This window comes from Lontra canadensis, unplaced genomic scaffold (assembly GCF_010015895.1).
Source record: "Lontra canadensis isolate GAN:19392208 unplaced genomic scaffold, GSC_riverotter_1.0 scaffold5, whole genome shotgun sequence".
NCBI lineage: Eukaryota > Metazoa > Chordata > Mammalia > Carnivora > Mustelidae > Lontra > Lontra canadensis.
This window is the reverse complement of record NW_022630999.1, coordinates 36,771,816-36,890,209: the sequence shown is the minus strand read 5'-3', so window position 1 is coordinate 36,890,209 and position 118,394 is coordinate 36,771,816. Positions and strand designations below refer to the sequence as shown.

At 37.4% G+C, this 118,394-nt stretch overlaps 2 protein-coding genes and 1 long non-coding RNA gene across 6 annotated transcripts; 1 reads left to right on the top strand and 2 right to left on the bottom strand.

Annotated features, from left to right (window-relative positions):
- Window positions 1-23,062: 23,062 nt before the first annotated feature.
- On the bottom strand, window positions 23,063-37,831 carry CUNH5orf47 (chromosome unknown C5orf47 homolog). Its single transcript, XM_032851263.1, has 5 exons — window positions 37,555-37,831; window positions 29,302-29,387; window positions 27,808-27,907; window positions 26,340-26,373; window positions 23,063-23,512 (listed from the first exon to the last, which is right to left on the bottom strand). Exons 1-4 carry the CDS (start codon window positions 37,829-37,831, stop codon window positions 26,354-26,356), a joined length of 483 nt encoding a protein of 160 aa, XP_032707154.1. The 3' UTR covers window positions 23,063-23,512; window positions 26,340-26,353.
- A 17,023-nt stretch (window positions 37,832-54,854) lies between these two features.
- CPEB4 (cytoplasmic polyadenylation element binding protein 4) lies at window positions 54,855-117,746 on the bottom strand. 4 transcript variants are annotated; one of them, XM_032851837.1, is made up of 10 exons: window positions 115,215-117,746; window positions 98,403-98,484; window positions 79,657-79,707; window positions 70,799-70,822; window positions 68,891-69,064; window positions 65,429-65,518; window positions 64,936-65,054; window positions 63,194-63,308; window positions 61,753-61,934; window positions 54,855-59,307 (listed from the first exon to the last, which is right to left on the bottom strand). In XM_032851837.1, the coding sequence occupies exons 1-10, from the start codon at window positions 116,337-116,339 to the stop codon at window positions 59,080-59,082; spliced, it is 2,190 nt and encodes a 729-aa protein (XP_032707728.1). In that variant the 5' UTR covers window positions 116,340-117,746; the 3' UTR covers window positions 54,855-59,079. The 4 variants fall into 4 exon arrangements, with proteins under 4 accessions (XP_032707728.1, XP_032707729.1, XP_032707730.1 ...); XM_032851838.1 differs by lacking the exon at window positions 70,799-70,822; XM_032851839.1 differs by lacking the exon at window positions 79,657-79,707.
- Window positions 102,235-114,576, top strand: LOC116864334. Its single transcript, XR_004381998.1, has 3 exons — window positions 102,235-102,428; window positions 108,384-108,468; window positions 114,349-114,576. It is a non-coding gene; the product is annotated as an uncharacterized LOC116864334 (long non-coding RNA).
- Window positions 117,747-118,394: the final 648 nt, after the last annotated feature.

Genomic DNA, 118,394 nt, shown 5'->3' with positions numbered 1-118,394 from the left:
TGAGAGGAAGTCACTCTAATATTGGTTTCTCACTTTCTCCTTTCCAAAGACCAAGATGATTTTCAGGTGCAAGCATCCTGTGGGGACAACACAATGTAGATATCCACATGGAGTCACTTGTGAACATTTGTGTCTGATCTGATTATTGCTGTCTCCAAAGGGAAAAAAATAAAAGCCCCTTTAACACAGCTTATGATTGTTTCACAAGCAGGAATCACACCTTTAATAACTCCAAGCCAGAGGTCCTAACAGTTTAGTAAATGGTCCAAGAGAAGCGCCTGTGTCATGGCAATGTGAAATCCAGGCTTCCTGGTATGTGATGCCAGGAGAGAGGCTGCAGGAAGAAACAGGGGGCCAGAGTGATGTGGGAAAGCCCCTTATGGGAGAATGATACTGAGAGGTGCTTAATATAATAGACTCTCATTCTCCTGTTGAGTTCTGGGAGATATGCTTGACAGTTGAAAACAAAATAGGACATTTTTAGGAGGTTTTCCATGTGTGTAGATGTGATATATAGGATAACGGCAACACGAAGAGGAGAGGATAAAGGGACCACTACAGTGGTAACATTTCTATACTCTAAGTGGTAAAGCATTGATTCCCACTAAACAGTGAAAAGTTAGCTATGTCTATTTTAATCCCCAGAATAACCAAAAATATACAAAGAAAAGGTCAAAATTGCAACAAAGAAATATAAATGGAATACTAAGAAAAAAATCAAATAACCCAAAAAAGGTAGGGGAAAAAAAAAACGAGAACAACAAAAACAAAGGAAACAAGCAGAAAACATAATGAAATCATAGACTCAAAGCCAACCATAGCATTATCATCCCAAGTTCATAGTTTACATTAGAGCTCACTCTTGTTGTACATTCTATGAATTTGGACAAATGTATAATGACATGTATCCACCATTAGGCTATCATACAGAATAGTCTCACTGCCCTAAAAATCTTGTGTGCGCCACCTCTTTATCCCTCCCTCTCTTCCCTAATCATTAACAACTACTGGTCTTTTTACTGTCTCCATAGTTCTGCCTTTCCAGAATGTCACATAGTTGGAATTATATAGTAACTTGCCTTTCAGGTAGCCTTTTACATAGTAAAATGCATTTACAGGTCCTCCATCTCTTTTCATGGTCTGCTAGATCATCCTTTTATTTTTTTAGCACCGAGGAAGTTTCCATTGTCTGGGTGTACCACAGTTTATCCACTCACCTACTAACGAACATTGTGGTTGCCTCCACATTTTGGCAATTATGAATGTAGATGCTGTAAACATTTGTGTGCAGGTTTTTGTGGACATAAGTTTTTTTCTCCTTTAGGTAAAAACCAAGGAGTGTAATTCCTGGATCATATGATAAGGGTATGTTTAGTTTTGTAGGACACTGCCAAACCATCTTCCAAAGTGTTTGTACCATTGTGCATTCCCAAGAGCAATAAGAATTCTGGTTATTCCATATCCTTGCCAACATTTGGTGATTTCAAGACTCTTGAATTTGGCCATTTTAATAGGTATGGAGTAGCTTCCCATTGTTGTTTAATTTACATCTCCATGCTGACATATGATGTGGAATATCTCGTGATTATTTGCCATCTATCTATCCTCTTTAGTTAAGTGTCTATTAAGATCTTGGCTCACTTTTAAATTAGATTATTTTCTTATTGTTGAGTTTTAAGAATTCTTGTGTATTTTGGATAACAGTCCCACATCAAAAATGCTTTTTGCAAATATTTTCTCCCAGTCTGTGACTAATCTTTTCATCCTCTTGACAATATCTTCTGCAGAGTGGAATTTTTTAATGTTGATTAAATTCAACTTATCAATTATTTCTTCCCTAGTTCATACCTTTGATGTTGTACCTAAAACACCACCACCAAATCCAAAGTTATCTGGATTTTCTCCAATGCTATCTTCCAGGGACTTTATAGTTTTACATTTTACATTTAAGTCTGTGATCCATGTCGAGTTAATCTATGTGAAATGTGTAAGTTCTGCTCCTAAATTTTTAACAACTGGACATCCAATTGTTCCAGCACCATTTGAGAAAGGACTGTATTTTGTCCATTGTATTGCCTTTGCTCTTTATCAGAGATTGGTTGACTATAAATTTTTAGATTTATTTCTAGGCTCTCTATTTTGTTCTATTGGTCTATTTGTCCATTCTTTCTCCAATAACACACTATCTTGATTACTAAAGAGTTTTAGTAGGTCTTGAAGCTAGATAATGTCAATCTTCCAACTTTGTCCTTCTTTTTCAATATCATTGGCTCCTCCGGATCTTTTCCCTCTCTGTATAAACTTAAGTGTTAGTTTTTTGATATCCATAAAATAACTCGCTAGTTTTTACTGAGATTGCATTGATCTATAGATCAACAGAAAATCTGGCATCTTGGGAAAAACTGGCACATTTATAATATTGAGTCTTCCTATCCATGAACATGAAATATCTCTCCATTTATCCAGATCTTCTTCAATTTTGTTTATAACATTTTTGTTTTCCTCATATATTTGATGTATTTTTTTAGCTTATACCTTTGCATTTCGTTTTTTGGTTATACTGTAAATGGTATTGTGTTTTTAATTTCAAATTCTTCTTGTTAATTGCTAGTGTCTAGGAAAGAAATTGACTTTGCATATTCACCTTGTATCCTGTAACTTTGCTACAACTGCTTAGTAGTTTCAGGACTTTGGTTGTTGATTCTTTCAGATTTTCTATAGAGAGACTATCATGTCATCTATGAACAAAGACAGTTTTATTTCTTCCTTCCCAATCTGTATACTTTTTATTTCCTTTTCATGCCTTTACTGCATTTTATAGGACTTCCAGTATGATGCTGAAACATAGTAATAAGATATCTTTGCCTTGTTCTTGATCTTAGTGCGCAAATTTAGTTTGTTGCCATTAATTATGATGTTAGCTTTAGGGGTTTTTTGGACAGTGTTCTTTATCAAGTTAAGAAGTTGCTCTTTTACTGGAAGTTGTTATAAATGGGTGTCAGATGCTTTTTCTGCACCTATTGAAATGAACATGCAATTTTTCTTCTTTAGCCTATTGATGTGATGGGTTACATTAAGTGATTTCCAAATGTTGAACCAGTCTTGCATACCTGGGCTAAATGGTTGTGTATATAATTGGTTGTGTATATAATTATTTTTATACAAAATTGGATTCAATTTGCTAATATTTTGTTGAGGATTTTTACATCTATATTCATGAAAGATATTAGTCTATAGTTTTCTTCTTTTATAATCTCTTTGCCTGATTTTTGTATTAGGGTAATTCTGGACTTACAGAATCAGTTAGGACATATACCCTCTGCTCCAATATTCTGAAAAATATAGATAATTGGTATGATTTCTTCCTTTAATGTTTGGCAGAAATAACCAGTGAATCCATCTGGGCCTTATGCTTCCTGTTTTGAGAGGTTATTGGTTATCAATTCCATTTCTTTAAGAGATATAGATTTATTCAGATTGTCTATTTCCTCTTCCGTGAATTTTGGCCACAGTGTGTCTTTTATGGAACAGGTCCATTCTATCTACATTGTTAAATGTGTAGGCATAAAACTGTCCATAGTACTCCTTTATTAATCTTTTAATGTATATGAAATTGTAGTGATGTCTCCTCTTTAATTCTGATATTAGTAATTTGTATCCTTTCTCTTCTTTACAGTTAGCCTGGTCAGAAGCTTCTTTATTTTATTACTCTAAGAACTAGCTTCTGGTTTTATTAATTTTCCTTATGGGTTTCCTTTCATTTTATCTCTTCAGGTATGTACTGGCCCTGTTTGTTTGTTTGTTTGTTTGTTTTCTCTTCTTATTTTCTGGGATGCTAATTACATGTGTGTGAGACCTTTTCCCAACATCCCTTATGGCCTTTTCTGTATTGTCCATCTGTCTTTCCTTTTCCTCTTCATGCTTTAATCCAGATATTTTCTATTTGAACTATCTTTCAATTCCCTAATCTGCTAATTGAATTTCTGTGGTTTTTTTAAACTTGTACAATTTACTGGCAAATTATCTATTGACTTAGTTAATTTTAGTTATTTAGAGATCATTTTTATAGTTCTTCTTATAGATTTTAGGTCTTGGTGATATTTGCATTTTTCACCTGCTTTCTTAATGAAACTATTTGCAAATATTTTAAAGTCCATATTTAATAATTCTAGTATCCAGAGCACATATGGATCTGGGTCTATTACCTTTTTCTTCTCACTTGGTTGACTCTGACATACCTGTTAATTTTTTATTGATTATTTTGTACTGTGTATGAAAAAAATTATAAAGGCTATAGATTCTATTATTGTCCTAAAAATAAATTTAATTTTATTCAGACAGGTAGTTAAATAGGGGGAAATTCACTTTTGTCCAATTAGGGATTGAGGTAATTAGAGGCCAGATTTCAGTTCTTATAAGATATGGTGTATTTTTGGTTTGAACTGTCCCTTGGTGTGGGGGGGGGGGCTCTCAAATAAAAACCTAGGGTATCAGTCAGGACCCTTCCACCATGGCAGACACTGAAACACCAATTGTTTTTTCTCTGGGATACCATGAGGCTTCAAAGGTTCAATTTAAGTTCTTTAGGCTCTTCATATCCATTTTCTATTGGGGCCATCACCTTCAAGTACAGATTAAAAATCAGAAAACATCTGGAGGGAAAATGTGGTAGAAAATTTTGGGCTCAGGTGCCTGGGTGGCTCAGTGGGTTAAAGCCTCTGCCTTTGGCTCAGGTCATGATCCTGGGGTCCTGGGATTGAGCCCCGCTTCAGGCTCTCTGCTCAACAGGGAGCCTGCTTCCCTCTCTCTCTGCCTGCCTCTCTGCCTATTTGTGATCTCTCTCTGTCAAATAAATAAATAAAATCTTAAAAAATAAATAAATAAATAAAAGGTTGGGCTCTCTTCCTAGCAGTTCCCTTTTACCTAGGATTTTGTCCCTTCCAGTTCTGAGTATTTTGGTAGCAAAGAACTCCAAAATTTGTCTCCCTAACTCCAACAGACCAATGAAAGCTCTAGGCCATTGCTTTCTGCTAAGCTTCTAAACATGTCATTAAGAATTGGCAGTGTGAAGGGAAAAAAAAGTGAGAATGTGGCATTTGTCCCAATCCATTACTAATTTCTCTCTAGAACCTTAGCTCTCCAAGTCCTTGCTTCACTGGTCCCTCCCCTCAAACAGCAGTTTTGTTAGTTTTATTTTTAATTAACAAAATGTATTTTTTAAAGCAGTTTCAGGTTTACAGAAAAATTGAGTGGAAAGTGCAGAGTTCCCATATACCCTCGCCACCACCCATCCTGTGCAAATACACAAACAGTTTCTCCTACTATTAATACTTGACATTAGTGGTAAACATTTGTTACAATTTATAAGCCACTAGTGATACATTATTATTAACTAAAATCCATAGTTTACATTAGAGTATACTTTGTATTGTACATCTGTGAGTTTTGGCAAATATATAATGTATCCACCATTATGTGTATAGAATACATTCATCATTACAGTATCATACAGAAGAGTTTCATAGTCCTAAAAATCCCTTGGGCTCTACATATTTGTCCCTCCCTTCTTCCCCCCAAACCCTGGTAACCACTGATTATAAATTTGCCTTTTTCAGAATGTCATATAGTTGGAATCATACATTATGTTGCCTTTTCAGATAGGCTCCTTTCACTTAGCAGTATGCATTTGAGTGTCCTCCATGTCTTCTCATGACTTAATAGCACATTAGTTTTTACCACTAAATAGTATTCCATTGTTTGGATAAACCACAATTTATTTATCCATTCATCCAGTGAAAGACATCTTGACTGCTTTCAAGTTTTAGCAATTATGAATAAGGCCACTTTAAACATGTGTGTACAGGTTTTTATGTAAACATGTTTTCAACTCATTTGGGTAAATACCAAGGAAAGGAAATGCTAGATCATATGAAAAGAGTATGGTCAGGGCACCTGGTGGCTCAGTGGGTTGAGCCTCTGCCTTCAGCTCAGGTCATGATCTCAGGGTCCTGGGATCGAGCCCCGCATCGGGCTCGCTGCTCGGTGGGGAGCCTGCTTCCCCCTCTCTCTCTGCCTGCCTCTCTGTCTGCTTGTGATTTCTCTGTCAAATAAATAAATAAAATATTTAAAAAAAAAAAGAGTATGGTCAGCTTTTTAAAAAACTGCCAAGTTCTTCCAAAGTATTTGTATTATTTTGCAACTCCAGTAGCAATGAATGAGAGTTCCTGTTGCTCCAGAACTTCACTAGCATTGACTATTGTCAGTGTTTTGGATTTTAACCAGCTCAAAACTGTATAGTGGTATCTTATTGTTTCAAACAGCTGTGTTCTATTTTAGCCAAAATTTTAATTGTTCTCAGTTTAGAAGTATTGCTAAAGCAAGCTTCTCCAACATATGAAACAAGAATTTGAGACTTGCCCTCTCAGATCCTAGGGTCAAAATTCTCATAGAAGGGCACTGATGAGCCCTAGTAGACTCCACTGCCCACTTCTTTCCAGCAGTGATAAAGATGACAACTTCAATTCAAACCATGTGGTCAAAGTGGACTAAAGCACTTCCTGGAAGAAAGGAAGGGAGCATTTCCAAAAAGTGAGAAAGAATGTTGATCACTCAAAACAACAGCTATCTAAATACTATAATAACATGCTGAAGAGGTTTTTTGTTTTTTTTTTTAAGGTTATTTATTTATTTGATAGAGATCACAAGGCTGGCAGAGAGAGAGAGGGGGGAAGCAGGCTCCCCGCTGAGCAGAGAGCCAGATGCAGGGCTCGATCCCAGGACCCTGGGATCATGACCTGAGCCAAAGGCAGAGGCTTTAACCCACTGACCCTCACATGCTGAAGAGTTTAAACTTTATCAGCTTCACCCTTAACCTACTAATATACCCTTAAGACAGTGTATTGGAATTGTCCTGAATGAAACAAAGAAATAATTATTCTTTCGAACATTATCTGACAATTCTAGATGGCTTGCACCATAAGTTACTTATAAAAATATTTTTAAAACATCCATGTTTTTAGCATAATGTCATATGCATTTTTTCACTTGTAAATGTTTTAATTGGTATTTATTGTTCTATGAGTTTGTAACCATTTTTCCTTAATTGTGTGTATACTATAGAAATTAAGGACAGTCTTTAGAGCCAAACTGTCTGGGGTCATTTTTGGTCTCGGTTAAGTTACTTACTTTTCTATGTCTCAGTTTCCCCATTATAAGTCAGGATACTACTAATACTTGCTGCATAAGGTCATTATAAGAAGTTAATATATTAAAGGTGCTTAGAACAACACCTGTAGGTCCAAAATAATATTTACTCATGTTTTCCAATTATTAGATACACATTTTTTGGACCCTTTGTTAATCAGTTCTGTTTTTATTTTCCTAATTTACACTTTTAAAATGTTTTCCTTTTCCTGATTTCCTTAAATATATCTCATTTTTGTCTTTTGAACTTCCTGGAACAAATATCTAGTTTATTGATTTGCTTTCCTCCTGTTTGAAAATGAGAAATCAACATTATTATTTTAATTTACCTCTGATTACTGCAGCTCTTCCATTATTAATCTTCAAATATCTTATAACTGAAGATTTGTTTCACTGACTGGAGTCATTCAGTAAAATAGTTTTATTTTAATTTCTACATGCTTTTCATCATTACTAATTTGTATCTTTTGAGACCAGTTTCTAGTTTTATTTCGTGTAGTCTAGGAGTACTTTCTGTACATTTTCTATTTTGCAGAATGTATTAAATTTGCTTTGTGGCCTAGCATATGATTTATTTCTATTACATTTTCATAAGGAAGTAAGTGATTTTCTATTCAAATACATATGATTTTTATACATAACTATTAAGTCAAATCTGTTATATAAGGTATTTAAATCTTCTGTACCCTGACTGATTTTTCGCTTGCTTGATCTGATAAGAAATGAAAGGCAGGGTACTTGGGTGGCTTAGTCAGTAGGGCATCTGACTCTTGGTTTCAGCTCACGTCATGATCTCAGAGTCATGGGATCAAGCCCTGTGTGGGTCTCTACACTCAGCAGGAAGTCTGCTTTAGATTTCTCTCCCTTTCCCCTTTCCCCTCATTCGCTCTCTCTCTAAAATAAATAAATCTTAAAAAAAAAAAGAAATGAAAATTGTTACTATTTTCTATTGCCATTGTGATGTTTCTCCTTGCATTAAAGCTATGTTATTTAACATATAGCTTCACAATGTCACATCTTCTTGTGAATTTTGCTTTTATGGATATGAAATGGCTTTGAGTCCTTTTTAGTACTTTGTGATTTTAATTCCCCCATCTAAAATACAAATGCAAAGTCTTCTATGATTTTATTTGCTCTTTCCAGCCTTTTATAATTAGACTTTATTTTTTACATAGGTCATTATAAGTAACCTTTTTAATGTGGGAATTTAAGTCCTTAAAATTAACTCTTATGATGATATGTATGGTCTTATACTTGTTATAATGTTTATTGTTCTTTGATTTCCTTCATTGTTTTTTACATAAAATTTCCTCCAATAATTTGAAAGGCATGTACAGTGTTTTAAAATCACATCTTCAGTTATTTTTTAATATGTCCAAAACATATTTGAATCAACTTTCATCTCCCAGCTTCAAGAATAAAACAAAATCTTTCAAATATCCTTCCATGTAAAATTAGATAATTAGCACACATTTTTTTCACATCACACCACATCACATTTTTTTCTCCTCCTCCTGCCTCTTACTTCTCTCATATTTATCAGATATTAAACCCAAGTCTTTAGTCTCACTGATGCACATTTTCCCATTTTACTTCCATTTCCTGAAATGCTCTTGTCAGGATTCATAGTGGGAGAAAAGTTAGAGTACAGTGTGAATCTTCTCCCAAAGGGCTCAATAATACTTGATCTGAAAATAATTACTTTACATACATAAGTTTCAAAGGATATGTGATGTTTCTGTGATAGGTTTTCATTACATCCTAGCATTTAATGTTTTGTTTTGTTTCCATGTATAAGATATACCTCCAATGAAAGAGATGATGAAAGTACTTTAAATGTCTCATTATAAATCTTCTTGTCAGTTGAAGAACGTTATTCAAAATTTAATGGTGTGATAGGAATATAAGCTTTTTAGAAATCTGTTCTAAGAATCTCCCAGAGGCCTGCATAAAAGGAAGCTATGCTCATATTATTGCTAGGAGCTCTATATTTAAATTTCAAACAACAGCGGTCCGAAAGCTATGAAAAGCATGAGATTCTCTTTCTTCTTTAAAAGGGAAGAGGGCATTGCCTACTTTTGATTTGAAGGAAAAACGGACAATAGAGAGGCCAAAAGGCAAACGATAGAAAGGCCAGTCCACATCTCTCCTCAGATTGGCTAGAAACAGATGAAGAAGACTTTCTTTAAAATGCAGGCAAGCCCTGGGGGTGAAAATTGACATCAGCTTAATTCAAGCAGGATGACTTATGAAGAATCCTTCCAATTAAGGCTGGGGATCCACTTAGAAATAAGTTGATAAGAACAAAGCCTTTTTTTTTTTTTTTTAAGTTTTAAATTGTGCCTAGAAGAATATGTCTTTAAAATGCATTCCAGGGGACTTTTTCCTGTTAAATGATCCATTCATATGTCTTTTCCAACAAAAGTTTTCCCAGTCTTTTTTTTGTAAAATGAGTCACAATTGAGTGGATTCTGAGAGCTTTGAATGCAGGAAACTTATTAAGGAATGCTCAGGATGAAGAAAGGGAGGGAAGCAGGATTGACCAGAGGGAGAACTTGAACTGTGATACAATCTCAACAAAGCCCTCAGACAATCTCACAAATACTTGTGAAGCCGGGATGAACTTTCTTAGTTGTCTTGAATTCAATTGCAGGTGGACACCCTTCTCCAAGAGAGAAAGACCTTGGGCAAGGCGGCTCTCTTCAGCCAACGGCAATTCCTGGAGAGGGCTAATAGCTAAGGCTGTCACCCAACACCCAAGGGACAAAAGACTTTCAGTCTTGTAGGGGGACATAACTGGACAGCACAGCACCCACCACAGGCTCTATCCTAGGCTGTCCTCATGCTCCCTCTCTTGATAGTCACACCTGTGACTTTAAATACTGTTCCTATACTGGTAACTCCTAAATTTATGTCCCAAGCACAGAGATTTGTTCTGGACTCCAGACCCATATATATAACTGTTTCCTGGACATATCCATTCCAATGGTTGAAGGGCACTTGAATCTGAGCATGTCCAAAACTGAACTCCTGATCTCTCACCTCAAATAGTCACCTTCTCTGGCTTTGCCTCTTGGTGAATTGTGCCATTATCCACCCATTATCCAATGAGAAAACTGACAGGAATTCTTGACATCTTACTCCTCACTCCTATATCTAATCATGTCCTGATTATTCTCCCTCCCACTTATCTCTCACATCAGCCCACCCCTCTCTCTCCATGACTCCTGAGTCCACTGTGTCACCTCATCTAACAATTCTCCTCACAACTGTGTTTTCTTCCCCACCAAGGTATTCTTTATACAGTAGTCCAAGCAATTTCTGTAAGACAGAAAGTCTAGTAATGTTATTTCCTTGCTTACAATTCCTCAGAAGGTTTTCCTCTTCTTCTCCTTCTTCTTCACCCCCTCCCCTTTTTAAAGATAAAGACCAAAATCTCAAACTTAGTCTGAAAGGCTCTTTATAGTTTGTCCCCTGCCTATTCCACAAACTTCACCTCCTGCCACCCTTCCCCTTAGAGCAATGCTCCAGCTTCCCCGACCTCTCAAACACACTCCTTCCCAAGCCAGCGACTTTTCACATGTTTCCTTTGTGACTCCCTCTTCAGCGAGTGCTCTTTCCTAGTCCTATAATAATTTCTTATTATTCTTCAGAGTCACTTAAATATTACCTTCTCAGAGAAGTCTCCCCGAGACCCCAGACTATATTTTACTCCCCCTTGTACTCCCTGAAAAATAGGACTCTGTTTTCCTATGTTGAAATACCTATCAGTCTTAAAAATTATATGATTATTTGTGTAATCTTGGTTTAATGAGAGTAGGGATTTAGTTCTCCTAACCTAAACATCAGCAACAAGGAGGTAGATGGGTAAATTTTAGTTCACATCATATGATGAAATCTTATGCAGTCATTAAAATAATGTCATAGAATTTTAGGTAACATGGGAAGTGTTTATTATGTTGAATAAAAAGAAGAATCAAAATTGAAGAGACATTATGATTTTGACTATGTGAAAATATAAAGACTGAATACCAACTAGAAAGAGAAACAACTAGGGCATCAGTTAAGTATCTGACTCTCTTGATTTCACCTCAGGTCATGATCTCAGGGTTGTGAGATCAAAGCCCCATGTGGAATTCTGTGCTGGGCACAGAGCCTACTTAAGATTCTCTTTCAGGACACCTGAGTAGCTCAGTTGGTTAAGCATCTGACTTCAGCTTGGGTTGTGATCTCACGGTCCTGAGATCAAGCCCTGCATCAGAGTCCCCAGTGGGCAGGGTGTCTGCTTGTCCCTTTCCTGTTGCCCCTCCCCCTGCTTGTGCTCGCTCTCTCTCTGATATAAATAAAATCTTAAAAAAAAAAAAAGTGTCTTTCTCCTTTTGCCCATCTCTCCTCTTTCTCTAAAACTAAAAATAAAAAAAGAAAGAATAATTGCAAAATGTGACAGAGGTGCTAATATTTCTACAATGGCAATCATATTACAATATATGAATGTATCCAATTAACATGTTGTATACCTTAAATTTACACAATGTTATACGTCAAATTATATTTCAATAAAAAAGATTGAAAGACATAAAAGTGTTTATAGGGTTTTTCTGCAGGATTTTTAGCTGATTTTCATTCTCTTCCTAACTCTCCCTTCTTTGTTCATCTCCCCCAAAACATTACTTATTTTTAAATCAATAAGGAAAAATGAATACTCTTCTGCTAGAGAAAAAAATCTACTGAGTTCTAAAAAAAAAACAAGCTTTAAAAAAGACAGTAATTTATAAGAGATAAGTAAACTAACATGGTGAAATCAAATAGTTGAGTATAAGTTCACTGGATGTTATGAACACCTTTGGAAAATTCTTTTTATTCCTCTCTGACACACCAGAAAGGATTAACAGGCTGTAAACATCTATTGTTATTTGTCTCCCAACCTTATTGAAATATAATTAATAAGCATTGTAAATATTTAAGGTGTACACTGTGTTAATATGGGTATGCATTGTGAAATAATCACCACAATCAAACTAAAAGATCCATCACCTCATATAGTTACCACTTTTTTCTATGTGTGGTGAAGACATTTAAGATCTATTTTCAGGGCACCTGGGTAGATCAGTCAGTTAAGCATCTGCCTTCAGCTCAGGTCATGATCCCAGAGTCCTGGGGTTGAGCTCCTCTGCAGGGAGCCTGCTTCTCCCTCTTACTCTGCCTCTCCCTCTTACTCTGCCTCTCCCCTCCACTTGTGCTCTCTCTCTCTCTCAAATGAATAAATAAAATCTTCAAAAAAAATCTACCCTCACCAAATTTCAAATATATGGTATGGTATTATTAATTATAGTCACCACACTGTACATTAGATTTCCGGAACACATTTATTTTGCATAACTGCAAACTGCATCATTTTGCAAACTTTGTATCCTTTGAACATCATCTCTCCATTTCCCCCACTCCCTTGGCCCTGGACAGCATCATTCTACTCTCTGCTTCTATGAGTTCAACTCCTATAGATTTCACATATAAATGAGATCACGTAGTATTTGTATCTCTGGGCCCGGCTTAATAACTTAGCATAATGTCCTCTAGGTTCAGTCATGTTGCTATAAGTGACAGGATTTCTTTTTTTTTTTTAAGATTTTTTATTTATTTGACAGAGAGAGATCACAAGTAGGCAGAGAGGCAGGCAGAGAGAGAGGGGGAAGCAGGCTCCCCGCTGAGCAGAGAGTCCAATGCGGGGCTTGATCCCAGGACCCTGGGATCATGCCTGAGCCGAAGGCAGAGGCTTTAACCCACTGGGCCACCCAGGTGCCCCAGGATATCCTTCTTAAGACTGAATAATATTCCATGTATGTGTGTACATACATACAGCTGAACGTTGGACAATTTAGGGATTAGGGGTACTGATCTCCCAGGCAGCCAAAAATCTATGTATATCTTTGACTCCCCCAAAACTTAACTACTGTACTAATAGTCTACTATTGACCAGAAGGCTTACTGGTAACATAAATAGTTAATTAACATATATTTTTATGCTATATGTATTATATACTGTATTCTCACAATAAAGAAATGTTAGAGAATGTTAGAGAAAATTTCAGGAAAATCGTAAGAAAAAGAAAATAAACTTATAGTACTATCCTGTACCTCCCCCCTTCTTTGGCCTTAGGACATTGACCTCTGCAGAATGTTCTTACAGTTTTCTTAAATGTATCTGCATGTCTGACTTCCTTACTTCAGGTTTGTGATTATATATTACCTTCTATGTAAGACCTTCACTTCACCTCCCTACTTAACACTGCATCCCTTATACACCTTCATCTCCTTTCTTTTTCTCCATTGTATTTTTTAGCATTTATTTATTTTATTATCTGTTTTACCCCAAGGACAGAGATTTTTGCATGTTTTGTTCAGTTCTGTTCCTCCAGAGCCTGGAACAGAATCTGGAACATAGGTACTCAATAACTATTACATAAATAAATAGAGTGAATGAATGAATGTCCCACTAAAACCTGACTCAGAGAGGCAGAAGACTTCTGACTAGATGTCACTGCTCCTCCACAACCTCTGCCCCGGGCTGTTACATAATTGAAGACTCCCACCTTCAGGCAGGAGTGGGTAGTACACATTTGTTAACTACACGGCACTACCTTTGTTCGGACAATTTCAGTTTTCAGCTGGTCTCTGTCTCTTGAAGTCCAGAAGATCTCATTTCGGGGTGATTGTTTAAAACAAAAACAAAAAAATTGCATAAAATATTGGGACTAATAGTGACCCAAAGTCAATTAGGTTATTTCAGGTTGTTTGAAAAATATATCTAAACTTCACCAGATTCCTACAATAGGTTCCAATGAAGACACATTAGGGTCACAGAAAGGCCAACATGACAACTGACATTTAAATGGAGTCATTTGAGATTCTACTGGAGTACTTCCAGAAATATAAAAAATCTCCCTCATACTCAGATTCTTAGAAAGTATAGAATAAGGTAAATGATATTTCTGAGGCAGCATCAGGTCCTTCAATTTGATAATTGGTTGATTAATTGGATTTTATTCTGTAACTTTTCTAGGAATATAAAGTATTTCTATATACACAATCAGGTCTCTGAAAGCATAGAAACCAGAGAACTCACTTAGGATTATCATCATTTATCATCAATAAAATTAAGCAGATTAAGCAAGTGGTCAGTGTGTTTATGAAAAGGCAAAATAGGAAAATCTAGGCTCAAAATGTGTTATTCCCAGAAATGTGGATATTTTCCCCACTTTACTTAACTTTTAAAAAGTACAGAATAAAACAAATCACAATGAAAGTCAACAATATACATGAACGTTAGCAATGTGTTAAAAAGTAATATCAATGTAATATTAAAAGTCCAAAAAGATTATATGCAGCATGTCCTCTTTAGAAAATTAAATACTCAGATTTATAATACAAGTTTTAGGGGATATGATTATAGTAAAACTATATAAAACTATAAAAAGGAAAGTAGTCATAGGATCATAGGCATAGGATCAGTAAGATGGTTATCTTGAATAGGAAAGACAGGGAGGATGGGTTGAAGGTATTGAACAATGTGATTAGATATAACTAAATTTCAAGATATTGTTGTGGGGGTATGTTCACAGTTGCTTATTGTATTATTTAAAATAACTAAAAGCAGACCATGCACTGATCAATGAGAATGTCATGAACCAAAGATTAGTCATTAATGAAATCTATATCCTTGAAACCCATAAATTTGACAGGGGAGAGACATGGTGGTCAAAATTTCATGATGACATGAAATTAAATATAGTCAAGAAATAGTCAATGGCCCAAATTTCTGGATTCCGCTTAGTATGTACTGGAAAGAGCATCACTCCCATCCCAACCACAACAACAACAAAACAAAAGCTGAATATCTATAAAAATCACAATTTTTCTTTAACCCATCAGAGTGTTGAGGTTACAGTGCAACCAACTTACCTGAAAGCTAAGGAAAGATAGGCATGTGAGCACTTGCTTACCTGGGACAGATGCCAGACACTGTACAAGTTGCTAAGAATAATTAAAATTTAAATGGATTGCTAAAAGCTGAATTTGAGGCAGTATGAAAGTATGGAATCCCCAGGAACAACAGACATGAGAATTTTCACCCACTCACAGGTACTCTCCACATGTTTTACCACGTGCTCACAAGAAAGAGTGTGGAAAGAGCAAAAAGCTAGAGAAAGCCTCCTTCATGGTGTAGAACTTGGATAGGAAAATAACAGCACTACAGAAAAGGCACAAACTTCTGTTCATGCCTCTGTTCCCTATCTCTAGTGGGAAAGGTTGACGACATGCATGACCAGATGAGAAATTTTATCAGAAAAATTAAACGTTTAGAAAGAATCAAGTGAAAATATTAGGAACAAAGAAAAAAAAAGCTAGAATACAAAAAATGTTAATGCTAGTAAACAGAGATGAAGAATATCCTCTGAAGGCTCATCAACAGACTTGAAACAATGGTGGAAAGAATTAATGAACTTGAAAATATATCAATAAAAATTGCCCAAACTGAAACACAAAGATAAAGAAGAATGGAAAAAATAGAACATTCATAAGCTGTAGGACAATATGAAACATCTAATAAATGTGTGACTGGAATACTAAAAGGAAAAGAAAGAAAACATGAAATGGAAGAAATATTTGAACAGATAATGGCAATTTTTCCAAAAGTAATAAAAGACACCAAACCAAATATCCAAAAAGTTCAAAAGACACCAGGGATAAAAACAAAAACAAACAAACTGAAACAACTTAGGTCAGATTCAAACTGCTGAAGACCAAAAAGAGGGAAACTCTTAAAGGCATCCAGAGACAAAAGAAATGTCACATACAAAGAAGAAAGACAGAAATAACAACAGACTTCTCATCAGAAACTATGCAAGCTAGAAGACAATGGAGTGTCATTCTCAACATCTTAAAAAGTTCTATGCAGGGAAAAGACTCTCCAAAAATAAAGACAAAATTAAGATTTTTTTTTTTTTCAGAGATACAAAATAAGAGTAATCATTACCAGCAGACATGCACTGTAAGAGATGCTAAAGGAAGTTCTCCAATCAGGATGATAGCAGATAAAAACTTGAATCTACACAAATAAATGATCAATGGATATGGCATAAATTAAGGTAAATATAGAATTCATTTTAAAATTATGTTTAATTGTTCTAAAAGATTATTTGAAGGCAGACCAAATAATTTAAGATGTATACTGAAAACATGAAAGAGACCACTATTTTTTTTTAATTTTTATTTAAATTCTAGTAGTTAGTTAACATACAGTGCAATATTCATTTCGGGACTACGATTCAAAACAACACCCAGCGCTCATCACAAGTTCCCTCCTTACTACCTATCACCCAATCTAGGCCATCTTCCACATTTCTTCCTCCATCTACCCTCAGTTTATTCTCTATTGTTGAGTCTCTTATGGTTCGTTTCCCTCTCTCTCTTTCTACCCTCATTTGTTCATCTATTTGATTTCTTAAATTCCAAATATAACAGAAATCATATAATATTTGTCTCTCTCTGACTTACTCATTTCACTTAGTATGATATACTCTAGCTCTATCCATGTCATTGCAAATGGCAAGATTTCATTCTTTTTGATGGCTGAGTTATATTCCTGTGTGTGTGTGTGTGTGTGTGTGTGTGTGTGTGTGTGTTATCTATTCATCAGTTGATGGACATTTCATCTCTTTCCGTAGTTTGATTATTATTAATGGTTATATACATTGGGGTTTGTGTACCCCTTCAAGTCTGTATTTTGGTATTCTTTGGGTAAATAGCTCGTAATGTAATTACTGGATCACAGAGTAGTTCTATTTTTAACTTTTTGAGGGACCTCCATATTGTTTTTCAGAGTGGCTACATCAGTTTGCATTCCCACCAGTAGTGCAAGAGGGTTTCCCTTTTTCCATATCCTTGCCAACACGTGTTGTTTCTCATATTGCTAATTTTAATCATTCTGACAGGTGTAAGTTGGTATCTCACTGTGGTTTCAATATGTTTTTCCCTGATGATGAATGATGTTGAGCATCTCTTCATGTGTCTATTAGCCGTCTGGCTATTGTCTTTGGGAAAATGTCTATTTATGTCTTCTGCTCATTTCTTAACTGGATTATGTTTGTGCTGAGTTTGATAAGTCTTTAGATTTTAGATACTAACCCTTTATCAAATATGTCATTTGCAAATATCTTCTTCCATTCAGTAGGCTGCCTTTTAGTTTTGTCAACTGTTTCTTTTGCTATGCAAAAGCTTTTTATCTTGAAGTCCCAATAGCTCATTTTTGCCTTTGTTTCCCTTGCCTTTGGAGATGTGTCTAGCCAGAAGTTGTTGTGGTCAAGGTTGAAGAGGTTGCTGCCTGTGTTTTCCTCTAGGATTTTGATGGATTCCTTTCTCATATTAGGTCTTTCATCTACTTTGAATTTATTTTTGTGTATGGTATAAGAAAGTGGTCCAGGTTCATTCTTCTGCATGTGGCTGTCCAGTTCTCCAAAACCATTTGTTGAACAGACTGTCTTTTCTCTGTGAGATAGTCTTTTTTGCTTTGTTGAAGATTAACCATATAGTTATGGGTCCATTTCTGGGTTTTCTCTTCTGTTCCACTTATCTATGTGTCCACTGCTCTATGTGTTTGTGCCCATACCATACTGTCTTGATGACTGTAGCTTTGCAATATAGCTTGAAGTCCAGAATTGTGATGCCTCCAGTTTTGCTTTGCTTTTTCAGGATTGCTTTGGCTATTTGGGGTCTCTGTGATTCCATACAAAATTTAGGATTATTTGTCCTAGCTCTGTGAAAAATTGTTAGTATTTTGAGAGAGACTGTATTAAATGTGTAGATTGCTTTGGGTAGTATGGACATTTTAACCACTAAATTCTTTTAAAGAGGTAATACAAAATAAGTTGTGGTAGGCAGACTTCTAAGACAAGCCCCTAATGATTTCCTCTTCTGTAATCACTTCTTCATGTAATTGTTTCCCCTTGAATATGGGAGGAAACTAATGACATGCTTCAAACAAATTTGTCAAAATATAATTTTACAAAAGTAATGTAATATCACTTGTGTGATTTATTTATAAAATATCATAACTTCCACATTGCTACAGACTCACTATTTTGGAGAAGCCCAAATGGCAAGAAACAGAGGGTGGACATAAGCCAACAGCTAGCAAGAAACTTAATGTTGTCCATAACCAATAAGTAAACTTGAAAGTAGATCTTTCTCCAGTTGAGACTTCATACTAGACCAGAGATACTAAGCTGATACTTGGAACCTTTGGAAAAGACAATGAAGCAGAGGATTCAGTTCAGTTGTGTATATATTCGACTTGCAGAAATTGTGAGATAATAAATGTATGTGGTTTTAAATTACTAAGATTTGGGTATGCAGCAATAGAGATAACTAATACTTAAGCTAACAGTTTAGATAAAAAGGAGTAATAAAAAATACCCAATCCAAAAGAAAATGGAAAAAAAAGAACCAAAAGAGACAGAATCAACATAAAATAGATATCTAGGTGTCAGAACTTAATCCAACCATATCAATAACTGCATATACTGTAAATAATCTAACCATACCAATTAAAAAACAAAACTTGCCAAATCAGATTTTAAAAATGATAGGCTTTCTACAATAAATGGACCTTGAATATAAACACAGACATATTAAAAGTAATAGGATGGAAAAGGATACACCATGCAAGTGCTAATCAAAAGAAGACTGACAATACCTATGTTAACATCAAAGTAGACCTCAGAACAAGGAATATTACCAAGAATACAGAAAGACATTACATAATGATAACGTTGCCAATTTGACCTTTATCATAGGTCACAACAATGATTTATGTCTATATGTGTATGCACCTAATAACACTGTATGAAAATATCATTATCTTGATACTAAAACCAAACAAAAATTACAATAAAAGAAAACTATAAACCAATATCCTTCATGAATATAAAGGCAAAAATCCTCAACAGAATAACAAATCAATTCTGATCATACATATATATGATCAGAATATATTTTATACACACACACACACACACACACACACACAGTCACAACCAAGCAGGGTTTACTTCAGGAATGCAAGTCTTGCTTAAAGTTTTATAATCAGTCAATATCATTCACCTTATTATAGCTTCATGCACTTCTTTCAAGCCTCATCCACTCCTTAAATCCTGGAACCCACTAATCTGTTCTTTATTTCTATAATTTTTCCATCTCAAGAATGCTACATAAATGGAATACAGTATTTTGTGATTGGCTTTTTTCACTCAGCACAATTCTCTGGAGATTCATTTAGGTTTTTGTGTGTATCAGTAGTTTGCTTCTTTTTATTGCTGAGTAGTATGCCATGGTTTGGTGACCACGGTTTCATTATTCATCCACTGAAAGACACCTGAGTTGTTTTCAATTTTTGTCTATTACAAATAAATATGCGGGACGCCTCTGTAGCTCAGTCATTAAGCGTCTGCCTTCTGCTCAGGTCATGATCCCAGAGTCCTGGGATCGAGTCCTGCTTTGGGCTCCCTGCTCTGGGGGAGCCTGCTTCTCCCTCTCCCACTCCCCCTGCTTGTGTTCCCTCTCTGTGTCTCTTTCTGTCAAATAAATAAAATAAAATCTTTTTTTAAAAAAAGATATTATAAGTATTTATGTACTTTATTTGATGAAATCAAACTTACCCACTTTGAACTTTTTCCTTAATTCTAGATCATTAAGAATTTCTCCTATATTTTCTTCTAAACATTTTTTGGTTTTATACTTTACATTTACATGCATGATCCATTTTGAGTTATTCTTTTATATAAGGTATGAGGTTTAGATAGAGGTTCATGTTTTTGCACATGGATATCCAATTGTTTCAGCACCGTTTAATGAAATGACTACTTGTCTTCATAGAACTGTCTGTAAATTTCCTTTGTAAAATATCAATTGAGACTTATGTTTCTAGGAAAATAAAATAGATATACTTTTCCCTATTCCTCCCACTAAGTATTAAAAACTAAAAATCTTGGATATTATATATAAAACAAACCGAAGACAAATATGTAAAGAAGAAGAAAAATCAACTAAAGACCTCAAGGCCCAAATAACAACACAGTGTTAAGTTTCTGGAGTTTTGCTTTGTTTTTTGGTCTCAAATATATATCCCAGACTTGCAGCAGACTGGAAATGCCAATGGGCACAAACAAAAAAGTCCCAATAAATGCCTGCTCCATCTGGAAAAGGATAGCCTAGAAAGACAGAAAATTTTACTAACTTCTCTTCACCAGCCAAACACCACAGAAAAAAAAACTGGATCCCAAACAACACCCATGGCAGCAAAGGCTGAGTGGGGACCCCAGACTTCCAACTTTCCCCCAAATTGAAGTGCCCCCCATAACCCAATGAGATTATGTGAGAAAAGGCCAAGTAGGGAGCCAGAATTTTCCACCCTACTGGCAAGTAATGAGCGTTATCTTTCTTCCCACACTCCCTGACCACCCCTTCCATTACTGACTCAAGTGTCAATGGAGATCACATGAGAAACAGGAAAAAGAAGCAGGAAAAAGAAAACAGAGAAATGAAGAAAAATCAGAAAACATAAAATGAAATGGAAGAGTTAAACCCTCATATATCAAGAACTACATTTAAATACAAATGGTAAAATTGCATCAATTAGAAGACAGAGATTGGCTGACTAAAGACATGGACCAACTATATGCTGTGTACAAGCAACATATCAAATGTAATGAATGATACAGCCAAATTGAAAGTGAGAGGGTGGAAAAAGATATATTAAAACAAAGCAGAAATAGTTATATAAAGATCCTATCAAGTAGACTTAAGAGCAAAGAAAATTACCAGAGATAAAGAGGAACATTATATAATTATAAGGGGTCAATCTACCAAGAACACATAGCAAAACTAACTATGTGTGCACCAAATAATATACAAAATATGTGAAGATAAAGCTGATAGAACTTAAAGAACAAATTTACAATTAAATTAAAAAAACACAAAAATGCAACATATCAAAATCCGCAGGATGTAGTTAAAACGGTGCTGAGAGGAAAAATTATGGCACTAAATGCATACATAAGAAGAGAGGAAAAGTCTCAAATCAATAATCTAAGTCTCTAGTTTAAGAATCAAGAAATCAATAAATAAATAAACAAGCAAACCCAAAGCAGGCATAAGGAAAAAAATAATAACTGAAATTAAAAAACTGAAAACAGAAAGACAATCAAGTTCCTGGGTAGCCAATGAAGATAGAAGTTAACATCAACTGGTCATTATTCTGTCTTAGTTGTTCAGTGCCTCTTCTCATGAGTGTTAGCATGTGAAACAAAAATCTTCACACTTTGTCCCTTCCCATATGTCCATCCATATACCTCTAATCTATACCTTACCTTTTTGTCTCCAATATGCATCTTTCTTACCAGGCTCCAGATAAAATGGCCAGGCCACTGGAATCCACAAAGATTTTCACCCTGAGACACTCCCCCTTATATCATAAAGAGGATGACCAGGTGTGCGGCTTGCAACACCACACGTGTCTTTCAGGGGCACTCTGGAACATGGTCATAGTATTGCCACCATCTCTATGGCTTTGTATGCACAATTGAACCAATCCATTCATAAACCAAAGCTCAGACTTTTCCTCCTCTTTCATCTGATTATATGGGACTTCTCATATTGGCCATAGGTGCAAGCAAGGGGAGGCGAGCTAGTATAGCGAATGTGGGTAACCTGAGGATTGGACTACTGCCTCACATAGCCTACTTGTGTTCTCTGGTCCTACTTAGGAACCTCCTGCTGGGAAGGTTTCCTTCCCAGATGTACTATTTTCACTTTATGGCAGTCTGATGCTGGTTATTTTGTTGTTTGTTTGCCTCATGGCCAAGTAAATTTCTCTCCAACAGAGCCTCAAAACATGTCAAAACTGTCTCTCTAAAGGCATTTAATTTTATGTTGTGAACAGCATAGCCTTGATTTATAATTCCATTATGGGGTCTGTGGTTGGCTTTCCTTATATAAGCTTCATACTACATCTGTTCCCATTAATGGTATCTCCAACACCATAGAGTCTTCCCAATTCACATGACTCAAGCCGCAGGACTTATACCCCAGGCTAGACCTACTGCAGAGCCCTTTCCTGCACTGGATACCACTCAAAGTTGGCAACGTTCTGTGTAACCTAACATAAGGACCTGGCCAATATTTCTAGATGAGGAATCTATTGCCTCTAGAACCAAAGAGATCTACTATACATGTGCTTCAATTTTTGTGGTAAAAGAATTCAGTATGCATGTGAGGTTTCTTTGTTTTATTTGCCTTTTTCATGGGCAAAGCTCTTTTTGACTTCTCTTCCTAAGTTTTCAGTTCAACCTAGGCCTTTAATACAATTTACGGAGAGAGACTGCATCAACAAAAAGCAGAAAAAAATGGTCTAGGCAATAGCTGAATACTACTTAATACTGAGTAGAAAATAATGGGACTCCGCTAAGAAACATTTCCAAATTATTTTCAAAATACTAAATCTCTCATTTATTGACTGAAAAAAATAATGTGTCTAATAATTAGGGGCTTGGAAAGGAAAAGAATGTTTCCTCTGATCTTTGCCTCCAAATTTTCCTAAAATACCCCATATTACAATTTAGAATTTACACAAATTTTCTAATTTTCCTTAGGATGAAAAGATGGTTTAAATAACCATTAGTTTTAACACCCAAAATAATCATCACTATGTAAATTGTAGATTTTTATGATAAAACAATTGAGAAATTAAGAAAAAGGAAGCCAAAAACAATTTAAATGGAATCCAAGTTTAATTTAAATCATTTACATCTAAATGAAGAATGAATAAAGTGGTGGTTGCAGACTCATTAATAAAAGGGAAAAGTTGGCAACTGTAAATGCCTGCAATTATATTATTATTTAAATTTAAATTTATAGTAAAATTTAAATTTAATGTTTAAGATTAATTTTAAAAGATATGGAATAAGTATTAATTCACACTTGAATAAGATCTGTGTAACACTTGTGTGCATATGATAATAATATTTAACAAAAATTTGTATTAACTTGCAAGGAAATACATAATTTACTTATAATGAAGGTAATTTTTCTATTCAATTATGAATTTATAATGAAGGTAGTTTTTCTATTCAACTATGAAAGTCCCAATTCCAACAAAACATGCCAAAATTAACATATAGTTATGATTCAATTTAAAGTTCCATCTTTAAACTCTTCACAGTCTTCTTAGGTAAACAGATCCAAAGATATGTTAATCCTAAATAAAAGATGACAAAATTGAATCTTGTTAAGATAAAATGTCATGGTCAATAGTCACTGAAATATTTTATCTAAGACTACTAAGCAACAATTAGCCATTTCCTGTATTTACTGTTTTGATAAATTTTACTCTCTAGTTGACCATAAAAAGCTTCTGATGCACTCAGTGTATAACTCATAATTTTCTTCTCCATTCCAGCTCCTGCCAAAAACCTTGATGACTTCAACAGCTCCATTTACAGAAACTGTGTCACAAAAACACTGTATCATAGTCCTCTATCTCCAGGTCACTTCAAGCCACTCACAAGTGGGTTATTGTTTTGGACAATGTCATCCGTTGGCACTTTTGCTTAACTTCTAGGTGCAGACTCTTAAATTGTTCCTAGCTGAAGTATTTCTATACTCCCACTTTTTGTATCCCTACACTCTCACTGAACAAGGACTTTGTAATCCTTTGAACTGCCAAGCCCCTTATCTTCTGCAAGCTTTGTTTGTATCCCTATCATGACTTCTGATTAAGCTCCTACAATCACTCTTTGAAACTAAGAATTCCTCTTCATCTTAGACATCACCAACATTGTGATCTCAATCCGCTCCTCCTCCAGCATCCTCACATTGAGGTTTCCATGCACATCTATTGCCACAACTACCTATGACCTTCATGCAGCATAGATTGTACACTAGCTCCAAAAGGACACTTCCAGCGGTGCACCTGGAATTTTCACCTGAATATATCACTACAGCTAAAATTCAACACACCAAAATAAAATTCAGCAGCTTCACAAAACCAGTTCTTCTCCTGACTTCCTTCTTTCTTATCTACTCATTTACAGAACTTCAGATCCTCTCTCTTATCCCCCACAGCAAATCCTTTGTCTCCTCTCCACCCACTCTGCTACTCCCATTTAAGAGCATTTCACTTTTACTTGGACCTTGTCAGAATTCCCAGTTTTTTCACTTCCTGTCTTGCCTCCATTCCAAACCTTTCTACAAAATAACATCAGATTCTTTCTAAAATGCAGATATGATCAATCCACTGCTCTAAAATGTTCTATACTGATGTACAAGGTATTTGCATAGTCTTTTATTATGTTTCTATAAAATACTTATTAATTACAAAGGAAAAATAAAATTTCTGAATTTGATTGTTGTGTGGTTATATAAAAGATACCTTTGTCCTTAGGATATAGACACTAAAGTATTAAGGGATTTACATATATATATATATATATATATATTTTTTTTTTTTTTTTAAGAGAAAGAGCTTGCAGGGAGGGGCAAAGGGAGAGGGAGGGAGGGAGGAAATTTCAAGCAGACTCCATGCTCAGCATGAATACAGACACAGGGCTTGATCTCACCACCCTGAGACCATGACCTAAGCCAAAATTAAAACTCAGATGCTTTACTAAGCTGCCTAGGTACCCCTTAAGGAGTAATATTTTATACACACACATATATACACAGAGAAAGAGAGAAAGTGTCTAAGAATGAAAAAGCAAATGTGACAAGATGTTAAAAATCAGTGAAACTAGGTAAAGGGTGTGCTGGAGTTCTTTGTATTATTCTTGCAACTTTTCTGTTCATTTTTAATCATTTAGAATAAAGGGTTAAGAAGATGTTTCATTTTTTTATTGCCTATTTAATGGAATACAAATATTACTCACATGAGACCCTCTGAAATACAGTCTCAGTATACTTTTATACCTTTCTTCACAATGAATACCATAAACAAGGCTTGATCAAACTACATTCCTGAACATTTTCTTGGACTCCATGAACTTGCTCATGGCCATATCTAAAATATACGCCCCTCCCCCACATTCCCATGTAGAAAATTCTGATTTCTCTTTCTCAACACCCAGCTTATTTTTCTAATACTTCCTAAACCCCACCAAACTGGATGTAATCTCTCCCTAGAAATTCAATGAACCCAGAAAATTAGCAAACCAAGGCACAATTGAAATGAAAGGAGGAGAGATGATTCACTGATTCAAAACATGTAATTTTTAAAAATAACTGTAGAATCGCCTAAAGAAATTCAGAGGTCAAAGGTAGAAGGAAGATTTAAGGGTCATACACACAGAGTAACTGAAGCTATAAAAATGGTATATTGGGGAACCGGGGTGGCTCAGTTGGTTAAGCCTCTGCCTCTGGCCTAGCTCAGGATCACAGGATCCTAAGCTAGAGCCCCAGGTCCAGCTCCCTGCTCTGTGGGGAGCCTGCTTCTCTCTCTGCCTCTGCCTGCCACTCCCCCTGCCTGTGCTTAATCTCTTTCTGCCAAATAAGTAAATAATTAAATAAATATATATTTTTTAGATGGGTATGTTATCTCAGAATAAATATGTAAAGAGAGAGCAGAACCAACAATTACTCTCAGGGCAGCATTTGTTACTCAGTGGTAGCAAAAGGGACAATTAAAAAAGACACAAAAAACAGGGTCAGAAAAGCAGAAAGAAAACCATGTCACATCCTTCAGGACAGTAAGAAAGAAGAAAAATTGAAAGTAGTAGTAAGATAATATTAAATGTGACAAGTTCAGAAAGAAAAGCAAACCAGGAAATATAAACAAACAAACCCACAAAAACAAAAACCATGGATCATGGAAAGAGTAGTTTTAATAGCACTATAAATATGGGACTCAAATGAAGTTTATTAAGTTTCAACAAATATTTAATGAGTGCTTACTATGTGCCAAACACTGGGTTAAAGGAAGGAAACAGGCTGGAATCAGCAATGGGCATACACTAAAGGTTGCAAAAAGTTAAGTGTAAAGGGGAAGGAAATAAAACCTATATTTTATAACTGTTATATAAATGGATTCTTACCAGAAGATAAGATTTCATCTTGTATAATTTGAGTCTAGGAACAACATAAAATATACAGAAAATTCAAGTTGGCCTCTAGCACTGGTATTCCCATTAATAAATACATATTAAGAAATAAGAATTATAATACATTTCTAAAACAATATTATCAGTTTTTGTAATCTGGTTGAAAATTGTAATGCAAAATAATAAATTACAAGGGTACTTGTTTATAACAAGCTATTTCTGGAAAACACAGAATATTATTTTAATTTGCCAAATAAGCCTTTTAAGATTACTTGATGGTTAGTAGTAAACATCACAAGAGAATTGACAAGTTCGAGGTATGGCTAGAGCAAAATTAGATGTAATCTGTCTATTAAAGTAACTGGATCTGGATTAACACCTAGAACAATGTTCAGGGTTTGTGTGCATTGCTCTATCTATTCAAACATCCTTTTCACCTAAAAAACCACAGACTATTGTTTTCCTCCTAATCCTCACTTCTGCCTCATTCTCCTTCTTAACTGAATAAATAAAATAGAGTATCACTAATCTGATCATTGGTTTATACGTCATCATTGCAAACAATTTATGCCATTATTAATGCAGTATTACACAAAGAGTAATGAGTTTCCAGTGTAACACTGCTTACAAAATGGCATTCTATTCTAATTATCATCTTATGAAAATGATCTTCACAAAACTCAATTCTGCAGATTTACTGTCAAAATAGTAGCTGTCATTGAGTGACGGTACTAAAAACCTATAAAAGTGTTCAGCATGGTAACATGAGTATTAGAACAAGTATGTGAAGGAAAGGAAGTAACTATTATGATCTATCAATTCATGTGGCATTATTAGTTACATAAATTTAATCCAACTTGAGAATCCAGAACTTCCAATTACTTCAATAAGTATATAAGATTATATCTAATTTTGCTCTGCCCACAATATCAATTGAATATTATGTTTATAATATTTAGAACCTGGTTTAATTTATGAGTTGTTTTCCAGGAATGAATTCATGACATCAAGGCCATAATTCAAGGACAGTTTTGTCAAATGCATTAGACTGCAGCATCCATGGAAGGAAGTAACAAAGTGACACAGAATATATCATTTTATATTGCAGTTAAAATGTTTTTCTTCATCAATATGGATGAGTTTTGTAATCGTATTAAAAAGCTGACATTAAAATTCAGATTAAACAGACAAGTGTGTTCCTTTCGCTCAGTAAATTTAGTCAACATTTACCTTCTATGCCCCTCCACTCACACCTACGCCTGTGGTCTAGTCTATAGCTCAGCTTAAAACGTTTTGTACTTTTAATTATGATGAACAGTGATAATATGGTAGCCACATTTCTATAGTCCTGTACACTGAATGTGACAATTAGGAGAAGTACTAGACTAATGTGACCCAAGGGTGACTAAATGGTTAGGGAAGCCACTCTTCTTTAATACAATCAAAAATTGTGTTAACTTACTTTCACAGGATAGTTGTTGGTATTTCAGCCTGAGTCTATATTTTTCATTTTCTTCAAGCATTCTAGAAATGACTTTGTACACTCTATTCCATACTGAAACCTTAAAAAAGTAAGCAGAGTTAAGGAACACTTAGCAGAGAAGCAGGAATACATTCTGACAGAGGCAACTGGCAGTGACTCAACCGTGTTGCCTGTCAATAGGTATCCCTATAAAACAATAACAGCACTTAGAGACCTAAAACTTAAATGTAATTGTTTTCCTACAATCAGTCATCTCTTCTGCTAACTTCCTAGCATTTCCTCTCTGTAGTATTTACATTTAACTCTCCTGGATGAAGGCAAAATCTATAAAGTCCTACCTAAGTTGTTCCAACACATCCAATTTTGTTTTTAATGGTATTTTGTTGTATTTTCTTGTAGTTTTTAATGTATTTTATTCTAGTTAAGAATTAAACATTTCTCCTAGGACACACCAAAGCAAAAATACCGGACAGTTCTCTGATGAGAACTATGGAAGCAAACAAATCTAGACTCAAATTCTGGCTTTGCCACTTAACAGTTGCTTGACGTTGGGAAGTGTTTTACATCTCATCTAATAATAACTTCATATATTGGATTATTAGAGTTAATGGAAAATATATATAAATATGTGAAATATATATAAAGCACATACCTCAGTGTGTGACATATAGTAGTTATAAATAAATATTGACTACCGCTCTGTTCTCCTCACCCAAGGGGAATTGGTTCTTGGAAGAAATAGTTCTTAGTATAGTGGGAAGATGAGATGTACACTCAAAATACATTTAGGGTGAATCTCCTTGAACGTTATTTTATACGGTGCCTGGGTTGTAACTCATACAGAGTCAAAGTGCAGAAATAATACGATTTTATATGTCATTATCACTAATAGTTTCTTTAAACCAAAGTGTAAAATATATGGTAGAAAACAAAGATTTGTAGAGCTAGTGATCTTACTTGATAGAGCTAGTGATCTTGAATATGTTTAAAACAATCAAATTACCATGATATGTGGACAACTAGAGGTGAAAATGGTTCAGCAGTAAAGGCTCATCACTGTTAGCTTTCCTTCTACAAACTAAATGTATATCCTTTGTCTTTAAAAGAGCAATATGACACCAATACAGATACGTTATTCTTTTCTGTTAAATCCATTATTTTCTCTTCATATTATACTATCTATTGAAGTTTGCTATATTCTATGAGACATACATTTTCATGCTTTGAAAAATCTCCCATTACATTTTGATTAAAATGTGTTTATATCTTCAAACACTGGAAGGACTGTTCTCTACAGTTAATAAATATTTCCAAACCCAATTCCAGTTCTGCTAAATTAATTCTATTTTCTCACTTCAGTAAATTAAACTTTCAAAAGATGGAACTATTTCTACTGTTGAGTATCTTCACACATTTGTATTTAGAAAGGTTAATCTAAAATTCAAATACTGCTCATTCTCCTTTATAATATACCTTTTTCTTTTTCTTCACTACTTTGGAAGCTTCTTTCAAAGGGATGGGGAAATCAAACTTTTTAGCTAAATTCTTCTGGGTTAAAGCTAATTTTAAAAAAAAGAGAGAGAGTGAAAAGGTAAAAGATCAAGGCCGGCACATATTTTACAGGATTCACTATCCTGATAACAGGCACAATTATAAATGTCTCTTGAGCTGTCTTTGGGGATTTTTACACTTGTTGGTATATTTCTAGTCACTAGATAATACCAGTTTACAAATTAGCTAGTAATATGCTGGAGGAGAAAACCAAGAAACTACCTTGGAAATGCCTAGGAAATCTCCTTTCTTTACTGATTTGACAGATGAGTCCCAAAAAGTCAGCAACACCAAACAAATACCAGAAGCCACATCTTGACCCAATGCATCTCTATATTCTCCTTTCTTCTCCATTCAACTCCAGACACACATTATGATTTCAACTGTCCCAAATACCTTTGGTTCCTCAAGTGCCTTGTTCTTATACTTCCCAGCCTTCACACATGCTGTTCTAGATGGCTAAAACACTCTGTGTACATGCATGCGTGTACACACACACACACACACACACACACACCTGCCAGGCAAATTTCTACCTGCTCTTCAAGACTCAGCTCACACCATCACCTCTCTACAGTGCACAGCACTAGCTCCAGGAACACCGAAGTCACATCACTTAGCACACTTTTATATCACATATTTATAATGTGTTTCCTCCACTAGGCTGTGACCTCCCTAAGGGCAAAGTTATGTGTGTCTTTGCCATTTTTCTACCCACACTACCAGACACATAGTAGGTACTAATAAAGGTTTGTCAGAGTGAGTAAGTTTCCTTCCTCTACTCACTAAACCATGCTGCCTTCCCAAATATTAACTGTTAGAAGAAAACCCAAGGGCTTGTGTGTCCAAAAACAAAGTCATAAAACAGTGAGCATGTGCTCCCTGAAAGCCTTTATATTTGTCTGTAATCCGCCCACCCAAACCCTTACCCACCTTATCCCTGCCCTACCACTACCATTCTATACCTGGCTTTCTTCTCCCCATTCAATATTTAGCTTTCCAGGAACCTTCTCTGATTTCAGAAAGCACCCTATGCTCAATTACCATGAGATTTTTCATGTTGTTAACTTGGGGAGTGTGTTTTATACTTTATTAGAGATCCAGTTTCTAATACCATACATATTAGATAGGCAATAAGTATTACTTTTGCTAGTGAATTAGAGTATGTTCTAAAATGGCATTTCCCAATTTGTGAGAAGCGTGCCACTGATTCTGGGTGGGGCACAGACTGGCACTAAAGAACCTTAAATCATACAGTAAGAAACTCAATATCTTTCCCATTATTTTTTAATCTGGTTACATCAGGGAGAAAGTCTGAGTTTGGAACTAGTATGTCATTATGACTTCTCTGAGATTTGCTTCTCTCTCTTTATGACTACAGACATTTGTTAGACAAGCTATTTGGCTAGAATTTAATAATATTGCTTTGTCTTTATTAGATTGTTTTTAATTAATTTCTATTTGTGGCAAACTGTACAGGTTTGTCACTGAGATAATGATGTAAAGTGTTCTCAAAAGAAATTTAGTTGAGAGGAAAAAATGCAAAAATTTAAATAAATATATTAAGTAAATGATAGTGCAGATGATATGGTAGGAAAACTACTCAAGTCTAAGAATCTCTGTTCTTCATATACCCAGATGTACCTTTTTCTCTAAATGCCAACACCTTTGGAATACTGTACTTGCATCATTCTCAAATGTTTTCCATTTGTAAGTCTTGCCTAACCTAGACATGACTCCTTGAGGTCAGGATAGGAGCCATCAAGTCTACCTGTAATTACTGGGGATCTAAAATATGTCAAGGAGTATAGAGGATGTAAGAAAGAAAAAAGACAAAATCATTTCTCCTACTTGTTTTGCAAACTTCACTAAGGGGAGCTCCAGCCTACACCAAAGACTTTGTCCCAACTTAATGTTTCCAGTCTTTCTCTAGCCTTCTTTCTACACAGTTTCTACACACTCAAAATATACTCCTACTTCTTCCCTAATCACTCTCTGTTACAGATCTATACACAGGGCTATGCTCACACAATTTTTCCCACCAGTAATTCCCTCCTGGCTCAGCAACATGTGTGACTCTCATGGAGCTTCAATCACCATAAAACCTTCCCTGATTCCCTCACCCTCAAATTATTCACCACTTCCAAAGCAATTATTTGTACTTCCACAAGAGCACTTGTCATCCTCTATTGTATGTAAATTATGAATATATCTCCCAAGTTCTGTGAGAATTGATTTATTAGTCTTGCTTGAAATGTTAGAAGAGTTTCCTGATTTTCCTGCTCCTGGATTTCTAAACTCCACTACACTTTACAAAAACAACTTCAAGTATATCTTACAGAAGTGTACCTGTCTCTGATCACTTTACTCCACCATTCAAAATTCTTTAGTGACTATGAAATGACAGTCTCCAAGGCATTCTACAATCTGGTCCAAAACTTTGTTTTCATTCATTAAATATTATTCAGGCCTACTATATACTACTCACTGGGATAATCCCCCCCTTTCCTCCAAACCATCTCTGTACATTTATTCTATATCAAACACTGTGCTGGGTACTCTGCATGCATTCTGTACTTCTCCTAGTCTTTGCAGTAACCTGTTGTGGTAAGAACTATTATTCCCATTTTACATATAAGGAAACAGAGAATCAGAGTAGTTAAGTTGGCTAATATTACACTACTAGTAAATAACAGAGCCAAGATTATATCTTTCTGATTTCAAAGCCAATGCTCTTGGTAATCTCAACCTTCCACTAGCAATTTCTCCATTTGTGTCCCTTTATTTCCTACCTTTATGTCTTTCCTTTCCCTAAACTATTAAAGCCTTTGTCAGATCTCTGTCTTACAGCATTCCTGTCTACTAGCTTATATTCATATTATTCATTTAGAAGTTCCTTGACAGCAGAATATTCTGATTCATCTATGTCACTAGCACCTAATCTAGTTCCCACAGTGTTGAAAGTGTTCAATGTTGTTGAATCCCCACAGAGTACCAAGCATAAGTATTTAATAAAATCCCCTTAATATTAATATTAAATATACCAAAAACAGAGTAAAACTTAAGCACTTCTGGCTTGGTTTAAATATAAATCTATGACCCTATTCCTGGTCTCACAAGCACAGCAAGGGGACTCCGAAGTTAATGGCTCCATCGTCTGCCCAGCGGCCTAGCGCATCAACTTCAGAGTTGGCATCAAAACTTCCTTCTCCATATTTTAGTCAGTCATCCGTCCTGTGCATTCTATATTGTTGCTGCCTTGGGTGAGACCTTTTATCTTTGCACTGGACTACTGTGACTGTCCTCTAACAGGACTCTGGCCTCCAATCTCTCCCAGCCCAACTCCGTCCTCCATATCAGATCATGTTACCCCTACTACAAAGGAGCAGCAAAAATCCCAAAATTTCAAAACCAAAATTCAGGGCAAACTGCCTTATTGTCTTTTCCCACCTCAGCAGAGAAGCCAAGCATAAGAAAGTGATCCTAGGTCTGCACCGCATAAAGTTACAACAACACAACACTGGTTTTATAATCTCAGCTACCCAGTTACTCCTAACTGGCATAGGTGGTGATCTCAAGCACGAATTCATGCGTCCCTTCCATTCCACCCCCCTTTTTCCCAGAAGCTTCTTCATCCACTTTCAGTGTTCTTCACTTTTAATCCACTATCTTGCTGATGGACTATTATTCGTCCTTTGATTTGTGGCACTAAAGCAATATAGGCTCTCAATCAAATCCACCTGTATTTTTTCCTGGCTTCTTGCCTAAACTGTAGAGCTCCTCACCACCACTACCACCACCACCATCACCATACTCTCTCTTTTTCCTAGAGTAAACCTTTTATCCTGTTTCGACTATTCAAAGAAGCTGGAAACCCAGGGCTAAAGTGTCTTATACTACCCCTGGATTTTTTGGTCCTTGGCAGAGGGGCCAGAACAAAACAAAACAAAACAAAAACCTGAGTGCCTTTTAACACTGAGGCCATTAGAGGGGCTTGGAGTCCAAAATCATGGCCCTGCTTAGTATATCTGAAGGCTTCCTGCCACAGCTCATTCTCAGGAGTCAATCAAGTCCCACAGAGTACCATCTTATACATCTAAATTATCAAAGTGAATTTAGTCAGGAAGGCTAACAAACAAAATATTTATACATTCCTCAACTTGGGCTTCAGTCTTGCCTGCCTCCAATTCGATCTCTCTTATATAGCATGGCCCGAGTAAATCTAACCCTATCACTTCTCTCTTTAAAATTTATTTACTTGAGAGAGAGAGAGAGAGGAAGAGGAGAAGCAGAGGGAGAGGGGCATGCAGACTCTGTGCAGAGCACAGATCCGATGTGGGGCTCAATCCCACAACCTTGAAGTCATGACTTGAGCTGAAACCAAGAGTCGGTCCATTAACCGACTGAGGCACCAAAGTGCCCCTTACTTCTCTTGTTCAGAAACCTTCAGTTTTGGACTTTCTGAGTCACTGAAGACCATGAGAAATGTAGAGTAGCTGCATTCCCAAAATTTCACACCAAACAACTTCACATTTTGAAAATTCTACACAAAACCACACCCTCAGCATTACTTGAGGACAGAAAACACTGAAACTGCAAAATAACATTTAAGTAAAATAAGAAAAATCATTCAATTACAGAGCTATGATCCTATATGCTCCAGATCCACCCAAGCAGGGCTTTGTGGCCACCAGGGAAGAGAAGAGGGACACCAGAAAAAGTACCTGCTGGAGAGCTGCAGCAACCAACAGAAAGATTAAATCCGCCCTAAATCTGGAAATACTAAAACAACACCAGACAGATTAGAGCACAAATGACAGAGAAGGGATTTCAATGTGCAATTTAAAAGGCCAGACATCACATAAAGTACGAAGCATGCCATTTAATGGAACTGACTGAGTTTAAAGGGCAAGCTGATTTAAAGGGACAGTCTTCCAATTGCATGGGTTCCAGGGGAGAAAAAGAACAAAACGGAAGGATCATAAATTAGGTCACAAAGAAAACATCAGTAGCATCCGTAAAAATGGAGACCTTACAAACACTCGGATCAAAATGCAACAAAATAGGGACAGCTGGGTGGCTCGGTAGGTTAAGTGTCTGCCTTCGGCTCAGGTCATGATCTCAGGGTCCTGGGATCGAGTAACACATCGGGCTCCTTGCTCAGCAGGAGCCTGCTTCTCCCTTTGTCTGCTACTCCCCCTGCTTGTGCTCTCTGACAAATAAATAAATAAAATCTTTTTAAAAAAGTAATGCAGTAAAACAGTGTACTAACGAAAACAAAACAAAAAATTCCCAGACATTAAAAAAAAAACAAAACCTAGGGGCGCCTGGGTGGCTCAGTGGGTTAAGCCGCTGCCTTCGGCTCAGGTCATGATCTCAGGGTCCTGGGATCGAGTCCAACATCGGGCTCTCTGCTCAGCAGGGGGCCTGCTTCCCTTCCACTCTCTCTGCCTGCTTCTCTGCCTACTTGTGATCTCTGTCAAATAAATAAATAAAATCTTAAAAAAAAAAAAAAACCTTGAATCTATTAAGTAACTCTAGAATGAGAAGGTAATACAAACTGAAATTATAATTTTAAAGAACAGTGACAATGGAAACACTGTATATAGAATCTATGGGACTTAAAGTAGTAGTTAGAAGAAAATGTATTGCAATAAACACTTATCAAGAAAAAGGAAGAATAAAAATAAATGAATGAAATGTCCTGCTGAAAAAAAAAGTATAAAAGAACAAAGTAAACCAAAAGAAAGTATATGCAAGGAGATAATAAAGTTTCATCTTTTTTCTTTTTTAATGAGAAAGAGACTAGAAAAACAAGATGTCTCATTAATAAATTGAAATCCTGTTTTTTAAAAATTAAAACAAAACACTGGCTAACTTGATCAAGAAAAGGGGGGAGTACACATACATACAGAAAAAAAATGATAGGTGGGAAATAACCATTGAAACACAACAAATTGTTTTAAATTATAAGACACTACTTCACGTACTTCTATGCAAACAGATTTAGAAACACAGATGAAACAGATAATTTCCTATGGAAATATAGATTACCAAAATTCACCCATTAGAATTAGAAAACTTAAAAAGAGCAATTTCATAGAAGACAGAGAAAAAGTTGTTAAGGAATTATTCCACAAAAAGCACTAGACCCAGATGATTTCACAAAATTCTACAAAACCTTCAAACACCAGATAGTCCCACTGTTCTACAAATTTTTCCAGAGCATTGAAAAAGAAGGAAAACTTTGTAATTCCTTGTATTAAGTAAATATAACTTTAACACCTAAACCAGATGAAGAAGCACAAGGAAAGAAAAACTACAGATCACGATGTAAAATTCTAAACAAATTATTAGCAGAGTTCAAGCTACTTTAAGAAAATAACACATCATAACCAAGTAGGATTTATTGCAAGAATGCAAGGTTGGTTCAATATTGAAAATCCATTTATATTATATACCATACTAATAAATCTAACAGTAAAATGTGTTTATCTCCATAGGTCTGAGAAAGCCTTTGACAAAATTCAATACCCATTTATGATTTAAAAAAAAAAACTGAAGAAAATAAAAATTGAGGAATACTTTTTAAGATTTAAAATATGTATGCCTTGGTCCTAAACCAGTACCTTATTTAGTGAGGAATACTAGAGGCATTTCCCCTAAGGTCAGGAATAAGGCAAGGATGTCCACAATCTCCACTACTATTCAACACTGTACATGAGGTAGTAGCTAATGGATGCAGTAAGACAAAACAAATCTACTTCAGGCATAGGAATGGGTAAAAAAAAAAGAAATGAAATTTTCTCTATTTGCAAATAACATCATCATATACCTGGACAATCAGTATCAATGATAAAACTTACTCTAATAATAAAAGAATGCACTGAAGTTCTTGGATCTAAAGTTAACACACAAAAACCAATACGCTAATCCAAAGAAGATAATCAGGAAAGCTCACATATTGTATGATGTGATTTATACGCGATGTCCAAATCTATCAAGACAGAAAGTTTAGAATTTGCTTAGCAGTAGGGTTAGGGTTAGGGGTGGGCAATGAGAGGGAATCCTGAGCGTTAATGGGTACAGGGTATGGTACAAATTACAGGTTTCTCTTTTGGGGTATTATAAATGTTCCAAAATTGAGTATGGTGATGGTCGCACATTTCTGTGAAAAGCACAATTGGGCGCTTTTAATAGGTGAGCTGAATGAACTCTAAAAAAGCACAGGTGGCGGGATAAGCTCTCAAAAAAGAGGAAGGACTTTTCCAGGAAATAGAAATGCTCTGCATCTTCATTGTGGTGGTGTGTTACTAGAGATATAACTTTATCGAACCCCCTCAAAATGTATATAAAACCAATCCTAAATAGAGTTGGAAAAAAAAATGTTTTTTAAGAGATCAAGAAGTGGGGCTCCTGGGTGGCTCCGCTGACTGAGCTTCTCAGTCTTGATTTCAGCTCAGGTCATGATGTCGGGCTCCTGAGATCTAGCCTCACCGCGGCAGAGTCTGCTTTTCCCCTCTGTCTTTCAAATAAAGAAAAGAAAGAAGATCAAGAACCTTCCTATATACAAACAATAAACAGAGGGGATTACGGCGGAGGAGACCCCACTTACAATAGAAAATCAAACACCTAGGAATAAATTTAACAAAGAAATACACAAAACCTATAGAAAATTTCAAATCTAGAACATTCCGAAAAGACACAAAAGCAGTCTAAACAAATGGAAAGACGTTCCCATTTTGAGAGAGGAAGTGCCTCAGCCTGGTAAAGACGTCAGTCCTCCTTAAGCTAATATATAAATTCAGTGGCCACTAAGAATACCAACAAGCACGCCATGGGCCCCCTCATTGTGCGGGACGCAAGTGGCTCCATCCAGTGACCCTTCCTGTCAGTCTGGAGGATCTTACGTGAGCGGCACGTGCCCTTCGGCGCCCTTTCCAGGACCCGCGTAAAGCCAGGGCTAAGGTAGGGGGATCCTGTTTCGCCCCGCACACGCCGCCGGGCTGACGGGAAGCCGAAAGTGGCCGCCCGCGGCCCCCAAGACGCGGGTGGCGCGGGATTACCGAGGCTGAGCCGGAAGGCTGACAGAACGCTGACGGGAGGCTGAGGCGCCCACCGCTCTGAGACAGAGGCTCGCTCCCGCCCGCCCGTCCGCCGCCCCCTAGGCGCCACCTGCTCGCGCCGCCGGCTGGGGACAGCTCCGCGCGCTCGACGCCGGAGGGGAAGCAGCCGGGGTCCGGGACCTAGGGCCGGGGGCCAGCTCCGCGCCGGCTGGGGCCGCCGCCCACGGCTCCTCAGGGCTGCAGCCCTCCCCACGCCCGGTACTCCCGCGGCCCGGAGCCCGGCGGCTGCCCAGCTGCAACACGCCGCCGCACCGGTACGAGCCGAAGCGTGTCACGTAAACGAAGCGCGCTACGTCCCGCTCGGGCTCCCGGCCGGCCGCCGCCATCGCCACCCCGGTAGCGGAACCGCCGCGGAGTTTCCTCAGAACCCGCGAAGCGCACCGCCGGTAACCAGAGACGCCGGCGGACTGCCGGGACCGCCCGGCGGGGGCGGGGCCATGGTGCACGTGCGGAGGGGAGGGGCGCGCGCTGCCGCGGGACCGCGGGGCGGGGCGTGAGCAGTAGTGGGCGGGGCGTGGGCAATGGGGTGCGCGAGGCAGGAGGGACGCCCTGTGGTCAGGGGGCAGACAGCGTCTGGGGTTGACCACGCTGCAGACAGCCGGGGAGCGGGAAGTGTTCGGTTGGGGCGATGGTGGACCAGTCAGCTGGAAAGTGGCCGTGCGGTTTGGGAACGGGATCACTGGGGGTAGAGAGCAGACAATGGGGCACAGCCCTTTGAAGAAATGAGCTGAACCAAGAAGAGGGTGGGAGGAAAGGGAGCAGGCCATTGGGACACCCCTTCCCGTGGCTGGGTATGAGGAAGGTTTCAGAGTGAGCGGCTGACCCTGGATTTGACCAACGTGGAGTGTCAGTCAATGAAGTTGGGGGCCTGGGGGAGGGGAGAGGAGACAGCACCTTTTTGCTGCCAGAGCGTTCCAGCGGGACCCTGGTATATGTTGTGCTGGGCCATCGGCCTGAGGCCAGCTTCTTACTCACACCCACTTGAGGCCTATCATGGTTCCCAGCTGGATTATTTGGGCAAGCTACTTTTCTTCTCTAAGCTTCCAGTTTCCTCAGAAGTAAATTCAGGGTAATTGGGTTGTTAGATCAAAATAAGGCATGTTGGGCATCTGGCACACAGAGAGAGTTCCCTTAGACTTAACTTTCATGTCACCTTTATTGAGTACATACCCTATGAAGTGTATGTGGCAATATCTTTACATTTATACTTTACGGATGGTTTTCCCATAGACCATCCTTTTAAATCCATGCAGCATTTTACAGCAGAGGAACTGAGGCTCCAAAACGAATAACTTCCCTCAAAAAGGCAGTGACAGAGACATATTTTCTTAAAATGAATCTTTTTAATTGAATTATCAGTATGTGCAGAAAAGTGCACTGATCATCACTATACAGATGGATGAATTTTCACACCCTAAATATATCCATGTAAGATCCACCCAGGTGAAGAAATGGTGCACTGCCGAAGCTCGTCATGTCGTTGCCCAGGTCCAATCCCTTTGCTTTCTTCCGATTCAAACAGCATCAATGAGGTTTGCCCACGGTTCGACTTCCTTCACTCAAGCTATGTTTGTGAGATACAAGTTATTATATGAGTTTCTACATCATTTGATTATAATGCCATTCATTCATCTATTCTGCTGTTGATGGACATTTGGTTGTCTCCAGTCTGAGGCCATCATGAATAGTGCTGCTAGGAACATTAATGTATATCTTTTGATGAACATTTATTAGCAGGTATGTGCTTTAGTGTGGAATTGCTTAGGGTATTCACAGGCTCAGCTTTGGTAGCCACTGACAAACAGGTACCTGAAGGGGTCGTACAAATTTCCACTTCTGCTAGCAAAGCACGCGAATTCCAGTTACTCCACGTGTTCAACACCACTTGGCCTTGTCAGTGGTTTTCATTTTAGCCCTTGTGATGGATATGTGTATTAGAGCTTTCCAGAGAAAGAGAGCCAATAAAGATGTGGGTGTGTGGGTGGGTGGGGGTGTGTGTATGTGTGGAGAGAGAGGGAGAGGTTTTAAGGAATTGGCTTATATGGAGGCTGCCAAGTCCAAAATCTTCAGGATAGGCAGCAGGTTGAAGAACCAGGGAAGAGTTGATGTTGCAGTTCAAGTCTGCAGACCATTTGCTGGCAGAATTCCCCCTTCTTCAAGAGAGGTCATTCTTTTTCTATTAAGTCCTTCAAGTGATTGGATGAGGTCCAACCATACTATGGAGGGTAATCCACTGTATTCAAAGTCTACCCATCTAAATGTTAATGTCATCAAGAAATACCTTTGCAGAAACATCTACAGTAATGTTTGACCAAATATCTGGGTACTGTGGCCAAGGCAACTTGACATATAAAATTGACCGACACACTGTGGTATTGCTTTCTTATAATTTGCATTTCCTTAATGACTTAGGAAGTTGGGCTTATTGTCTATTTGGATATCATCCTTTGTGTTTAAATCTCTTGTCTAGGTGCACCTGGGTGGCTCAGTTGGTTAAGCAACTGACCTTGGCTCAGGTCATGGTCCCGGGGTCCTGGGATGTAGCCCCACATTGGGCTCCCTGCTCTGTGGGAAGTCTGCTTCTCCCTCTCCCACTCCCTCTGCTTGGGTTCCCTCTCTCACTGTGTGTCATTCTGTCAAATAAATAAATAAATAAATACATAAAATCTTATAAATAAATAAAGTAGTCCAATATATCAATATTTTTCTTTAGAATTATACTTTATGAATTTGGTTGAACAAATCTTCGTGTATTCCTGGATATTCTCCTGTTATCTTCTAGAAGCTTTATTGTTTTATCTTCACATTTAAATATTTAATTCACCTGGAATTGATTTTTATGAGTAGTATGATGTAGAGAGTCAAGATTAATTATTTTTTATATGGATATCCAGTCCACTTTGGCTAAAATCTCCAATATAATTTGTGAATACAAATGATGATAGTAAATATCCTTGTCTTATTTCCGATCTCAAAGGGAAGTTTTAGTGTTTTATTATTAAGTATAATATTTGCTGTAAATTTGTTTTTTATCATAATATTTATCAGATTAAGGTAGTTTCCTTCTATTTTGAGTTCAGTTTGGTGTTAAATTTTATCCAGTACTTTAGCTATAATCTATTGAGATGACTATATAATTTTACTCCCTTATTCTATAAATGTGATGAATTGCACTGATCAAATCCTAATGTTAAACCAACCCTCTGCCTGGGATAAATCCTACTTACTTGTGACATAATATCATACTATATGATTGCTATACCTCTAAATATGATTTTTCAAGATTGTTTTCTTTAGACTTTTCACTTCTATGTTCATGAGAGAGAATGGCTTACAACTTCTTATGTATTTGATAGTACTTACTGATGAAGACATTTGGGCTTGGGGTTTTCTTTGTAAGAATGTCTTTAGTTGTTATAGGATTATTCAGATTTTCTATTTCTTTTTGGGTCAGTTTAGTAAACTGTGTTCTTCTAGGATTTGTTCGTTCCTTCTATCATTTAAAACTCAGTAACAAAAATTGTTCAAATATTCCTTCATTTATCACCTTAATGTCTCTGGGAGCATTTTCATTCCTGATATTGATAACTTATGTACGCTTTTTATCTGATTTGTTCTCAACAGTAGGTTACCAATTTTATTAATCTGTTCAAAGAATCAACTTTTGACTTTGTCAATTCCCTCTATTGTTCACTAATTCTCTTTATAACATCCTAAGATAGATATTTAAATCATTGATGTTGAGACCTTTTTTTCTAATGCAGGTATGTAAAGCTATGCATTTTCCTCTGAGCATAGCTTTAGCTGCATGCCATAAGTTTTATATGTGAAATTTTCATTATTCAATTCAAAATATTTTAATTGTAATTTTTTAGGCCTGTGGATTGTGTATAAGCATACTGTTTCATTTCCAAACTTTTGGGAGCTTTTCAACTTTGTTATTTATTTTTAGCTTAATTACATAGTGGTCAGTGACCACACTCTGAATGAATTTCAGTCCTTTGAAATTTTCCGAGACTTGCATTAGAATGCAGCATATGTTCTACTTTTGGGAACTAACTGTGTGCAATTGAAAAGTATGTATATGCTGTAATTGTTGGGGCCAGTGTTCTATATATGCCAATTTGATCAAATCTGTGAAGTGTCTTATCTAGGTTTCTTAATTAATGTATCTTGTTGATTTCTTTTTATCTAGGTTGTACTTTCAACTAAATTAGGTCAGACTGTTCTATCAGTTACTGACAGAGGTGTGCTGACGATCATCGTCTATAGCTCTGAATTTTTATTTGTTCTTTTAGTTCTATCAATATTTGCTTAGTATATCTTTAACTGCTATTAGGTGTCTACACATTTAGAATTGTTATATCTCCTGGTAACTTTGACCCTTTGATTTTTATGAAGAGTTTCTCTTTATTGCTAATGATACTTCTTGGCATATATTCTGGTGGGTTTTGTTTCATGGTATGTCCTTTTCATTATTTTACTTTCAACCATTCTTCCTTCTTGTGTTTATAATATCTGTTGTAAGCAGCACATAGATTATTTTGGTAATTCTACAATGTATTTTAAGCATTGTGAGACATTAATTTTATTACTGTTTTAAACAGTCAGTATTCATTTTGATTTACTGATTTTGGATATATTTACCATCTCCATTGTGTTTTTATTCATTCCTACATATCCATTTTTCCAAATGGGATTATCATCCCCCTACCTAGAGGACAACCTTTACATTTTACATCAGTGTGTTGTAGTGGTGATGAATTCACTTAGTACTTGTTTCTCTGATGTGTCTTTTTGTAACAATGTTTAAAGAACGTTTTTGCTGGGAATCAAATTCAAGGCTGCCAGCCATTTTCTTTCAGCACTTTGAATAAATTCCATTGTTTCACAATTTCTATATCCTTTGAGAAGTCAACTGTCAGTCATATTACTGCCCCTTTAAAAGTAACACATCTTTTCCCTCTGCTTGTTTTTCAGGTTTTCTTTTTGTTTTTGTTTTTTAGCAGTTTTGTCATGAAATGACTCAGTATGATGGTCTTTGCATCTATCCTGCTTCTTGAATGTGTGCTTTGATATATATCAGATTTGATCAATTCTAGGCTATTCTTTCTTCTGGTATTGCTTCTGTTTCATTCTTTCCCTTTTCCTGTGACCCCACTACATGTTAAATCTTTTTACTCTGCTCTGTTTATCTCTTTTGCTCTTTTCTGTGGTTTCTGTCCTTGTTTCCCTAGATGCTTCTGTCCAGTTCTTTTCTACTCATCTGTAAGCCAATCCACTACTCCTCTTTTCAGTACTATCTAATCCGCTTTCCTCAGGTATCCCAGCTTAAAGTCTAGGGCATTTAGTAGGGCCTCCTTGGGTAACCCTGAACCCTAGGCTACCACTCGTACACTGGGCAGCATCTGTGGGTGGAGGAAAGCTATGGTGTAGGGTAGAGCTTTTCTTGTCCCTGGAATCTTGACCCCTTGAGGTCCTCTCACTTCAGCCCAAGTTCTCCAGTCCTTTTGAACAGGTTTATTTCTCCTCTTTAATCCAGTGTTTGATGATTTTATTGGCAGGAGAAACAATGGATCTGATACAAAGTAGTGCCCTCTGGCCACAGCAGGAATGGGGCAGATGCAGGGAACAGAGGAGACCAAGCCTGCTGTACTTCATGGGCGTATTTTGGCCCACCCACATGCAACAAACACGGATTTCACTCTCGCTTCCCCTGTCCCCTGCAGCCCACCCAGTGCTCCACTAGCAGTCAGTGGGGATGGCCACTGATAGGACAACAAGGGGGGATGTCAGGAGAGCCTAGCAGGTACAAGGAGTTCACAAAGCCAGAAACTTCTCAGAGTTCAGATCTCATCCCAAAGCACCTTCCTGAGAGCAGCTTCCCTGGGTCCCTGTCTCCCTGTCCCTAGTCCCTTCCTTACACATTATCTTCACTGCAATCTGAAAGTATCTAATTTAGTGGCTTACTTCTTGATTGTCACGCCACAAACCCTACAGCTGCTACATGAAAGCAAGGACCTTGACCTTTTTGTTCCCGCAACATGTCCCCAGGCACTTAACACGGTGTCTGACACACACAGGGCATTCCATACTCATGTGTTGTAACTGTAAAGAAATAAGTAAATGAATGATTAGACACATTAGAAAAGGCCACCAACAGAAGGAAGTTGCTCAGCTAACATCATCCACCAGGTGGCAGTCACAGCTCCCTTATAAAAAAGAATGTTTCTTTTCCACACCCTTCAAAAAACAACTCAATTTTTATTTTTACCAAGAGTTAGTAGCCTGAATTCAAACCACGACTCTTTCATTTGGGCTTTTTGAAAATAACACTTGGAGAAAATGCATTTCCAGTCCCTTTGCCCTTGTGGAGTGAGTGGCCCTGGCAGCCCGTGGGGAGGGTGCTGTGTAGAAAGACCGAGAACAGTTGTATAAGATGTCATCTCAGCCTACAAAAGAGATGATTTGCTCCTCCCTCCCTCACCCCTTCGTCAAACAGCTGCAGGAACTGAGAGAAAAACCAACGGATGCATATTCCTAGTCATAAATTTCATTTGGGGACGTAGGCATGGGGACATATGGTCCCCCAAGGAGACAGCCGCAGATGACGGTCAGAAAAAGGCCTTCCCACCTCATCTGTGCCTGAAGTGCTGTTCCTCCACTCTCCCCTGGTTCTGACAAGTCCTTCCTGCCGCTTCCACCATGTTCCTGGGAGTATAAAGTGTGGGGATCTGGAAATGACCCTGCTGCTAAGCCAGCCCCAACTTTCAAAAAGCTAACCACAGGGCTTCTTGAGAAAGAAAGGGGCCCAGTCCAATTCCATTTCAGGGGGAAGGAAGCATGAGGGAAGTTACATTTTTTCACATGAAGAAATTATGATATATTTAAAAATGCTTGCTGTAAACAAATAGAGCTTTAACTCCCAAAATACAACATAACAGAATTATGTGTTTCTCAAGAAATTATAGGTGTTCCTTTTTAAGACTGGATTCTTTATGCGTTACAGACGAGGTTGTGATAATGGTGCCCAAGCTTAAATGGGTTCTATTTCTCACACTCGTCAGCTCAGCGGATCTCTATGGCCATTGTTTAATCTCAAGATAATGTCAACTGACTCCATTTTACAGGCCCTTTGTGAATGAGAGATCTTAGGGCCCCAGGGGAATGAATGGATGGGAGGACCCTGCCCTGTGGGGAACGCAGAGGAACTTCTCTAGACTTGGTCACAGGAAAATTGAGCATTCCCTCCCTCTACTGCTGCCTCCCCACCACCAACCCAACACACATTCTCACATGTACACACACGTGCACACATGCCTCGTCCCCTGGTTATTAAGCCCATCTCTAAGATTAATTACATTGTCTGTGTCAGCCATCTATCTCATCTTCCTTCCATACAACCCCTCCAAATTAAAATAATGCTTAATCAGAATTAGAGCCTGCTCAAGGCGTCTAAGTGCCACTTGCTCTTGTTAAAGATGGATCTCTTGTGCCCTTTCAAACAAGCAACGAATTTCAATGAGACATCCAAGGACAGGGAGGGGAATGGGGTAAAAATTTCCCTTTCTAATCAATCGATATCCTCCTTTCGAAGCTTCTGTGTGTCTAGGTAGGATTGGAACTGCCTTGTTTCCTCCTGTGGTTCCACGAAGGTTTTGCTTTTGCCCCAGTGTTCCAAGGGAGTAGGATTAGTATTGCCTGGTAAATTGTGTTTCCTCCAATAACAGCACAGCATGTGGGATTTTGCCAAAACCCAGGTCATTCTCCTGTATCTGTGCCTCCAATCTGTAGCCCTATCGTGCCCACCTCTCTCTGTTCTGCCATCATCCTGGCCCACGCCATCGGCATCTACCGACATCCACCGTCCTCACTCCCAAACACATGGCCATCACTCCTGAAGTGCTCTTCTGCTCCCGCTCTTGCTCCCCATAAGCTCTTTTCCACACCATCATGGCGATCCTAAATCCGTTCCCGTCCTCCCCCTGTGGCTGCTGAATCTTCATCTACTTTAAAATAAAACCCAGAGCCTCCACTGTGGCTAACAGGCCTTTGCCTTCTCTGGCCCTTTGGCCTATCTGAGCTCATGTCATGACCTCTTCCTCCTGTCACTGTCTAGCCACCCTGCTCTTCCTTTCCTAAATATGCCAAGGTTGGTCCTGCCTCAGGACTCCTGCATGGGCTGTTCCTTCTGCCCAAAGTACTTTTCCCTCAGATTTCACCATGGCTTTTTTTTCCTCATTTCTTGGGTCTCGACTTAAATCTTGGCTGTCAGAAATGTCTTTTCTAACCTCCCAGTTAAAGTAGCCCCACTTCTAGTCTCACCAAATTATCCAGTTTTATTTTCCTCATAACTCTCAGAACACTTTGTTGTTTATGTATGTGTTTTCTTGTTGATTATGTGATTTCTCCCTCCAAATGTGAATGCCAACAGGACAGAGACTTCGCTGGCTTTGCCCCCACAATATGCCCAGAGCCCAGAACAATACAAACACTTGGATGAATGATTGAATGAACAAGAAAACCCTTCAATTTAATTCTCTTTTGCTGATTTCCACCTTTGGCTAACAGAAAGCAAGTTCACAATTCAAATGAGTGGTTCTGTACATAAGAAGAATGCATGATCTTTGTCAGGGTCTATTCCCCAGCAACTCCCTGGCATCACATTTTACCAGGACTTGAAAGTTCAAAGGACTTACCCAAATCTCTCTCTCTCTCTCTCTCTCTCTCTCTCTCTCTCTTACACACACACACACACACACACAATTGGAGGTCTCAAATCCAGGTCATTTCCAGGATGTTCATGCCAAGAGGACAGAGACTTTACCTGTCCTGTCCCCACAGTATCCTCAGGATAAATAATGTGCAGATATTTCCTGAAGAAATGAGTGGATAAATGAATGAGCAAATTCTGGGATAGAAATATCTCTCTGGGGGCGCCTGGGTGGCTCAGAGGGTTAAAGCCTCTGCCTTCGGCTCAGGTCATGATCCCAGGGTCCTGGGATCGAGCCCCGCATCGGGCTCTCTCCTTGGTGAGGGGCCTGTTTCCTCCTCTCTCTCTCTGCCTGCCTCTCTGCCTACTTGTGATCTCTCTCTGTCGAATAAATAAATAAAATCTTAAAAAAAAGAAAAAAAAGAAAAAAAAGAAATATCTCTCTGGGACTAAAGGCACATCCTAAATAACAAGATTCCAGCCTCTCAACCCCATCTCATTGGTATGCTCTGGCATTGGGAGGATATTCTTCCCCTCCTGGCCCCTGGTTCCTGGGTCCCAGCAGCTTCCAGTTCCGGAGATGCACCCACAACCCAGTCCGGTTCTGCTCTCCCAGCCACTATGCTCCCCCTGTCCTTGGTACTCCAAGGTTTAAAAATCCCAGGTTTTCATGGGGACTGAGTTCTTGCTTCTCCTCGTGGTTTGAGAAGCAGCAGTGTGGGGTTCCCCTGAAAGCTTGTTAGAAAGGTAGTGTCTCAGGACCCCAGCTGCGCAGAATCAGACCCTACAATGGAACACTATCCCCAGATGAACTTGGTGCCCACGAGCACAGCAGGGCTCCCAGCTACTTTTATCTGGCATTCTGATCTCTATTCTACTTGTAAAATACCTGAGCCTTGGGGCCCCATTAGCTGTCAGCCTCCCCCCTTCCCTTTCTGAGGCACAGATCCTTTAGTGGCTGTTTTGAGAACAGGTCTAGGAAAGAGAACTAATGTCTGGATCCTGTGAGTCACTTGTTCAGTAAACATTTATTAAACACTTATGATGTGCACCACGCATGACTGGTCCCGAGGACCCAAATATGCCTAAGACAATATTTATCTCCTATACCCAGGAAAACCAGGTAAACAAATTATATATAATGCTAATTACACACTGTAAGAAGTACTAGTCAGAAGGACTGCTTCTAATAACAAAGTGTGATGGGGGGGGGCGGTGAGAGGGGGTGTTTTAGAAAGAATGACCCAGGAAGTTCTTCTCAGAGGTGATGTCTAAGCTAAGTCCTGCAGGGCGAAAGGGAAGTTGAGCTGAGTTGGGGAGACAGGGTTGAGAATTTCTCACTGAGGAAACAATCTGGGGAGGGGGATAAAGACCCTACCCTAGGAGAGGGGCCTTGTGTCAGAGGACAGAGAGAGGGCCACAGTGTGGCTGGAGGGCACAGTGGAGAGGAGGGTTGGGGGGTGGGGGGAGAATGGAGGCCAGGGCAGATACTGCAGGGCCTACGGACTTGAGAAAATAGATGGAGATTTCTCTCCAGGGCCATGGGAGTCTGTTGGGAGGGTTTGGCAAGGCAAGGGTTTGGCAAAGCCAGATTTGTGTTCCACTCCAGCTAAGGACTGGCAAGCGGAGTGCGCATGGCACGGTGTGGGGGAGGCTGCGGGGAGGAGAGGTGGGGTGACAGCAGGGAGGCTCTGCTGAGGCGGGGCAGGCCAGGGGCATTCCCCTGACTCGGTTCTCATCCCAGTTCTGGGAGATGGGTATCACTGACTCCTCTGTACAGAGACAGCGAGTGTGGCATCTCAGGAAGAGAGGGGAAGGGACATTCCCAGGGTTGCTGTGGCCTGCAGTGGCTGGATCTGGGACAACAATGGTGATGATGACAGTCTCCACAATGGCCTCATTGAACCTGATGATGGAGATATTATTTTCTGCCCCTTCTGACTGGTGAGACAACCCATATTCAGAGGTTACCTAATGTAGCCAAATTCACTCGCCCAGGGGTGGCAATGGGACATAAATCCTGGGGTCTCACCCTAGAACTATCTCCCTAGCCCCAGGGACCCCTGATTTCAAAATCCAAGTCACCTCTTCTCTCTCTTGCCATGCCTGGGTCCACCTTTGCCTGTGTTTTGCCATTTATAAAGGCAGAGGGGAAATAACCGAGAAACTAAAAAATCATATTTCCTCGAAGGCAGTATAATTGAACTGTCAGCTGACAGCCTCCAGGCTGAATCTCTAGCTTCTACCTCTCTCTTCCTGCTTCTTTGCCTAAAGAGATTCTCTGCTCATCTGAAACTCTGCAGAGCTGAAACTGACCAGGGTTCCAGGGCACAGTCCCTGGGAGTTTGTGTTCAGATCAGTAGCCCAGACACCTGACCCTCTGCTGCGGTGTATGGTCTCCCACTGTGGGAGGAATCCCATCCCCAGTGAGCAAGGGAGATAGCAAGAACAGGGCGCAGCCCAGGCCAAGTGCCTGAAGCCTCCACACTTCCACCGTCACCATGGCAACTCTTACAGGCTGGATGGGGCAGAACTCAGAGAAGACACAGAAGGGAAATGATGTAGGATGGCAGCAGCAGAGGACTTCTGCCAGGCACACACATGGTCACCTTGAAACCTGCTCCTGCCTCCAACCCAGCACAGGGACCGGCACTTTGTAAGTGTACAGGTAACAGCAACAAGAATCGTTAGGATGCTCATAGTAATAGTTAACATATGCCAAGGGCACTAACTGCTATCAGAAACAGATTAAGACATGCACAGACCCCACTTCTGAAGGTCATGGAGCTGCGCCCTCCCTATTTACTCAGAGGGGAAAGTACTATAAAATAAGCATAATGAAAGCCAAAAAAAAGATTCCAATTTTCTGCCATCATGAGTGACTACTGCCATCATGGCAAAATTTCCTCATTCTGGGAAAGAGAGGAGACAGTGTGGAAGGTTGTGGCCCCAGCTGCTGGCTCTGTGTATGGAGGGAGATGCTACTGATTTCTGGCACAGAACTGTATTTGATAACTGAGTCCCACTCCCCTTCTCCTCCTGTCCTTCTCATTCCCCCTACTGTCCACTTTCACCCGCCCTCGTTCCTCGGACCCTGGGACACCCTTCCGGGAGAGCTGCTGATTCTGACTTAAGTAGGACACCTTAGGGGACCAAATCTGAGTCCCCCATTGTATGTCTTCCAATTTTAGAATGTTGTGTTCGGTCTTTGTTAGACTTGAATTCTTTGGGTGGCAAAGAAAAAGGAAGTTGCTGACGACTGTATTTGACCGTGGCTTTACTGTTTCCCTCAGAAGGGCATTTTGCTGCAAATCTATGTTCAAACATTCTAAGTTGGTTCTTCTAGGCTCTACAGCATCACATCTGATCAGAAGCAGCTGTTTGGGCTGCAGCAATGATCAAAGCTCTGCACTCTGGAGCTCCAGAACTCTAAAAATGGCAAACACTTCTCTCTTTTTAAATATATATATATGTATCTACATATATATATATATTTATATAAAACCAGGAAATATATACAAATATATATTCTCTGCAGAAATCTATTTTAATGATTCTGACATCTCAGTCCCAAAGCAAAATATTCAAGTGCTATTTTAAAATTCACCAGGAAAGTTCAGCAGTAAGAAAGCCTCTCCCTGCTCTTTTGGATTTCAGGAACTGTCTTTGCAAGATGACAGCGACTTTGCAGCGTCTCAAAGAATGAGATGCGTGAGGGAAGGCTTGATTTCTATATAAAGAATGTGTTCACTTATAGTTCTATAGGAAGAAATAAAACCCTTTCTCCTGGCTGGGATTTTCCTTGAATTCCACCCCCCGCCGCAAAAAATGGGATGTATAGATATATTAATATGTATGTCAGTCTGTCAGTCTATCTGCCTAACTACCTACTGATCCACCCACCCATTCGTCCATCCGTCTAGCTAGTTAGATATCCTTTCTTGGCACCCATGTGATTTGGTTGGTTGCGCCACTCCTTGGTTCTCTCAATTTAGGAGATGACATAACTACCACAAAAAAAAAAAAAAAAAGCTATCATGTTATTGTTGAAGCCATCCTCGTCAGACAAAATAAAGACAAATGATTTTTCGATTTGTAAAATGGTATCTTTCAGTATAACGTCTTGGTGAAATTTTAATGAAATTCCTCTTTGGTTGGGTGGAAACACAAACGGGCCAAGGTAAAACAGGACCTAATATCTGTGTCCCTGGGCTTCAATCCTGGTTTTGCGGGTTAAACTTTCTGAAGTTTAGCCACCTGAAAGCGACCACGCTAAAGGCACCTATCACATGAAGTAGTGGGACGTTGGAGAGAGAAACAAAACACCTCTAGCAAGCAAGATGGCTGGCACTTGGTAAATGTGTCCCTGCCAGTTGTTGTTGTAATTGTCATTGTTCTTCTCCCTCCCAGAACTGCTTGTGGTTCTGGGATTTGGAGGTTCATAGTACTAGAGAAAATGGTCCTTTTTATTTGTTTCCTGCCCCAGACTGATCTGTCTTTCACTGGTGGTCAAAGAGAAAAGATATGCATTAAGAAGTTCCTCAAAGTGCAAAGAAATGACAATTCCACTCCCTTGCCCCTACTCCTGGAATGATCGGTACACCAAGTCTGGCCGCTGAAACACAGACACACACATAAGAGAAGCCAGTAGGCAGACAAGAACCACAGAGGTAGGCAGAGCCATCCAGTCTTGATGATGGAAGAAGAGCTTCCATCTGGCCTTCCTACCTGGTCTCCACTACCCAACTCCATGACCTTGAGTGAATCCCTCAAGCAAGAGTCAATTCCTTGGAAGCAAGAAGCCTTATGTTAGGACTCACAGTCCAAACTCCCATTCTCTCCTGCAACTTTTGTTTCATCTTCCTGTCTGTATACTTTCAAACGTGATACCTAGCACCCAGATTCGTTTTAAGAATGAAGCTTCTGTTTTAAAAGTAAACAGAAGGGGCACCTAGGTGGCTCAAATCAGTTAAGCATCTGCCTTTGGCTCAGGTCATTATCCCAGGGTCCTGAGACTGAGTGGGCCTCAGGCTCCCTGCTCAGCAGGGAGTCTGCCTCTCCCTCTGCCTCTCCCCCTCTCCCTGCTCCGGAACACTCTCTCTCTTTCTCAAATAAATAAGCTCTTAAAAAAAAAATAAAATGCAAATACCAACTGAAGAAAAATCCTGTCCATTGTTATTCCCCTGGCAGTGAGGTTTATAGGGAAAGAAATGTGGGGTTTGATGGGTGGGGACTGAATCCAGCCTTTACCACATACTAGCTGTGTAACCTTGCAGCACCCAACTTTTCCCGAAGATCTGTATTCTGTTCAGTACCTCACATGGGTGCTAACCATGCTAATGTATGTAACTGCCTGCCCAACCAAGGTGGTCACCAATGACTGGTTTCCTCTTCCAGAACCAAACCAAACTCTCAGGAGAGCTGAGAGTCACCTGATAAGAGGAGGCCATTCCATAACGTCACCCCCACCCCGGGCAGGTCTTCAGAATCCCATCTTCAACAGTGGTTAAACACACAGCAGCTGCTTCCCTTTTCCCTCAACTGTGAGAGGTGAATGACGCCTCCATGCATTCAACTAAGGAGGCTCAGGTCCGTACTGGACCCTGCCTAAAACCTTCATGCGGCTTCACAGATTTTTAATACCCCCAGTTCTCATCTTGGGTAACTCATTTCAGAACGAATTTTAAATGGCCTGTGTTGCCCTTAGTAAGGGTTTGCAGCAGGGCAGGGGGGGTGGAAGGGTCGTCCCCTTCCACCGGGTATATTTGGTTCTTTTCTCTCTCTTTTGGTGTTGGAGGCAGGATGAGAGAGGAGCTGAAAATAATCTCTTTAGAATGGTGACATTTGCTTAATCACATTGACATTTTTTATGGTATCAAAGCCCCGCTTACTGAAATAGAACTCCAGTGAAGAGGATAAAGAAAGCTCAAGCTTGGCTTTTGGCGTTTGTATTCACTGATTCACCACTTTCCAGGCCCCCATCTACCCACCAGCAGTGTTTCTCTGACACTTAATCACACTATACCCAATAGAACGCACTGGCGGCGGGCGCATGCACTGGATTTGGACGCCGCTGTGCATTTTTAACTTCCTCCAGACAAACTGTACTTTTCCACCTCTGGTCACCACACTGAATCACAATATGACACTTTTTCCCAGCCAGTCAACAATGACACCCAAACTGACTAAGAAACAGATTCGAACTTAAAGTATCCCGACAAGATTCGGGGATGCCAAAGCAAAATGTTCTTTAATAAGAGAGGCTGCATTGGTGCTTCTGAAGAATTCATAGTAGGGTACAAATGTTCATTTTCTGAATTCTTAGAGTTTATTCAAAGCTGGCGGTCCCTATTCTCAGAGCATCAGCAGGGGTACAGGGGGACAATTTGCAAGGGAAAATTTTCCAAGGAGGGAAATGATATGTGTGATCAGAAAGCATGTCATGAAGGGCAGATTCAAACAAGCAGTTTGTCTGAAGGTGTACCTGGGTTGGCCCTCATGAGAAATAAAGGCTGATCTGAGCCAGGGAATGGCACGATCCAAACAGCTTTGCAAGGTGATGGTTCATTCCGCAAAGCAATGTCTCTCTTCTGGAGCTGTTAGCAGAGGGAGGGGAATTAAGGAGCTGAGCTGGAAATGGTGCAGGGGTTAGAAGCAAGGCAACTATGTCGAAACCCTGTAAAGTTAAATGTGGACAATGACAACAGCCTTGGGTATGACTAGGGAGGGACAGGATCAAGAGCCCTTGCAGAACAAAAAACCAGAGAGCGATTCTTTGACTTCCTGATACCAGTAAACATACCAAAATGTAGAGCAATGTATCCCAAGTACGTCTCATGGGATCCCACATTATCTGCAATCAGACTATGGGCAAAGTAATTTGGTGGTGGTGGGGGAAACACTTTAAACAAAGAAAAACAGATTTCTTCACTGTACAACCTTTCAAGGCCTTAACGAGCTAGTTGCATATTTTGATTTTCTATAAAACAGGGTACCTTATTTTCTAAGCTTACTTAATGACAGAACTTTATTTCTTTTTTGTCCGTTTCTTATAGAGGACCACCTTAGTCCTCTGAAGATCACAATTTGTGAAATATTAAGAGTTTCTTGTTTCTCATTCCATCATTACATACTTAAAAAAAAAAGAATTATCCTTTAAATGCTTTTAATTCATTAACATCTTCACAGTTCTTAAATTTTAAAACCAGGAGTTTACTTTCCCCCACGACTTCTGACCACACATTAAGGGAGTATTTATCAAACTTAAAAAAAAAAAATTCCTTAAAAAATTATTTTCCTTTTGAACTGAATGTGAATACAAAGCCATTACCAAAAGAGGTTATGAAATAACTCGATTGTCACGAATGGCTAAGAATGGGGTGGAGAACTTTCCTTTTTAGGCAAGTTTGGGTGAACTAGTTTGGGAATAAGGAAACACAGCCTAGATGGCCTCTCACACCCTTTTCAGATTCACTGTTCTGTGATTTAAAACACCAAAGTAGTGCACCTACGTATTATTTCAAGATTCAGTTGTTACATCATTTACAGCTGATAAGCACTTGCTTAAAATAAATACTTCTAAAATAAAGAAACACAATCTACTCATATGTGTGTGTGTGTGTGTGTGTGTTTTTCTCCTCAAATGCCTAAACGAACCCAGAATGCCAAGAGATGTTATAGAAGGTAGCAACCAAATGGCACCCACATGTCCAATGTCCCCAGGGCTTCCTTAGGGGTCCTCCACTGAATTCATGGGCTGCTGGTTCAGCCCTCAGGCACTCCCTTACAGTTTACAGAGGTATACTGGGGAAAAAACAATTTAGAAGCAAAAGACCTCTACAGTCCATTTGTCTAAGGAGGAGAACTGCTTCTTCCAGGCTTAAGAATACTATACTCGAGGTGCGAAAGAACAGAAATCAAATTTGACAAAACAGAATATCCTCCATGTCATACTTTATGTCATAATAAGTCATTAAGTTAAACTTGGAAAATGCAGTTTAAAATGTAAACACTAATACATCACAGACCCGGTAGTCCACATGATGAATGGACCAAATCAAAGATAACACTTTCAATTCTCATGCTATAGAGATTATTATCCCAGAGGCCATACCCTATGTTAGCAACTGGCTCAAGTCAGTTAAGCACTGAAAGTCAATGGGTTGAAAGTCAAGTCTTGCTAACCATGATCCTCTTATACGATGGCCAAAAATCAAGGCTCTTCATTAGCATAGACCACAAACTAAACCTCCAGATAGTGACCCTCTCTATGAAGACGCATGTTCCCTTACTTTTGCTGGACATCTGGCCTTAAGCAGGTGACTTGGCCTTTAGCTTGGATCCTGACTGAGGCCTCACACACATGTACTGAAGGCTACAAAAAAAAAAAAAAAAGATTCTGCAGGGCAGTATGTGACCAAATAGTGTGGATCAAAGACAACAACCCACCAATACTTACAAACTTACGTAAGCAATGCACACTTGCCACTAGTACTTATACGACTGGACACATTTTCATATCAGTTTGTTCTGCCTTGGCCCAAGAGTATACACCTAGTACTTTTTAAATGATACATTCCTAATCATGGAAGCACAATCTACTTATGTTCACAATAAAGAAGTATATTAAAAGAAAGCTGAGTTAAAAGTTTTATTCATTCAACATCTCACATTACAAATATTTAAAAATTATATGCATACTGGTATAAATAGTCATTTGCAAACTATTTAATAACATTAATTTTCCACTAGCACTTCAACAAATGAACTCTTTTAAAAAAGGAACTGTGTTATATAACTTAAGAGTAGAACATACAAAAATAGGAACTTAACGTGAAAATGACTTTAATAAAAAATGAATTACCCTTATTTAAAATGCTATAATAAATACTACAACCTCCCCATACACAGTAAAAACTATATGGAAATTCAGCCAAGTAGTACAATTAACTGACATACTTAAATAACTTTTCCTTCTGATAATATGAGCAATACACTGGGAAAAAAAACATTAGGGATTAGTAAAAACTAGACACCCACTTGCTAAAAGTTTCACTTCCAAAAAATATAACAAAAATCTGATGAAAATTATAAAAACTAATTATACTTTAAATTTTAAAAATATAAAAAATAAAACAGTTGAATACAATATTGTCCCAATTCTTACAATGCTATCAATCACAGTAGCTTTAAAATAAGATAATAAAATAAAGCAAATGACCAAAACCTCTTTTATTCCATTTTTAAAAATAATCTCAAATTTACATTAGTAGAAAGATTGATTTCTGATTCTTTTCTTTAGAAACACCAGCAAGAAAGAGGATTACTCTTAACAGTAGAAAATGACATTTTTAAATGTCTGCAATTAAAAACAAAGAATTACACTGCAAAGATCTTTCAAAAGTTTGAAATAAGTATTGCACATAACTTGAAGTTAACTTGCCACAATTCATCACATTCAAGTTTTAAATCACCTTTTAACAGAAGATTCAACTCTTCAAAACAAAAGGGGTGAATTATCAAGTCTTTCCAACAGCACTCTCATAAAATGCTAAATTCATTCACTGCAAGTTTTATTTTGCATTCTGCAGAGGTCTGTGTATGGAGAAGTATATATATTATACCAAAGCGTGGGGACCAGAAGGGGAAGGGAGAGGGTTCCTTTACATAGAAAATAATCAGAAACACTTTATTTTACATTGCAAAAATAACCATGTAATTACTCTGTAACTACATTGTAAGTACATGGCTGGTGCCATGCTAGTGCGCTAGAACTACATGCTTGGTAAATTGCAGTGATACTCTAAAGTCTGTAAACTAATTACATGTTAATTATGTTTTGAGTTACATGGTAACTCCCAACTACAATCCCATGTAATCTGAAGGACATGTAATCAATAAAGTTCAGAGTAATAGATAATAATTGTTTATGCCCTGTAAATTGAAGTGTAACCAAATAATCTGTAAACACGCTTGTCACACAATCACAAGTAAATATTAGTAGAATAACAATTTCTTACATTAGTCATGCATACTAACATTACACACCTGTCCCACGGCAGGCTATTTTTTTTCTTTATATATAATTAAAAGAGCAGACATCTCTGAATCAAACACTTAACATCAATTTATTAATATTAAAAATGGCTAAACATTCACCAAGAATGTCTGCGTTATGAATAATTTGAAAAACTTAGTAAGAAGCTGTAGACAATTTTGTTATTTTAAATTTCTACCCTATGCTTATGCATTTAATTTTTTTTTTCTTTTTAGGAACTACAGTGTTATCTGTCATTTTCATGCGAATTTTTTTCATTAATTTGTGACTTTACATAAACTATTTCTTAAATTATAGGTACACCAATAGCTGGTGCTGGGGAAGGATGTTTAAGCAACATGCTTTCTCTTCTCTGCAGACTCTAAAATAGCATTGCCAGTGCACAACATTCATAATTTAAAATGTATGCAGAGCACTGAAATGTATAAAAAGCAGAATATAAGAAAATAAAATTTATTAAAATTATTTATATTAAAAAATGAAGTATATGAAGATCTCTCAGTAATAAAAGTACAAAAAGCTACTCTTTGCAATATGAAAAATTGAGGTATTGCATAAAGAGATATCCCGTCAGTGAAAAGTGTGCCTAAAAATGTTCACTGTTGGAAAAACAAGATATACAAAAGTAGTGCATAACAAATATACATTATGTGCATGACAAAATAAGTTAGCTACAAAAACACTGTACCGAAATTCAGCAGGTCATGTACAAAGGGAAAAATTATTATTCAAAGCTAGTTCTCAAACAGTGTTATTTCTTGTTAACTCATCACACCTGTTTACTGAGTAGGAACAGCACAATAGCACACCCCAAGCCACCTACAAGCATTTAAAAGAATAAAAAGAGGCAAATGAACATTTCGATTAGAATTATGTAGTTCAGGAGAAAAGAAAAAAAAGTCCCTGACCAGCTACACAAGAGCACCCTCCATTCGCATGACTGCTTTCAATATTTGCAGGGAATTCTTTAAAAGCAGCTCCCTTTCTATGTTTGACCATTAGACAGCATATGCCTCCATTTTGACCTTTGGAACTTAACAGGTATATACTTCATTAAAGCCTGTATTAAAAATAAAGGACTGCTTTTCCTAACGATAATCGGTAGGAGTCATCAGCCAGGTGGTTCCACCGTAGTGCTGGGGCAAGTCTTTGGTTTTGAAGGATCCAAGATGGTACTGTTAGGTAGCACAACTAGCAAGATTGACATTAGATTTTGATTTTTGTGTTTTAACGTTTTGCACACTGGTAATAATCCTTTTAATGGTGGGTAGGGCATTTGATAAGAGAATGTCGATTAAAATAAAAGTTACTTCCATGACCAGGGCTTCAAGAGACTATTTTAAATTTACCCCTGAAGCATACTGTTCAACACATAATAACGCCTTTCAAAGCTAGAATTTTATTTATAATAAAGCATGCATTACTTGATGAAGTTGGCACTTCAAACACTGACTATGTCCCATGCTAAGTTCTGAAACGGTAATGTTATTTTATTTTATAGGAAGAGTAAGATAAACATACGTACCTTTGCACAGATTTACACAGTTACTTAGTTCAACAGTGCAAAACACTTTGCAACTACTTAACTTTTTTTTTAACTTTTTTTTTCATTTTCTATGTTACAACTAAATTACAGGATACCCAAAGTAACTTTAAATCTAAAAGTAAGCCAATCAGCAGCCAATTTGTATATTGGTTTTCATTTTCCAGTTTTGGCTACAATTGTACTCTAACACAAAATCAAAAATGATATCCTTGAGGTATCTCCAGATCTGTTCTGTTTTGTCTTGTTTTTCTAACGTCAAAATGGAGAGCAAAGGCTGACACCTGATGAGTGTTAGTAAATTAGGATATAGAATTTATATATAACATCAAAAATAAAATTTATACATTTGTTCTTCAGGAGAGGAAATGCTAGTTTTCCCACCAGTTGTCGTTAATTCTAGCTTTGGTAGGTTTCCTGGGGCTGTGACCAGATAAAGAAGTTTAAAAATAAGTAAGTGCACTCCCCTCAGTAGTAAATTTACCCAATTTTTACATTCTAAAGTTTTAAAAATGGTTGAAAAGAAAATAAACCTAGCTCTGCCTACTTTACTATTTTTTTTCTGATGCGGTAGTAACTCTGAGGCGTCATGAAATTCTATTCGGCCTCTAAACCCTTTACAATTTGTTCTAATGCTGCTTCAATCTTGCTCATGCATTTGTGTTTGCTTTAACATGCTCTTTCCTGTTAATAATTGTTAACTTCCTCCACTGCTGTTAAATGAATAAAAAAGGGGGGATGGAAAAAAGAGAGCAAAAGAAGGAAAGAAGGAAGGAAGGAAGGAAGGGAGGAAGGGAAGGGCAAAAGCACTTCTCTGGGGGAAAAACTGTCAGGACAGACTGATAGTGTTATTGGTGCATGGTTAATTTTAATAAAAGTATTCTTATATGTTATATTATTAACAATAATTTAATTAAAAACCCAAAATACTCTATTGTTTCATTTCTCTTTTAATATTTCTCTTTCTCCTCTAAGAAAATGTTACAGGAAGTTTGGATCCTCTTGGTCTCCAGCAAAACAAGAGAACAAAACTTCCATGCAACACGATGGCAATATGAAAAAGGAGTTCTTACATACTGTTTTCAGTGACACAAGAATCTACAAAACACCTATATTATAGGTCATTCTTTTCATTATACTATTGTTAAGTTAAGGGCTGCTACAAAAGGACATGCCAGCGTGAAGAGGTTGAGGAAGGGGTCGGAATTAACAGAAGAGTGCACTTATTCTGAGGCCTGAAAATGAGCACTGTAGTTACCCTTTAGTTCCAGCGGAATGAAATATGTCGCGGACGGTCACCACCTTCCTTCACCAGGGGCTTGTGGAATTCCCTGCCAGCACGAGAATGAATAGCAGCCCAGCAATATTCACAGTAATACTGCAGACAGGTAACATTAGCACAGAAAAATGGAGCAAATTTTCCCCCACAACGGGCCCCCTGACATTCATCACACAGCTGATCATCCAAGACATATGGCTTAACTTCCACCTGCAATCAGAAAGAAAAGAAACAAGTTTACATTTTTTAGCAAATGGCCCAGGCAACTCTGACTACAGTGTGCACATTTCCATCTACTGTCTGAGTGAACGTATGCCAGGGTGCCGCAAAACAAGAGTCAATAATTCTTTTATTGAAATTACGATAATCCATCTTCTACGAACCTGGCAAGGTTTTCGTGCCCATCATTTTACATTTCTGTCTAATTAAACAGCCACTTTTCAAAGGACAGTGGGATTCTACCAGAAATAAAAAAGAGAAGCCAACTGTTTAGAACATTATGAGATTAAACCCACATGTGATTATTTATAGACACAAACTGTCACTTTAACTAGTGGATCTGGATTTTTGTCATACGTGGAAATATAATTTAAACAAACCAACTAAGAGCTTCCCAGTTCCACAAAACAGCACTTCAATAGTCACATCAGAGGGAAGATCTCTGGCTTCTGCGTCAGAAACTTCTAAGTTGTAATAAAGCCTGGGTCAGGGTTTCTATTTACAGTGTACACATCTTGGGTTATAATCACAAACTCAAAACTCTGAGAAAACAAGATGCAGCCATAGGATTCACAATCTAAAATCCTGCTCGGTTGTTTGTCAGTGAGAATGGTTGACTTTCATCTAAAAGTCAGAGGTGGATATATAAAACTGGGTCTGTTCCAGTGTTCAGTAGGCCAACCTGTCACTGGAGTCTCTCAAGCATTAAAAATAACCTGGCTATTAATTCACCAGTGAGAAAATAGTTGGCTATTTTTAGTCTTGGAGAGACTCATGGCTAAATTCCCTTATACCAGGTCATCACTACCTCTGGTGCCATCCAGCTCTTGTCAAGGACTCCTGACAAAGGTTAGCCGTGAACTAAAGAAGACGAGTGACATGAAGACAGGAAGAGCAGACAAAACTAGAGCATCAGCCTTCTGGCCCTGAGGCCATTCCCTAACATCAAAGGAGTGGCAAGAACACTGGTCAAAGATCTGATCGCAGAGGAATACGAATGAAGTCTGCATTTCCAATGACTAACCTTACACTTCTGACACCTTTGTTGGGATGAAGCAGCGAGGCAGAAGACACTGCATACGTGGATTTAGATATTTTTTAGTGTGAACAAAAAACAAGTGGGCTTGTTAATGTATACTGCAACTTGTCTCACCCTCTTCCTGTGTTTATAATAGAATCTAGACCTTTCTTTTTAAAGATTCACAATATACTATGATATCCACTATCATCTTATATTTTACACTGACACTGAAGTAGAATACTCATGAAATGAAACATAAGCAATAAATGTAAACCACTATTGACTTGATAGTTTCTACATAATGAATTGAGAACAGCATAATACAATCAATCAAAAAAGACTTTTTTGAGCACAATGCCTCAGAGTGTTGATATCAAGTCAGTCCTAATGAAAGTGCCAGTGTCCCATGAAATAAGAAGCTGACACCAGAATATAAATCAATGTATTGCTTCTTTCATCAAGAGGGTCTTTCTAGGAGGAGGAAAAAAAAAAGAGTCAGCTGAACCAAACATTATGCTTACTAATGTAGCTGATTCACATTCTGGTGTAAATTCCTATCTCACCACAAGCTAGTAACCATTTGCTGCTGGCAGTCAATACTCCGGCCACACTTTGAGTAGTTTTGGTACATGACACAGTTATATCTATCAGAACATAAACTGAGGACAGGGACTTCTTGTCCTAGGGGCTAAAACATTTGCTGAAAGCATGAAACACGAAGATAAGAAATAAATCTATGAATGCAAAGAAATAAGATGAATAATGGAATACAGAGTTTCAAATACAGTACCTCAGAAAACAGAGGAGGATACTATCTCTGAGGTTTTCTCCAGCTTTTTAATTCAGAAGCTTAACCAACAAAGAGGAATTTAAAGTGCTAAAAATAATGCTAATTACTACCTAATTTCAGGTGGTAGAATACAATACAAATAAAAAGATGATTTCTTCTACTTAAACTGTTATAATGAAATATTTCAAAGATATGCAGCCCTACATGTGAATTCATTCAGTGATTTGTTACCTAGTGCACTGGAAAAATAGGGCTTATTGAGGTATTCATGATTTTTAAAAAAAGGTCAGGAGATCTCAAGGGCATTGATGTTTGTACTTGATATAATGATATTTACTGAACGATTGACTAACCGAATAAATTAATGAATAGAGGTGCTAGTTTAGGAGATTAAATTGCCCCGAGTAAATTGATACAGTGTTGTGTTAGGCTACACAAAACACTAAGGGCTAGAAAAAATTTGTAGGAATCCTTAGATGTATTACAAAGCACACACCTAATTGGTTATAGAGACATACTGTCAGCTGCTAATTTTACTGTCATATAAAATCCCCCCATTCCAATCTTGGTAATGACACACTGACGGCCATTCCTAGAACTCTTCAAAATATAATCTAGGACTTACCCGTTTATCTATCTCTCCATGCTGCAGCTGAACAAAGCGGGCACTGATAGCAGCTATGTAACTCTGTTGATTAGAGAATGCGACTCGCCCAGCTCCTTTTGGGTATTTCAACTCAGGGTCGGTATCAATACCAGCATAGCACACACCTCCATACAAACGATCCATTATCATGGCAAGCTCCACTAAATGAGACAGAAGCAAAGATGTTATTGAAATCAGGAAAATCCATCTAGTTCACCAAAGGTTTCATCTAAAGCAGTTCATCTATATTCTGAGCTCATGTTCTTATAATAATTAATAAATCAATCATTAATCTTTTAAGTAAGGGCAGGGGCTCTACTGGGTGCTTCACATATGTTCTTTTTTTACATTTTTTTTATTAATACATGATGTATTATTTGTTTCCAGGGTATAGGTCTCTGATTCACTAGTCTTACACAATTCCCAGCGCTCACCATAGCACACACCCTCCCCAGTGTCCATCACCAACCCACCCCATCCGTCCCACACCCCACCCTCCGGCAACCCTCACATATGTTCTTTTAATTTTCACAACAACCCTAGGAAGTAGGTAGTAATTTCCTGGGGAAATCGAGCCACAGATGGTTAAGTGATAGCGCTGGGCTTGGCACCCTGGTCTGTATGCTTTATACCATGTTGCCACCATATATTTACAGTTAATAATGTATTACTTAATATAAACAATCATGTGAATGCTAGAAAATGGATTGACAGACCTTGTCTGGAAGTCCTTCTAGTTGATTTCCATCAAATCCTTGTTACCTTTCCCTAGAGTCTAGCTATTCACTAATTTTTTATGTTAAAACCTGAAATAATCAATGTATCATGTTCTCTAGAAATGTTACAATTTTAAACTGCATTCTTGTTCATTTTATGTTCTTTTTCTCACTTATACCAATAAGCCTCATTTTACTTTACATTAGGGATGAAATTTCACCTGTAAATACTACTCTTAAAAACACGATACACTGCTGCTAGAGAACCCTACTATATTCCGGAGCTCAGTAAAGAGCTGGTAAGCAAATGAGGCCATGGGAAACAAACCCTAAAATTCTTGACATAAAATCTACTCCTGAAGGGTTTTTCCAGATGATGATGAGAGTGATGCTCTCTAACACCACACAAAGCACCTGGCACCACTTTTTCCCACTTAATCCTCAGAACAACTCTATATGAAGCAGATACACTTACTACTCCCTTTGACTGATGAGGAAATTGAAAATTAGGGGAAATAATTTGTCCAACATCACTCAACTTTTAACTGGGAGCAGAGCACATGAATTCAAACCCAGATACTTTGATTCTAGAACTCTCGCTCTTGGACATTAACTCAAATGCTTGTGGAGAATTTTTCTTAAAAACCTTTATAAGGTATTTCTTATGCTAAAAGGTAAAGAGGGTAATTCTGTTTGTTTCTTACCAGCTCGTAATGGTCGAGGAACACCACCGACAAATATAGTTTTTCGTGGGTCAAGAGGCTGTGAACCGTCCATCACAAAGTCACTGTCACTGAGATTCCAAGGCCGAATCTGTACCTAGAGAGCAGATAAACCGGAATGTCTCATTCTTAATGCAGACAGTTTATGAGGAAATAAGTTAAAAATTATTGCAGAGTATTTTAAGAGCAACAATAATCCACATCATTATAAATCAATAAAGCTGTAAAATTAGAAGACTTACATATAGCATAGCCTAACCCTTCATCTCATTTTTAAGAGTAAACCAAGTGATTTTTTTAAGTGAACCATTTTTAAGTGAATCAAAGTGGAAAATTCAATTTTTATTATCTATTATAAGCTAAATCACTAACATGTCCTTAATTACTAGTAAGTTAATTAGCTGTTTCTCAAATTATTTGGGCTTCTATCCTACTCAATCCTCTAATATCCACATAATGTAAGTTATCACCATATTTAATGCTGATCAGAATACAGTGCTAGGATTATGTGCCCAATCCTACAAGTGTAAACTACTCCTGATACTAATAAATCTGCTGCATTATTTCAAAAAGCATTTCAAAGTAAAAATGTTGATATCTACACTAAACTTATGATAAAACACTTCAATGTGTCCACTGCTTTAGTCAACCAAGAATCGTGTACCTTATTTTAATTGTCTGCATTTACTGTTACAAATGCCCAAACCGAAGGCTACAGATGGGCTCGTAGTAGGATATTCTCAATATGCACAACAACAAAATCCTGAGCCAGAGGTCCCACACTCAAATACCTGGCGACTGCAAGGGAACATAAATAGGTCAAATACAATTACCATCTAGGCCATGGGAACTCTGGGAAAAGCATTCCAGACTTAGACAATCCCAAGACACCAAGAGGAACTCCATTAATTATTGCGTGAGCTGAACCCAAAGGCACCTCCATTCTGAATTGTACCCCATTACTAGATCTGGCTGAGTGATAATAAATTGTTGATTTGCCAGATTTGAAAAAACAGGCCAGTTGCTACTATTCCTAAGGACTAAATTTTATGATAAAGAAAAACATTTTTGGGGCACCTGGGTGGCTCAGTGGGTTAAAGCCTCTGCCTTTGGCTCAGGTCATGATTCCAGGGTCCTGGGATCAAGCCCCGCACTGGGCTCTCTACTCAGCAGGGAGCCTGCTTCCTCCTCTCTCTCTCTCTCTCTGCCTGCCTCTCTGCCTACTTGTGATCTCTGTCTGTCAAATAAATAAAATCTTTAAAAAAAAAACAACTTTTTCAAGAATAAAAAAGAGTATGCCATGTACATTTCTGTATATGCATAATTCATTTTATTTTGGGAGAGTACCATGTGCAAAAAGTTAAGGATAGTTATTGGGTAAGATCTTGATCAAAGAGAGGAAGGAGACAGACAAATATCTATTTTTGATTTTGGCGTTCTATTATTCAAGGAAATTCAGCTACTTTATCTTTATCAAATGCATTATCAAGTTAAATTTTTTAATGGTAAAGACTTACCAATATCTTAATTAACCAAAAAATTCAATGTAAGATAATGTGTGCAAATAACATAGAATGTCAACGTTAGGTTGACAACAATAGCAGTTTGTAAGTAGGTTACGAACATGTCAATTAACAGATACATCAAGATGTCTGTGGGTTTTCAAACAAAGCAGAGATGACGGCAAAAAACAAAAAGCTATTTTCATGTTAGACAGCACTCACTGGCTTATCTTTGATAGTGGGACTTGACACACACAGGTAGAGTTTTCCATCTTCTTCAATACATGCATCAATCAGAGCCTGAACAGAGCTTTCATCTTGAAAGAGCAGGAATGCATAGCCTGATAAAAAGGGAAAAAAAGGCTTATTTGCTCCCTAATTTTTTTTTTGTTTTTAATTCTTCAACAGAAAGGAAGTATATAAGCTGAAACTAAGGAAGGGGAAAGAGTAAAAAAAAGTTAAGAAAACTTACATCTTCCTACCCGAAGTCTGATAGGATCAACATTAAGTTCAGTTTGGTATCTTGGAACATCTTTTGAAGTAAAATTAAATTTGAACTGAAAGTATGTATTAGGTATAAATTTTAAGGGCACATTTGGGAAAATATAAGTTTAACTATGGAAAATCTTACAGCAAAAGTAAACATTTATGAAAAGGCTAAACACTAAACAGTATCAGGATACACTGTACATGTATATTGAATCATGAGGATTACCTTTAGGAGGAAAATAGGATTTGCTCTCTGCTTTATGAGGCCAATCCACAATCAAAGGGCCAAAGCGACGAAAACTAGCTGTGATCTCATCTAATAAAGAACAAAGCAAAGCAAAAAAATAAATAAATAAATTTAAATATTTTTATAATCATTTTGGAAAGTAGTTTAGAAAAAAACAGTTTCAAAACCACTATTTACAAGAGAATATAAAGAACTCCTGCATCCCTTTCACCGAGATCCCCCAACTGTTACTATTTTACACACTGGCCTTCCCCTTCTTCCTTCTTTCTTGCCCTTCCTTCTATCTCTATGCATGCATGAATCAACCTACCTACCTACCTATCATTTTTTTTCTAACACGATGCTTTACAACCACTGGCACCTGCTCAAAGCAAGGTCACTTCCTCATACACTATCATGTAACCCTCCCTATCAGGAAACCAGTATTCATACAGACTCCATCCAAATTTCAAACTATCCCAATAGTATCTCTTTCCCCTTTCTGAATCAGAATCCTATCCAAAACACATGATACACTTAGATGTTCTGTCCCTAAGGTATCTGTCCGTATTCTTCGGTTTTGGAACAGCTTCTCATTCTTTCCTATCTTTTTTATCTTTGACAGTCCTAAAAGTATAGAGACCATTCATTCTGTAGGATGACTCCCAGCCTGTACCATTTCCTCACGACCAGACTCATGAGTAGGCTATAGGAAAAATAAATTTCCGAAGAACTTCTGGAAAAGAGTAGGTAAGCATGTATAGATAGGACCTGGGAGGAGGGGAGGACAGAGGAAAAGAAGAGATGATAATGTGTTCAAGTCCCAAGCTGGTAGAACTGTTTGTGTCTCCTCCAGATTGTGAAACAGTACAGTCCGCTCTGCTCTGCTGCCCATTTCTACAATATCATTTGGCTCATGTAAGAGAGACTGGTAAATAGTGGAATGAAATCACCATAATCTGGAAGTTGTACTGGTCTGCAAATCACTGTTCCTGGGGAAGGTGAACTAGCATAGTGGGAGTAGAATTTTAACATTCATCAGGAAAAGAAAAAGCCCCTAGGCTTGTCTGATATGCAGGCAAGAGCTCTCCTACTCTCTTAAAATGAAATGAAAAATGAGCACAACAACCAGGTCTCCCACACTAGAGAGGCACAATCCCAGCTGTGCAGGGCTCTCATCTCCTGGGAGCGTACACTTCCTCAGGTGCTCCAAGGTCCGGTTATATCTGCACTGCCTCCAAGCCTGTAAGCCAGCATTTCTGCTCTGTTGGTTCTGTGCATTTTCAGTATTCCTTAAGGCAGTCTCTAACCACACTGAGCCACTTGCCTAAATTGTCCAAGTCATTTCCAAGGTATTAATTCTCTTTTTGTTAATGCTTCCAGTACAAAGGTCATTGGGTTCTGAATTATTTGCTTCCTACCCTATTTCTCCAGAAATCTTATAATCTTTAGTGTATAATTCTTCAGAACACAATATTCTCCAGGAATACATCTTGCACATTATAGTAGAAAGATATGTCTACTTAACTTGCTACTGACATATCAATATGCTTGATGATTATCATAATTCCCATTAATTTTGCTCAGTTTAAACCATCTTCTTTGCCAGACTAGTCATATTTACCTGTGCCTCTAAAAATTTTAGAAATTGCACATTTAAGATTGCTCAGTAATTTTCCAAAAAGATACAGACTATCTGGGCCAGAGAAGGACTTTACTCCAGGCAAGGTCAGATAAAATTCAGTCTTTGCTCTCTTTTTGTATGTAAGCATATAATTCATTCACTAAACACCATCTGTGCTAAGGATTTGACTTTCAAGGGTCAAAGACCCAAGAATCCATAGCATTAAGGAAAATGAGGATTCCAGGCCAAGAAAAGAATAGGCCACACACAGGAGCTTATTAGAGAGGCCAATACTGTGATCACATGGTCAGCCCAGCATGAACACTTTGGAAAGCTAGATCTTCTGAGAACAGGATGAAGATTGATTCAGTCTAGCCTGAAATCCCAACACAACTTCCACCCAAGACAATTTTTCATAGATTAAACAAAAGAGAATTGTGTTTAGTTCAATCTTTGGCTTTTTGAAAACTTTTTTTGGATCAACCTTCCAAAAGATTGACCCTCTTAAGGAAAATGAAGTGACTCAATACATTTAATCTCAATCTAAATTGGAGCTTATTAAACATTATTATTAGACCTTATAGATTTTTAGAGAAAACTATTCTATTCTCTGTAACATTAACTGGTTTATTGTCATTTCCATTTAGGAAACCAAGGCAGAAGAGATTAGGAAAACAACCACCACCACCAACAGTAAGGATATATGGTTCCTATACGGTCTGCTACTTGAATTTTAGTCTGAACTTGAACTGGGGTCACTTAGACCCACAGATGAAGAAAATATTGCTGAACAACTAATCCTCTAAACCTCTGGCTCGCTCCTAATGCAGGCCTCAGCTCGAATACTACTTCCTTAAAGAGGATATCCTTGGGACACCTGGGTGGCTCAGTTAGGTGTCCAACTCTTGGTATCAGCTCAGGTCCTGATTTCAGGGTAATGACCTCAAGCCCCACATTGGGCTCCATACTTGGCATGAAGCCTACTTTAAAAAAAAAAAAAAAAAAAAAAAAAAGAGGCTTTCCTTAACCACCTTATCTGAGAAGATACCCTGAATCGTTATATTTGTTATATCACAAAATAGTGCAATATCATGCTATTTTCTTTTCAATACTTACTCTCTGATATTTTCTTGCATGATTACATACTTTTTATCTGCCTTCCCCTACTAAAATTGAAACTCTATGTACACAAATACTTTCTATCTTGGTTATACTGTAAACAAGCCTAAGAACAGTGTGTGACTTTTTAAAAGCCTGTAAATATTTGACAAATGAAAACATACTCAGAAAATGATAAAACTCTTAAGATTCCCTTTCTTGTGGTACAACTTAAGGGTTTATTTTTCCAAAGTTCATCCTTAATCTAAGATTTCAAAATTCAATTAACTACATTTCTGGAGCAGGTGGGAAACTAACAAGAAAACATACTGAATCTGGCCAAGGCAGCACACACAGACAAAACCACAGTAAGCACTATGTGTTTGCCCACAACAGGTCCCTTGAGACGGTTTCCCAAGGACAGTTACTCTTTTCATTTAGTCCAATCACTGGCTACAGCAGGTTCCCCAAATCAATTTAATGTACTTTTTATTTTTTAAGTTCTTCAAGGACACTGTAAAGCTGTATTGAATTTTACTTGTGGTAAAATCCTGCACCCCATCCTCTGTAAACTAATCTTACCTGCCAGGATAGAAAGATAAGACAAGCTAACAATGCCATCAAAACTGGATACTTGGAGTCAGATAAGATTGTTATTTTAACAGCAACCACCATCTATGAGTTAGAACTGTGCGCCACAGTCCAGACGTTATGCAATTATTGGGTCTTTGTAAATATACCTTCATCGATGTCAGGAGGTAATCCACCCACAAACACCTTTCGAGAATATCGTTCCACTCTTTCTCCATTCTGGTGAGTGAAGCAGTGAGGTGAACCCAGGCCACTATGAAGAGGTTGATCCCCACGGCCATCATCCAAGAATCCATCTTCCATTGGAAACAGTGAAGACTGACCTGGAATAGAAAGCAGAAAAAAAAAGCTAACAGCAAATGTTCCTTGCCAATGCTGAGCAGACACAAGAAACAAGGAAAACGGCAGATTCAATAAGACTGCTTTTACTTTTCTCACTGAGTAACAAATCACTTAGATATGCTCTTGAGTTTCCATCACTTTAAAGTCTCCGTGGAGTCAGAGAGAAAGTGCATGGTTAAATAGAAGGCTGCTCAACTATCCCCCTGGGATCCAGACACTTCAGTGAGGTGAAATGGAAGTACAGGAGGAGGGAGCACTCTCTGGAAAGCAGCTGGCAGGAGACTCCATTGCCTTGGCAGGACCCCCTGGCCAAGGGGCAACCTAGACATGTACACTAAGCATTAAATTTGACGATCAGATGTTAGATCACTTAAATTTTTTTAGAACACCAAATAATATAGCCTATCCAATTTACTCTAAGACTGTCCTTAAAATAAACAAGTCGATTTTTAAAGTGAGCACTCATCTTGGTCTACCTTAATGGGATATAATCAAAACCCATTTAACGCTGTTATCCAGCTTCACAATCTAGTCTTATAGAATTTAAGATTTTTAGGCATAGCAAAGATGTATTTTCTTTTAGTTGAGTAATTAACAGCTGCCACTGCTGCTATCTAATTCTAAAAATGAGACATTAGGTTTGCTGTTTGGAAATCTTATCATACAAAATTTATAAGCAAAAAAGACCAGAGATGCCAATGTGGTTCATATTATTCCTGTATTTACTTGACAACAAAACATGAGCTTTGGAAATCATAAGCAAAACACTGAGCTACAAATAACTAGAATTTCTCAAGCACTATTTTGTCACTTTTCAGACGGCCAATTTACTTCTAGGTACTACATAAGGAGTTTGTTAATGGCTCCTATAGAAATAGAGCTTCAGTGCTCTTCCTTTATTGAAATACTCCAATATGTTTTGTTGCCACACTTGTTTTCCTTTCAACTTTCCTAACTAAACATAAATAATAACAATATATTTGTTATGAATTTACCCTATAAAACTACACTCAGAGTTATAAAATGAAGATAAAAAATACCTGTAAAATTAGAAGTTATTCCCTAAATAATGTTTAAAAGTCACTTGCATTTGAAAGTTAAGCTATTTGACTATCTAACTGACTTGCCTGCAAAAAGGCAAAGCTATCACAGGTGGTAAAAAATCAGGTTTATTCAGGCACCTCTAGGAAATGATTCTTTAAAATTCTCTAAAATTTCTAGAGCTTTTACCCCCAGTGTTTGAAATTTATAGGAGTAGTCATTTGTTTAGCTAATCTCATTTTAAACCAAATATATTATGCTGACTTAGTAGAAAAAAATAGACATAAGGTATTCAAGTATAATTGAGCTTCCAATATAATCAAGTATTTGAGACTAGTCACACCATATTTTCCTTTTTAAAGATCCTTAATTTTTTTTTTCTTCCAAGAAATTCCTTTCAGAAAGAAAAAGGTGAAATAAATCTTCAGATATAATTAAGCTGAGTTTGAGTTTATAATATAGGGACATTATCAAATCAAATCCAAATCCTACCATTCTGACTCCTTCAACTTAGAAAGTCTATAATCTTAACTATGACATATAAAGTATGTATGGATCAAAGCTACATTGCATTTCCCCCTCCCCTTCTTCCCTACAAGGGTAAGAAATTGAGCAATCTTGGGTCCTCTCCAAATACAACTGGTACATTCAAAAGTTAGAAACAGTAATGTTACCTCTCCTTCGCCCATATGTCCTTGCTGCATGTCAAATGAGAAAAAAAAAAACAACAACAACCTTTCAAACATTGTCAGAAGAATCAACTGTGATCTTTCATCTACCAGTTTTTGAAACTGAAAAAAAATAATTGACTATATTCCTCATTTCCTAGTAAATGTCTCAAAAACAAGAAATTTGGATGGTGAGAGGTCAATTTAATGTACTTTTTATTTTTTAAGTTCTTCAAGGACACTGTAAAGCTGTATTGAATTTTACTTGTGGTAAGAGAAGTAGTTGCCTGTAACTGTCACCCAGGATCCAGACTAGTATGACACTAAGGTAATATGTAACATGATCTAAACCAATTCCTATCATACTGATCTCAAATGCTCCCAGAATTCCCTGCCAACTAGCATTTCAGTAAATATTTCAATATTTAATTCATGACTCTTTCAACACTACAGATAAACAGCAATTTTATACCATGGCTTTATGATTAATACCTAATAAAAGAAATCGTAACAAATGAAATCTTTAGGCAATTTATCAATTTCCTTTTCACCAAAGAAAGTTTCTTATTCCTTGCCAAATTTTCTACCACATCCCAAATGCTGAAAAGTAAAAGTTTGGCATTTTATTGCCAAGTAGGTTACAGCTAAGAAGAAAAGTATATGATGTACTTATATGTATTTCCCTCAATACTTGACAAGTGGCAGCACAAACTTTAAATCAAGAAACTTTTGAGAAAATGTCTTCCCCGAAATAAACTGGCACTTAAAAGCCCAGCTTGTCCAATTACCTCGACCCTATTCAATAAACATTGCCTAAATGCCTGATCTTGCTAGGGACTATGGATGAACAGCACATGGCCCTGACTGCATGTAACTAGCAACCTGAAATGCCAGACAGCCACATAAGCAAACAATGACAATGCAGCACACCTACTGCTATTGTAGTTACGTGTTAGGTGCCACAAGAACAGAGGAGAAACTGGCTCAGATAAAAGAATCAGAGAGGGGGGTGTGGCATTTGAGGAGGAGATCAGATGACATTTAAGACTTTAAGGAAAAACCAGAGGAAAGGGCATTGCAGGCCTGGCAATGTAGCAAACTGGGGTGCTGTAATGTTCAGGGAAAGATGCCTAGAACAGAAGCACATGGGACAAGTGAGGGCTTGGCCAGCGAGGAGTGTTCTAACAGGAAGCTGGGACAGATTCCTGAGTTAGAAGGTGTAGCACCTTTAAGAAGTCATTATACAGACTGCTCAGGGTTTTAATTCTTAGCCCACTAGATAAATGTAACTCCGTTACAACTGAATTGTAACTTAGAAGTACCATATGGGTATTTTCCAAAATGAAATAGTCTCATACCAAAATACATTTCTCCCATTACTAGATACACTGGATTTCACCAAAGTACTTGAACAAATGGATTAAAACCACACAAAATTTCCTTCAGCTAGGATTTCACTTTGCTAGAGGTCTTAAATTTGGGGTTGGGGGGAGGTATTTTCTCAGTCAACCTGACATAGGCTAAATAGACAAAGATATCATAAAAGCAGATGCTTAAGAACATTCTATTCCTATGACTGCTTCAATGATAAGGGAGTTTGGGAAAATTAATGATTTGAAAATCTTGGTTCTGTCAATCTTAAAAAGTTGATTGATGCTGCTTAGATTTCCAAGAAAACAGATATTTGAAGACAGCAGACTTCTAAAAGCTACAAAATTAACATAAAATTCTTATAGCTTCCATTTATCAAAAATAAATATAGTTTCAGGAAGAGTAAGTGCTACAAATTAAAGGCAAAAATCAAATAAATCTCAAAATTCTTAAATGTATACTTTCAATCTTTGATCTTGTACCACAAAATTAAGCTGGTTAATATAAAAGAATTTATGGTTAAATTCTGAAAACTATGTAGGAATGTTTTCCCACATTAAGAGAAAATAAGTTACAGGTGTACAATGCTTACAACCATAAAAACTGCCGAATCAGAAAAGGAAATTAGGGGCACTAGGGTGGCCCAGTGGGTTAAATCCTCCGCCTTTGGCTCAGGTCATGATCCCAGGGTCCTGGGATTGAGCCCCACATCAGGCTCTCTGCTCAGCAGGGAGCCTGCTTCCATTGCTCTCTCTCTGCCTGCCTCTCTGCCTACTTGTGATCTCTGTCAAATAAATAAAATCTTAAAAAAAAAAAAGGAAAAGAAAGGAAAATTAATATAAATTAGTACCAAAAAATAAAAACAGTAATATTCTGTAACACAGAAAGGAGTGTTTAATTTTTTTTACTTCTACTTATTATAATGCTGTTAATAATTATACATTATTTTTAACGTAGATTTTGACATGACATGCATACAGAAAAGTACACAAACCCTAAGTACAGAATTCAATGAATTTCCGATAACATGAACCTGCATATGTAACCAGAACCCAGACAGTAACAAAATGGTAAATGGTGCCCCTTCATCCTACACGTGAAAAATGTACTAACCACCTTTTTCCCAATTGTTTCAAATTATATTTGGCTTAAGATTATTACGATGCCATACCCGTAACACAGATCTTTACCACTTTACTGAGGAAAATGTCAGATTTCCAATCTCATGATTATCAACTGTCACATTATTATTTGATAGTTCTCAAATATCCAAAGAAGTAGAAAGTTAAAAAAAAAAATAATTCCCTTTAAATATGTTTTAAGAAATCTACATTTTGGAAAACTTCTAGCTAAGTTGCTGAAATAAACCCTGCCCATATTTTTCCTTTAATTACCAAAGAGTATACTGTTAAAAATATTTTTAAAAAATGCATGCTGTTATTGAATACAAATCTTCTAGTACCCATAGGGTTTTAAACGACTACTATTTATACATTTATCTATTTTTATTTTTATTTTTTGGTTTTTACTTATAAAGTCCTCAATAACTTCATGACAGTACTAATATGATTCAAGAATGTTCTAAATGGGCTAGAAACATTCTAGCTATAAATTTTATAATTTCTGGATGCATGTTGTTATTAGATCTATTGAAAAGCACTTTAGTTCCAAAGTATCTTTATAGGATTGCTTACAAATGCCCTATATTCATCATTAAATTCCCTCAAGCAAAATATTTTACTACTCTGGGATACTAGATTTGCAAAGAAGGTACAGAAAGACTTTAGCATGCAGCCATTTTCAGAGTGGCACATATTCATGTGCTGATATCTAAAGCTCTCTAAGACGTAGTTTCCATGAGTTTCCTACATGTGTACTGCACGATTCTTATTGTGAACATGTAAAAATAAAGAAAACATAAGCAGGTACGTGGAAATATGATGAAATCTTTTTTCTAAAAACAACCACAAGAACCTTAGAGAGAAAAACTGGCACAGGGAAGGAAAGAAGGATTTCACTTCTTGATTTATCCCTTTCTGACTATTTACCTTTATGAACTATGTTACTACGCCTATTGACAGACCCCTTTTTTGTTTTCCTCTTGGTACTTATGTTAAAAACAAATAAATTCTATATTAAAGAAAAACATCCTTTTCTCCATGAGAAGACCTAAACATTTTTGTGAAGAAGATGAAGGATAAAATATTACTAGATTTTAGTAGGCAATGAAAGACTGCTCAGACTCAGGCTAATTTGGCCCACCTTAGGCCCTCCATCTACCTCTCATTGCCCCCAAGTTGAGAAACAGATAGCAATTCTATTTGGAAAAAAGAGGGGGAGAGGACTCAGATTCAAAGATGTTATATAACTGATTTTTTTTAGTAGGACTGAAAAAAAGAAAGTATGTAGGGAAATTAGTTAAGTTAGTAAATCATTTAAAAAAGATAAAAGTCAAAGGCTGGAAGCTAAAAGGAATTAATCTGTTAACAAAAGAATAAAGTTGATAGAACCAAAAAGCAGACAATCATCATAAAGACCAGGGCATACAATCCAACAAAGATGCAGAGAATTATTTTAAATGATCTTATAAATCAACCCCTAATGTAATGGACTGACTCCCTGTCACAAAATTATTTTAAATATATGCCTAGTAGTTGGAATTTCACATGTCACATTGGCTTGTGTTTATACTAACTTGTTCGTACAATAGTCAAAGAATGCTAATACCAATAAAGAAGAGACAAAGCTATTATTTGTAAAGAGCTATCTTAGAAAAAGGGTAGAGAATGGCACTCTAGTTTCTCTACATCCCTAACCCTCAGTTTTCTACAAAAATGGAGAGCCCAAGAGAGAAGAACAAAAGATACCCTATATATACATGATGACCACACAGTCATGATCTTCAGTAAATAGTAATTTTTTCCTTTCCGCAAAAATAAACTGTGTCTATATTCTGAGGTTGTCTTCAATAATTACTCTGAGCTTTTCATTACTATTCTAAGGCTAACAATTGCAGAGCACTTTAGAATTTACAATATATTTTTTCACGAAGGCATCTTTCAACATTCTTCTTATTGTAGCAACTAGAACCACATTATATACATTTTCAGTAAGTAACTATAATCTACATTTCTCGTGGGTAAATTACACCCTCCCCACTTTCATGGATTTCTGTGTACTACACCCCCCTTAAGCAAAAATCTTCCTCCTTTTATTCCGAAGAACTATAATTAAGAGTTGTTCTATGCTAACCTTTTTAAAAAAGGTCTCTTAACTAATCTCCTCCTCTGGGACAAGCAAATATTTTAGTGGATGCTGCCAAGTGGATTTCTTTCCACTTGTAGGAAATACATACATGAATTTATTAAAATCTAAAATATTTTGCTGCTGTTACTTTAACTTTTCATGCCAGAGTTTCATTTCTGAAGCAGTTAATCCTATGGACTAATGCAATGGAATGGAAGGTTGGAGAAAAAAAGCACCAAGCACGAGCACTTTCATAAAGAGGTGGTTGCGAATGCATATTTGTTGTCTCAGGCAAAAAAGTTTTCAAGATGGGTAAAAGGAAAATTAACCTTCCAATCTGGTGTCTGTATCAAAGCTACACCAAGACAGACCACAGGAATGTGAGGTAAGTCTGGCCCAAGCTTAGAACTCCTTTCTGACTTGGCTGAGAAACTGAGTCAGTTTCAGGCTTACTTTTCATAACCATAAAATGGATGTTCTAACTATATTCCTATTACATAAAATTTACTATGAAAAGGTATCTGTTCTGGGATAAATTGTGTTCCCTCCTTAAAATTCATATGCTAAAGTCCTAACCTCCAGAAACTGAGAGTAGGTCTGTATTTGGCAACAGGGCCTTTAAAGAGGTAATTAAGGTTAAATGAGGTCATTGAGGTAGGCGCTAATCCAGTATGACTGATGTCCTTAAAAGAAGAGATTAGGACACCATTCATGGACAGAGGGAAAATCATGTGAACACAGAGAGAAGACAGCCCTCTACAAACCAAGGAGGCCTCAGAAGAAATCAACCTTGCTGGCACTTTGATTTTAAACTTGTAACCTCTAGGACCAGAAGCTCTGAGGAAATAAATTTCTGATTAAGCCACCAGTCTGTGGTACTTATTAAGGCAGCTCTAGCAAACTAATACAGTATCCAGAAAGTAGCTATGAAGTTTGGTTTTTTAATATACTTAACATCCAAGGATTTTGCCCAAGAACGTCCTCTTAAAAAAAAAAAATCTCTACAACTAGTAACAGAGATTGATTAAATAATTTTCCCAGAATGTGCACCACAACATTCTTAGCACAGTTATCAATTATTATTTGTTGCATTATGGTGGCAGTGTCTTTTAAAAGTCATGAGTGATATATGAAGGTCACTGCATAGTATAAAAACTGACAATTGAGCATGGCCAAGGGGGAAAAAAAGTAATTTGATCCACTAGATGAGTAAGCTCTTTTTATCTTTGTACATGCAAATCCCAACATTACTCCAATATAAACTGCTGAAGCTGGTAGACTACTCTGAATCTTTTCGTCTTTTTATTTATTCAGGATTTAAACCCCACTTCTTTTCCAAAAAGCATTGAGATTACTTGAAAAATTCAAAACAAGTTATACAATGAAAATCATAGTCAAAATTCAGATGTTCAAGTGAAGAGAGAAACAGTTCTCACACGCTTTTTATCTAAACAAAAAAGAAATGGCTTTCAACTCAACAGCGGCTTGGAAGAAAAAGCTCTGAAAGTTACAGTTGAGACAAAGTAGAGTAGCTATATAAATAATCACCTTTCTAAAGGTTCTTAAGCCTGAATAGATAATTTATGGTGGACAAGGAAGAAGAGTTCCTTACAGTTCCTTAAAGTCTTATAGTTGAATAATGAATGTAAATCAACACAATGTACTAGGTTATTATTTCCAGCTTTAAGGGAGACTGAATGGATATGAAATACAAAAGGACTGCATTTAAAAATGAATACAGTAATTTTTATGTTATCTATTTTAATAATCAGCCAAAAAAAAGCATGTTCAACAATAGATGATTTTTACTTATCTTAATCCCATTTTGTTTTTTCCTTATAAATTTTTAGCGCTAATATTCCTAACCAAAATATGTATGTGTATATTAGCACTAATATTCCTAGCCACAAATATTCCTAACCATTTTTATTACTTTAACTATGTAGCAGCTCTATGCTAAATGATTTACATGTATTTCATCTTCATCACAATTCTGTGAAATGGGTAGTATTTATGAGTCCAAAGTTTATCTTCGTTAAATACAAATAGCGCTTTACACTAGATTTATAAGATGGGTACCCCCAAAACATGAACTAAATTGTCAGCAAAGTTACTAAAACATCAACACACAAATGAGATTAATTTATCTATAGAAGCAATCCACCATAGAAGAGGTTTCATAAATCTGACTGAAGAGAATGGGCAATGCCTATGCCCACACCAAAATGATTAAAAATTGTCTCAACATCCCTCCACCCCCACCTTGCTTTAATTTTATGATTTTAAAGTAATCTGCTATAATCTGCACTTTGCTATTGGAGAAAGAACAACTCTGTCAGTCACCTACAGCATCTGGTCTACCTAGTTTTTTTCCTTATTAAAAATGTATAAACTGGCATCTGGTCCTAGTTGGTTGGTTATTAAGAACTAACACTTGAACAAATCTGATAAAATCAAGTTCTAGGACCTTCTGAGATGAACACTAGATCTGAGACCATGGCAGTCATAAACCCGCTATGATTATACTTAAGGAACCAGCAAGTTCTCCCTCTTTGACGACTCTTTGTTCTTTGTCTTCCTATCTTTCAGTATGAGACAATTTTTAAACTCAGCTGGTATACCTTTCTAATAAACACAGTTTCCATGTACGCAACAGCAAAAACCACCCAGTCCCTTTCTAGAGTCTATGGACTAATAAAATTTCAAAAAGTAATTATTTTTTACCTTTATTTTTCTTTGCCAAGAAAGAATTTAGCTTTAAGGAAAACCCATTAGAGAGTTCCGAGAGTCTCACCTCAACAAAGATGGACTCCAGAGGGAACGGATCTAATTTAGCAACTGCATGAAGAAATTGAGACAAAGAAGAGTTGACCACTTTGCCCATGATCGCACATCAGCATCTCAAATCCTGGGTTCACTCCATTTCCAGCATGCAGACTCAGAAACTCGTTCCACAGGAAAAGCTAAAGTCTTGCTAGAATGGCAACCCTTATATTATTCCCGCTTATCTTGATGCCATTATCACCAATGGGTTTGGTTTTCGGTCTACCCACACTTATACTGAAATATTATATTTTGGTATTATTTCTGGTAGCTGTAACATGAAAAGGCCAAAGTGTGATGAATAAGTGAGACTTTCATAAATCGTACAGTCTTCAGAGGATCTAACACACTCATGGCAACTCTCATAAATCACATTTCCTTTAAACTTTTACTGGCTCGACAATCTTATGTTCTACAGAATACTGATGTCAAATATTAACCAAAAGTAGATCCAGTCATAAAATAATTTTTCCTAAAAATAATTTTTAATCCTCCATTCACAATGTACCATAGACAAGGAGTACAAAATTTGTTGTTCTTTTTTTTTGTTTTGTTTTGGGGTTTTGTTTTTTGTTTTTTTGGTTTTGTTTTATCTTTTGAATAATGAAAATACAGCTATTTAGCCAAGAACATGTCTTCGAGATGGTGGGACTTACAGTGAGCTTTGACAGATGGAAGGCACTGTGAGCACAATTAAAAATCCATATTCAACAGTGAATGAGTAGAAAAGAAGTAAATAAGACTTTGGTATTTCACCTAATTAAACTAGAGTAGTACAAAACAGACACTTTTTGACTCAATTCCTTCTAGGAGGAGATGCCCCTTCCTTGTTAAATTTAATCTGCTGCAGCATATGCACATAAAAGAGAACACAGCCCACTGGCAATATTTAGAACCAGAAAGGAGAATTTACTAAGGGCACTGTGAAGGTCAATAAAACTTCATTTTTCTTGTTCTCATTAGACAGCAAATAGTGAATGACCTTGTCCTCTACAATGTCAAGACCTGTGGTCTCAGGCTGCATTTTCTGGTTTCAGATCTCTGATTACCCTCCCTTTCTCCTGGAACATTTTTCTAACTACATGGAAATGGTTTTCATGTTGACATTTCAAAGGTCACTCTACAGAATCTAATGGTAGATTAAACCTTTCTTTATGTATCATTAGGGATTCTCATTTATTCTGTCATCAATTTCAAGACAGAGAATAAGCTAGTTCTCAATGTTTAAAAAAGTTACTGCCACAATTTGGAGGAAAATAATTATTCATTATACAGCTAATAAATTAATAGCAACTACAATTATCATTACAGAACAAACTAATGTCATTTTTCTACTTGTCAAAGCATACCTATTATATTTTCTCACTAGAACTAACTTGTTTCATTTCTGTGCACTTCACTAGGGTAAATCAATTATCACTTACCATTAATAAGCAGAGAGCTATCGGATCCTGGATATGAATAGTTTAGACGACCTGAAGGTAAAAGAAGGCCGTTACTAAATTTATTTTTTTCATAGATGGTTTAAATGTATTCAGTAACAAAGCTGAATTAATAGCTTTAATTAAGGTAAGGTATTTATAAAAAGCTTTATTATGGGATAAAACTTTGTTGTGCTGATGAACACAATGAGTCAGAGGACATATCAATCAGCATGTTCACAAACATCCAAAAAGGCTAAGTTTGAAAGTGGGAAAATAAAATATCCCTCATATTTAACTATTTGGTCTCTAATTTCCAAATTCCCATACAAAGTTATTTTCTTTATAACATAATATTCTAATAGAAACTCATAATAATAGTTTTTTCTGCCCCATAAATGTGAAAAAGTTTTCATGTGTGGTTTCTTTGTTTTTTAAAAGTACATAATTAGCAGGAAGATTTCTCTATATAATTCATAATAAAAGTGCCAGACTTATGCCTCCATGTACAGACACACTAATGGGTTTTAATTCTCACTTTGGAGGAAGAGTACAGAGAGTAAAGAAAAACCTATTATTGTACTTACATGTGACAGAAAATATCAAAGCACATAGCACAACACCCAGAGCACAGTAGGTACTCACAAAATGCTGGGTTAGTTTCCTTCTAATTTTGAAGTGGTACAAAATTTAGTTTTGAACCTAAAATGGACACCCAAGATGTCCATCAAAAAAGAATCTGTGACTGTACTAAAATTTTTGGAAGATGCAACATCTTTCCAAATTGGTAGCCTCAAATAAAGGGGGGAAATTGCACTGGGCTCTCTCCCTTTAACAGGAATTACATTTCTGTTCTGGAAGATTTTCTACATACTGAGTTGAGGTATCTAGACCATACACCATATACCTACTTCTGAGTACCATACCATATGCCTAGTTCTATGCTGTAAGTTATAAAAAAATCATTAGGGCAACATTTTTGAGTCTCCATACTCTACATCTACATCCACCTTCATAAAAATGATGGAAAACCCTCTACAAGTCTTGCTCATTTAGAGAATGAATAGGAGAATGTAATTGTTTAATTATCTACCAAAGTCAGCACTCTATAAATCAGGTATTATGAGAATTTAGAATTGATTCATAATTACAAACATTCCACTAGGAAAACAGGAGCTTAAACTCTAATCCCACAGAATCACAGCAGACTCTCTAAAGCTATGGAAAAAGTGGGGAAGCAGCCTTAAGGCTGAGGCAAGCCTTCCAAAAGGCCAGGAAGGTTCTATCTAGTTTCACTGAACAACACTATGGGAAGCAGAGCTAATACGTGGTCCTATCAATCCACCAGCCATATATTTACAACCTTTTAGAAAGGAACTTTAGGCCTTAACTATCCTTCAACTTCTCAAAATTTTGTTTCTTTGAAATGGTCTCTAAAGGAATGAACTCATACCATCAAGGAAAAAACTTGTCCTCTATTGCTAATAGCTTTAATTAACCCATATCCAAAGCTTGGGAGTCTAATATGAAACAAAATCTGAACTTAATAATTTTCCTACAATTTAAAATCAAATACAAGGGTTATTAAGTTGTTAAACAGTTTACTTCAATTTCAGCTTGTTCCTATTTAGAGTGAAGATCGGGTGGAGATGGGGAAGGAGGCAGCAAAAATTAATTTTGCTATTTCAATTCCTTCCTAAAAATTGGCTCAGTTACTGAAGGCTAATATACAAAGGCAAGTATCCAAATCCAGTGAAGTCCATCTGAAACTGCTTTTAACTATAAATCTGGAGCATATGACCTGTCACAAGCACATTTTTTTTTTTTTAAAGAACACACCGGAGATACTGGAAAAAGAACATGACCTTAACTGTTAACAAAAGTTTGGAGGGGGTGAGTAGTGTTTTGGAATCAGTTAACTCAAAGCAGCAGCTGATTTTCTGGAACGGAACATGTGTACATTTTATAGCTGTAAAAACCCTCTAGTAAATAAACTAACAAAAGCATCACACATATCATTTTTATTTACCATAAAACATTTTTTTAAGTTGATGTAGGTCAACACACAAACAAAAATATTTAACTATATTAAAGTTCAAGAGGAAATATTTTATTTTGAAGAAGATATTCAAATTTCTTTAATGCTAACATTTCAACTGAAACCAGAACTGTTCCATATGATACTCATTTGATGCCAAGAAGGGATAATCAACAATGAGAATACAAAAGACAAATTACCAAACCAGCTGGCCCAGTTTAAATAAACCAAGTTCCACCTTATCAGAAACTCACCTTTTGGGTTATCTATTTTAAGGAGAGAGAGATAAGAAGAATATTTCAACTTGACAGGCACAAAAATGTCCCTTAAATCAGTTCTCAGAATTTGCCTCAATGCACAGCTCCTTAAGAGCCCACCCTCTATTGCCAAGGTAGGTGACCTTTGATACTTTTTCTGCTCTTCAGACTTCTGAATGCAGTAATTCTACCCTTTAGGTAAGACAACAGGGCACTGAAGAATCACTGGCAAAGTTCATAGTTTAACTCTGAAAGTGATACTTGTTTTTAATTTTCTACTCTGGTCTTGTTATTTGAGTCTTGTCAGGCTGGAATCAATTTTGGCTTCTGAGTAACAAATACACCTGTGACATTTTGTTGACCGATCAGTAATACTTTCTATTTCAATTTTTAAAATATAAGCAATGACATTTTTAAAAAAACCTTTTAACTTCATAATGCTTTCTTAACCTGCCAGTTCTTTCTGTAAATTTTTATCTATAATTAAAATATCTTGAGTCATCCATTCATAACATCTATTATGGATAACCCGTATCACTTCCTTTCTGGAAATCTTCCATAAACTCTCATAGGCGTAGTGGGACTTTCAAGCTTTCCTTTCATTCTCCTGTATACCTTTTCGTTCTGCTTGTACACCCTTCATTTCTGCTCTAAGATCCTCTCTGTTCTACAGATGCCAGTTTAAATAGGCATTTCTGCATCTTCTATCCCACAGCTAGATCACTGACGGTCCCCTCTCTTGTCTGAGACAGTGAGCTCTTCCTTTGTTCCCATTGGAGGGTATTTTTCAAATCTTTTTTTTTTCCTCCCTTCAGATTCACCTCTTTCCAGGACAACTTTCCCAAAAAGGCAACCCCCTTTTTAGATTAATTCACCAACTTTTCTTTCTAGCTATGTTGCAAGAGTCAACCTTCTTAGGTAAATCATTATAGCTATTAATTTTTTCTCTCTTCTACCATAATAGCCCCCTTTAAGAATTAGAGCTTTCTTTACCTAGGTACCTTGAGTTTCCTGCTTAAGTACCAGGTAAGCACCCAATGAGTTCATCTCACTGAACTTAAAATACCAGCATTTCACAAATGAATAAAATGAAGTAAAATAAAAATAAACAACTATCTGAAGCTGAATATAATCCAGTGTTTGTGGGTATTGTTTTTTTGATAACTCAACTATCTATAAATATAACCCGGGTTTTGGTACATCTAGAACTGCATTTCTCAAGGGAGAAGGAGGGCTTTGGGATTTCAGGCAAGTGAACCCTGTTTGTTGGATAAAATTCAACCTTTGAAGGCTCTTGGTATTGATTGTGTTATAAATATGAAGAAATACTGCCTGGTCAGCAGTCCTAATCTTATGACAGGAAAGTAGGAGTCTCTGGAGGCCAGCAGTGGCATTTGGAGCCAGAAGCCTGGCATACATCATGCAGAAGGCATAAGCTATATTTGGTGATATGACTCAACCTAGCCAAATATAGGCAACTGATACAGTGGGACTCTGGGGAACTACACTCTGGGGTAGTTCTACAGCCCAGAAAAGATTCGCACTTCAACTAGGCAATTCTATGCCAGGCATCTGCAAGTTGGAGAACCAATATTTACCAACCAGGCTAAGAACTGCTCAGGTGAGTAAGTGCCCAAAAGAACACTATGTACTATCCTAATTCTCTAAAGACTGAAACTAACGTAACTTAGTCAAGGAGATAAAAGGAGAAAGGACCAGAAGGAAATATTCTGATACATTAGAGTATATAAATGTATGTATTCTTGTCAAAATTAGAGAAAAAGTTATCTGCTAAAATGTAACCCAGATAGTATGGCTACTGATGATTCAGCAGGAATTGATATAATAAATGCTATTTCAAATATATAAAAACCAAAAAATATCAAATGTTCTACAGAGCTATTAGATTTCATGGTATGACCTTCTCTGTTTCTGTCATACTAGCATTGTTGGTGATATGTGTAGGCTAAGGAATAATAATACAGAATAACTGCAAAGTTACCCAAAATACAGCATGCAGTCCTATAAAATGACAAGTAATGTGAAATTCTAAGTTAGTTTTTTTGATTGACTTACACTATAAAAACCTGGATACTCCAAAGAAAAGGGAAGGGTTTTCAGTGGACACCATTAAAAATTTCTAACAGAGAAGTATAAATATGGGCTTAGGCCCATTTTTAAGGTAGAGCCAAGATTCACACACACCACACAAATACATACATAAGCATACACACACATTTGTTGTTGTTTAGCTAGAATGTTCCTCCTGCTTCTGCTCCTGCTTATTTTCCTTAGTTCGCATTTAAGTATGTCGAACCTATAGTGCCACAAATAATTGTTTAAAGGAGGTGCTGTTCCACCTGCCTTTCTCCATCTGCTGTTTTTACCAACACTGCCTGAGACTTGCAGCAAGATGGCGCTGTGGGGACCTGGATGATGCAGAGCAAGGCTCAAGAAATGTGTAATAAATTCAGTTTCTGAACACCAGGTTTATACTTCTACAGATGCAGAACACATATCAATATGAACTAATAAAATATGTTTAATATATTCTATCACTTAATGATATAAAGATAATTATTTTCAATAATTTATTCCATTAACCTAAAAACAACTCCCCAAATCAAAATCAGTACCTTACTTTACCTATCTGTGAAACAACCAACTTCCAGTAAAGATGTTTCCATGCAAAATCACAAACAAAGGAGGAGCTGGCTGGGACTGACATCAGATGGAGAATCTTGCCTCTCATCCACTCAAAGGGCCATTTAAATCACAAAGACATATACATTTTAAGCTAAATAAAACTGCCCTCTCAGAAAGCTTGGCTTTCAGTTTTTTAAAAGCCAGGGCTTATTAAAAATTCTTGGCTCCGCTTGCCTATCTCTCCAGGTTCATCTCTCCACACCGCCATTTCCCTTCCCACGTTAGGTACTCCAGACATTCAGAACTACTTGTCCATTAATTTTTACTTCTGGGTTCCTCCCTCTGTCTGGAATGCCCTCCTCTCTCTGTTCCCTATGTTTCACCACTCAGGCCACCATCCTTTTGCCCAGGTACCATCTATCTCTCGCTTCACATCCTATGGGAAGTCCTCCCAGCCCCAAACCACCTATTCTCTGGTTCAGATGACCTCATGCACTCCACAGAACACCTTTTATACCTACTACACTATATTTAAATTATCTATTTCTAAACTCTCTCTTTTTCTAAGGCAACAAAATCTTTAACAATAAATTTTGGGCCTTGCATCCCAGAGCTTGGAGCAAAGATGCTCAACAAATAGCTGTTGAATGAATAAATTAAGCAAAGCCAGCAACTGGTGGTCTCTCTGCCATGGAAAGGGTAGAGAGTCAGACCAATCCTATCTTGTGAGCCAGGTCAAATTACTTAGTTTCTATGAACCTCAGTAAAACAAGTATTTCTATTTACTTCCCAAGGCTGTTGAGAAATTCATGAGACCATTTTTGCAGAATGCTCAGAAAATTCCCCTGGCATAGAAGAGGTGTGTTATTAATATTAAAGCTTTTCCCCTCTCAGAATATAAGCCAGAGATAACCAATGATTTTCCACTTGTGAAAGAAAGAGGAAGGATTCATTTTAGCCAAATAAGATCCAAAATGAAAACTTGGGAGAAGCGAGTGGTCATCTGGGGGATTTTTCAGCTTCAGAAAAATCAGAGCTTGCTACTGTTCTTTACAAATGCATGTAGTTCTTCTTTGGGGGAAGCAAGAGGATAAAAAAAAAAAAAAAAAATCGAACTCCTCACTTTTATAATAGCCAAACTGGCAAAGTAGCAAAAGTATTTAGGAAATGAAAACTGAAAATTCAACTGAAAAATGTTCCTTTAAAAAAAAAGAAAAAAACAACTAAGGAGGTCTTCCTTTTGTACTAATGGCTTAAATTTACTTTTTCGATTGTGATAAGAAACTATAATAGTGGCAAAATAAATAAGTAAATAACATTTATCCATAAGATAAGGAAAGTCAGTGGGTAAGTTTCTATAGATTATAGAAGGATGGCTTTGACTGTAACTCAGGGCAGGTACAAAGTTGCAAGATTCAAAGCATCCAAGAATGTTAGGCAGAAGGGAATGTCTACAGAGAAACCAGTGAAGAGCTGACCCAATTAAGGAATTCAAAAGATTTCCTACTGCCAGTAAACCAACAACAAGCCAGCAAGCAGGAAGGCTATTTTTATCCCTGCCTTCTGACTCTGGGTGCTACATTTAGAGGACAGAGCAACAAGATAACTTGCCTTAAGAGGATGTGATGATACCAGTGATTAACAGCGATTTTTTAAGCTTAAAAAACGAGGCATACTTTCTGTCCAAATTTAAATTAACAAAAGCCAGTTTAAAAAAAAAACAAAAAGGGGGTAATATAATGGAAAGAAAAGTGGGAAAACAGACCAACGGGTAGTAGAAAACTTTTAAGTAATCTAGAAAAAAGTCAAGGCAGTAAGTTAAAATTCTCCTACCTTGCAAAAAAGGTTGATTAAAAAAAAAGGCATGTGTTACAAGAGACACATCTGAAAAGAACCAGTGAATTAACATAAAGAAAGAGTTGTAGATCTGGCCCCAAGGTAAAAATGATTTTGAGAAATGGCTCTCTGTACTGACATGAACATAAAAGATCAAGACAAACTTACAAAATCTCTAGGGACCTAAGCCAAGACGCTTGCAAAAGATTGAGAACTTGAGAGAGAGTGATAAACTGCTCTTAAAACTGGTTACTGTAGTCCAACCCCCAAAAAGCAATCAGTAAAGTCACTAGTTGGCTTTCTGCATACATACCTATCATCAACTCTAATCACTTATTTAAGATAAATTCTGGTGACTTTACTGAACCTTAATGAAGAATGTGCTTGAATTTCATACCTGTTGTAATTTCACCTTTTGTTATTTCTCAGAAGGCCTAGTTTCTATTTTCTCCTGTCTATATCCGAGGCACGGAGTCTTCCTCTTATTTATTAGCCTTCAAAACTAAATAATAAACAAGCCATTCAAAGATACCTGCTAATTATTTGAAGGATAAGGTGCATGAGGCCAAGAGTCTTTGTTTTTATTCCCTGATATATCCCAACAGCCTAAACTAGTGCCTGGCTCGAGGTTGATTCTTGATATGTATTTGCTGTATGAATGGCCTCCCATGGCTTTATATCAAAGTGGTTCACAAAGGGAGTGAAGATGGGGGTGGGGCAGAAGAACAGTGTATTTGAGTCACTTGAGAATACCCATGCTTAAGTCTCATGACAGACCTGGTGAATCAGAATCAGGGAAAAGAATAAGCTGTTCCTTCAGTGATTCTCTTTTGACCTCCACCCCCAATAATGTACCCTTCAATAAGAAACCAGCAGATGTGAGAGAGAGCTGAATCTTTTACAGACTATGATAATACACAGATCTTAAATTCTACACCCAGTTTCCTAAGTAGAAATTAGGAAACCTGAATGCCTACTCTCTGTCTAAAGCATTTTAATTTTAAAAAAATTAAAAAATAAAAAATAAATCTTCTAGTTCTTTAACCCTACCCAATAAACATCCAAGTGAGTGAACCAGGACTCAGAAGCTGTGTGTTCCTACCTTGATCCTCTAGCTACCCGTTAGTTGAGTGACTACAGAAGCTGTTGTGTCTCTCTCAACTTCAATTTCTCCAGCTGTAGGACGGAGATCAAAAAACTCACATAAAAGATTATTGTGGATTTAAGTTATATAAATCTTAGGAGGGGCTCAAAGTAAAAGTCAGAGAAATAGTATCAGAAGTAAGTGCTCTTTCACTTGGAAGTGGTTGTTAACACTGCTTCCTATTCAGAATGTCCAGGTCTATCTCAAGAAAGAAAAATGTAGACTGGCACCAAACGTGTCCTTTGATCTACTACTACCTGGCACACAGAGTGTGCTCAAATATTTGTGGAACTGGAATATAAGCAGAAGCTAAAACGTAACGTACTTCCAAACCATGTGACTTCAAGAACACTGTCTGTCCCTAACAGCCAACTCCAAGGTGCATTCCTCTGGTCATATGGCTCTCCCTGCACCCCAGCATCGTGCCAGATACAGCCTAAACAGCCCACAACTCCTAGCCCTGCCTCAGAGGGCAAATAGATTGTTCCAGATGTCAGAGACAAAGTTCCAAAACACTATTTGGTGGAAATAGGGTAAGTGACTTCCTCTCCCCTGTCTTCATCCTCACCATTTCCTCTACTAAATTCCTTCTTGCGCTATATTCTTGTTGGTAATGGGGGGTTACAATGTAATGGCAGTTTAAAGCAGAACAATTAGATAAGTTCTCTAGGGCAGTTTCATAAACTTCTGTAATTACTAAGATTGACTTGAATCAACCTATTTCAGACAGCCTCCCCACCATGCTAAAACTGAGGTCCCCAACCCCCACTCCAGTGATTACTACAAGTAAAACGACAAACAACCTTAATACAAGCCTTCTGTGAATTTAGCAACACTGTTAAATGTATTTTAATTGCATTATGTCAGCATCCACATGGTTTTTGAAAGATAATCCTGCATATGTAAATGACATACCTATCACCTAACTGGAATGCTTCCTCAGAATGAATTCACAGCCCCATCAAATCATTCCCATGGATGAAGAGGCCTGTGGTCCACAGACTGAGAGCAAAAACATTCCATGAGGCCAAGTTTAAACAACTGTTTCTTAAACATATTTTTAGGCCTATCTCAAAAAGAAAAGATGCTGTCTAAAAACAAAGCCTCATTCAACTACTACATTTGACTGATTTCTGGTATATCCTTTCTATAACTACTCAATATTAAATACTGCTACACCCAAACTCAAATGAAGTTCATACACTATTTTTTGTCATTAAACTACAAAAACCTTCAATTTTGTCACTCAGGAATACCATGTCAAGAGACTGTATAGAATTGCTAATAGTAATTTACAAGTTCAATCCTTCCCTTCCCAGGTGAGGAAACCAAGATCTAGAGAGAAGTGATGGACCCAAGACCATTTAACCACTAATGGCAGAGCCAGGTTCAAACATAATCCTAAATGCTTCTTTTCACCTCTTACAATTTGGGAAAGTCTGTTATAAGCTAACAACTACTGATCACTTACAACAAAGAGGCTGCGTGGCTAATTTAAATATCTGTATTTAATTAACCATACCAGGCATTTATTATTTGGAATATTAGAGCCAATAGAAGTTAGATTTTTTTTAAGTTCTTTATACTTCAATTAATCATGGCTGCTCTTCAGAATTCAGATTTGCACTTATTGTTGGTTCCTTGAGAATTTAAAAGGGGTCCTCTAATTGGTTGATTCCTCCCCTTTCCCAATGTATAGCAACTGGCACGAACCCAACTAGATTCCAAAGAGATTATAGAACTGCTTTCCCTTCAGAGTTCTACTAATGTTCTTAATTGACTGGTTACCAGGTAATACCCGGAATAAAACAAAGCCTTGCTTTTGGAACAGAGCGCACTGGCATGGGACTGAATAAAGAATTAGCCAATTAGACAAAATAACGAAGCCCAGAGGCAGCCTGGCCATCTCAATACTTGACTGCAAAAAGTAGTAACTAGTTCAAATTAGTTAAAAAGTATTCCTTTTGCATATTTTTACTGCTGAACAACAACAAATTCACTGAGTTTTAGCTCTTTTCCATCTTTTAACTTTAGTAGCAAGGACAGTGGTAACATGACGGGGGAGAAAATAAGGAACGCTGGGGTAGAGAAATTCACTGTATGAGGCATACACAGGTGATAAATGAATCAACTGCATAGAATATTCAGGTAGAAATTCCAGGCATATAAAGGAAGAAATAATTTTGTGCCACAATTGTGCAATGGTTCTGTCCTTCCTGTTATTAAACTGAATGCAAAGAGAATTTTGGATATTTTTATGACAGTTATGAATCAGGTGGCACTGCTTCCCTCCCTCAAAGTCAGTAAATTACAATCAAAGATTATATAACAGGATCAAGGAAAGTCTTAAGACCTTCCAAGACAGCTCACTATTGTATTATTCCATTATCAAAAGAGTTTTCATTATGTAGATAATAGTATACAGGTCTGGTTTAGTACCTGTCACAAAATGAGAGAGCAAGTCACCTCTCCATAGAATTTTATAACACAGAAGGGGAAAACAGAAAAATAAGTGACAGTACCAAAAGGTGCACATATACTATTATTAAATTGGATGCAGAGCAGAAGCAAAAGGGACCACTGTAAATACTCTGGGTCTCTTTCTACAAATTTTATGGTGTAGGGAGGGCACAAATATTTAACACTGACAAACTCCTAACAAAGTCTGAAAACCTTACTACTGAAATGTCATCCTGATTTCATTTCTGAATGGAAAATAGTATTAATTTCCATCCATATCGTAATACATTTACTTATTAAGTTGTATAAAACACTGTGAAAGGGTAAAACATTACGGAAAAGCACTTGTCAATTTGTTACCTGACTACTGCTTGCTTTTTAAGTTATTATTTTCTTCTTATTTCTAAGTGTTATCACATGTAGTTGTTTCCTTTACCAGTCCCTGTCCTGAATGTGTATCCAACAAAATTAAGTCACAACAGCTATAAAACATGTGAGCCTTAACACAATTTGTAAAGGAAAAAACAAGTTACTAAGTTAAAAGCCTCTTTTAAGAAGAAATGTTTAGGATCTTGAACCTTCTAGTATCACAAAAAGTTCACTCTCACTTACCACCCACCCCCGCACCCCCTTTACCCTCACCTCTCATCCAGGTAAAATCAGAGATTAACAATGTTTTAAGAGGACTGCTCAATTTTCATGGACTCAAAACGAGATTCTTTGTGCTCCATGTTCAGGATTAAGAGGACTGCTTTAGTAATTATGGACCCACATCATGGATGACATAAGACAAACTCTCCCTTTGTGACAACTGCTTATATGACTTTCAGAACAAATAAAAACAAGGGTCAGAAATGTGGGGAGGAGAGAGGGCAAAGGATCACTACTTTCTACTTACCAGTACATATTAAGTCAATAACTTGGGCAGAGAAGGACCTGGACACCGCACAGGAGTGTTTAGTATAAAATGAGCTGTTTTCAGTTCGGAGGCCAGAGTGAGGACTTCAGTCCAATGCTACGAGCACATCAGTGTTCACGCACATAACACATTTTGTTCTCCCAGGCACTCCCCTCCCCCACTTAAAACAAAACAAAACAACAAAACCAAAAACAACCTCAATCCCCAATCCGAAAAAGTGTAATCACACTGTTCAAAATCGCACCTTTGTATACTATGCCTACGCAGAGCTGTGAGGAATCCAACAAATCCTGACCAGCAGGAAACCAGAAAGGAGACAGTGATTCAAAATTAAGAATACACCCTGCATCCGTAATACAAAGAAAACCATGCCCCACTACTTTGTCCTCTCCTTGCTCACAAAAGAATTACCTCAACACAGAAGCCCAGGTCCCATCCTGCCGCACAACTAAGCCAAGCAAAAGAGAAAGACTGTTTAGGATGTTCCATTTCAGCAGTCATAAAAGGGAGCGTGCTAAAGGAGTAGAAACCGCTTCATTTCTAAACAGCCACACAAGAAGTTCACTGTAGCCGAGTTTAAACTGTCTTCTTTGTTATGTACCTTACTCTATTACTCATGAAGCTTCTAGAAGTAAGGCAATTGTCTACTCTCCGGAGGCCTCTCCCACTCCCCTGCTATGCTGCTTTGAGTTACTTGGTATCATCCAAACAGAGCTAGAAGGAACCAGCCGAGTTCAGGAAGGCTCCAGCAGGGCTTTCAGAGCCTGGCGGATTCTTAGGAAGGGTAATATTTAAAGATCCCCAATTCACCAGAAGACATCTGATGTCAAGTAATGGTAATTTACTTGGAAGGTGGAATTTGATTAAGAATCACAAGTAAGGGGTGCCTGAGTGGCCCAGTGGGTTAAGCCTCTGCCTTCCCCTCAGGTCATGATCTCGAGGTCCTAGGATCAAGCCCTGCATCAGGCTCTCTGCTCAGCAGAAAGCTTGCTTCCCCCTCTCTGCCTGCCTCTCTGCCTACTTGTGATCTCTCTCTCTGTCAAATAAATAAATAAAATCTTAAAAAAAAAAAATCACAAGTAAAATTAGCTGTTTTGCATTACCCATTTCTTCTTTATGATACTTTGTATCCTGCTCCATTACATGTCCCTTAAAGGAAAATGTCCATATGGTCCTGTACAAAAGTGATGGAGGACTGGGGTGCAGAGTAGTGCATAGCAGTCTTTTCTCAAATTGCCAGAGGCAAACTGATTCAACTAGGAAAGGGTTAAATACTGTAAGAAATGATAACCCTCACCACCAATTGAAATAGATCATTTTAATATTACAGCAATGAAACTTCTTTTAGTAAGAGCTCCTTTTGTTTTTATATTTTTATTTACTCCATAATTCAAATCTATGACAATGATATTAAAGTTAGTCCTATTTTCAGCAACTGTCATCGAAAGTTTTTGGAGCTATCTTGGTCTACATAAAGTTGGTATGTGATAAATGTTCTAAAACATCTGTATCAGTCTGCAACATCTGCTCTTTAAAACAGAGAATTGCGTGCCTGCAATCTGGAATATAGAAATATTTTAAAAATCCTTCCTCAAAGGAAAATTTAAGGTTTCCTGGTTATTTTTTACCTTATCTTTTTTTAAGTAGAACTTTCTCCTCACCCTACTGTAAAGATAAGGAATTTAAATGATCCCAACGGTCATTCTCTTATAGTAACATAAAAATAAAAAATCTTATACAGAATAAATGAAACAGGCTTTGTGTACTAAACTTTCAACAGAGTTTCATGATTTTCTTCTAGAGAGATCATTATAAATTCTTTTGCTTAGCAACAAAGAAAAGAGGCACAGATGGAATCATCGCTTGCCTACTCATTTAAGCATTTGTTTCAAACAAATCCACAGCAATGAAAACTAGTGGGGGAAGGGCCCCCAAATTTAATGTGTAGTAAAGGAAAAACGTATATCAAAAATATTTTAAAACGCAAGGTCACAATACCTTCAGCAGTCAGAAATTAAATACATAGTATCTTTGGAGTAGATCCAGCTCTTAAAATAAATTTGTATTAAATGAATGCATGAAACAAGTATGGCAGTAATGTCTAACTGTACAACATACTCCCACTACTTACTCTCCATATGCAATAGGTTTCTTGGGCACCATGGGATATGCAAAAGACTGGCACTTAAAACTACTTCCATTTCTGAATGCAATCATTATTGCTTACATTCAAATCAAGAATTTAAATGCCTGAAACTCAGGGGGATAGGGTAGATATGTTGAGTTCCCTCTTCCAAAAAATGAAAGCAAAATATATCCTATTACAATATGAAGAGAAAAAGATTCCAATTTCACAAAATTCTGAGGAAAAATAAGATGACATTCTGACTCATAATTTAGTTAATTAATATCTGAAGAACAATTATAATGTTTTGACAATTTACAAATGGCCTTTTTTTCACTCAATTCTGCTGTCTCATTTGGCGTTCTAGTGAAATGAAGCAAATTGGATACGAAATTGTTTTCATATATAGGATTTAAAATATCCAACCCAACCATGATGAAATCCCGGATTGTTCTACTCCATCGGACATCTGATAATTTTCAAGAACTGTTTTTTTTTCCCTCTTTATTCCAGTGTGGTCTCCTGCTGCTTCAACTCCATAAGTGCTACTTCTTGGTTTATGTCTATAGTCTTTTATTTCCTTCCCACACAGAAAAGAAAAAAAAAGGCTCCTTAATTTTCCGAGGTCTTTCCTCCTATACACTGAATATAATACCATTTCATGAATCTTTATTTCACTGTGTCCAACCTATACTTCAGAAGGCTGAAAACAGATGTACTCGCATGTGGTTTTCATGTTATTTCATGCTGCTCCATTTCTAAACAGTAAGTACCAATTTCACGGGTAAGCAAAGGCACAAATAACTGTAAGATACAATATTCCGCAAATGATCAGCTGACTACCTGTAATAGTAGGTATACCTATAATAGTAGAAGATTCTTCTGTCCAGGTGAAGAAAATACTTGATAAGCCTAATAATTTTGCAGCAATGAGCAAGCTGCCACCTGGGATATCAAAATTCCAACTCTGTCTGTAGCTTAGGCTCTTAGCTTATGAGACTGGGTGTGCAGTAAAGAAATGAAATCAGTCTCGGGGGAAGAGCTTCTGTGGACTGTTACCGGCATTGGTTATGGAGAAGGCAATATACAATTTCGGGGATAAAAATAACATACAGACAAGCCAGCTGATCAGAGAAAGGACATGGAGATAAGGTAGGGGGAGGATACTTTTCCTCCCAAAGAGCTAATCCCCTGTATATGGAGAAAATTATAGTAGCCTTAAAATTCTTAGAGAAACTAAACAGTAAGCAATAGTAATATAAATCATGAAATGAAACGCAGGTACTCCTTTTGCACATTGATTAAAATGATAAAAAAAAAATGAAAGGTTTCAAAGACAGTTGGAATCAATAACACATTCATAAAGAAACTCAAAAGCTGTATTTGAGGGTCCCTAGGCATATTAAGCATTTTGTCTGTTGACTGCAAAAATAAAATTTTAAACTGTACTATAGGAAGTCAGTGTTTTTTAATTTTTGTTTTTGTTTTTGTTTTTTTGCCCATAAGGAAGAACAAAATTCAGTTTTCGGTTTGTATTTTAAACTTAAATAAATAATACAGCCGTATCAGGATTGATACGACATGTAGTTCCTGTATCAACTCTTGGTTTTATTATTTGAACACATATAACGAATCACATTTCTATGAGGAACTGCAAATGAAGGATAAAAGTAAATAAGGTCATTTGTAATATACTTTATGAAATTATTTTTAATATAAAATAAACCCAAATGTAAAATTTGCCTCCCTATGATGGGCTTTTTTTAAAAAACAGTTCTAAAATTAATTCTTTTAATTGAATTCTTATAGTTTTTTTTGTGAGAGGCATATTATATTCTACTAGTCTCACAGAAAAAAATGTCCATTTTCTATTTCCTCCATTTCTAAGGTAGCAGAGCATATGGAGGGGTTTTTATTTTCAAAATAGATTGGCAGGTTTTATATACTTATTTTAAAAGGATAACAAGTTATTGTTTTTAAGATATTCAGCTTTTGTTATCACCTTTAAACAAAATCTCACAATAGAATCACTGTTAAAATCAAGCACAGCCTTTCTATAACTATCTCAATCAAAAGAAGAATTTGACCAGAAATGAAGTATTCCCTTATGCCAAACTACATTTTGGTAGTGACAGCCTATAGTGATATAAAGTTCATCACTGTGGTTTACAAAAAAAAATACGCATAACTATAATTTGGCATTTTAGGATCATGAACTCATCTATGAATTCTTTACTGCTCTTTGAAGAAAAAAGGGACAGAGTTCATTTAATACACTTAAGTTACTTTTGGGCGCCTGAGAGGCTCAGTCGCTTAATATACTTAAGTCACTCTGGCACTTAAGCTTACATCAAAACTGACTTTCTCATTTGATAAACATAAAAATAGACTTAATAGATACTTAGTAATAATCCATACCATTTACTGAGTGTTTTCTATGAACTGTGAGGTATGCTCCATTTCACAAATACATCGTACCATTTAATCCTCACAACCACCACAAACTGTAGTGGCAGAATGGCAATTTAAAACCAGATCTATCTGACTCCAAAACCCATGGCCTTTCCACTCTGCCACACTTCCTTTTATAAATAAGTATTTTACAAAAGTTTTATGTTCCCAGACTAGGCCAATCAGATTTAATGTTTTCTGTCATCAGACTTAACTTTTCATTATCCTTACTGAATCAGCTTAAAGAAACTTAATTTAAGTAAAAGTTGGTAGAAGAAATTAAAAAGGGAATACAGAATAAAAGCAGAACTTTACATAATGATTTAGCAAACTATGAGAAGAAACAGAAATAAACCTGAGATATGTCCTGGCTATATCTGATAAATCAAGGAAATGCTACTGTTAATTTTATTAGAATAATGTGTGCAACTCTTACATCTAACCTAAGTACTAGGTAGAGGCTTGCTTCTTAGAAGCAATACATAATAGATAGTTTATATCTGCTACTGCTTGTAAACTGTTTTCTCTGAAAGGCCCTTATCATGAAATAAAATAAACAAAAATCACGAAATAAAAAGAAATAGGCACTTATCATGAAAATGAGTTCTAATTATTTATTATCCCTAGTATCAAGTACATAAGAAGCTCTCCAAGAAAGGAAGGAAGGAAGGAAGGAAGGAAGGAAGGAAGGAAGAAAGAAAAAAGAAAAGAAAAACAAAAGAAAAAAAGTTAGTTGCTGAAGACATTTAATACATTAATAAACAAACGTCCTTTACCTTTAACTATTTTTTTCTGTACTTAGCTTTTAATTTCGAAATAATTGCAGGTTCAAAGCAAGTTGCAAAAAAACAGTACAGAGAGATCCTATATACCCCTTACCCCAGTGTCTTCAAGTGGTGACATCTTACATAACTATAGTACAAACCAGGAAACTGACACTGGTACAATCAATGCACAGACCATATTCAAATTTCCCCTTTAGCTACTTTTTAAGAGTGTACAGTTTTTTTGGTGCTAGAAAGGGCCTTACACTATCCTCACTTTTCTGATGAAAAAACAAAAAGAAGGGTGAAAGAGGCTGAGATACTACTCAAAGTCAGAGTACTACGAAATGGCAAAAATAAAGCCTACTCTGAATGAGAGATCATCTTTCCTCAGAAACAGATTGTGTATTTGGATTAAAGTCACCCATCAGAATTCCATGAGGAATTCAGTAAGGATCTTCAAAATATTTTTATTTCAAAGTTATCTCAACAGCTGGATGCATACTTTTATCACATATTATTTTTCATCTCTCCAAACTTCAAACAGCTCCCCTCATTAAAAAATTTACCATTGTTAGTCCATTGAAAAACACTTAAAAGTTTCACTCCATTAGTAATGTAATAAACCAAACTCAAAGGAAAACCAGGCCAGGCTGGTCACCATTTAAAGTACAGGCTGTTTTGCTACCTTTGACCCCAGTGCAAAGCTATGTCTGGCACAAAGCAGGATCATAAACACCAAATGAATGAATGAACAAATGAATGAACAAATAAACAAGTGGGATGACCAAATACACCAAACATTCCAAATTTCATTACAAAAACAAGCAAAGAAAAAAGAAATCTCCTTTCTAATTAAAAGATTTTTGTGCAGAAAAATATTTTATTCTGTGGGGTAGTTTTCACAAAATCAGAGCTGGAAAGGCCCTTAGAGAATACGTCCTCTGGTAATTCTCAATCCTGGTTACCCAAGCACATGAGACATTAAAAACGAACATGCCAAGCCCTACCCCACACCTGGAATACGACCCACGCATCTATATTTTATTTTATTTTTTTTTAAAGATTTTATTTACTTATTTGACAGACAGAGATCACAAGTAGGCAGAGAGGCAGGCAGAGAGAGAGGGTGAAACAGGCTTCCCACTGAGCAGAGAGCCTGATGCGGGGCTCCATCCTAGGACCCCCGAGATCGTGACCCGAGCCCAAGGCAGAGGCTTAACCCACTGAGCCACCAAGATGCCCCTCTATATTTTATTTTTAAAGCTCCCCATTGTAAGTCCCTTACTGCAACAGTGATTCTAAGTCCCTTATTATAAAGATCAGAAACTGAGGCCTTGGGGCCTGGGTGGCTCAGTAGGTTAAGCAGCTGCCTTCCGCCCAGGTCGTGACCTCAGGGTCCTGGGATCTCAGCATGGAGTCTGCTTTTCCCTCTCTGTCTGCCCCTCCCTGCACTTGTGTTCACCTGTACTCGCTCTCTCACTCAAAATAAATAAGTAAAATCTTAAAAAAAAAAAAAAAAAGAGAGAGAGAGAGAGGAAAGAAATTGAGGCCTAATCAAAATGAAATGTCTTATTCAACACAGCTAGTTAGTATTAGAATTGAGACCAGAATCCAAGTAGAAATAGCACTATTTTTTCTTAACATGATCCACAGAAAATATTTCAAGAACACAACTTCATCTCAACTTTGAAACTACTGGCCATTTTTTTAAAAATGTGAAACTGGACCAAAACTCTATCAACATTTGAACTCATGAGTGTATAGTCACTGTCACGGGTGGAGAGACATAGAGGTTTGAGGCACTGAGCATTCTTTTTTGCCTCAGATATTGAAAAAATGAGGTATACGGTTCATGTCTTTCCCGTTAACTGCCCACCCTTAGCAATCAGTACTCTTGTAGTTCTCTTAATTGGTATTGTGATGGGCATACAGTGATGCCCACCAAATATGTCTGAGTTTTTAATGAGAGGTACATGTATAAAATTGATGGAACTGACTACATACAAAATATGAATCCATAATATTTGCCATACTGTTCGTGAGAGTATATAAATAATACAAAATTTTATCTACTTCACTAAAAATCAAATAGATTTTTAAAATTACCTTTAATGGAATCATTTTCAGCTCTCATAATGTCAATGAGTGAACTCTCCAGTGAGTGCATATCAAACGTTCTGGGGCGATCCTGTAAACACAAACAGCCACAAGTCACTTTTAAAATAGCTTTTAATTACAAAAGGAGATAATAAGCTGCATTCGATAGGACACAGATCAAAAGGGAGTAATTTTACTCCCTCTGTGTATGAGGTACATTACTACTGCATTTTATTTTTTTTTAATTTTTTATTTTTTTATTTTATTACATTATATGTAATGTATTATTAGCCCCAGGGGTACAGGTCTGTGAATCGCCACGTCTACACACTTCACAGCACTCACCATAGCACATACCTTCCCCAATGTCCATAACCCCACCGCCCTCTCCCTACCCACCTCTCCCCAGGAACCCTCAGTTTGTTTTATGAGATTAAGAGTCTCTAATGGTTTGTCTCCCTTCTGATCCAGTCTTGTTTCGTTTATTCTTGCATTTTATTTTTTAACACTTACAAAACATCAAAACCACAAAAGTAACCAGGTTTCAGCAAAGAGTGATCTGATTTCTAATAATTATTTCAATAAAAGCATTATTTTTACTAACAAAGCAGAAGCAACTAAAACCAATTTCCGTATAGTCAACAACATGAAACAAATGTAAAATAAAATTCATAACCTTTGTCTGCCACTTAAGATTGCAGTAACATGGCAAAACTTTCCAAACTTGTTACAGCAGTTATGAACTTTGCTGGCGTTCAGCAGATACTGCTACCGAACGGCAATATTCAGAAGAGTTATTCAAAATAGCTGTATTTTCTCATAAACCAAAGTGTGAAAATAGTTATCCAAGGTCTGTAAGACCACTAAGTGGCAAAGTAGTCTTGATTTTATGGCCATTAAAATTAAAGGGAAGACAGAGTGTCAACATGTTGATCTAAACCCTGGCTTAACAAAATGCATTTCAAGAGTGGGTGAGGAATCTTAAAATATACAACAACCCAACCGCTCTGGCATTCTTCCGGAGGAAAAGTACCAGAAATAACTAAAATTAAAGTGTGGCTTGATAAGTGAGAAGTAGATGAAAACATTTTAAAATTAAACTCTGAAAGGAAGCAATAATACAGATTTCTGACCCACCTGAAGAATAAAACTGGTACACACATAGATACAACCGCAAGAATATGAAAGAAAAAGGGGCTTCCACAGGAACTGGACAAGCAGAATTCTATAACCTTCTTTTCGGCTTTCTTTTATTTTTTAACTCAAAGCCCCGGCTTTTTAAAAAAGTTCACCTGATTTTATCCCCCTCCCCTTTTTTTAAACTTGGAATGATTCCCTCTTTCCTAGCTAATTTCTAGAGCCTTAAGGCTGATAGAGCATGCTCTCCACCAGAGAGCATTTTGTGATCAACCTGACATTTCTCTTCTGTCCTTCCATAACACTATTTGTCTTATCCCATGAAACAGGGATCACGTCTCCTGACCCCACCCCACCGTGTAGATAATCAGTGTTCACTGAATGAATTATTATAGGATACCAGTTGTTTTTTTTTTTACCCCTGCAACTTTAGGAGTCCAAAGATAGTTATATTTGGATATAATCCAATAATTTAAAGAGAGTATTACAGGATTTTTCCTGGGGCGGAAGTGGTATGGAGAAGATGAAGATGGGGATGGGGAGCAGGTGCCTTAACATGCTATTCTGCTCTGAACTGGTATGACTCCCTCCAGAACATCTTTCCCATTTTTTTTTTCTTGATTCTTTCCTCATCATCTTCATCTACTCAACATGGTCAAGAGAGAAGCAGGAGGACACATGGTCAGAATCAGAATTTTTTTAAAGGTTAGTGTTCACAAAGAGGAAAACACTGTTCTGTTTTTCTTATCCTTCTTCATCTTATGCACTGAATTAACTCAAAACTTGTATTGCATATTCTTTTGGAAGCAAAGTGGATTTGAGGCAAAATCTGAGAAAGAAGTTAATTTAAAATTCCACTATCTCATTCTACAGTTACTAGATTTGTCCTCTGTTCTGAAATCTATGAACCACACCCATAACCCGGCCAGCCACTGTCTCTACTATCTCCAGTACAAAACCTATCTTGGAGGCAATAATTCTCAGTATCTAGTAACTTGCTCATATCTTTAGCCAGTTTCCCAAGAGTAGGAAGTTATGTCTTACATCAAATGTTCTCAATGTATACAAATCCAAAGGGTGACAATATGCCAAGATATCAATTTCCTAAGCCCACAGGATTGACAGCTAGGGCAGGAACTCTCTAGCAGATGATTTCTGCTTCAGTATTATGTTTTCTAGGTGTGCCATGAGGTGACACAGGTTGAGAAGCCTTGTCCTACATTTCTGTAACACTGTGCCTCACACAGGACCTGACAGGTAGAAGGCACATGTGTTTGCTAAAGCAATGAATAAGTGAATTCCTTCAAGTAATTTTTAAATGTTTAAAACATTTCTTTCCTTCTGCTTCTTTAAGGTTTGTTTTTACATTTTCCCTTTCCTGCCATAGAGTTGTAGGTTTTCTTCTGCCAAAATAACTATAATGGGCAGTGGGGCAGGGGGTACTCAGCTTTTTTTTTTTTTTTTTAATGCAACTAAAGCATTAAGCAACCTTGTGAATTTCCAGAACTTGCATTTGGCAATCACTAAATAACAAGAATACTGAAGAGAAGCAGCTGATAAAGAATATTACACAGTATGTTTTGGTTTATGACAGCTGTGTCCATTAAAGAAGTTACTTTTTTACCTGTACGTTTCTAAATGTGGTACTGGAATTTTAGCAAAGCAACTTCGTTACCTCCTCCCCAGCTACCACATACTGCCTGAAACAGAAGATTTTTGCTAAGATAACCCCTGACTTCTAATTGGTGGAATATATTAAAATTAAAATCCTTAATGAAATTTTTAAATATTCAAGTAATGCTTTATGGGATTAAAAACAAACCCTCTATCCTTTTTACACTTTGTCATGATTTAATACAAGAGTGACAAATAAACACCAATATACAAACTCTCATCAACTGGTATCGCCCCTCAGATGCAATGTGTTGGGAAGGATTTTCAGGCTTGGTATGGATTCAGAAGGGAACAGTGTCTGGACAGATTGCTAATGATTTAAGTGCAAGGTACAGGACCCAATGGCACAGTTACCACATTCTTGCCAACCCTTGCCTAATCTGTATTCTTTCCCACAGTCCAAACTTATTATAATCATTATAAATGACTACACTTGTATAACATTTTACTTCTTATGATGCTTTCGCAATTCAAAGAGTTCAAAAGCCACATATTTTGTCAAGTAAACATTCTATTCTCAGAGAGGGTCTAAAGTTATCCTTCTCACTATCCTCTCACTGATCTTCTCCATCTACTTTTAACCCCTAATTAAAAACAAAAACAAAAATCTAAAATGTAAGTGTGCCACCAGGAAGTAGGTGGAGTAGATCCAAATAAATAAACCCAAGGAATAAGAACAGCAGCACAAACAATGTTGGTTTTCTACCCGATAAAGTATCAAATCAAGAGGGCTTTGGTTTCCATATTTCATTCTTTGATTTTACCCTTTTGATTGCTAATTGGGCCAAATATCATAACCACTTATCTATTTTCTTGGATCCATTTCCCAGAAAGTAAACTAACTATAAAATAGAAACCTTGCTAAGTGACAACTCTTCTTGATTGACTGTGAGCTGATAACCAAAATATGAATATCAGCGTAAATCAGAAGAATGAGCATTAGACACTAGAAGCCCCAACTCCACCACTGATGTGTCATGTGAGCTTGGGCCCTTTCATCTTCTAGACCTCTTTACTGATCTGAAAAAGGGAAGAGTTTTATTAGACCTCTAATTCCTTTTCCTAAGTCCAAAATATATTTGTATTCTAGCTTTCCGACATCCTTAGCTTGTGCTCTTCCAAGATTTGGTTTAAATTATGGTGATGAGTATGACAGGAAGCAAAGCGTAAAGGAGAATGACTAATGAAAACTCATCATTTTGTGCCCTTTGTGCCCACAAACAGGTGAGGGCCAATAATGTTAATAAGAAAATGAACCCTTAGCGACTTAGGACAGTTGCTGCATCTTCTTACGCTATACACAATGCAAAATAACAAGATTTTTAATTTAAAAAATTTACTTAAAACAATTGGTTGATGTGGGATGTCCTGATTTAAGATAATAGGGCAAAGAATCTATCATGAAACAAAAAAACACCAGCAACCAAATTTGCTTCAACCCACCACCAGCCAGTTTCTCTTGGCAGCCTAAAGGGAGAAAAGGTAGAAAAACAGAACTACCTTTTATTGAGCATCTACTAAGAAATCTGACATTATTTTAGGTACTTTATTAATACTGTCTAAATACCTCTTTATAAGTTAGATGGCATTATTCCTGCTTTAATGATTAAAACTAAGACCAAGAAAAATTCTGTAATTACTGCAGAGACAGGTTACTGCATAGTTCAGCAGCTTAGTCAGGATTCAAGCCTAAGTCTCCCTCCAAAGCAGGCGATAATTCCTTGGGTAAGGTAATGGTCATGGGAGTCAAAGGACCACACTAATTAAGGCATACATTTGAATGAATAAGACATTCTGCTGTAAAGGTTCCGGGAGCAGGAACACGCTGGCAAGTGCCCAGCAAACAGGAGGCACTCAAGTATTTCTCAATAAATCAAAAGAAGAACAAAATGTATGTATAAGAATAATACAGGGGGGCGCCCAGGTGGCTCAGTCGTTAAAGTGTCTGCCTTCAGCTCGGGCCATGTTCCCAGGGTCCTGGGATCGAGCCCCACATCGGGCTTCCTACTCAGCAGGAAGCCTACTTCTCCATCTCCCACTCCCCCTGCTTGTGTTCCCTCTCTCACTGTCTCTATCTCTCTGTCAAACAAATAAATAAAATCTTTTTAAAAAAAAAAAAAAAGAAGAATACAGGAATAATATCAGAGGTACTAAAAAGATAAGAAGTCTTACCTTCCTTCTTCCCATTGAGGTGACAAAGAGACATGGTGCGCAAATTAGAAAGCTGCCAACCACAGAAGTAGAAGTGGTAGAAATAGTACTAATCCTCATAATAACAGCAGCTGACCCTTATCAAGATCTAATGCTTTCCATGTGGGATCTTATTAATTCTTCACAAAAATCCTACACAATTAGGTATGTTCAGCAGTTATTCCATTTCACAGATGAAGAAATGGAGGTTGAGAGTCATTAGACAACTCTATCATTGCAAAGTAAGTGGAGAGGCAGAATTTGAACCTAGGCCTTCTGACTCTACAACATGTGAGCTTATTAATTATGAATGAAAATAGAAGAGCACCAATTATCTTCAAGGCTCAGCAAGGCAAACTTGATTACCATACTTAGACATCATTTTATTTTGTAATCTTAATTGTTGTATTTAATATATTGACTTGTGTGTTAGTAACTGGTTGGCTTTGGTTTCTGTCATCTCTACAGGACAATTTCCAAGGGAAAAACCATACAAATCAATGTAAAAATCAAAGTTGGGGAAAAAATAATGTTCTTATAAAACAAATTAGTATTTCAAAAATCAGGACCCATCCTTTTAATTTACACCTGAGTGATCCTGACTGCCATGGCAAAATAGGAAGACTTACATCAGCAAATAACTGATTACATGACTTTGCATAACATTCCAGAAGTAGCCAAAATAAACACGTGAACCTGTTGGTCTATTACCAACAGGAAGAACAACTACACTGCAATTATACCACAAACCAAAATCATCATTCGTGGCTTTTTTTTTTTTTTTTAAACACTCAGATGGCTACTCTAAGCCAATGTTTCTCATATTTGGGAGCATATCAGAATCATCTGGAGATCTTATCAAATCACAGGTTACCCATAAAGTGTCTCAATCATAGTTCTGGGTAGGGTCTAAGAATTCACACTTCTAATAAGTTTCTAAGTGATGCCAGGGACCACACTTTGAGAAGCACTGAGTTAAGCAATTATATTCAACAGGTTAATTTCCTTAGATACGTTGCATTGTGACTTATAGTGGACTGGCCATGATACAGTCCAGTTTAAATATTCTACATCAACCATTTTAAGGTTTCTGCATGAAGAGGCAGCCTTTGCTCTCAGACCCCCCAAAAAAGACCCCCAAAAAAACCTTCTCCAAGCTCTGAGATGCCTAACTTGGAAAAAGATTATAATCAAGATCAATTTCAACAGATGAACCACCATGACCACTCTATTACTGGTCTTGTCTTTTTATATTTGAGTTAGTATGTTTTCACATCACTAGACTGGGTCTAAAACACAAAAAGTATTTAACTGAATGTAACCACATTATTAAGAACCAAAGCCAAAAGTCAGCTACTCCCTTTACTCACTCTCTCCCTATATAGACAGACACTACTATGATTGTCATTTCCCAGACAACTACGTATCTGTATCAGCCAATGAGGTTTCTCTTCTTGGCTTAAAGTTTCCCTAGTGAAGAAGGGAAAAGAAAATATTTTGGTTTGAAAGGAAAGTATATGCCAGTATGTCAGCTGCCAAAATAAACAGGAAGTTTGAAGCACCAGTGAGCCCATAATTAATCAAAGGTACAATGGGAGTTTTAATCTGAGATTTGCCAAAACATAATTATTCTTCTTGGATTAAACATTAAGCCCACAGGCATCAAAAATTGACTACATAGTCAACCTTCATGATTCCACTTCCAGATGACCCTTACATCCTGGTGCAGGCCCAAGTCCCTTTTCCCCCACCCCACTAGCATAATGCCATTCCATATGATGTTGACAGGTTCCCTTATAACTATCCCCCCGGCAGGCTGTAAGCACCACTCACATCATCTCTCCATAGCCACAGACTGTAGCATAGGTGTAGCATGCTGTAGTCTATCATCATCAACACCACCATTATTAAAGAGTGGCTAACATGTTCTTCCTGGTTCCATGTTGGGCATCTTATATGAATTATGTACGATTTACATACATTCATTCCTCACAACCATCACGTAATGTGTATATTAAGTATCATCCCCGTTTTAGGCAAATAATGCTATGAGAAGTTAACTAATAACTCTCAAAGTCATATAGTAAGTGGAGGAGTCTGACCTCAGAGCAGAAGCTCAGAAAAGTGGCTCATTTCATAAGCCTCATGAGGACCTAGAAATATCAATGTATAAACAAACATCTGGCAGGTATGACATCCTTCACTATGCAGAGAACCTGAATGTTGAGAAAGAGAGTCAGAGGTTAAAGTCAAAGATGTAATCATCTACACTAATCATCTTCAGTCAGTACTTTCTCATTATGATGGCTTAATAGTGACGGCAGAATCCTACAGGCTACCAAATGCTCCCTATAAAAAACTATAACTAAAAAATTAATGTCTTTGGTGTTACTACCCTGATTGAAGGAACAGGTCCATTTGCTCCCATGTGAACTGATGAATCAGATCTCTTCAGAAAGCCTCTGAGGAAACTTTCTTTAATTCCACCTTTATTAAATAAACCATACTCATTTTGAGCATGAGAAATCCTTAAAATGGTAAACATTTCTTATCACCACTTAACTGAATTTAAAAAACAAACTGCCATTCCAGACTTGATCAGTCAGTTCCTGGATCAACAGACTGCTTCTTCTCTTGACTATGTGTGGATTCTCACCTTGCCTGGCAGAAAGAAATAATTAAAATCTATTCTATTCCAAAGGATACCTGGGTGGCTCCATTGGTTAAGCATCCAACTCTTGATAACATCTCAGGTTATGATCTCACAGTCATGAGATCAAGCCCCACATCAAGCTCTTACACCCAGTAGAATAAATGAATACAACCCTTTCCCTCTGTCCTCCCCAACATGGACTCTCACGCTCTCTCTCTAAAAACAAAACAAAACAAAACAAAAAAAACAAAACAAAAGAACAATAAAAAACTACTCTATTCCAAGACCCGAGTTTAAATTACCACTTACTAGACAAGTGATCTTGACACCACAGCATCTCTGAACCTTGGTTACATCAACAAAATGAGGAGACCTTATAAAGCTGGTGAGGAGAAATGAGATAAGGTATCTGACAGTTGCACAAATGTGCAGCACTTAGCAGACCCACTCAATAAACATTCCTTCTGCCCCTTCTCTCTGGTGAAATGGCAAAAGAGCCTGAAATTAACATATGAAATTAGATATTGTTATATCTGAATAATTCAGCTGTTCTGTGCTATTTCCTATAGCCCATTTTCATAGGAAAATGAAATAGAAAAAATATTAATAAGCTACTCAGGGCCAAGAATTCACTAGTTTCAGGAAAATACTTAAATATTACTAACACTCAACCCTAAGGAATGAAGTCATTTAGACCCTTCTGACCCTTCCTCCATCTTTGGCTGCTTACTGGCTTTTAGAGTTCCTCTCTGCTCCATGTCTGCTGGGCCTGATCAGGGTCCAGAATCAGCAAAGAAAATGGTCACCCAAAAGCACAATCTTTATTTCTAAGCCGAGGCTTGTGTCCTGTAATCAATGAAATCTCTCTTGCGAGCCCGCGAGCAAAGTCAAAAAGTAGCCTATAGGCAGTATCAGCCTTTCTGGGCTCTCACAATTCCCACCCCCATATCCTTAGCTCTCCAGAGTTTCCCCGAGTAGAAGGCACTTCTAAACACCCAGGTACAAAGAGATCACCAGACTATACACGTCACGAGGAAAAGGAGCATGCTCGCCTTGGTCATGTGTTGCCAGCATATGGTCCACTGAAAGTATCAAACATTTGTAGATTCAAAGAGAGCAAGAGGTTAAAAAATTTGATGCAGTGCAAAGGCCAGCAAAAGGCCCCAAACCTCGAAATTCCTCTTTAAAAATAAAAGCAGACAAACAAACAAAAACACAACCAAAGAGCTCCCAGTCCTGTCTTAATCACTCTCCTTTCAGAGAACCTTCCCACAAGTCCATGGGAGTCCAAACCTGGGCTAAAAAGGTAAGAATAAGCTGGAGAAAGGAAAACTGGAGACTCTCCTCCCAAATTTTCAGCCACCAATTGATGTTTTGTCACTTTTGATGGATTTCTCACCCCTCCCTTATTTTTTTTATGGCCATGTGACCACCAGCATACTTCTCTGCCCAGAAGGGAGGAGATGAGGCCAGCAGCGATTTCCTTAGAGATTAGTACCAGTTTGAGTGGGGAAACAAGCTGAGCAAGTGTAACAGAAGTGTGGGCCTTGCTTCAGTTTCTCACTATCTTTTCTTAAAAACCACTAGGAAATTTCTCTGTAGTTGTTTTTACGGGGGGGTGGGGAAGACTCCTAATCTTTTAGAGACACATACTAAAGCACTTACATTGGAATGATACAGTATCTGGGAATTGCTTGAAAATAACAAGCAAGGGGAGAAGGTTAGGAAGAAGATAGAGGAGTTTGTCCAGGAGTCGGTCATTACTGAAGCCAGATGACATGCACATGGGGGGCTGTTATACTATTTTGTCTATTACTGAATATGCTTAAATTTTTCCCTAATAAAAAAGTAAAAGACATGAGGTTAAACACTTTACCAAAATAGAGACAGGGAATATAAAGAGAAAAAAGAAAAAAAAAAAACAAACAAAAAACAGTTGGTCACTAAATTTTTTAGCAGTGTTCAAGAGAATAAGGACATCATCTAGCTTGATTCCCGCTATTATTTACATACAGTGAATTTATTTTAAGGAATCATAGTTTGGTTTATGAAATTCTTCTTTAAAATTAAGCTCAAATTAACACACACAAATTATACCATATTTCACATTTCATATTTTAAGAATATGTGCTATTTTCAAGATTTTTAATTAATATTTCTATTTGATAACCAGTCAAAACAAAGGAGAAAATTAAGGACCAGGAAGGCTGCTTGCCCCAGGTCTTATAGTTAGTAAGTGGAGGACCCATATTTGGAACCCAGATCTGACTTCCATACTACAATTAGGAGATTTTTCTGAATAGCAACATTCTTATGCTGACTTATTTTTTGTTAAGGTTCTTACAGATTAAGATGACAACTACTTCACTGACTAGCACTAGATGCATTCCTCAAAAACACCTGGAAGGACTACTATTAAAAGTATGTTATATAATATTTAAATATAAGTATGGCTTTAGAATGTATAATCCTGGAGGATTAACTATCATTTAGTTTAGATGTATAAAAAAATAATGATTAGGATATTTCTGGTAAATACTCAGCAAACAAAAATTGCCCAACCTAAATACTCTACAATATGAAAAGTACTTGTACAGCTTAAGACTTTGAACTTTAATAATTCAGTTTGCAAACATGAGAGAGGACCTGTGAGTGGCTGATGGAATTTCTTCCTTGACATGTAATGAGACCCGAACTCCACTCCCATAGGTTAAAGTTTGCCTTTTGTTACCATTTTGCCACAAAACTTAAATAAGCACATGCTGCATATAAGTGTACAAGTAATACATTTATAAATGTGACCATTAATAAAATATTTGAAAATACCACATTGTTTTTGTTGTACCTAAAGTGGGATCTGTTAATTTGCCTTAAAGTTTGTAACAGCTGCTGGATTAAAATGACACAAAACTCTCAGTTGCTAATTTGTTTATAATGAGAAAAAAGTATGTTTAGTATCATTCAGGGATTAGCACAGGTCAGAAATACATTATAAATCAAACCAAAACAACTTTTATGAGATATCTAGCCTTGTCCCTAGTCCATAAATAGGAGGTGTTTAATAAATAGTGTACTAAATAAGTTAATTAAAATATAAAAAGCAAAACTGAAATCCAGGATAAAAGATAAAATATACTCAATTCAAATATATGGTACCCTTTCCTATCTCTTATCCAAAAAAAAAAAAAAGATCACAAATTCTCCTTTGAAATAGTCTCCTTTAATGTAAGAAGAATGCAAAAACAATCAAATGTTCTAAATTTCTTAAAATAACCATAGGCAAAATCTTTCAAAATACTGAATGATGTGGTCTGCCAATACTAATGAAAGTTTAGATATATACAATTATAAAACTTCTCAAGAAAACCGATAATTTGGCTAAATGTTTTATCTGTCCTAAGCTGCATCTAGTTTATTCAAAAGGAGTACTCTAAGAAGTAAAGCATGTATAATAAAATAAGCAATACAAAGGACTGTTCAAAAATAGATACTCTATTTGTAATTAATTTCATTATTTTATAAATTTTAGAGAGCCATATTTTAAATTAAAAAAAATAATTAAGCTACCTACTATGGTCACTTAAGGTACTCACAAAAACCCTTCACTACTGGGTATTAAAATCCTGATGAGGTTTTCTTCCTGAATTTAAGCAATTTGTTCAAGGTCACACAGCTAATTAGAGTGCGAGTCAAACTCAGTCTACTTGGATCCAGAAGTTATGCTTCACTCTACTACATGTTTGGCCTCATAAAATAGCCTATCTCAGTAATTATTCAAGTCTCACCTTCAGAAACTGATTAAAAATAACACTTTTATTATTCTACCTACTAAGAATTTTCTGAAAACCTGAAAGTAGAACTCCTTTTGTTTCAATAATATAAAATGGGATGAGAAACTATACTAAATTTGAAGTAAAAAAATTACATATTGCCATAGATTTATCATGGTAAAAATACACTTTAAGTTCTGCAAGAGGAATTTTCTTTGTACAATTAAATATAAAATGAGTTTGTCAGTAAATATTAAAACAGGGGCGCCTGGGTGGCTCAGTGGGTTAAAGCCTCTGCCTTCAGCTCAGGTCATTATCCCAGGGTCCTGGAATGGAGCCCCACATCAAGATCTCTGCTCAGTGGGGAGTCTGCTTCCTCCTCTCTCTCTGCCTGCCTCTCTTCCTACTTGTGATCTCTGTCTGTCAAATAAATAAATAAAATATTTTTTTTAAAAGAAAATATTAAAACAAATACTCATGTTATGGGCGCCCTGCCTTAAAGAGAAATGCATTATATATATTATCTTATTTGTGATGGGACCAAAAACTGAGATACAATGTAGTGCTGAAAAAATGTGATAATGGATCTTCAAGCTAATTTTCCTGATAGCAAGATAAAGTCATAAAAAAATAAATATAGGCTGTAAAATTTAAACTAGGCATACATTAACTTTAAGATTACTTTTCCACTTCTTTCTCATGAATACAAGGATTATTCTCAAAAGCGTAAACCCATGAACTAAGAGCATCTTTCTAGTTGCAACTAGCAACAACCACGCTCACTAAGCTTGCTATAAATAGGTTTTTCCTGAAAGATGTGGAACAATGTGTTGATCATATTCCATGGCTTCTGTGAAGACAACAAAAAGTAATAAAAAAACTCCACCCTGCCCAAGTTTTGATTCCATCAGAAAAGCAATTAAACCTAGTTCAAAGGCTTTCTACAAAAAGGCATAAAATTGTATCTGGTATGCTTTCCCAAAGTTTTTCCAATATCTCCGTTCTGCTGGAGCCAAAACCATCCAACCCATACTTTATCGTAAAGAAATTAATCTCCGTTCTTCTAATATAAATAAATACAAAGTCAAAGAAAACGTTTCCCATACAAAGATCCCTCCTGGGACTATTATTAAAAAACAAAAAGTGTAACAAGGTTACAGTTAAGACAATTGTAATAATTCACCATGACTTTCAGAACTGAAGCAATGCAGTAACTGTTTTCAAATACAAGATGCCATATATAATTTGAAGGATCAATAAACTGACAACATAAGCAGAGTTATTAAAGTGACATGAATTATTTGCCTGGTTAAGGCAACTCAACAAATCCACAGTAACTGTGTCTAAAGTAAGAGCAAATGGGCTCTAAATCCTAAAATGTCTCCCTATTAAGTTTTAGGTTGGTCCTTGTGAAAGATTCTGTCCACTCTCTTCCTTTTTATTTTTCATTTTTTATTTTTTTGCCTACTTCCTGGTTTTTACCTAATGGAGGTGTGAGCATAACTGAGCTGAAGATAAGAGACTATCAGAATATATGCTACACAGTTCTCCTTTACTTTCCTGTAAGGACAGAAGATCTAGGCACCCCTCCAAAGAGGTGCTGTAGTCAAATAAAATTACTGGCAAGTGCTCCAATGTATTATCTGGTTTGGACATTGGAATTCCAGGATGTGTTTGGCAGGACATGGAGGATTTTTGTCTCCGTAATATAAGGGTCAAATCATGCCTTTAGTCACATGAATATCGACCTTGTTTCTTAAATTGGGACAATAAAATCGAACCTCATAGGATATAAGATAACATGTGAAAGTACCTAGTTCAGTGCCTGGTATACACTAAAAATACACAAAAAATTTTTTTTTACTTGAATATTATCTAAGTTTAGCATTTTAAAGTTGATAGGTATATTCTATTATTTTCTATTCTTTTCCATTTTCAAGTCTATAATCATCTTTTGATTATCATGCATCAATCATTCAAACCACAAAATTTTTCCTCTCATCTTGTTTCTGGGAGGTGTTCCCTCCTCCCCCCTACACACCTATACTATGTTTATGTGAAGAGGCACTGTAGTATATTGGTTGAAAGCCAAGACTTGTATATGAATAGTAATAATAACTTTTGCCTCATAGGATTGTTGGATAAATTAAATGAGTTAATAAATATAAAACATTTAGAAACTGTAAGCATGTTAGTTATTAGTCAATGTATATTCATTTAGTTGTATCTGAAGACAGGATTTGAGGCATGTCATTTGAGTTCATATAATGAAAGCTTTAAGCAAGCAAAAAAAAAGAAAAAAAACTAGAAAAATACCTTTTTTTAAATATAAAAAATATTTCCAAAATACATTGCCTTGCCGTATCAATTATTTAGAGGACTAGTCATATATTTGAAATCTGTTTTTGCTCCACAAGCATAGATAAAAGAGAATGTTAAGACTGGACAACAAAACAAACTAAAAATGTTATAATTAATTTTAATTCACTATATGTACCCAAATCTGCATTAACAAATGTAAAATCCATTCTGATTAATTTTAAAATAAAACAAACATTGTCCAATATTAGTTACATATCAGGTAAATTCTTTCCTTTCAATAATACTAAGATTATAATGTAATCATGTAAGCTGGATTCTGTCATTTCTGTGATATATTTCCAGAGCTCTCTATAACACCTAAGGAATTCTTAACAATAGCCATTAAAACTGAATTACTAATATCTGTAAAATTTCTTTCCTAAAATTAATAGTGCTTAGGGTAATACATTTAAATAAGATGGCAGCGGTTCAGAAAGAGTATGGTTGTGGTTGCAGCAATTTCAATTCCACAACAGCTCACATCAGGACCATAAGGAACTTAGACATCACCTCTGTCACCCCCCACCCCCCACAGTTTATGGAGAAACTGAGGTCCCCAAATGCTATACTGATAGGGCCAACAGCACACCTAGGTCTCCAGGCTCCCAGTCAAATAAATATTCCTTCAAGTTTTTCATATCAAATCTAACCAAGTAATTCAAACCAATCCAAAATTGTATTTTTTCTTTTTGCCAAAAAACCAATTCAAAAGAGAACTGTTAAAACACACAAACACACACACACAGAGAGAACTACATTCATTTAAGTAAGCATACAGTACTCAGTTTACTAACTTCTTGTGCTTTTTTTTTCAAAACCCAAAACACTACTGTGACTTTCAAATCACCCCCACATTTGTTCCTGGCCCCCTGAACCCTCCTCCCGTTCCTAAAAATGGTAGGGAGTGATGAGCAGAAATCAACCATTTACTTTCTCATCCCACCATATTTCAGCCAGGTATATGGACTCATCCTTTTCCATCCTCAGCATGATAGACAACAATTCTAAGGGAAGAGTTTAGTTTCTAACACTATTTTTTAGTGTCAAGCTTAGTTAATTTTATTATTCCATAAACCAGCTTAATCTCCAACTGATCCAAAAGATTTCATTAGTCCCCCAAAATACTGATAATATGCATGTATATAGTTTATTCATTTCCTGAAATTTTTATTTTTCCCAAAGCAAACTTTCATCAAAAGTAAAATAAACCATGAGGTCATATATGCTCAGTCCTGTAAGTTCGTTCTGTCAGTGTACTCTAACAAAATAAAAAAAGTGTATTCAATTCTAAACCAATCTTAATCCAGTTAAAATGTACAGAATGCCACCTTAGATTTAAAAATTGGCAACATATGACTAATTCAAAAAAGTCACCTTTGCACTAAATTTTCTTTAAATTTATGTTCAAATATTAAAAGCAACTTTTTAAAAAATAGACTTCATGAAATCACCAATGTCTAAAAGCCTTTTACCTAGCCACTAACGCAAGATAATTGCTCTTCAGTTTGAGTAAAGACCCTTTTTAAAACAAAAAGCCAACAGCTTTTTAATACTCAGGCAAAAATTATTTTTAAATATCTAAAACTAAACTTAATCAAATATTTTATGATACATCCTAACTATTCCACCTGAAACCTTGAGGGAAGGGACATTTAATTCCTTGGAATGACATAGGATTCTCTTAGCAAACTTGCCCTCCCACTAAGCAAATTATTAATCAAAACAGATAGTTCTGCTTTGTGCTGACATCATATCTGGGGACATTGCAACTGTTTCGTAATGTGTCTTAGCCCTTGCAGAAACATCTCTAAAATAACCCTCTATCTGTGGTACATGTGTATTTGTATACACATGTATACACATGTATACGTGCCTACAGATAGATATTTTAATCCTTGTTTTTTCAACCTAGGGTTTGTACTCTTATTAGCTGTGCACTTTTGGGCAAGTTATAGCTTTCTGATGCTCAATTTTCTCATCCACAGAATGGGGATAATAACAAAACTTACCTTGAAGGGTCACTGTGAGGACTGATTCAATGTTAGCTTATTATCCCATATAAATTTCCCAAACACATATAAACAATCATACTCTCAAATATACAAACTCAGTGGGGCATCTGATGTTCAATTAACTATGAAATTCTCTTTATCTCATTTCTATCAACTAGAATGGCTGCTCATTAATTCAAAAACATCAAACCATGTGACTCTTGCAGAATAAGGAAACACTGGTGGCAAGAAAGACAAGTGATCTTTGCCTGGGATCTATTTTTAGGAATGGCTTATCTACACCCCTAGTGTTAACACTGGAAAATAAACAAATGGATGAAAGGCATCATAAAAGAGTCACTCTGAGATCAACAATTCCATAGTATTTGAAAATAAAAGGGGATGAAGAAAACATTTAGATCATTTCTGTAGCAGTCCTTTCTGACACAGGGCAGGCCGGAATTTGCAAAGAGGTTTAAGTGGAATTGCTGAATTGATGAATTCAGACTGCAAGGTTCAGAGAGGTTCCAGGTTTAAAGTGCAATCAGTGAGAAAACTACAATTCAATAGTTGGTTTTCAGTGAATCACTAGCCTACAGTGGAGGGAAAAAAAATGAATTTTTTTGTTATACAGTTACTTCATCTGGGCAGAAAATGATCATCAGTTTCCACAATGAAGTATACTTTATCTATTATTTATTCTCACCTAAAAAGGTAGGGAAAAACCAACCCTGATGATCCTGTCCGGCTAGAAAGCTATTATAGTTAATAATTACAACATCTCTAGCTACCTGGTATTCATAATTATGCCAATTCACACTATTATCTGTGGAGAAGATTACAATTAGAAATTTATCAAAGAAACAGCTGAATATTTTATTCCAAATCATACTCCTGTCCTGCCAAAATAACGTCTGGTAATTAATTCATTTTCTAAGAAGAGTTCTGCTATGTACATAGACCATTCAAACTCTCTTAGTTAAATAGATATTACACCATGCGACTTCCTTGTTCATCTTAATCTATTAATGGAACATAATCTTACCGGAAAAGGAAAAATGTTGTCAGCCCTGTTCAAGCTATCTTCCATCCAGGATTTAGGAGCAAAGGCAGAGCTGGGGCGAGCGTACTTCTGCAGCTGAATATGATTGCTTGCAAAATTTTTCTTCAGCGGCGAGATGGAATTCAGGGGCGTTATTCCTCCATTCAGCCCTCTGCGGTGATCTCGGCCTTGGGAACCTCCCCAGCCCCCATATCCACCACCTCCCGGGCTCCACGAAGAAGATGGTGTAGGAGAGGGACTCTGGTAGCTGCTCCATGGAGAGGGGGGTTTGTTAAGATTATTTGCCAAATGAGGCAGCTGGTTAAAAGCAGCATTTCTATGTGTGAAAGGTGGGGGATGGGGACTGGCAGGAGACCTCCTCTGCTGCTGATGCTGGCTGTGATGATGCTGGAAATGAGGGTGATGAGGGTGGTGCTGTGAGAGAGGCCCGATCTGAGGGGAGAAGCTGCCTCCAAAGCCAGGGCTGACATGATGGGGAAAATTTTGAAACAACAGAGCACCGTTATTAGCCGAAGCAGCCGGGACCCCTCCCTGGTGAAAGAAACTTGCATCTTCATTGATGATTGTAGAGGAAGAAGGTGCTATCGCTGCTGACCAGTTACTGAAACCAGTAAGAGACGAAGCACTAGACGTCAAGGGTTGGGTCGAAGTACCTAGCCCCGTGGCTTCCTGATAATCAAACCCTGTCAACACTGGTGACTCGATTCTTATTTTCTCCTTGCCATTGCCATTTTCTGAAGAATTGTCCCCTTGATTTTCTTCTGATTTTGCCTTCTCAGGTTCAGGCAGTATTCCAGCTTCCTGACCTGGACTGGGTGAGAGTTGCTGCTTTTCTAAAGGGTCTTGCTGTTCCTGTTGCTGACTTTTTGCTTTCTCTGACCCCAAGATCTCATCCTGAATGTTATGGGTAGCGGGAGCAGGAAAGAGCCAAGCTGACCCGGCACTGCTGCCATTGGCAGCTGTGTTATTATTTATAAAAGCTGCAGGGCTGGGGGTGGCATTTTGGTGATGGTGTGGAGGCTGCAGATGTGGATGGAATCTGACTGGAAAAGCAGATTTATTCCCAGTATTGCTTTGCACTAGCACTCCAAACCCGTAATCCCCCATTTATTATTTTTAGGATCAGATTCTTACGATAAAAAATGACAACCTAATGTCTCACGTCTTTGTAGCCTCTACCCAAAATTTAAGTTGTTTGTTTGAAATGTCTTATTTATAGCTAGCTCAAAGATCGCAGCTTATCACTTGAAATAGTTCTGATTTGGAATTCTGGTCTCTGAAAGAAAAAAAAAACTAAAAAAAAATCTCTTAAAACATTGACATGAATCCAACTGGGCTTATTTCTAGGAGGGAATAAAAACGAAGAGGGTAAAAATCAAGTCTTTGGTTAGTAAAATAGGCGCTTTCTTTTTCCAAAGGAAAATGTACATGAATGACAAAAACACAGCTTCTCAAGCATCTATGGATGTAGAAGAATAAGCATTGCGCGGAGTAAAAATATATATATATATATATAATTTAACAATCACATATGGTCTTCCTCAGCAGTTTAGATTCACTCACATAAAAATTAGAATAGGGCTAAGAGGAGAATACGTTCTTTTCTTGGCAGCTTGGTTAAAAAAAATCAGGAATAATTTAAGAACATTATATATTATATATTTATATATATAGATTATATTAGGTTATCTGGGGTGGGAGGTGAATTCCTGGTTGCGGGAGAGGAAATCAGCATTGACTAATGGAAAGATGATTGCAGGGAGGTTTCTGCTGTTCCTGGTCCTGTTTCTGCTCTTTCGCGGGGTGCAGTTTTGGCCTCTGGGGCTGTTCCTGAGGCTTTGGGTGCAGATCTTGCTGAGGTCGCTGTTCCTGGGCTCCCCCCGGCCTCCTCTCCCCCATGAAATGGGTTGAAAACACCCGTTTCTCCCTCTTGAGGGGATCGCGATCAGGAAGGATTAGCGAGACTCGAGGAGGGTGAGCTGGCGGCCCGGGGGTGCGGGGACCAACGGGGCGACCTGGAAGGTCCTGCGGTTTCGGCCTCTTCCCCTCTCTGCGGCTCCGGGGTTTTTTTCCCTCATGGGACCCAGGGGCGGTTTGTTCAGTTCTCTCAGTTCGATTCTCCGCAGGGGGGAAAAAAAGAGGAAAAAAAGGGAAAACCCACTAGTGTAGTTATTCTAAAAGAGAAGGGCCTCCCCCCTTTGTGCTCTCTCTCTTTTTTCCCCCAGATTTTAGAAAAATCTATAATTTAGAAGGCTTTTGTTTCTCCTCACGGTTGCTGGGCCGTCGTCGTCGCCGCCGCCGCCGCCGTCGCTTTACCCCGGTCCCGCAGTCCCAGCTGTCGTTGTTGCGGACTCCGCCTGGCTCTGCTGTTTCTCTCCTTCTTCCTCCTCTTCCTCCTCTGCTGTCGCCGATGCCGCCGCCGCCGCCGCCACCGCCTCCCGGTGCCCGGGTCCCGCAGCCGCGGCTGAGTCCTTCTCCTCAGGACCGAGCCGAGTGAAATGACAACCAGCTGGAAAGACGGAGAGACACTTCCGGTTCGAAGAGGGAGGGGTGGGGTATCGAGGGCACTCCGCCCACCTGTCGAAGTACCAATCAGCTGTTAGAATTTAGACGAGGCCACGCCCCCGGCTCAGGTCCCCTCCTAGGAAGGTCGAAAACATACCTCGAGAGACGCCTCTTCCGTCTGCGCCTCGCCCAGTGAGGCCTGGCTCCTGGAACCCGCTCCCCCACCCAGAGAGAGCGCAGCAGGTTGCCATCTTTAGTGTGGGCAAAGGTCTCCTTCGCTGTTTTTCTCCCCTCACCACGCTTTGCAGGAGTTGTATATAGGGATGCACGGAAGAGAACGGATCCCTCGAGCACTAAGAAAAAGGGTCAGAGTCTTGGGGATCCAAGGGACGACGCGGATGACCGGGAGGTCTGCCCACAGTAAAGGTGGGTCCCCAGGCGTCACGTGCTTTGGCCCGAGCTCCGCCCCAGAGGGATCTGGAAGGGGAGGCGGGTCTCCCCCGGCCGCTCCGCCGTGCCTAGAACTGCGTACGTCCTTATCCTGCCTGTAGCCTTCACGCCGGACTCTCCCTTCACCTTCCACTTCCCCACCCCCACTCCCCAGCTTGGCTTAGTTACCCGTCTGGTGCAGTCTCTCAGGCACAAAGATACAGCTGC

Bases quoted from the DNA above. Each gene is read 5' to 3' on its own strand.
- CUNH5orf47 (XM_032851263.1), bottom strand. From the start codon at position 37,831: ATGGCGGCGGCCGGCCGGGAGCCCGAGCGGGACGTAGCGCGCTTCGTT. The intron at 27,908-29,301 runs GTATATTATAAA...TACTTTTTTAAG, and splicing joins TAGTGAAGAAAAAGAAAAAG to GTTTCAGTATGGAATAGAGT. The intron at 26,374-27,807 runs GTAAGTTAACAC...TGTTGTTCCTAG, and splicing joins CCAACAACTATCCTGTGAAA to ACTCAAATTATACAAGATGA.
- CPEB4 (XM_032851837.1), bottom strand. From the start codon at position 116,339: ATGGGGGATTACGGGTTTGGAGTGCTAGTGCAAAGCAATACTGGGAAT. The intron at 69,065-70,798 runs GTAACATTACTG...TTTCTATTCCAG, and splicing joins GACATATGGGCGAAGGAGAG to GTCAGTCTTCACTGTTTCCA. The intron at 61,935-63,193 runs GTAAGAAACAAA...TGTCTCATTTAG, and splicing joins TCCTCGACCATTACGAGCTG to TGGAGCTTGCCATGATAATG.